The following is a 131527-nucleotide window of genomic DNA, read 5'->3' as shown; positions in this document are numbered from 1 at the left end:
AACCAGAAAGTAAGTGCAGAGCAGATCTTTTTTCCCCCGAAACCAGGCTCTCGATTGGCAGGCTGTGGCAGTGAGCTGTGGGCAGCCACGGCCAAGCGGAGGGGACGCAGGAGCAGGATAAGACTCGCCGAGAGGTTTTTGTTGCTGCTCGTGGGCAGGTTCTCTGTTTTACCCGTCACTAATCGTGGCTGTAGGGCAAGGCGATGGCCGAGCTGCAGCTCTCTCGGGCACGGGTCCTGTGCCAAGTGCTGCGTGGAGGGTGCCAAGTACCAGCTCTCTGCTGTGTCATCTCGTGGGAAGGTAGAGGAGAACACCTTTATTTCTGCATCTCTGAACTCAAAGCATGAAAAACAGCTCGAGAGGCAGCAGTGCCCAATAGCTTGAACGCTTTGTTGTGGTATTTTTATTTCTTGCTTTTTTTTTTTTTTTTTTTTGACTGGGTCTAGTCCTTTGGAAACCAGGAGACATTCCAGCAGCATTTCTCTTCATTGGCCAATGGCTTTGGGTAACTTAGAGCCCTTCTGGACAGGAGTGTGTTCATAGCGTCAGGAGATAGAATGAGTCACACTTCTGCAAAAGGGCAATTTCATTACTTCTGTCCTAGGAAAACATTATAGACTCATGGAATGGTTTGGGTGGGAAGGGACCTTAAAGATCATCAAGTTCCATCCAGGGACACCTCCCACCAGACCAGGCTGCTCCAAGCCCCCTCCAACCTGGCCTTGAACCCCTCCAGGGATGGAGCAGCCACAGCTTCTCTGGGCAACCTGGGCCAGGCTCTCACCACCCTCACAGCAAAGAAGTTCTTCCCCACATCTCATCTCCATCTCCCCTCTTTCAGTGTCAAACCCTTCCCCCTTGTCCCATTGCTCCCCTCCCTCATCAAGAGTCCCTCCCCAGCTTTCCTGGAGCCCCCTCCTTGAGGGACTGGAAGGGGCTCTGAGGTCTCTCCGGAGCCTTCTCTTCTCCAGGCTGAACCCCCCCAGCTCTCCCAGCCTGTCTTCAGGGATCAGCTGGGAATTGCTTTTAATCTCAGGTAGTTTGTGATCCACCTGTAACCTCTGCAGAAAAGCCTGAGCCATTCCAGTTCTGCAGCTGTAGGTCTCGGTGCAGGTTAGAGGGGCCCAGAACAAAGGTCTGGTGGCACCAGTTCACCAAAACGCCTTTCTGTACCACCTGTGCTGGTGTGTTTCTAGATCCCCGTGGCAGAAGTCTCAGTCCTGGACAACCAGAAAGCCAGGAACAGCACAGTCTGCTCTCAGGGAAGAACATGCTGCTGTAGTGACAAATTAGGAGAGCTGCCACCTCTTCTATGGATTCTGGCTTCGGAGAACCCCAAAGTACCATCCAGCTGCTGCCTTATCCCTCCTCCTGCCTCAGGCTAATTAAAACCTGCTGGTTCATCCTGCTCTCCTGAAGTACATTCCTTAAATATTTGCATTTTGTTTGAGAGGGACACATGGCTGTCTGACAGACTGCCCCGCGCAGACCACCCTTCAGTCTTCCTTCTTGCTTCTTGTTCAGACTAACTGGGACCAGAGCTGATGGTCCCAGTTTAAGCAGTCAAAAATATTGGGAGTAAGTGTGACTTATTCAGGCCCGTCTTAGAGATTCAAATGTATTTAGCAAAAACACGTCTGGGTTAATTAATCCCTTTGACTTGCATATCATCAATTAAAGCTTTTGTTTCTGAAAATAAGCAAAACATCTTGCTTCGTTCCCCAAACCTCTGAGAAACTCAGAGCACGGCTTAAAGACTTGCCAAACGCTTGGTGTGTAAAGCGTCTGATATTCTTTGGTCTGTAGGAAGCATTTAGGATCTAAATTTGGGGTTGTTTCTTCTTCCCTTACTAACTTGACTATTAATGAATTTATTAATGTTTCAAGGTCCCCAGGAAACGGTTACACCAGGGGCCTGGCTGCATTAAAGCCCAATGAAGGGAGTAGTGAAACTTTTGTGTTTGTAACCATATTTTGACTTGTAAATCTGTTCCCCATACTCCGATGCCACCGGCCGTGGCTCTTTCCATGTCTGCTGTTGAGTTCTAGCTTTACAGACCCCTGGTCTAATTTTATCTGCCTCATCTGATAATGTTCATCGTGTTTCTTGGCTGATTCTAATGAGCTAAGAAGCAGCTGTTTGAATATGCTCTTGGGTTCCTTGGCATGATTTCCCGTGGGCTGTTGGGTTCCTTGGCATGACTTCCCACGTGTTCCCTGCCACCGGTTCCTTTCTCATCCATGTACATCGTTCCAGAGCATTGCTTCAGCTAGAAACCAAGCTGTAAGTGTGACTGTTTCACAGGATGCTCACATCTAAGCAGCAGGAGTCATTAGACTGGGGCAAAACCAGTGCCCTGGAGCCCAGGTTTGGGGTCAGACCCCATCAGGAGCCACCTGAAGGCCATTTGGCTAATGATGCACAGGCTAATTACTCCTGGGCCAGGTGCTTCTTTTGGGTTGGCCTGTTACCTGTGTGATACCAGCAGTGAATGACGTTCTCCGGGGGTTTTGTCCTGTTGTGCAGTTCCTGGTGGCAGAGCTGACAGATCTGTCACACGCTGGTTTGGTGCCAGCGTGGGGGCTCACTGCTGTCCCCACGGCAAGCACGCCAGGCAGGACCAGTGGCCACAGCAGTGGTCAGAGTTCATTTCTGATGTCTGCTTCTCATAACTAATTCTTCCTCCTGCCTTGGACTAGGACTAGAGATGAGAAATTCAGCTGCAGATTAGAAAAGAACGACTATATTTAACTTTTAAACTGCTCATGTGCTAGGGGTAGGTAGAATATCACGGGGAAAACCCCACAAATTTCCAGTCCAGTGACAGTTGTGTCCTGGTTTAAAATTTAAAAATAATTTTCCATGTGTGTGCGCACGCTGTGGGACCCAGCCGTCTCGAAGGGGCTCGTGTCCACTTTAAAACTTCTATTCTTTATGGAATATACACTCGATGTTTTTAGTTGGTGCTACGTCACAGCTGGGGAAACAAAGCAGGTATTGCGGTGACTCATCTGCTCATCAGCCACCGGTGACACCATGCGTTAATGCTGGAGAATCGCTGCTTTTAGACTGGTTGCTCAGTCCCAGGTGGAACTTGGGGACCGGATGCTTTTTTTTTTTTGTGTCGCAGCATTTTGAGGGAGAAGGGGAGGAAGACGGGATGCGCAAAACTCTTCTTTTTTTTGCTGGCCACGTGAAAAAGGGGAAGCTGAAGAATAGTTTTTCAAACTGAATGGCAGAACTTGGTTAACTTCGGGAGGACATCACTAAAGAGTGACTTCTCCTTGGCTTTAACTTGTGCTCTTGTGTTACAACTCGGAAGAAAACGGGAATGGGTTACAAATGCTCATCTCTAACCTTAATGTGGAGTCTTGGCACAGCAGGGGAGCGCTCCGCTTCGCTGGCAGGTGATTGTTGGAACTATTGAATGCTCTTTCCGTGAACTGCTGCGGTCTGTGGTTGTCTGACGTGGCCTCTGGTGTCTCCGCAGCCCCCCGAGGTGGAGCAGCTGGGCAGGGTGGTGGAACTGGACAGCGATATGGCAGACATCACCCAGGACCCTCCCCAGGAGGCCACGGCGGAGGACACTGTGGTCGAAGAACCCGAGGCAGTGCCCGCTTCCACTCACATCGCCTCCACCCTGGGCATCAACCCCCACGTCCTCCAGGTGAGTCTCTTTGTGGTTTGACTTGGTAATATCTCGCTCTAACTTCTCCGTTTGCCTCCCAGAAGTGTTTATAAACCACATTTGTAATAAACTTTTTATCACCAGTGACCACCAGGTGGAGGGAGGTCATCCTCCCCCTCTGCTCTGCCCTGGGGAGGCCACAGCTGGAGCACTGGGACCAGTTCTGGGCCCCCGAGTTCCAGAAGGACAGGGAACTGCTGGAGAGGGGACAGCAGAGGGCTACAAAGATGATGAGGGACTGGAGCATCTCTCTGCTGAGGAAAGGATGAGCGGGGATCTGATCAATGCCTATAAATGCTTAAAGGGTGGGTGTCAGGAGGATGGGGCCAGTCTTTTCTCAGTGGTGTCCAGTGACAGGACAAGGGGCAACAGGCACAAACTTGACCATAGGAAGTTCCATCTCAACATGAGGAGGAACTTCTTTCCTGTGAGGGTGGCAGAGCCCTGGAAGAGGCTGCCCAGAGAGGTGGTGGAGTCTCCTTCTCTGGAGACGTTCAAAACCCACTTGGACATGTTCCTGTGCAACCTGTTCTGGGTGACCCTGCTCTGGCAGGGGGTTGGACTGGGTGATCTCCAGAGGTCCCTGGCGACCCCATATCATTCTGTGATCACACCTAGAGCGTGATTAAGACATATATTAGACTTCTGCCTTTCTGTGGTAAACCAACACGAAAAGCTTGATGCAGAAATTAAAATCATCTTAAGGCTAGAATTCAGATTTCCAAATTCATAGAATCATGGAATGGTTTGGGTTGGAAGGGACCTGAAACCCCCCCCAGTCCCTCCCCCTGCCCTGGGCAGGGACACCTCCCACCAGAGCAGGTTGCTCCAAGCCCCCTCCAACCTGGCCTTGAACCCCTCCAGGGATGGAGCAGCCACAGCTTCTCTGGGCAACCTGGGCCAGGCTCTCACCACCCTCACAGCAAAGAACTTCTTCCCCACATCTCATCTCCATCTCCCCTCTTTCAGTGTCAAACCCTTCCCCCTCCTCCTATGGCTCGAGTCCCTCCCCAAGTGTGGGCAGTGTGATAAGCTGAATTAATAGCCAGGTCCGCCTCGGGGCCAGGCTGTGGAAAACAAGATGATTTGGGATTTGGTGGAAGTGTACTACCTGGAGCACTTACGGGCTTCCACCTATGGTTTTTATTTGTAAGGAAAAAACAGTGGAATTTTTACTTAAGCTGAAAAACAAGTAGGTAGAGCTCACATCTCAGAAAACATGATTATTTTAGGATTTCACACCCGTGCTAATGAGTACCGTGACACTGATTTAACTAGTAGTTTGTACAAGTTAATCGTCAGCTGATGAGCTCTCCTGAGCTGTGCGCCTTCACTGCTGCTTGAAATATTTGTGGCGTGAGTGTGTTGTCACGTGCAACACGTGGAAGTTATCTTGATTGGGAAGGGAGCTAATTAGATGAGCTGCTGCTGCAAGTGTGATCGCTAATGTGCAGGCTTGGTTTATCACCTTTTTTTTTTTTCTTTTTTAGATTATGAAAGCTTCCTTGCTTGCCGATGAAGATGACCTGGATTTGATCCTGGATCATTATCCTGGGAAGCAACCTGTAAAAATGGACACTTCTCAAGAGATCTGTTCTCCGAGGCTCCCCATTTCCAAATCCCAAGGACAGAAAAGATACTCAGGTATTGTGAGAAACCACAAACCACGTGGAAAAAAAGAGCTTGATTCAAATATTAACGGGAAAATCCTGTTGCTGGCTGAACCTACGGCACAGCAGTTGTGTGTTGTGAGCTTTGCCCAGCTGCCCACCCAGCTGCGCTCTCACTCCCCTTCCTCGACAGCACGGGGTGAAAATTGGGTGGGGAAAAAAGCTCTTGGGTTGAGATAAAGACAGGGAGATTGTTTCTCGTTACACAAACCTAATTTTAACTGGCAACAAATTAATTTTACTCCTGTCAAGTCTGTTTTCCAGGTGCTGTCACAAGAGAAACAGAGAGAAATGGGAACAACTCTTTAATACTCTGTCCCCTTTTCCAGGCTCAACTTCCCTCCTTCATTCCTGACTCTTCTACCTCCTCCACACCCCAGCGGGGATGGGGAATGGGGGGTTGTGGCCAGTTCCTCTCTGTCCCCCTTTGTCCCTCACCCTTTTTTCCCCTGCTCCAACATTGTCCTCTCCCCCAGGCTGCAGTGGAAATACCTCCTTCTCCTCTGAGCTTGGTGCCTATTCTGGTGCTTTCACTTTTTCTGGATTTTTTCCCTCCTTCCTGCCTGTGTGACATTTTCTGCCCTCTCTTAAGATCTCACAGAGGCATCACCAGCTTTGCAAATTGGTTCAGAAATGCCACAAACTCCCCCGATGGGCCCAGCTGTGACCTGCGGTGGGTCCATGGTGGGCACCAGCTGTGTCCAACGCAGGGCAACCCCTGGCCTCTTCTCACAGAGACCACCCCTGCGGCCCCTCCACTACCAACACCTTACCATCTACACCCAGTATATCCTCTAACTGGTGATCTCGGTAGGAATAATACCTTTGATGGAAGCGTGGAGTTGCTTTCTGAGTTAAACGGGCAGACCTGAGATGTTTCTGTGGGGACAGTTTCAGCCCTGATCCTGCTAATCGCAGTTGGTGTCTGCTTTCTCTGTGAGATGCTTCTGTTCCGGTGGTCTAACTCTGACAATACCTGTTCAATTAGTGACTTCTTTGGAAACTGCAGATTTGGGGGTGCGACTGTACTGTTCTTACTGTAATACCACGTGCTTCGGTTTGGATACTGCAGAATAAGCTGTGCCCGGTGCGTTTTGCACTGCAAATCGTTGTGCTTAGCTCTCTGGTACCATCCCAAACCCAGCAGATGTTCTCACTGGCTGCTCGAGTACCCAAAAACCTTTAAAATACCAGAAATGTCCTGCCTGAAAGGTGAGCGCCCCCTTCACTCACGCGTTCTCCCCGCTTCTTCCCTCTAGTCGGTGGGCTGCTGCAGTCAAAATTTGCCAACACCATTTTCCAGCCGCCGAGTGCTGCTCTGCAAGACTTGAAGGGACCGAGGACTTTGGGCAGTCCCCCTTCCCTTGCCCTTTGGTCGGCGACTTCTCCCTTGGCGTCTGCCTTCTCTGTGCCACCATCCGTCCCCGAGGTACAGATGAAAACCGTCGGGGTCCGCAGGCAGCAGGGGCTCGTACCTCTGGAGAAGTCCATCACCTACAGGAAAGGGAAGCTGCTGATGGACATGGCCCTCTTCATGGGCCGCTCGTTCCGCGTTGGTTGGGGACCCAACTGGACACTGGTCAATTGTGGAGATCCCTTGAGTGGATCAACTGAAATAGAAGAGCTTCAGTGTGAGTCTGTGGAATATGGATTCCTGCCGACTCCTGTGGCTCCAAAATCGTGAGTAGTAGTTCCCTTCAGGGTGGTTTTGAGACACTCTCTCTTCGTGTTTGAAAGAATCCTGGTTGTAGGTTGGTAACTTCTTGAAATTCAGCTTAATATTCCTTTTGAGATGGAGAAGTGGTGGAAGATCACGTTAGCCGTGGAGGTTTCCTTCAGGCTGCTACTTCACAAAAATCTTTATCTCAGTGTCGTAATAAGAGGAGTTATTCTTTTAACAAGTAAATAGCACCTTCATCCAGCAAAAGGTTAAAGAGAGAAAGTTCAAAATTGTTGTCCAGGAAGCTTCTAATCATTGATTCTCCCTGAGGATATCTGTGCTGCCTAAGACAAGGCCAGGGAGATGCTGGGAGGGCTGGAGCCCCTCTGCTGTGAGGACAGGCTGAGAGAGTTGGGGGGGTTCAGCCTGGAGAAGAGAAGGCTCCGGGGAGACCTTGGAGCCCCTTCCAGTCCCTAAAGGAGGGGACTCCAGGAAAGCTGGGGAGGGACTCTTGATGAGGGAGGGGAGCCATAGGAGGAGGGGGAAGGGTTTGACACTGAAAGAGGGGAGATGGAGATGAGATGTGGGGAAGAAGTTCTTTGCTGTGAGGGTGGTGAGAGCCTGGCCCAGGTTGCCCCGAGAAGCTGTGGCTGCCCCATCCCTGGAGGGGTTCAAGTCCAGGTTGTAGGGGGCTTGGAGCAACCTGCTCTGGTAGGAGGTGTCCCTGGATGGACCTGGGTGGTCTTTAAGGTCTCTTCCCACCCAGACCATTCCGTGATTCTATGATTTCTTGTTTAGCTTCTGAATTCAGATCCCTACAATTCCGCTTGTATATAAAGCGGAATACAGACCCTTCCTGGGCTGTGAAGCTTCACACCTAAATTTAACTGGAATATACCTAAATTTTCTACCATTTTAGTCTTTCAAAAAGCTTGTTCGGTTGCTGGTCTCCAGCGTAGCTGACTGATTGGCAGAACGAGGTGCGCTCACAAAAGGAGCTGGGGTGTGCTAAGATGTGCTAATTGCCTTTTGAGAGCTGGAGGTGCCCAGCTCAGTGAGGTTTATGTGCCAAGTCTGGGTCTGAGCCTCAGGCGCTAACCAGGTTCCTCATACCTAGGAGAAGACCTTGGATCCAAGGTCTTACTGTCTTCCTGTTAAAATTAAGACGAGCTGCAGAGTGCAGGTGCTCTGTGATGGGTCGAGTTCGCTTCCATGGAAAACAACTCGGACCGTTGCTACCTGCTTTTATCTTCTGGTTTTTTTTTCCTCCAGACTCTCGGAATCCTCTTTCAAGGTTCATGTGGAGAAGCTGAGCTTGGAGCAACGGAAGATGGACAGGGACAAAGAGCTGTACCTCATCCCCCTGGAGATAAAGCTGAAACACAGCACTGTCCACATGGATGAGCACTGTCCCCTGCTGGCACCCAACCCAGGGGTTTCTGCCATTCACGACTACGCTGAGTGGGTCAGGAAGGCTTCCGAGGACCCTGCAGTGACAGAGAGTGAGTGTGGCATCATTCTTTTCACAGCGGGGATGGTGAATCTGGAAAACTGTCCAGTTCAGATTTGATTTTTCAGGTTTCAGAGCAGGGAAATGTGAATAAAACAGAAAAAGTGACTGTACCTCAGCATTCTTTCTGAAAGCATGTGGCTGATTGCCTACAGGGAGCTGAATTCCTGCATCCACTCGTAACAGAAGGATACCTTTACGGTTGTCCTACAGGGTTGTCTCTTGAGCAGCCTGGTCTAGCGGGAGATGTCCCTGCCCATGGCAGGGGGTTGGAACTGAATCATAGAATGGTTAGAGTTGGAAGGGACCTTAAAGATCATCGAGTTCCTAACCCAAACCATTCTGTGATTCTAAATATTCTGTATTTTTTCACTCCTTATGACTGAGATACTCTGTCCCGACAGCTGTTGTGAAGCACTGGGGCTTGACATGGACTTTATGTGAAGCGATTTGGGGGAACCTGAAGGAGCTGGAGGCCAGCTTGGAGGAACCCAGCGATTATGTCCTGGCCCTGGAGCGCAGGAGAGCCTTCTCTCGCTGGCTGTCGGAGACGGCCGCGGGGCGGATTGAGGAGGAAGTCTCTCTGTGCCGACACGGCAACCACGTAGAGGCTGTCTTCAGCTGCCTCACTGGGAAGAGAATTGGGGAAGCTTGCAGGCTGGCGCAGCAGTCGGGTAAGATGCTTAAATCTCAGCTTTTTAGGGGTAGGAGGAAGACACATAAAGAAGAATTTCAATTTAGAGATCTGATAGTAACTGGCCTCTCGTGAGTGCGGAGTTTCCCTGGGTCAGTGATTAACGTGGGGGTGGCTTGTCTGCCTGCTGCTGGAGAACCTGGTCATATTCACGCTGGCTTGTGTCAGCTCCCCTGGGGTTAGGAACTGGTGCTGTATTGCATTTGGAACTGGGTTTTGGGATATTGTCTCCTTTGAAAGGTTTTTTAATTACTGTAATTTTTAATTGAGCTTCTGGTAAGCGCCTTACGTTGGTTTTAAAAACATATTTTCAGAGCCTAATGGCTGGTTTCATCTCTGTCTTTTATGTCGGCTCAAATCTTAAAACTTTTCCCAATCGTTCATTTTTCCCATTCGTTCATTCCCCCCCTCCTTTGGGGGGAGTCTGTCCTTCCCACGCCTTTTGTCTTCTCCCCCCTGCTCCCGTTCTGGTGGGTGTTCATGGAGTGGTTTATTTCATGAGAAATTGTGCTCGCAACCCGATATTGCAGCTGTGGGCTGATGGAAGCTCAGAAACGGAGGGGTAGGTGGGGAGATTGGCCTGATGTTCTGTTGTCCCCTGTCCCAGGTGACCACAGGCTGGCTCTGCTGCTCTCCCAGCTGGCCGGCAGCCAGCCCGTGCGGGACCTGCTCACCATGCAGCTGGTGGACTGGCACAGCCTGCAGGCAGACTGCTTCATCCAGGAGGAGAGGCTGCGGATCTTCGCCCTGCTCGCGGGAAAGCCTGTAAGTTTTCTGTTATTGGGCTGTTTGGGGTTGATTTGACTTAGAATCATAGAATGGTGGAGGTTGGAAGGGACCTTTCAGACCGTGGGAGTCCAACCATCAACCCAACACTGACAAACCCACCACTGACCCGTGTCCCTCAGCACCACCTCTGCCTGGCTTTGAAATCCCTCCAGGGATGGCAACTCCACCACTGCCCTGGGCAGCCTCTGCCAAGGCTTCACAACCCTTTCCAGAAAGAAATTGTACCCAATCTCCATCCTCAATCTCCCCTGGTGCAACTTGAGCCATTTCCTCTTGTCCCATGGCCTGTTCCTTGGGAGAAGAGACTGACCCCTCTGGCTACACCCTCCTTTCAGGGAGTTGGAGAGATAAAGGTCTCCCCTCAGGGACCTTAAGGACCTTAAGCCCTTAATATGGGCTTCCCCTTCTTGACCACTGTATGTTTAAGCTGCTCAGCCCCAGTATGTGGTACACAGCAGGGAAGAAATAGAAGGTGGCGACGTGCTTTTTCACTAACATAACCTCTTACTGTTGCACGCCCGGTGTGTACTGACCGTTGTGTGATAAATTCAACTTAAATTTAGTAATGTGTTTCTTCAGGTGTGGCAATTATCGGAGAGAATAAGTATCAATGTGTGCTCGCTGCTGGACTGGAAGCGCTGCCTGGCCGTCCACCTCTGGTACCTGCTGCCACCAACAGCTTCTGTGTCCAAGGCCCTTGCCATGTACGAGTCTGCGTTTCAGGTGGGTCAGTCGTGCCTGGGGAAAAAGAGATCTTTCTTGGAACCATTAACTCTCTGGTGCTGCCCTGAGGCTTCTAGTCAAGTACCGCTGCAGAGGTGCCGAGTATGGAATTGCGTATGGGTTTGTTATTTCAGTTGTCACAGCATCTGTTTGTTTCCTTCAGCACCTCAAATAATGAGTTTTTGCAGCAGTTTACTTTGATGGGAATGTTCCTTCCCCCTCTGGAATGGGAAGAAAGCACTGGGGTTGAACCTGTTGGTAATTCTGGTCACTTGAGGAGCTTAGGACCTGCTCTTTGGGGTGTTCTGGGAGTGACTTATTTGGGGTGACCTGGGAGTCTTGGTGGGCAACAAGTTGCCCGTAAGCCAGCAATGTGCCTTTGTGGCCAAGGAGGCCAATGGTCTCCTGGGGGGCCATTAAGAAGAGCGTGGCCAGCAGGTGGAGGGAGGTCATCCTCCCCCTCTGCTCTGCCCTGGGGAGGCCACAGCTGGAGCACTGGGACCAGTTCTTGGCCCCCCAGTTCCAGAAGGACAGGGAACTGCTGGAGGGAGTCCAGCGGAGGCTGCGAAGATGATGAGGGGACTAGAAGATCTCTCTTAATGAGGAAAGGCTGAGGGACTTGGGTCTTTTTAGTCTGGAGAAGAGAAGACTGAGGGGGGATCTGATCAACACCTATAAATACTTAAAGGGTGGGTGTCAGGAGGATGGGGCCAGTCTTTTTCCAGTGGTGCCCAGGGACAGGACAAGAGGGAACGGGCACGAGCTTGAACATAAGTTCCACCTAAACATGAGGAGGAACTTCTTTGCTGTGAGGGTGGCAGAGCCCTGGAAGAGGCTGCCCAGAGAGGTGGTGGAGTCTCCATCTTTGGAGACATTCAGAACCCGCCTGGACATTTTCTGTGCAACCTGTTCTGGGTGGACCTGCTCTGGCAGGGGGTTGGACTGGAGGGTCTCCAGAGGCCCCTGCCAACCCCTGTGATTCTGTGAAGCATATCTCCCACCGATTGAGTCTTTCCAGGCGTTTGACGGCCAGACAAAATGAGGAAGATGGGTAGTGGCCGTTAGAGCTGGGTGGCCAGTCTGTTTTCCTGGTGTGATGATAAATGCTCAGCTCCTGGCTTCTAAAATAGTCATTGCTTAACACACGCCTTGCTGTGCACTTGCTGTTCCTGCAGCGAGTCCTACAGGCTCCATGCATTATGCAAAGCCTTGTCGAGCTGTCAGACTCTGTCTACAGGGAGACAAAGGGTTCTGTTGAAAAAAAGTGTTTAATCATTTAAGTAAAGATAGTTCAGCCCATGATCTCAATGTCTAAAGGTAGCCCAAGCACAGCATCGGGTCTGGTAACTTCTCATTGATGTGTGCTTAATAGAATCACAGAATCATGGAATTGTTAAGGTTGGAGGGGACCTTTCAGACGATGGGAGTCCAACCATCACCCCACCACTGACAAACCCACCACTGACCCATGTCCCTCAGCACCACCTCTGCCCGGCTTTGAAATCCCTCCAGGGATGGTGACTCCACCACTGCCCTGGGCAGCCTCTGCCAAGGCTTCACAACCCTTTCCAGGAAGAAATTGTTCCCAAGCTCCATCCTCAACCTCCCCTGGAGCAACTTGAGGCCATTTCCTCTTGTCCCATGGCTTGTTCCTTGGGAGAAGAGACAGATCCCCCCTGGCTACACCCTCCTTTCAGGGAGTTGGAGAGTGCAGTAAGTCACTCAGGAGCTCAGGCTGTGTGTGTATGTGAGAGCTGGCTGTACCTCCACGGTGGCTTTAAGGGCTTGGTGTGAGGTGAAGTCACACCTGCCAAAGCGTTTTGGGCATTTTAGATTTTTTTTTTTCTTTTTATTGTCATGTTAGTTTGGAGTCGCTGTGTGTGTTGAAGGGTGCACCTTGTACTTTGAAGCAGAAACGCGCCCGTGAGCCTGCTGAGCGGCGTGGGATTGAGAGAGCAGTTTTGTTCAGAGTATTTTCTTGAAACTCCCTGTTAAACCTCTTCCTTTAGAACACAGCGGAGTGTGAGAAATACGCCTGCTGTCCCCTGCCTCCTTACCTGGAAGATTCTGGTTGTGTAATTGAAGAAGACGAGAATGCGGGGAGACCTCTGAGAGACGTCTGTTTCCATCTGTTGAAGCTCTACAGTGACAGGTAAATGGGTGAAGAGTTCAAAAACTACTGAAAAAAATCTTGATCGGTCGGTGACTTCTCGAATTCCCAAACTGGGGGTGTGAAACCAGCTTCGGTGTGGGCTTGGGTGGTCAAAAACCTGCCTTGTGTGTACGCCCTTACGGAGCGTGTGATGCTGTCGCTGCTGGTGATGGTAGAGGGGATGAAACACAAGCGTTGGAGCACGTTTGTGGGGTTTTTCTTGCGTGTTTTCCTTGCTTGAAGTGCTCAGTCGTCTCGCTTCACCGGAGCTGCCTTTTTTTGAAGGCTTTGGGAAATCTGCAGGGGGAGCCCGTGGGAAAGAAAAGGCCGTGACAGTCTGGATGCAGGCTCAGAAGAAGAGCGAAAGAAACTTAGCACTTGCTCCTGTCTTTAAGGAAAAAAAAAAAAAACCAAACTCAACATTAACAAAAAACCACCACAAAAAAAACCCAAACAACCCAACAACAACCCCCCAAAAAATAACCCCCAAAAAACAAAGCGCCAGCAAACCCCAAACCCCCACAGCCACAATAAATCACATCAGGGGAATCACTGGAGGTGGGTGAAGGGAAGGAACTCGGTAGCACCGATTTCTCATTCTTTTATGCGGACACAACTAGCTGTTAACATCGCAAATATTTCTCCCTCAGGGCCTACGAGCTTGACCAGCTGCTGGATCCCCGGAGCGTTACGTCCGACCCTCTGGACTATCGCCTGAGCTGGCACCTGTGGGAAGTGCTCCGGGCCCTGAATTATTCCCACCTCTCCAAGCAGGGGCAGGGGGTGCTCAACGCCAGCTACGCCGCCCAGCTGGAAAGCGAAGGTCTCTGGGAATGGGCCGTTTTTGTGCTGCTGCACGAGCCCAATACGCAGTGAGTAAAAGATATTTTTTTTTAAGTTTTTTCTGCCTTGAAAATAACACGTTTTCTGTTTTAAAAGACCTGCTGTGTGTTCCGTAATGAGCATGGCTTCTCTTCCGTTAAACTGGGACTGGGCAGCTGGAGAACTTCATGCCCCTTGGAGAAATTGTGTGAATGAATGAATGATCTGGGGTTGGCAGGGACCTCTGGAGACTCCCCCTAGTCCAACCCCCTGCCAGAGGAGGGTCACCCAGAGCAGGTCGCACAGGAACGTGTCCAGGTGGGTTTGAATGTCTCCAGAGAAGATGACTCCACACCTTCTCTGGGCAGCCTCTTCCAGGGCTCTGCCACCCTCACAGGAAAGCCGTTCCTCCTCATGTTGAGATGGAACTTCCTATGGTCAAGTTTGTGCCCGTTTCCTCTTGTCCTGTCCCCAGACAGGGGAACATCTCTGGAGACATTCAGAACCCACCTGGACGTTTTCTGTGCAACCTGCTTTGGGTGGACCTGCTCTGGCAGGGGGTTGGACTAGATGATCTCCAGAGGTCCCTGCCACCCCAGATCACTGTGATTCTGTTTGCAGCAAAAGCGTGGGAATCGCCAAAATGCATGTTTTGCTTCTGTGGCAAAATACGTACTTAACAAAAAATTGTCTTGAACTTGTAAATAATACATCTTGTCTGGAAAAGTCTCTCTTGCTTATTGTGGTTGGACCAGATGATCTTAAAAGGTCCCTTCCAACCAAGGTGATTCTGGGATTCTGTGCCATTGATGTTTACAGTTACCAGTAATACATTGCAATAGTATTTTATTTCCAACTGATAACTACAGATAGAGCCTATATATTACTTTTAGAGGCCTTCTAAATGCTTTTAAGCTTACAACACTTAAGATGCTACAAAAGACTAGCGATACCTTGTTTCTTAGTGGAAAGGACTGAAGGAATTAATCTGATTTTAGAACTTTTCTTAATACCCTGCATTAAGCCTGTTACGCCTGTGCCTCTGCTGTCACCAGTATAAAGCAGTTTTCTCTGCTTCCTCCTTCAGTCCCTGGCTTTTGGTCTTGAAGTGGATGTTCTGATGGTGTGAAATGAAGGATTTCTCGTAGGAATAATGCCGTGTCCCCTCTTCCCCACCCCCCCAGCATCCGGGAGAAAGCCGTGCGGGAGCTGCTAAACCGCCACTGCGTCCTCTGCGAGACCCCCGAGTCTTGGGCCAAGGAGACTTTCCTGACGCAGAGGCTCTGCGTCCCCCCAGAGTGGATTCATGAAGCGAAGGCGGTTCGAGCCAGGATGGACGGTGACAAGCACAAAGAAGCCCTTTTCTTGTTCAAGGCTGGGCACTGGAACCAGTGTCACAAGCTGGTTGTCCGGCACTTAGCCTCAGGTGAGTCTGCTCTCCTAGTTTTTCTCCTAGAGAGCTTCCGGGCAAAAAAGGACCTGGGGGTGTTGGTCAACAGAGGCTGAATAGGATCCAGCAGCGTGCCCAGGTGGCCAAGGAGGCCACCAGCATCCTGGCCTGTGTCAGGAACAGTGTGGCCAGCAGGACTGGGGCAGTGATCGTCTCCCTGGACCGGGCACTGGTGAAACCCCACCTCGAGGGCTGAGTCCAGTTTTGGGCCCCTCTAGGACAGGAAAGACCTTGAGGGGCTGGAGCGTGTCCAGAGAAGGGCAACGGAGCTGGTGAGGGGTCTGGAGCACAAGGAGAAGGGTCTGGAGAACTTCTGAGGGAGCTGGGGGTGTTCGGCCTGGAGAAAAGGAGGCTGAGGGGAGACCTTCTCGCTCTCTCCAACTCCCTGAAAGGAGGGTGTAGCCGGGGGGGGTCTGTCTCTTCTCCCAAGGAACAGACCATGGGACAAGAGGAAATGGCCTTGCTGCGCTGAGAGGTGCCTCAGGGAGCAAAGGCAGCGGTGGCTTCCCTGGAGCCCTGATCCTGGGGGTCTCTGTGCTCTAGGAAATGGGATGGCCTTCGATTTACCTTTTGTAGCTCAAATCAAGTAAGCGTTTCTGGCCGTGGCTGCTGGTGCCAAGGAATTACAAAACTCACCCAGAGTACAGTCCATTAGTTGCTTTTTCTCTATCAATCCCTGTTCCTGACTGGTAGGAGACCCTTTTGCTCCGTTTCTAACACGCTTTTTCTCTTCAGATGCCATTATTAACGAGAACTACAAGTACCTGAAAGGATTCCTGGAAGATCTGGCCCCTCCGGAGCGCAGTGCTCTCATCCAGGACTGGGAGGTGGCGGGGCTGGTCTACCTGGATTACATCTGCGTTATCGAGGCGCTCGATAGGATTCAACAGGTAACGGACTAAAACAATTGCATTTTTCTTTTTTCCCTTTACAGTTTGGCAGGTGATACAGGGTCTGGCTTTCAGAAGAACCTGATGTTGGTGTTTCCCTTGGGCAGATAAACAGATTATGGGGCATCTCTGAAAATACAGAGAGATTTGGTGTAGATACTATGGAAATGAGCCAGCAGTGTGCCCAGGTGGCCAAGAAGGCCAACGGCATCCTGGCCTCTATCAGGAACAGCGTGGCCAGCAGGAGCAGGGCAGTGATGGTGCCTCTGTACTGGGCACTGGTGAGGCCTCGCCTTGAGGGCTGTGTTCAGTTCTGGGCCCCTCACTACAGGAAGGACATTGAGCTGCTGGAGCATGTCCAGAGGAGAGCCACCAAGCTGGTGAGGGGTCTGGAGAACAAGTCACACGAGGAGAGGCTGAGGGAACTGGGCATGTTTAGTTTGGAGAAGAGGAGGCTGAGGGGAGACCTCATTGCCCTCTGCAACTCCCTGAAAGGAGGTTGTAGAGAGGTGGGTGTTGGCCTCTTCTCCCAAGGGAATAATGACAGGACCAGAGGAAATGGTCTGAAGTTGGGGCAGGGGAGGTTTAGATTAGATATTAGGAAGAATGACTTTACTGAGAGGGTGGTCAGGCACTGGAACAGCCTGCCCAGGGAGGTGGTGGAGTCGCCATCCCTGGAGGTATTTAAAGAACGTGTAGATATGGCACTTCAGGGCATGCTCTAGTGCCCGAGATTGTTGGTTTGTGTCTGTTTGTGGGTGGGGTGGTGTGTGGTTGTGGGTGTTTGTTTTGGTTTGGTTTTGGTGGTGTGTGGTGGGTTTTTTTGTTGTTTTTTTTGTTTGTTTGTTTTTTTGTTGTTGGTTGGACTCGATGATCTCAAAGGTCCCTTCCAACCAAGTAGATTCTGTGAAATAAGATGTGGGTTCTGCCCTGCAAACGTGTTTTGTGGACCATGGTGGTGAGATAAGGAGGAGCAAAAGCAGGAGTTAGCAATTTAGTGGGGATTCTGTGTGTCAGCCCCCTCAAATTGAGTTCCAGACCTCCCGTTTCTCCCAGTTCAGGGGTTAAAAGGCAAACAGGTTGTAGCGCAATTGCCTTCTGTTGGGTAGATGTGGTTTGGGGTGCGCTGGGGCCCGTGGGCGATTGTGCTGAAGGGCGTTGGGTGTCTCAGAGGCCGACTCTCTCCTTTTGCTTTCAGGTGGATGGTTCCACCTACGAGCTGGAGTGGTTACACACCAAAGTGACGTCGCTCTGCAACAGGATCGGGCAGATCCAGTGCCACAACGCCAAGGACCGCCTGGCTCTGTCGGGTACGGTGACACCCCCATCTCCCAGCACCCTGGGAAAGGCGGTTTTCCAGCTGGTACTGGTGTCAACTGGGCTGCCAGTGCCTCTGTCCCTGTGCGTGGCTGCAGCTGGCGAGGGGAGCCGTGTGTTGCTCATTTTCAGGCAGTTTTTGTTTCCTGGTTGGTGGTGGCATCCGGTGTCTGGTCTCTTACGGCTGTCTCCTGATAAGCAGTGAAGCGTCTGCTCCATAATTAGCTTTAAAGTGCCAAATGAAGCGCCAGCAGACTTGGGGAAAACAGTCTGGGCTAAGGAATAAGGGGAAATTCTGATTAGATTCATGGAGGAGATTTGCTGCTGGAGCTGAGAAGAGGCCAGGTCCCACCAGGGCTTTGGGATTTGCACCATCCCTGGAAGAGTTTAAGGCCAGGCTGGATGGGGCTTTGAGCAACCTGCTCTAGGGGAGGTGTCCCTGCCCAGGGCAGGGGGGTTGGAACACGATGATCTTTGAGGTCCTTTCCAACTCTAACCATTCTGTGATTCTCTGATTACCTGGGACAGGGCAATGCCAAACACAAGTCCAGGCTGGGGATGGAGGGATGGAGAGCAGCCCTGAGAAGGGCTTGGGGGTGTTGGTGGATGAGAAGATCAATATGAGCCGACAGCATGCGCTGGCAGCCCAGAAAGCCAACCCCATCCTGGGCTGCATCCCCAGCAGCGTGGCCAGCAGGGTGAGGGGGGGGGGATTCTGCCCCTCTGCTCTGCTCTGGGGAGACACCCCCCAGTGCTGCCTCCAGCTCTGGGGCCACCAACATCAGGACGTGGTCCTGTTGGAGCGGGGCCAGAGGAGGCCCCAGAGATGCTGGGAGGGCTGGAGCCCCTCTGCTGTGAGGACAGGCTGAGAGAGTTGGGGGGGTTCAGCCTGGAGAAGAGAAGGCTCCGGGAAGACCTTGGAGCCCCTTCCAGTCCCTAAAGGGGGGGGCTCCAGGAAAGCTGGGGAGGGACTCTTGATGAGGGAGGGGAGCCCTAGGAGGAGGGGGAAGGGTTTGACACTGAAAGAGGGGAGATGGAGATGAGATGTGGGGAAGAACTTCTTTGCTGTGAGGGTGGTGAGAGCCTGGCCCAGGTTGCCCCGAGAAGCTGTGGCTGCCCCATCCCTGGAGGGGTTCAAGTCCAGGTTGTAGGGGGCTTGGAGCAACCTGCTCTGGTGGGAGGTGTCCCTGGGTGGAACTGGGTGGTCTTTAAGGTCCCTTCCCACCCAGACCATTCCATGATGCTATAGTTCCACCATCCCAGCCAAATGCTTTTGTCCCAGAATTTCCCGTTGAGTGGCTGTTGAGGTTCCCTCTCCACAGGGTGAGCCCCGAAGTGCTCAGGTGGTAGCTCCTGCTCCGGTACGTGGTGTGGAGCGTTGCAGAAACATCCCTCTTCCTGCTCTTTTCCAGACATGGCCAAGCGCGTTGCTAACCTGCTGCGGGTGGTCCTCAGCCTGCAGCACGCCCCAGAGCCCGTCTCCGATCCCACGCCGGACCTGCAGCGCGTCCCCCTCCGTCTCCTGGCTCCCCACGTGGGGCGGCTCTCCATGCCCGAGGACTACGCCTTGGAGGAGCTCCGCAGCCTCACCCAGTCCTACCTGCGGGAGCTGACGGTGGTGACTCACTGAGGAAGAACCTCTTCCACTCGTGATGGGACAGATTTTACCGTTTGTTAACCCTTAACCCTTGTTCTGAGGGTAAACGACCTCTCTCTCACCGCGAGGGGTTTCCATGGAAGGTGTAAAACAGCTTTAGGACGTGGGCAGGAGTGTCTGTAACTGGTGGGACCTGGCTGGTGGCACCCTCAACCACACACCGTTTCCCTCGAATCAATAAAGCGCCTCTTGCTGAGCCTGTCTGCGGGTGGGACCGTGGCGGGGACACCCTGGGGGCTCCGTCTCCTGCCACATCCTTCTACCCCCCTGTCCCGTGGCAGCGCAGAGGATGGTGAAGGAAGTTCTGGGACAGTTTTCGTGGGCAGACTCCGCTCTGGGGGGGGCTGCGCCGGGTCAATCGATCAACCTTTGTCCCCTGGATGAGCTTTAACTGGGGCTTTGTGGTCGAAGTTTGCCCTGGGGTTGTTGGGGGGGGGGGAGAAGGTGAAACTCAAGTTCAGGAGTGTCTTTTCCTGCGCTTTCTTGGTTATTGGAGACCTGCGAACGCGTCGTTTCTCTCATTTCTCCATCCTTCGTCTCCACGAGCTTCTTCCCTGCCCCGGGAGAAGGGGAGGTGACACCGGTGCGTGGCAGCTCTGGGGACGGACACCTCCTGGGAGTCGCACGCAGTAAAACCCAGGAGATTATCCCAAAGAGTTGCCGCCTTCCTGGACTCGGGGCTGCTGCTGGCAGGGGCCAGATCCTGCTCCAAAAACATCAAACTGCCCAAAGATGTCACCTGCCCCTGGAGCAGAGCAGCCTGGTGGCCTCTGCCACCCCCTGCGCAGGTGCCACCACCGCCTGTCACAGTCCCCGTGTCTGCTGTGGGGCTGGGTCACCTCGAGAGGAGCCACCACCCAGCCCATCCCGCATACCGCCTGCTGTCCGTGTCCCCGGTGCAGCCCCTGCTCTTGCTGCCTCTACAAATCCACTGTTTTGGTTTTTTTTGGAAGAAAAAAAAAAAAAAAAAGCTGTTTCTGGGTCCGCTCTGGTTGCAGGGTCACCGCGGTGGCACCTTCTGCCCCGTCGCCCTCTGCTCTTGTGGCGTCCGGTGCCGCTCCCTGCCGGCTCAGCTGAAGGTCTTTATGCATGAGGATTATACAAAGGTTTTTATTAAAAAGAAAAAAAAAAAATTATAAATAAATGATCTAGATTATTTTCCTGTCTTTTTGAGAACAATAAATAAAATGTTTATAGTATTCTCATGGTTTCTTTTGCTTTTTCCTGTGATTTTCTGTAGCTTTTTTTCCTGTGGTTTCCTTTGCTTTTTAAGTAAGATTTTGGTTTTGTAGACACGGTGTCCCTTGGCTTGTCCCACCTGGATGGCACGAGGTGGCTCAGGTGGTGGCACGGGCGCAGGGACAGGGATGACACCAGGGAAGCTGGACCCTCCCTGGAGCTGAATCTGTCCAGAAATGGGGTTTACGGGTAAAAAAGGAGCTCGGTGTGGAATTGGGAATGGGGACCTGGTCACAGAGGACACCGAAAAATGTCCTGGATGTTGTCTTCAGCTTGGTCTTTACTGGTGGGACTGGCCTTCAGCTGCCTTAGGTCCCTGAGACCAGTGGGGAAGGTGGTAGCGAGGAAGAGTTGAGTTGGAGAGGAGCGAGGCTGAGGAGCATGTGGAGTGGGGGGTCAGGGTGGGCCCTGGGGGCCACCGTCACCCCTTTGAAAGGTCGCGGTGGCCATCACAAGCCACCAAGAGCAGGTTGGAGGGGGCTTGGAGCAGCATGGACTGGTGGGAGGTGTCCCTGCCCAGGGCAGGGGCTTGGAACTCAATGATCTTCACGGTTCCTTCCAACCCGAACCATTCTATGACTCCATGACTACACCCACCTGTGGTGGCCACCAAGGGTGGTCATTGCTTGGGCAGAGTGATGGGAGATAAAGGTCAGGTTGACCCCTGGGGAGGAGGAGCACCCCATCACAGGGGTTACCTGAAGGAGAGGTCCATGTCATGGGCTGGGCACAGATCCCAACCTCTGCTCCCTGAGGTGGGGCCACAGAGGGGGGGCCCTTCTCCTGGAGTTGGCGGGGGGGTGGGGGATACTCTCCGCAATGCCACCTCTTGGGCAGAAAACACCAAAAAGCAGTGAAACTTGTGTCTCCTCACCTCTGTCGTGTCCCCCCCCTGTGCTGGCATGGCCCCGCAGTTAAACGTGACACCGGCCGGGTGGCTCCAGCCTTGTCTCCATCCATTACCCTAATTGCCTCTCTGCAAACCCTGCTGCCCCCCCGGGACGTGGGGCTGGGGATGAATAATTCACCGCCTGGAAACCGAAACCTCCAGCCTTGGAACCGGCCGGCGCTTGGCATCTGCTGCCGGGGGAGCGGCGCGGGAAAGGTGCCAGGGAGGTGCCGGGGGAGCGGGGACCGGTGGCCTCCCCCAGGGATCATAGAATCATGGAAGGGTTTGGGTGGGAAGGGACCTTAAAGATCATCAAGTTCCATCCAGGGACACCTCCCACCAGAGCAGGTTGCTCCAAGCCCCCTCCAGCCTGGCCTTGAACCCCTCCAGGGATGGGGCAGCCACAGCTTCTCTGGGCAACCTGGGCCAGGCTCTCACCGCCCTAGGAGTTGGGGACACGCTCCCTGCGGGCAGGGACCTCTCTGCCGTGTCCTGCTTTGTCCCCTGGGGCCCCTTTTAGCCCCAGTGTTTATTCTCCAGCTACGGGGGGGTCTGGAGAAGTCAAGGACTGTGGCTGCCATCCCTGGAACGCTACTTGAAGACGACGGTGCTGGCAGGCTTGGGGTGCGGGCAGGAGACCCACGAGCTGTGGCCAGAGGGAAGGGCATCCCAGAGCAGCCCCAGCCTTCACCCCTCCTGGGGGGCCTGGCTCTGCCTCCAAATACAGCTCCATCCACAAAACAAGGGCCCTGAAGCTTCCCTGCGTCCCTCCAGGATCCCACAGCATCCCAGGGATGGAAACCCCAAGCACACCAGGGATGAGATCCTACAGCATCCCAGGGATGGAATCCCAGGGCATCCCAGGGATGAAACCTCACGGTACCCCAGGGATGGAAGCCCCAAGCACACCAGGGATGAGATCCCACAGCATCCCAGGGGTGGGATCATAGAATCATGGAATGGTTTGGGTGGGAAGGGACCTTAAAGATCATCAAGTTCCATCCAGGGACACCTCCCACCAGAGCAGGTTGCTCCAAGCCCCCTCCAACCTGGCCTTGAACCCCTCCAGGGTTGGGGCAGCCACAGCTTCTCTGGGCAACCTGGGCCAGGGTCTCACCACCCTAGGAGTTGGGGACACGCTCCCTGCGGGCAGGGACCTCTCTGCCACGTCCTGCTTTGTCCCCTGGGGTCACATCCCTTGGCCTCCCGGGGTTTTATTCTCCCCCGAACTGGGAATAATCTTTTACCCTTTTCCTCGCTCTTTTACTGGGATGGGAGAACAGGACGTCCCTCGGTGGGAGCAGCTTCCCCCCTCGGCTCTTCCCGCTGCCACAGCCTCAGTGGGCGCCACTGCCCCCCACATCTCCTTTTAAGCCCCAAGTTTTCCTTTTCCAGCCTGTTCTGGGGCAGGATTGTGGGGGGCGACCCCCCATCCCGCAGCCCCCACCCCCCCAGCCCAGAAGCACCTTGACACAGTGGTTTCCAGCTGCTGGTGGCTCCGGGTGGGCAAAAGCTCCAGACAACACGATGAGGAGCAACCACATCCCTGCCAGCTCCATCCCACCGCCTGGTCCTTGTCACCACGGTCGTTTCCACCCCCCCAACCCCCCCCCCCCAGAGCTGCCCGGAGCGGGCAGAGAAGGGGTTGCCCAGCGAGGTGGGTCTCTTGGGAGTGATGGTTTGCGGACAAGGGGGGGGGAAGGGGGGTCGGGGTGGGCAAAGCCCCCCCCTGGACCTGATGGGCAGCGTCTCAGCACCCAGACCTGGCCCAAAAGGGGCTCAGCTGCACCCAAACCCCATCCTGACACCCCCCCTCCCCGCCTCGGGGGTCGCCCTCCATAACCCCCCCCCCACCACCACAGGGCTCGCTGCACTGAGACGGTCAGTCCCGAGGGGGGGTGGGGGTGGCGTGCCCCCCCCCCGCCCTCTCCCAGCCCTGACGTCACCCTGGCGCTTGCAGGTGACACGGTCCATCGTCTTCGTGTGTATCCCCCCCCCCGCAGTGTCCCCCAGGACCTGCCTGGGGCGGGATGGAGCCCGGAGCTCGCCCGCTGCTTGCCCTCTGCCTGGCTGGTTGCCTCCTGGCCACCGGTAAGTGCCGGGAGGGGGGGTGGGGGTGGGTGGTGAGGGGCTGTGACCCCCAACCGGCCCGGTGTAAGTGCCGGGGGGGCGACAAGGGTCGCTGACCCCCACCCAGCCCCGGGGAGAGGGTCCCTCAAGCCTCTGTGGGCAGCATCCCTGATATCAGGCATCCCTGGGGGGATGCAGGGCGAGTGGGGTGTGGGGTGGGGAGATGAGGGGCGCTGACCCCCCACCCAGCCCTGGGTAAGCGGCAGGGGGGCGACGAGGGTCGGTGACCCCCACCCAGCCCCGGGGAGAGGGTCCCTCAGCCCCCATGCGCAGCATCCCTGACATCGAGCATCCCTGGGGGGCATGTGGGGCGAGTGGGGTGAGTGGGGCAGGGAGGCGAGGGGCGCTGACACCCCACCTAGCCCTGGGTAAGCGCCGGGGGGGGGCGACAAGGGGTGCTGACCCCCACCCAGCCCCGGGGAGAGGGTCACTCTGCCCCTGTGCGCAGCATCCCTGACATCAAGCGTCTCTGGGGGGGGGAAGGGACAATGGGATGTGGGGCTCAGGCTGGTGGTGGGGAGGGATGGGGGTCCCAGCGCGCTCCCCCACCCCGCTCAGCTGCTGGTGGGTCCCCACAGCCGGGTCCTGGGGGTCCCTCGGGAGGGCTCCGGCTGCACCCCCAGTGCTGGTAGCCGTGCCCCCCCCCGGCCTTCCGCCTGCCCCCCAGCCCCGCTGTGGGTCCCCGCAGGCTGCCGGGGGGCGCAGGGCAGGTTCGCCTACAAACTGCTCCACGACCTCTTCGCCAACTACTCCAGCGCCCTGCGCCCTGTGGAGGACACGGATCGGGCGCTCAACGTCACCCTCCAGGTCACCCTCTCCCAGATCATCGACATGGTGAGTAGCTCATCCTCCCCCCCCGCCTGCCCCCCCCCCCCCCCAAGACAAGCCCAGACCCCTCCAAACAGGTCCAGCTGCCCCCAGGTCAGCCTAGACCACTTGAAACCAGCTAAGACCACCCCAAAACCAGCACAGCCCTCCCCAGAATGAGCTGGGACCACTGGAAACCAGCTCAGCGCTTTCCAACCCCCCCCAAACCAGCACAGCCCTCCCCAAAATGAGGTGGGACCACTGGAAACCAGCACAGCCCTCCCCAGAATGAGGTGGGAACACTGGAAACAGCTCAGCCCTTTCCAGCCCCCCCCCCCGCCTCAAGCCAGCACAGCCACCCCCAAAATGAGCCAGGACCACTGAAAACCAGCACAACCCTCCCCAGAATGAGGTGGGACCACTGGAAATTGGCTCAGCCCTTCCCAAGTCCCCCCAAACCAGCTCAGCCCTCCCTGAAATGAGCTGGGACCACTGGAAACCAGCTCAGTGCTTTCCAACCCCCCCCAAACCAGCACAGCCCTCCCCAAAATGAGGTGGGACCACTGGAAACCAGCTCAGCCATCCCCAAAATGAGGTGGGACCACTGGAAACCAGCTCAGCCCTCTCCAACCCCTGCCAAAACCAGCACAGCCCTCCCCAAAATGAGGTGGGACCACTGGAAACCAGCTCAGCCCTTCCCAAGATCCCCCAAACCAGCACAGCCCTCCCCAAAATGAGGTGGGACCACTGGAAACCAGCTCAGCTCTCCCCAGACCCCCGAAACCAGCGCAGCCCTCCCCAAAATGAGCTGGGACCACTGGAAACTGGCTCAGCCCTCTCCAGCCCCCCCCCCCTCCCCAAACCAGCACAGCTCCCCCCAAAATGAGGTGGGACCACTGGAAACCAGCTTGGTCCTCCCCAAGCCCCCCAAAACCAGTCCCCCCGAAGGCAGCCCAGCCCTTGGGACCCCTGCAGAGGCCACCAGGCTGTGTCCCATGGGGGTGACGGGTGGCACCGGGGTCCGTGTCCCCCCCCTGCCTCACCCTCTGTCCTCGGCAGGACGAGAGGAACCAGGTCCTCACCTCCTACCTGTGGGTCCGCCAGGCCTGGCTGGATGCCCACCTCACCTGGGACAAGGACGCCTACGATGGCATCGACAGCATCCGCATCCCCAGCAGCTACGTCTGGCGGCCGGACATCATCCTCTACAACAAGTGGGTTCTTCTTGGACCCCCCCCCTGCCCCGACCCTGGCTGCTCCCTGGAGCTGGGGGGGTCCTGGTGTAGGTGATATGGGGAGACGGTCACCCCAACTGGGTGACAATGTGGGGCAGGAGGTGTTGGCACCAACCTGGCACCTACCTGCTGGTTGGGACGTGCCACCATGGGGGCAACCATGGGTACCGAGCCCCCTGTTCCTGGGGCAGGGTGATGTGGGGAGGGGATATGGGCTTGGGGACAGACCCTCACCCCACATGGGACTCGGGGCCACCCTGGCCCCACGGTGGTCCCTCCCCCAGTGCCGACGACCGCTTTGGTGGCTCCATGGAGACCAATGTGGTGCTGCGCTCGGACGGGCACATCATGTGGGACTCACCCGCCATCACCAAGAGCTCCTGCAAGGTGGATGTCTCCTACTTCCCCTTCGATGGGCAGCGCTGCCGCCTCACCTTCGGCTCCTGGACCTACAATGGGAACCAGATCGACCTCCGCAACCAGCTGGACACAGGGGACCTGACTGACTTCGTGGAGAACGTGGAGTGGGAGGTGCTGGGCATGCCGGCCACGAGGAACGTCATCACCTACGGCTGCTGCTCTGAGCCCTACCCCGACGTCACCTACACCCTGCTCCTCCGCCGCCGAGCCTCCTTCTACATCTTCAACCTCCTCCTGCCCTGCATCATGGTCTCCTTCCTGGCCCCCCTGGGCTTCTACCTGCCAGCCGACTCGGGGGAGAAGGTCTCGCTGGGGGTGACGGTGCTGCTGGCCCTCACCGTCTTCCAGCTGCTGGTGGCAGAGAGCATGCCACCCTCAGAGAGCGTCCCGCTCATCGGTGAGCCTTGACGGTGCCCAGGAGCCTCCCATGGGAGCAGGGTGGTGGGCAGCACCCATGCCAAGGGGAATGTGGTGTGGGGAGGTGGTGTGGGGAGGTGGGTATGGGTCTCTCCCCACCTCCACCACGCCATCCCACCTGTTATCCCCACAGGGAAGTACTACATCGCCACCATGACCATGATCACGGCCTCCACTGCCCTGACCATCTTCATCATGAATGTCCACCACTGCGGGCCAGGGGCCCGACCCGTGCCCCCCTGGGCCCGGTGGCTCATCCTCCACCACATGGCCCGGCTCTGCTGCGTCTACGAGGTGGGCGAGAGCTGCAAGAGCCCCCGGCGGATGCCAGGTGGGCGGGTGGACAGGGGGGATGCTGGAGGTCCAGGGGAGAGCCCCATGGAAGGAGAGGTGGGTGCTGAGTCAGGGGGTTGCCCCCGGGACCACTGCGTGTGCCACCACGATGGCCTGCTGAGGAACGTGGGCTACATCGCTGGCTGCTTCCGGCGCCACCGAGCCTCCCAGCGCCGGACCGGCGAGTGGAAAAAGGTGGCCAAGGTGATGGACCGCTTCTTCATGTGGGTCTTCTTCCTCATGGTCTTCCTCATGAGCGTGCTGGTCCTGGGAAAAGCTGCCTGACGGTCCCATGGACCCACTGCCACCAGGGTCAGTGGTGGCCATGAGGGTGGCTTGTCCTGAGCATCCCCTGGCCCACCATGGACCTGCAGGGTGGAAGCTCCATCAGCTCTAGGGAAGAGGAGCCCAACAGCGGGACCCCAACCCTGCCAGGGCTCCCCTGGCTGCTGGGCTGAGGGGTCCCGGCCCCCCAAGTAGTTGCCCAGGTTGTGACATATAGAGATATAGATTCATAGAATGGTTTGGGTGGGAAGAGACCTTAAAGACCATCCAGTCACACTCCCTGCCCTGGGCAGAGACACCTCCCACCACGGCAGGTTGCTCCAAGCCCCCTCCAACCTGGCCTTGAACCCCTCCAGGGATGGGGCACAGCTCTAATCATTTTATGATTCTAGGATTCTATTTTATTGAGGGCTGAACAGGAAATGCAGGGGTGTAAAATATTCGGTAAATACAGATGGTTCGGTGGGGAATGCTCTGCCATTTACTGAACATGGAATTAGGGTGGGATACAAAGGTCATGGTCATCCCATCAACTTCCTGTACATATCTTAAATCTACAAATCTAAAGTAATAAAATATCTAAAAATCAATATCTAAAAAACACAGAATCATGGAACGGTGGAGTTTGGAAGGGACCTTTCAGGTCATCGAGTCCAACCATCAACCCAACGCTGACAAACTGTGATGGAAAGGGAAAAGGGCTTCACTGAGAGGTTCAGATGAGCAATGTATTTGGAGTTCACCCACAGGTCCAATACGCCACTGCTGCAGGATCTATGGGTACAATGGCCAATACACTATCGCAATTTAAAAGCAATTTGCAGAATACACTGTTACAAACCACAAGTGATCCCCAAAAGTAACACCACAAACCACGAGCACGCTAGATATCTTAAAAGAGTGCACTAATCACCATCTTAATAGCATGCCCTATACCATATGTGTGTTTCTTCATCACTTCCCCTCTCTCTGTGGTAAGGTCGCTCAGTCCCTGGGAAGTTTTGGTTCTTATTGTGACACAATCTTGAGACAACCCCGGGCTGAGCCGATTTTGTAGCTCCCCGCAAGTTATCTCTGCATAGAGAAGGCAAGGATGAGGGATGACAACTCCCTGCATCTCACCTGTTGTGCTCTGAAACCGGTTTGGCTGGGGGCTCCCATACACAAACCCACCACTGACCCATGTCCCTCAGCACCACCTCTGCCCGGCTTTGCAATCCCTCCAGGGATGGCGACGCCGCCACTGCCCTGGGAAGCTTCTGCCAAGGCTTGACAACCCTTTGCAGGAAGGAATTGTTCCCAATCTCCATCCTAAACCTCCAGATGAGAAGAACCAGGAATGCCGGAGCACCCCAGTAGGAACCTCCTGACCCACACCGCTATGGGAACAGGGTGCTTCCCCCCTGCTAAACCCCCACTGTGAGTCCTCCAAGCAGTGGCTGGGGAGTGGGGAGGGATGGATGCCCCAGCCACCACCAACAACTATGCCTCCATGCCACCCATGTCACAACCTTCCCCATCCTCAGCAGCGGGTTGGAGGTGTCTGGGGGGAGGTCAGTGTGAGCACCACATCCTGGCTCAGCAGGAAAATGCAGAGCCCCCGGTGGGATTAAAGCACCCAGATTAAAGCAACAGTGATTTATCCCATGGGAGTGCCCTGATTATCCCCAGAAGCCGTGCTGCAAGGCAGGAGGGACACCGGCTGCTCTGGGTGCTCGGAGGAGGGGGGGAAATGGTAAAAATAATGGGGAGGGAGCAGGTGGGGGCTGGGTCTGTGCCCGAGCAATCCCGGCTGGGGCTGCTATAAAAGGAAAAAGCAACACTTCTCACCCCTCCGGCCACAAACGGAGGGATGCAGGGAGTCTGGGTGCTGGATGGGCGGGGGACGGGCAGGGAGCAGCACCCCGACTGTGCGCCCACTGCGGAGAGCAGGTAATGCTTCTCGCTGCGTTTCTCGGGGGTGTTCTTCCAGACCGGGGACCTACCGGGGCCACGCTGCCCCGTCTGTTGGCAGGGTTTAAGGCAAGTAACGGGGTTGACCGGTGCCTGGAGGTCTTCCCAGCTGGGTGTCCCTTGCCGAGGAATCACCTAGGGGTGATTTCCCCCATCCTGCCCACCCTGTTCCTCTCTGCAGACCTTCCCAGGCCCTGCTGCCCTCCCCAAGCTGACCCAGCTTTTGCTCTTCCACCTTCCCAGCACCCCTCGAAGCGCTGCACCCCACCTGGGGAGCTGCGCTGGGTACCAGCTCCAGCCCCTTCCCATCACCCTGAGCATCACAAAGAAAAAACTTCAAGCCCTGGGGGGAGTGTGGAGCCCCCATGGCCAGGGAACCCCAAATGGTGGCCGGACACCAAGGAGGACACAGGGGACACCCCAGTGTCTCCATCCCAGCACAGGGTGGCAAACAGGCTGAGCCCTGTGGAAGGGGGGCTGGAAAGGAGGGGGTCAGCCCCACAGAAAGGGGGCAGGGATGCCACAGAGGGCCCAGACACGGGCAGCCCCTGCCCGTGGGGTAGGACGAGCAGCAGTGCCAACCCTGGGACTTAAAGAACAATGAGCGGCCGAGGCCCTGGCTTTATGTGAAGTTTCACACCGGAAAATGCTGGTCACAAAACAGCCTTGTTTTCATTCAGGTCCCACGGCGGCGGCGGAAATGGTTACGAAGCTGCGAGGCGGCAGCTGGGTCCCAGCTCCTTGCAGGCAAGGTGAGCGGCGGTTCCTCTCTGTGCTCCCCTGCACCGCACTGCACTGCATCAGACTGCGCTGCACAGCACCGTGCTGCACTGCACAGCACTGCACCGGGTCATCATCATCATCGAATCATCATGGAATGGCTTGGATTGGAAGGGACGCTAAAGCCCCCCCGGTGCCACCCCCTGCCCTGGGCAGGGACACCTCCCAACGGAGCAGGTTGCTCCAGGCCCCCTCCAACCTGGCCTTGAACCCCTCCAGGGATGGGGCAGCTTCTCTGGGCAACCTGGGCTGGGGTTTCAATCCTTCTCTCCATCCATCCATCCATCCATCCATCCATCCATCCATCCATCCATCTCTTCATCCATTTCTTCCCCAGATCTCATCTCCATCTCCCCTCTTTCAGTGTCAAACCCTTCCCCCTCCTCCTAGGGCTTCCCTCCCTGACCAGGAGTCCCTCCCCAGCCTTCCTGAGGCCCCCCCCCTTTTAGGGACTGGAAGGGGCTCCAAGGTCTCCCCGGAGCCTTCTCTTCTCCAAGCTGAACCCCCCCAACTCTCTCAGCCCCACCTCACAGCAGAAGGGCTCCAGCTCTCCCAGCATCTCCGTGGTCTCTGATGGACCCTTTCCAACAGGTCCGTGTCCATGGAGCACCTGGTGCTGGGATTGGTGCTGCTGGCCAGAACCCAGGCCACGACCAACCCCCTGCAGAGGCGAGACCTGGAGCCCACCAAGGAGATGAGGCTGGACATGGCCTCCACCACCTTTGACAACCAGTACCGGGGTTGCAGCTGCATGATGGAGGAGGAGCTGGGGGACCTCAGCTGCACTGAGTTCACCAACAACATCGTCTACGCCAAGTACTGGACCCAGGCTGCCCCGAATGGTGGAATGGGAGGTGTTCATGTTCCCCAGATGCTGGCGCTGCAGAGGGAGCACTTGGTGGCCCTCCTGGCGTACACACTGCCTGGAGCCCTGTACCATGAGTTCAATGGAGCCATGCATGAGACTGGGAGCTCCTGCAGGGAATACCTGGACAAATTTCACTTCAAGGTGCTGCATTTCCTCATGACCCAGGCCCTGAGCACCGTGCGGAACACTCAGCCCAGCCGCTGCCACCACATCTACTGGGGCGTCCGGGGCATCCGCATCACTGCCCAACACCAAGATCTTCTCCACTTCAACCAATTCACCTCCACCTCCCTCCGGAACAAGAGCGCCCTGGACTTCGACAAGGACACCTTCTTCTCGGTGTACACTTGCTACAGTGTCCCCATCAGGGACTTCTCCTTCTACCCCGATGAGGATGAGGTCCTCATCCTGCCCTATGAGGATTTTGACCTCACCAACATCACTGAACATGGGGACAGAGCCTGCATCCAGCTCCACTTCCGGGACACATTCAGCAAGTATAACTGCAAATGGGTGAAAGGTCACACCCCCCCGTGATGGTCCCTCAATCCCCTGGATAGACCCTCAATCCACTGGGATGGCCCCACCATCCCCCAGGATTGTCCCTCCATCCTTTGGGATATTCCCTCCATCCTCTGGTACAATCTCTCCAACCCCGGAGATGGTCCCTCCATCCTCTGGCACAGTCCCTCCATCCTCGGAATGGTCCCACCATCTCTCGAGATGGTCCCTCCATCCTTGGGAATGTCCCTCCAACCTACAGGATGGTCTTTCCATCCCCTGAGACGGTCCCTCCATCACCCAGGATGACCCCTCCCCCATGGACAGTCCCTCTGTCCTCGGGACAGTCCCTCCATCCCTGGGATGCTCCCTCCATCTACTCGGATGATCCCTCCCCACTCTTGGTGCAGGGGACAGGGGGTAGGAGGTGGCCCCATCCACCAGCTCTACCAGGAGAGGGGGACCTTGATCGTGGGACTTGCCTTAAGGCGTGTGTTCTTGCACATCTCTCACCCGCTCCCCCCCCAGGTTTGCAATGGTGGCCATTGATCACACTGCACAGCGTGGCACAGGGCAGGACAGAGTGGCACAGCGTGGCATGGTGGGGGACAGCATGGCACAGGACAGCTTGGCACCTTATGGCATGGCATGACATGGAATGGCACAGTGTGACATTACATGGCACAGCATAGCGTGGCATGGCACAGAATGGGATGGCGGAGCATGGCATGGTGTGGCACATCTCAGCTGGTGAAACCCGGGCAGTGGCACGTTAAAGGGAACCTGTCTGGGGTGGAGGAGGAGGAGGAGGAGGTGTGTGTGGGGATACACACAATTGGTAGAAAGCAAAGGTTACCTGGAGGTTAAACTCAGTCACTCACAGTGAACCATCCCCTTTGCACCACCCCAGCCCTTTCCGAGAAATTCCAGCGCCTTCCAGGAAGAGAGGAAAGGGCTCCTGGGAAGGTGGGATGGACCACGAGGGCTGTGACCATCGCGCCAGCCACCACTGAGATATAAACCCTTCCCCGAGTGTGCCCGGCTCACCCCAGGACAGGGTTAGACCCAGACGGGGCAGCGGCTGCAGGGAAGCTCCTCCATCCCAGGGTGAGAAGCGGCAGCAGAGAACCCTCCGGGACGGGGTTGGGGGTGAAACGTCGGGGCTTTGAGCAGCGGGAGGGTTTGTCCATCCCAGGAGAGCTCTGCAAACCCCACTGCGGGCGCCACACAGCAGATTCCAGGGATTTTGGCTCCCTCCCGGCAGGTGGGTAACCAGGGTTTGCCCAAGGGCCCCGAGAAATCCTGCGGGAACATGAGGGGGCTGCAGCCATGAGGGGAACAAGGTGTTGCCCCCCACCCCCCCCATGGTGAGTCCTCCAAGCAGTGCCTGGGGAGCAGGGAGGGACAGATTCCCCCTCTGCCAGCACCGTCAATGCCTCTGTATCACCCATGCCACAACCTTCCCCCTCCTCAGAGCAGAGGGGCTCCAGCCATTGGAGCATCTTCATAGCTCCCCAATGGACCCTTTCCAACAGGTCCATGTCCATGGAGTACCTGGTGCTGGGATTGGTGCTGCTGGCCGGGACCCTGGCCCCCAGCAACCCTCTGAACCTCAAGGCCGTTGAGGAGAAGGTGCTGGACATGGCCCCCACCTCCTTCGATGACCAGTACCAGGGCTGCAGCCGCATGATGGAGGAGGAGCTGGGGGAGCTCAACCGCACCGAGTTCACCAACAACAGAGTCTATGCCGACTACTGGACACAGGCTGCTGCTGAATGGCAGAAGCGGCAGGGTAGTGTCCAGAAGCCGCCAGAGCTGCGGACAGAGCATGTGGTGGCCCTTCTGGCATATACCCTACAGGAACACCAGAAAAGGGAGTTTGATGCAGCCGTGCACGAGGCCGGGCGCTCCCGCAGGGAATACCTGGACAAATTCCACTTCAAAGCGCTGCATTTCCTTCTGACCCAGGCCCTGAGCATCCTGTGGGACATCCAGCTCCTCCGCTGCCAAGAGGTCTACATGGGCGTCAAGGGAATCCGCTTCACTGCCCAGCGACAAGATATTGTCCGCTTCGGCCAATTCGCCTCCGCCTCCTTCGTTAAGCAGTTTGCCATTCAGTTCGGCAATGACACCTTCTTCTCAGTGTACACCTGCTATGGCGGCCTCATCAGGAACTTCGCCGCCTTCCCTGACAAGCAGGATGTCCTCATCCCACCCTTTGAGAGATTTGAGGTCACCAGAATCAACCACGTTGGGAAGAGTACCTACATCCGCCTCGAGTCCCAGGACACATTCAGCAACTACAACTGCGAATGGGTGAAAGGTGACATCCCCTGTGACGGTCCCTCCATCCCCCAGGACGGTCCCTCCATCCTCTGGGGTAGTCCCTTATCTCCCCTGGATGGTCCTTCCATTCCCTGGGTTGGTCCCTCCATCCCTTGGGATGGTCCCTCCCCGCCACTGGGTGCAGGGGACAGTGGGCAGGGGGTGGCCCTGTCCCACCAGATCTGCCGGGAGAGGGGGACCTCAGTTGTGGGGAGGGGGACGGGGGAACTTGCCTTCAGGCGTGCGTCCTTGTACATCTCCCACCTGCTTCCCCTGGGGTTTCAATGGTGGCCCTGGGTGGCACGGCACAGCATGGCATGGGGGGAGAAGAGCATGGCACAGCACGGCACAGCATAGCACGTTGTGGCACAGCACGGCACGTTGTGGCACAGCACGGCACGGCATGGCATGGGGGGAAGCACAGCACAGCATGGCACGGTGGGGGAAAGCATGGCACAGTGAGGCATGGCATGGGGGGAAAGCATGGCAAAGCATGACACGGTGGGGGAAAGCATGGCAGAGCATGGCAGAGCATGGCACAGCATGGCACGTTGTGGCACAGTGTGGCCCGGCCAGGCTGTGGCGAGGAGCCTGCAGGGCCCCTGCAGACATTGTTGGTCTCTTTGGCAGAGAAGCGATGCCAGGACCAGCCGTGCAACTTCAACGCAGGTGAGCCCGGAGCCCCCGCTGACAATGGGGAGGGTGACCCCTGGCCGGCCCACCCCCGGCTGACACTCACCCCCCCCAATCTCTGACCCCCCCCAGGCAGGACCATCATCGGGGACCCCCTGCCTCTCTGGGGGCTCCTCTTGGCAGCCACGGCACTGGCAGCCACAGGGGGACCCTGAGCCCCGATGCCACCGATGCCACCACACCACGGCGAGGGAGAGGAGTCCAGGATGGAAGCCACCATCGTCACTGGGATGGCGGGACTGGAGGGGGCAACATTTGGGGCTGGGTTAGCCCCACTCCAGCCCCCACGCCCAGCTGAAGCCCTGTCACGGTGCCACCCATTCTGGGACGCACCGGCAGCCCTGGGGACACCACCGGAGACCTTTAGCAGAGCTGCGGATGGGGCTTTTGGATGCAGCTGAGCGTGGGGTGTCCTACCCAGGGATGGGGGTGGCCGCGGGTTTGGGAGGGGAAGGCAGTAGGGCTGGTTTTGGGGGTGTCCCTTGCTGGCCGGCTGCTCAGGCGCTCGCCTTCCCCCTGGCTCCAAGAGGAATAAAGACTCGCTGTGGAACAGGGATGTCTCTGGGTGTTCCCTGCATCTCCCTGGGCTGGAGGCAGCTCGTGGGGGGCTGCAGCCCACTCCCCACACGCCCACTCCTGCTTCCAGAGCATCCCACAGAGCCATGCCCTCGCCACAGATTCTGCTCAAAGTGTCTGGGGGGGGTGTTTCCTGCTGGGGTCTGGCCCCTGCTGTCCCATGGCCACCCCACGGAGGTGTCCCGTCCCCAGGCAGCGGTGCAGGGGACTCACACGACGTGGCGCTCCCCCTGTCCCCTGTAACAGGCCAATTCAGCCTAAAACATGACAACGGGGCAGTCAGAGCTCCCCCTTGGTGACACCCAGCGGCTCCCCATGCCCTTCCCTGGCCAGTACCGGCCAATGACAGGGGCTGAGAAAGGGCTGGGACATCCCTCTTGAAAACAAGGATGGCAGAGGGGTGGAGAAGGAGGAGGAGGAGGAGAAGGAGAAGGAGAAGGAGAAAGGAGAAGGATTTTCCATTATTTACGAGCGGTTCTGTCAAACCAGGGAGGTCCCGGTTGACTGGTGTCTAGCAAATGTGATGCCCATCTACAAGAGGGGTGGGAAGGAGGGTCCAGGGAACCCCAGGCCTGACAGTCTGACCTCGGTGCCTGGGAAAGCCATGGAACAGATCATCCTGAATGCCATCATGTGGCACATGAAGGACAACCAGGCAATCAGGCCCGGTCAGGAGGGGTTCATGAAAGACAGGTCCTGCTTGACAAACCTGATCTCCTTCTATGACAAAGTCACCCACCCGGTGGATGTGGAAAGGCTGTGGATGTTGCTAACCTGGACTTTCATACAGCCTTGGATACGGTTTCGCACAGCATCCTCCTGGAGAAACTGTCAACCTGCTGGAGGGTAGTGCTCAGCGATATGCTTTAGTGGTGGGTTTTGTCAGTGTTGGGTTGATGGCTGGACTTGATGATCTGAAAGGTCCCTCCCAAACTCAACAATTCTATGATTCTATGCTGTTGGCCTTCTTGGCCACCTGGGCACGCTCCTGGCTCATATTCAGCCCCTGTCAACCAACATCCCCAGGTCCTTTTCTGTGGGGAGCTCCAGCCACTCTTCCCTGAGCCTGGAGCATCCATGGGGTTGGTGTGGCCCAAGGGCAGGACCTGGCCCTTGGCCTTGTTGAACCTCAAGAGCCAGTGATCACTCAGCCAGAGTCAACCAAGCCGTTACTTAATGCTGGGCTGCTCCTCAGCAGCATGGCCAGTAGGTCGCGGGAGGTGTTTCTACCCCTCTGCTCTCATGAGACAGAATCCCACAGAATCACAGAATCTTCATGGTTGGAAGGGACCTTTGAGATCATCAAGTCTAACCATACACAAAAAAAAACAAACCAAAAAACAACAACAACAACAACAAAACCACAAAAAACTGAAAGAAAAAAAACCCCAAACACAAAACCAAAACACACAACCCAACAATCTCGGGCACTAGAGCATGCCCTGAAATGCCACGTCTACACATTTCTTACATAGCTCCAGGGATGGCGACTCCACCACCTCCCTGGGCAGGCTGTTCCAGTGCCTGACCACCCTCTCAGTAAAGTCATTCTTCCTAATATCTAATCTAAACCTCCCCTGCCCCAACTTCAGACCATTTCCTCTGGTCCTGTCACAGTCATAAGTGTAGCGATAGGACAAGGGGTAATGGTTTTAAATTGAAAAAGGGGAGATTTAGATTAGATACCAGAAAGAAATTCAATGCCACCCCCTGCCCTGGGCAGGGACACCTCCCACCAGAGCAGGTTGCTCCAAGCCCCCTCCAACCTGGCCTTGAACCCCTCCAGGGATGGGGCAGCCACAGCTTCTCGGGGCAACCTGGGCCAGGCTCTCACCACCCTCACAGCAAAGAACTTCTTCCCCACATCTCATCTCCATCTCCCCTCTTTCAGTGTCAAACCCTTCCCCCTCCTCCTATGGCTCCCCTCCCTCACCAAGAGTCCCTCCCCAGCTTTCCTGGAGTCCCCTCCTTGAGGGAGTGGAAGGGGCTCCAAGGTCTCCCCGGAGGCTTCTCTTCTCCAGGCTGAACCCCCCCAACTCTCTCAGCCTGTCCTCACAGCAGAGGGGCTCCAGCCCTCCCAGCATCTCCGTGGCCTCCTCTGGACCCTTTCCATATATAGAATCATAGAATAGAATCTTCTAGGTTGGAAGGGACCTTCAAGAACATCTAGTCTAACCATCAATTTAACTCTGACAAAAAAACCCACATCACTAAACCATGTCCCCCAGCACCATGTCAACCCGTCTTTTGAACACCTCCAGGGATGGTGCCTCAACCACCTCCCTGGGCAGCCCATTCCAAGGCTTGATAACCCTTTCAGTGTAAAAATTCTTCCTAATATCCAACCTGAACCTCCCCTGGGTCAACTTGAGGCCGTTTCCTCTTGTTCCTTGGGAAAAGAGACCGATCCCCCCCGGCTGCCCCCTCCTTTCAGGGAGTTGTAGAGAGCGAGAAGGTCTCCCCTCAGCCTCCTTTTCTCCAGGCTGAACACCCACAGCTTCCTCAGCTGCTCCTCACAAGACTTGCGCTCCAGACCCCTCACCAGCTCCATTGCCCTTCTCCGGACCCGCTCCAGCACATCAATGTCTTTTTTGTGGTGAGGGGCCCAAAACTGGACACAGCACTCGAGGTGGGGCCTCACCAGTGCTCAGTCCAGGGGGACGATCACCTCCCGAGTCCTACTCACCATGCTGTTCCTGACACAGGCCAAGATACTGTTGGCCTTCTTGGCCACCTGGGCACACTGCTGGCTCATGTTCAGCCGACTGTCGACCAACACCCCCAGGTCCTTTTCTGTGGGGCAGCTCCAGCCACTCTGCCCCCAGCCTGGAGCATCCATGGGGTTGGTGTGACCCAAGTGCAGGACCCGGCACTTGGCCTTGTTGAACCTCATCCCGTTGGTCTCAGCCCATTGATCCAACCTGTCCAGATCCCTCTGCAAAGCCTTTCTACCCTCCAGCAGGTCGACACTCCTACCCAACTTGGTGTCATCTGCAAACTGACTGAGGGTGCACTCGATCCCCTCGTCCAGGTCATTGATAAAGATGTTAAAGAGAACCGGCCCCAGTACCGAGCCCTGGGGGACACCACTCGTGACCGGACGCCAACTGGATTTAACTCCATTCACCACCACTCTCTGGGCCCAGCCCTCCAGCCGGTTTTTAACCCAGTGGAGAGTCCTCCCATCCAAGCCATGGGATCGGATATATATATATTTATATATTTATATAGGCACATACACAGCCCATGTGGGCACCACTGGTGGGCAGGGCCCTGCTCCCTGAGCCCTCCCAGTCCCCAGTTACCGGTGCAACTCGGGGGGTCTCGCATCACCCCAAAACTGCCCATAACAACCTGCAGTCCCCCATCCTCTGACCACTGCTACCTGGGGTGCTGGCCACCTTCTGCCCCCTCTTGCATCCCCACCGGTGCTTGCTGCCCTTTTCGGCCAGGGGTTGGATGCACTGTGGCCCCCGAAATGCTGCTCCAGCACCCGGTGGCCCCCAGTGAGGGTCTCCAGGGAGCAGGGAAGCCCCATCCCCGTCCCCTCTGGGCGCTGGCCGGGGCCAGGATGGTGTCCAGGAGGGATGGAGGGATTTGGACCTCAACACCTTTGGTGACAGAGAGTGGGGCTCATGGTGGGACCGGTATGGGGTCCAGTGGGAGCCCTGGGGCTGCTGCCCACCCTGGGCAGGGCAGATCGGTCCTGGGGTCCATCATAGCACCCATGGCGGGCATGGGGACAGCACTGCCCTGGAGCAGGGACCCCTCTGAGGTTACCCCTCGAGGCTGAGAGACACTGAACCTGGCACCAACAGGTTGGTACATGACGTCTTTTACATGGAACTTTTAAGATACATATAGGAAGCCAACGGGATGACCTTTGTGTCCCCCCCAACTCCGCAGGCAGTAAATGGTGGAGCATCCTCCACCAACCCAGCTGTGCCCACAGAATATCTGACACCCCTGCATTGAGCTGATCAGCCCTCAATAAAATAACGACTCCATCAGCTCTGGCTGAGTCACCTCTGGCTCTTCTCCAGCGACAGTGACGGTGGCTCGGATGTGCTCACCCTGCCCGACAGCCTGTGTCTCCAGGGGGGAGCCAGACCCCTCGCCCCCATCACCCCCCCCCACCCTATGGACTGGCCATTGGAGGCATAGGGGCTCATGCCCATTGGGAGTGGGGTCCCTCCTGGGAGAAGGGTCCCGTCAGTCGGCAGGGAGGGGGACAGTGGCCAAACATGGAATTGTCAGAGTTGGAAAGGGCCTCTAGAGATCCTCTAGCCCAACTCCCCTGCTAAAGCAGGGCTGCCCAGAGCACATCACTCAGGACTGCATCCAGGCGGGTCTTGAAGACCTCCAGAGAAGAGGACTCCATGACCTCCCTGGGCAGCCTGTTCCAGGGCTCTGGCACCCTCACTGGAAAGAAGTTTTTCCTCATATTTGAATGGAACTTCCCATGTTCCAGCTTGTGCCCATTGCCCCTCGTCCTCTCACTGGCAACCACTGAAAAGAGTCCAGCTCCATCCTCCTTCAGCCCACCCTTGAGATACTTATAAGCATTGATAAGGTCTCCCCTCAGCCTTCTCTTCTCCAGGCTAAAGAGTCCCAGCTCTCTCAGCCTTTCTTCATAAGGGAGATGCTCCAATCCCTTAATCATCTTAGTTGCCCTACGCTGGACTCTCTCCAGTAGTTCCCTGTCTCTCTGGAACTGGGGAGCCCAGAACTGGACGCAGTATTCCAGTTGTGGCCTCACCAGTGCAGAGCAGAGGGGGAGAATGACCTCCCTCCACCTCCTGGCCACACTCTTCCCTATGCAGCCCAGGATCCCATTGGCCCTCTTGGCCATGATTCAGAAAACGAACGGTTACAGGTTGTTAGTGCAGTACAGGTTGTTAGTGCGGATGTAATACAGCCTGGGAAAGAACAAAAGCTCGGAGCCCCAGCATTCCAAGATAAAGAAATGGCCTTGTGTATAAGATAGCGGGAGCAGCTGCATGCTAAGGAGGTGCTGAGGAGGAACCTAACTGTCTGGGAAAGGTGTCCATCTGGTCAGGACAGGGGAGGAGATTTTTGATAATGAGTTCTTAGAAATAATTAGAATAGTAACGCCTTTAATTATAATAACCTGCCCACCTTAATGAATATGTATGCTTTTCACCATAAATGGACGCTTGCTTCACAAACCGGGGTGCAAGTTTGGTGGAGAAATCCCCCTTGCACCCAGTGCTGCAATAAACATACCTGCTTTATAACTTTCTGTTCTTCAATGTGTTTGGAGATGACATCCAGAACGAGTCGCTCCATTATTTTCCCAGGGACAGAGGTGAGACTAACTGGCCTGTAGTTCCCTGGGTCCTCCTTCTCGCCCTTTTTGAAGACTGGAGTGATATTGACCTTCCTCCAGTCCTAGGGCACCTCTCCTGTTTTCCATGACCTTTCAAAGATGATGGAGAGTGGCCCAGGAATAATATCTGCCAATTCCCTCAACACTTGCAGGTGCATCCCATCAGGGCCCATGGACTTATGGATGTCCAGTTTGGCCAAGTGGTCTCTAACCCTGTCCTCCTCTACAGAGGGAAAATCTTCCTCTCTCCAGACCTTCCCCCTTGTCTCCAGGGTCTGGGATTCATGAGGGACAGCTTTAGCAGTGAAGACTGAAGCAAAGGCAGCATTCAGTAACTCCGCCTTCTCCATGTCTTCCACCACTAGGGTGCCCACCTCATTCATCAGTGGGCCTACATTTTCCCTAATCTTCCTTTTTCTATTGATAACACAGTGAGGGGGACACCCACGGGTGATGGGGGGGCTGGGAAGGGATGTGGGGGACGCAGAGGGTCCTCAGGCTGCTCATGCCCATCAGGAGTGGGGTCCCCCCGGGGCAAGAGGTCCCATCAGCTGGCAGGGAGGGGGACAGCCCCCAAACACAGTGGGGGGGACACCCACAGGTGATGGGGGGGTTGGGACGGGGTGTGGGGGACACGGAGGGTCCTCAGGCTGGCTGGGATGGGGCACAGAAGCTGGCAGGAGGGATGGTCGTAGTACGGGGAGTGCAAGGGGACCAGCAGCGTCACCCCCGGCTGAGGGCAGGAACCTGGCCGGGGGGGGGACATGGCGAGGGGAAAGAGACCCCCTCCCCACGGGGAGCCCCAGGCAGAGAGGGGAGCCCCACCAGGGCAACCCCAGGGGCTGAGGTGGAAGGGAAAGGGGCCAGAGAGCATGGAAAGTGCAGGACAGTGGGGAGGGGGGTCCCAGGGAGGTCCCATCCCTGCGCTGGCTCCTCTTCAGGGGGTCCCAGGAGGTCTCCCAGCACAGCCAGGTCCCAGCAGCAGCAGGAGCATCCCCAGCCCCATCTCGCTCCCCAGAACAGGGGGTGGTGGTGGAAGAAGTCCAGGCTTACCCTGGACTTGCAATGAGTGTGGGGGAGCCCCCCAGACCCTCACCCCATCCCAGCCACTGCCCGCACCAGGCAGCCCTGCCTGTCGGCTGAGGAGGGGGTGCTGCCCGCAGGTCCCCCTGGGGTCTGGGGTGCAGCGGGGTCTCTTCTCTCTCCTCCTCTGCAGAGCCTAAAGGGACTCCAGAAAAGCTGGGGAGGGACTCTGGATGAGGGAGAGGAGCCATAGGAGGAGGGGGAAGGGTTTGACACTGAAAGAGGGGAGATGGAGATGAGATGTGGGGAAGAAGTTCTTTGCTGTGAGGGTGGTGAGAGCCTGGCCCAGGTTGCCCCGAGAAGCTGTGGCTGCTCTATCCCTGGAGGGGTTCAAGGCCAGGTTGTAGGGGGCTTGGAGCAACCTGGTCTGGTGGGAGGTGTCTCTGCCCAGGGCCGGGGGTGTGACTGGATGGTCTTCAAGGTTCCTTCCCACACAAACCATTCCATGATTCTATGAGTCCATGTTGCTATGCAAGGGAGTGAAGTTTCCCTGGGCACTGAGAGAAGAAACAGCCTCAGCATCGTCTTGTAGCCACCCTGTGACGCTCAGGGGCCCAAGATCAGAGGCCACCTCTGGGCAGCACACCTGGCTGGAGGAGGATGGAAACTGGGTCAGACTGAGGTGCCCCATGCCCCAACCTCCCCTCTTGTGTCATCTTGCCCATGGCTTCTGGTCCTGGCGCCACTGGGAAGAGCCCAGCTCTGTCCATGGGAACCCATCCTGCAGGTATTGATGGACACGGAGATCTCCTGAGCCCTTTCTTCTCCAGGATGAGCAGTCCCAGCCCTCCCAGTTGAGGATCCCCTCCCTCCGCCTGCTGGCCTTGCTCCTCCTGATGCAGCCCAGTACACCTTTGGTCACCTTGGCTCATGGTCAACGGTGGTGCCCACCAGGCCCTTCTCTGCCCAGCTGCTTTCCAGCTGGGTGGTCCCCACCTGTGCTGGTGCTGGCGCTTGTTCCTCCCCAGGGGCAGGACTTGGCACTTGTTGACCTTCAGGAGGTTCCTGCTGGCCCCTTTCTCCAGCCCACCCAGGTCCCCAGGCCTGGAGACGGGAACGTACCACGAAGCCAAGAGACCACAGGGACCCAGATTTGGGAGGAACTGGATGAATGTTTCCGAACAGCAATGATGGGAGGAGGGAGACTCAGATGTATCTTGAGTGTTGGAGTGTTAAACTGGATCATAAGGATCAAATTGTGGGAGAAATAGAAAATTGTGGGAAAAATACCATTTCTAGTGGACACAGGAGCCAATATGTCACTTTGGAATATCAAGTCTAAGAGGCAACTCTCAACCAACAGAGTATTGGTTCAAGGACTACTGTGGTTTAACCCCAGCCAGCAACAAGGAACGAGGCGGACGCTCTCTCACTCCCCCCAAGACAAGTCACACGGCCGGCACCTGGCTTTTAGGCTGTGGCCACTATTTTTTCCTGCCACAGGGGCCACCAAACATACCTGCTATGCATTCTCAGGGTCTTCACCTTGGCCCAAACGACTTGACCCAAGTGGGTTGTGTTCCCTCTTTGCCCTCGCCCACCTCCAGCTGTGGTGACATCACAAACGGTACCTCTTTGCTCCATGGCAACGGCTGGACTTTGTGGAATGGAGGGGTCAGAGGCGGAGAACACAAATCCCGAGGTTGGGAGGGAGACCATGAGAGCTGGGGGAGAGCGCAGGGAGCTGAATCCTTACCCAACCCAACCTTGAGAGTGGAACTGGTAACTTCTGCCATTGTGGTGGTTGACTTCCATGTTTTATCAGCACCCACTTGGCCTTCTGACCCACCAGCCTCCTCTCTGCCCACTGCAGCACAATGACCCACAGCTTGCTTCCTCTAGGTTTGGCTCAACACCCCAAAGAGAAGGGAAAAAGTATCCTCCCAATGGAAGACGAGAGCGAACCTGAGCAGAGCCCCTGGGCTCACCTCCCTGATGTCTGTCTGAGGCGCATCTTCCACTGGTCAGACGACAGGGACAGATCTCATGCCACCCGGGTCTGTAGAAAATGGAACTGGGCCATGCACTCGGGGTCCCTCTGGAGAAGCAGAACCATCACGTTCTACGGCCGACCCTCAAGGGAGGACACGTTGGAGTTGCAAAGCGCTCTGTGGTATGTCAGGAAATTTGGCCAGTATCTGGAGCACCTTGAGATCAAGTTACGGAATCCTTACAGCAAGGCCTTCACCCGAAAATTTCAAGTGACAATGAGAGGTCTTTTTTCACACCTCAGTAGGCATAACCATCGCCTAATGTCCCTGAGCATTGAGTACCTGGGATTAGACCGCTTGATGTGGAAAAATGTGGTGAGGGCTCAGTTTCTCAAGAACTTATGGACCTTCCTCAAAAGGATGAGCAAACGTCTTGATTATCTCAACTTGAAAGGAGCCAGAGTAACCTTGGAAGAAGGCTGTGAGCTTCTGAATTCTCTCAGCTGCTCTACAAATGAAAGCTCTCTATCTGAAATCAATATGGAAGATTTCTTTGGTCTCCACCTTCCTGTCTACAGCAGCGCCTTGTTCCACCAAACCATGTCCAAGATCCACAGCCTGGTCGTCCTGACCTTCAATTATAACTGCATCTCTGACGAACTGCTGGACGTCCTGCGGGAGCACAGCGCTCACTCCCTGCGCACCTTGAACATCAAATGTCACTCCCAAGACCCTCACGAGCAAGTGGTTTGGGGCATGTCATGGGCAAACTTGGCCAAGAGAGCCCCCAGACTGAGGGTGAACTTCTTCTTTGAAAGAATCATGAAGCACGATCACCTCGCCCGGATCCTGCTGGTGGAGATCCCCGTCAGCAGCATCAGTCTACGGAGCTACAACTTCAGTGACCCAGACGTGACAATGAGACCCACCGTCACCAACCTCCTCCCAGCCTACTGGCATGTCCTGCAGGTATGGCAACCAGCGGTGACATCTCACTGCAGCGTCACAAAGCCAAGAGAGTGATCCAACAGGCCTTCATTGTTACCTCACGAGGGTAGTTTCCATAAATGGCCATTCCAGTGTCCCACTACAGTCTGGTTCAGGTCACTATATATATTATTGGTCAATATATATATTATAGCAGCCTTCCAGCACCTAAAGGGGGGGTCCAGGAAATATGGGGAGGGACTCTTCATCAGGGAGATCAGCCACAGGAGGAGGGGGAAGGGTTTGGCACTGAAAGAAGGGAGATTGAGATGAGATCTGGGGAAGAAGTTCTTTGCTGTGAGGGTGGTGAGAGCCTGGCCCAGGTTGCCCAGAGAAGCTGTGGCTGCTCCATCCCTGGAGGGGTTCAAGGCCAGGTTGGAGGGGGCTTGGAGCAACCTGCTCTGGTGGGAGATGACCCTGCCCGTGTCAGGGGCTTGGAACTCTAACCACTCTATGATTCTATGATTCTGTGATTATCATTGTCCAGTTGCGATCCCCATTGTGCTGGTCTTCGCTGTCAGACTGATGTCAGGTTGCCCTCATAGAAACATGAAATACCAGTGGTTGGAATGCCAGCTGTGAGAAAAAAGAACTTTTCAGGCAGAAAAACTTCATTTTTGTAAGACAGCCCTAGGCATATTCTGGTTAGACACCTTCACATTCAACACCTGAAAACTCTCTTACCCGTTCAGACTTTTCTGAACCCCACCCTTTTTCAGGGAAATCTGTGATTGAGGACAAGAGTCTGCAGCCCTTGTTTGCTTACAGCCTGCACTGAGGGCTTTGCTCCCTTCTGGCCACGCACAAGTGTCTTACAGCAGATGTAAATCAAGTGGTGCCCATGTCAAAGTCCTTTGGTGTCACCAAGGATGTGTCACCAAAGGTAGGCAACAACTGACCCGTGTAAATGAGCATCAGGTCATTGAGTGCCTGAGGGAAGCACATGGTCTGAGGGTTGCTGAGACCTCGAGGGCTGGGTCCAGTTTTGGGTCCCTCACAACAGGAAAGACCTTGAGGGACTGGAGCGTGTCCAGAGAAGGGCAACGGAGCTGGTGAGGGGTCTGGAGCACAAGGAGAAGGGTCTGGAGAACTTCTGAGGGAGCTGGGGGTGTTCAGCCTGGAGAAAAGGAGGCTGCGGGGAGACCTTCTCGCTCTCCACAACTCCCTGAAAGGAGGGTGTAGCCAGGGGGGGTTGGTCTCTTCTCCCAAGGAACAGTCCACAGGACAAGAGGAAACGGCCTTAAGTTGCACCAGGGGAGGTTTAGGATGGAGATTGGGAACAATTTCTTTCTGGAAAGGGTTGTGAAGCCTTGGCAGAGGCTACCCAGGGCAGTGGTGGAGTTGCCATCCCTGGAGGGATTTCAACGCCGGGCAGAGGTGGTGCTGAGGGACATGGTTCAGTGGTGGGTTTGTCAGTGTTGGGTTGATGGTGGGTCTTGATGGTCTGAAAGGTCCCTTCCAACCTCGATCATTCCATGATTCTAAGTTCTGTTGCTCTGCAGCCTCCCATGAACACCAGAGATCTGCAAAGCTTTCCAGAAATTGTCTTTGGATCTACTCTCCCGTCTGGAATAATTTCCAATTGGTCAAAAAAGATCATGGCGTGATCTGTGGGTGTCGCATCTTCTAAGGGTAATAGAAGTTGTCTGTCTCGTAGGATGGTCTTTAATGCACATGGGCCCCCCATCTCCATGGGAGAGTGGGGATCACTGTAGCATGTTCTCTTGTCGCAACACAACACAAGGATTCCCTGCTCACGTCAAGCTACAGAAATGATCTCCTGATGGTCACTTCTTCTGGGAACGCTGGGAAACTTGTTAATTGAATTCTCATCACTGCCCTCACTGGCTCTGCTCAGCAGCACTAACAGTGTTCATTCTTTTTTCAAGCAATTAACACTGGAATTAAACAATGACCACGAGCGGCTGGACGATGAGCTGCTACAGCTCGTCTTATCGTGCCAGAGGCTGTTGTTTCTGGAAGTCCGGGCATTTCTAAGTGTCACCTTTGTGGAGAGGCTGCTCCAAAACCGTGCGGAAAGGAAATGCACTTTGACTACTCTAAAGGTAGGACTTTGTGCTTCAAAACTCCCGCTCCCTTCCTCCCTTCCAACACCCAGAGAAAGGTGAGGTCCCCATGGCCAGAGAAAGGTCATGCAGGGAATGTTCATCCTTCCCTTCCCCAGATGATGCTTGATGCTGTCATGCTGCTTTGGGGGCCAGATGCTGAATTCTGTAGATCCTCCCAGATCCGTGCGAGGTCCCGGGGGTGCCTCAGTTCTGGGGGTAGAAGGAACCTTGCACTTCCCAAAGATTCTTCAGCAGGAGATGATGTTTTCAGTCCGTTTGGAGTGAAAACGGTAACACCTTGAGATTTTACTCCAAACCAAGGCGTTTGGCTTCTCTAGATCCCTCATTAGCCACAGAGGCTTCTTGTTGTCACGAGTTGTCACGGGCTGGGCCAGCTCCGTGTACCCGAGAGACACGACTGTCATTCGTGCCCACAGGTCAGGATATTCACAGCCCAACAAGAGACCAGTGAGGAGGATCGGCTCCTGCGTGACATTTACAGGAGGTTCAAACACCTGATTGAGTCAGAGCTTCGTTATTTTGTTGTCGTCTACCCAATGGTGTAAACCAGGGGGAGAGAGAAGACCACTCTGTGCCATCTGCGAGCAAGGAAGGGATCCTTGGGAGGGCACCGGGAAGGGGTTTGGATCTTGACAGCGGTGCCTCTGAAAAGGAGAGACCTTTACAGCGAGAGCCAGGCATTAAAATGTGGGACTTGGGAAGGGGCCTCCTGTGTCTCCAGCATCATTTCTTCTTGCCCTTTCTTGGTTTTACCTGGTCGGAGCCAAAGGAAGCAGCCAGCCCTGTTCCACCCTCATGGGCATCTCTAGGAAGAATGAGGGCCCCCCTCTTTCTCCAGCGCCTCTCCTTGTAGAGCTCCAAACACCTCATCAACGAACCCCATCTCCTTATTTCCATTCTACAAAGAACTGGATGATCTCTAAGGTCCCTTCCCACCCAAACCATTCTGTCATTCTATGCTTCTAAATCAAGAGACGACCAACGAGAATGCCATGATTGCGCTTGGTGTTGGACTTGGGGACTGGGCCACCTGAGGTGGATTTGGGCTGGACCTGGGCTCAGCATGGAGGGGATCTTCTTTAATTTCCAAAGCTCTGTCCAGTTCGACTGTTGGCTGGAGGGCCAGATGTGGGCATCTCTCTCTTCCTTCTTTCTCCTTCTCCTTCTCCTTCTCCTTCTCCTTCTCCTTCTCCTTCTCCTTCTCCTTCTCCTTCTCCTTCTCGAGTCCTGCAGGGTGCTCAGGGCCTGGGTCAGGAGGAAATGCAGCACCTTGAACTGGAACTTTTCTAGGTATTCCCTGCGGGAGTGCCCAGCCTCGCACATGGCCCTGTTGAACTCCTTGTACAGGCATTCCTGCAGGGTGTATGCCAGGAGGGCCACCACATGCTCCAGAGGCACCCATCCCTCCCCACTCCCCAGGCACTGCTTGGAGGACTCACCGTGGGGTCTTGTGGGGGGCAGCACCCTGTTCCCCATGTGGCTGCAGCCCCCTCATGTTCCCACACAATTTCTCGGGGCCCTTGGGCAAACCCTGGTTACCCACCTGCCAGGAGGGAGCTGAGATGGCCCCTGGGAGAAATCCCTGGAACCTGCTGTGAATTCCCCAGGAGGTATATGTGACGCCCGCAGTGGGGTTTGCAGAGCTCTCCTTTGATGGACAAACCCTCCCGCTGCTCAAAGCCCCGACGTTTCACCCCCAGACCCGTCCCGGAGGGTTCTCTGCTGCCACTTCTCGCCCTGGGATGGAGGAGCTTCCCTGCAGCTGCTGCCCCGTCTGGGTCTAACCCTGTCCCTGGGTGAGCTGGGCACCCTTGGGGAAGGGTTTATATCTCAGCGGTGGCCGGCGTGATGGTCACAGCCGTTGTGGTCCATCCTACCATGCTGGGAGCCCCCTTCTTCTCTTCCTGGAAGATGCTGGACCTCTCAGAAAGGGCTGGGGCTGTGCAACAGGGATGGTTCCCGTGGGAGTGTCATTGCTTAACCACAATGGTTTCCTCTGGTCATGTGTCTGCACTTGAACTCCTTTGGCTCCCAGCACCTTCACACCAACTTCACCTGCGTGCTCCTCAGCCCCCTCGCCGTGGCCACCAGGGACCTGCAGTGACTACTCCCGGCACCAGCCCCGGAACAGACCCCGGCCGAGAGCTGGGGACTGGGCTGAGAGTTGGGAGCAACTGGTGATGGGTGAGCGCCCCGTGGTGCGGGTCCCCTGCACCGCTGCCTGGGGACAGGACACCACCATGGAGGGCTGTCTGCGTGCCCGGCCGGGGGGTCCACACGGCCCCTCGTCTGCCAGCCCCACTCTGCCTGGGGCTCCCGGCGCCCCGAGCTGAGGCGATGGCCGGGCTGGCCCCGGGACCTGCCCACAGCCAAATGTGGGAGCCCAGGGTTTATTAAAGCACATCAAGGCTGCTCGGTGTCACCCGTGTCCTGGGGACGGGGCTTCCCGTGGGCTCAGGGGGCAGCCGTGGGGCAAGGATGGAGGGAGAGATGAAATCCAAGGAGGGCAAGTGCAGGGTCCTGCCCCAGGGGAGGAATAACCCCATGGACCAGGACAGGTTGGGGGGGACCTGCTAGAGAGCAGCTCTGCAGAGAGGGACCTGGGAGTCGTGAGGGGTAACAAGTTGCTTACTAGCCGCCTGCTCCACGGGGCAGTCCCCCTACCCTGTCTTGTCCTGGCAGGGCCCTAATTTTGGGAAACTGGGGCTGGGGTGGCTGGTGCCAACCTCCTCCCTGCTGCCCTGAGTTCTGGGGGGGCTGTGACCCCAGGAGCAGCCACAGGAGAATCAGGGGACCAGACCCTGGCAGGAGACACCTCCCCCAGACCCCTCGAGCAGGACCCAAGGCGCTGGAGTGGCTCTGTGGGATGGTCTGGATGTGGGAGGAGTGGGGATGTGGGGAGGGGGCTACAGCCCACCACGAGCTACCCCCAGCCCAGGCAGCCTCAGGGAAGCCCCGGAGACACCACCATTTCACAGCGAGCCTTTATTCTTCTTGGAGCCAGGGGGAAGATAGCAGCGGAGTAGCCGGCCAGGAAGGGACACCCCCAAAACCAGCCCTGCTGCATCCCCCCCACATACCCACGACCACCTCCATCCCTGGGGGGGGACACCCCACGCTCAGCTGCATCCAAAAGCCTCATTTGCAGCTCTGCCAAAGGTCCCTGATGGTGTTCCCAGGGCTGGAGGCTCATCCCAGGATGGGTGGCACCGTGGCAGGGCTTGAGCTGGGCACGGGGGCTGCAGCAGGGCTGTCCCTGTGCCCCCAGCCCCAAATGCTGTCCAGTCCCACCATCCCAGTGATGATGGTGGCTTCCATCCTGGACTCCTCTCCCTCGCCGTGGTGGGGTGGCATCAGGGCTCAGGGTCCCCCTGTGGCTGCCAGTGCCGTGGCTGCCAGGAGGAGCCCCCAGAGGAGCGGGGGGTCCCCAACGATGGTCCTGCCTGGGGGGGGTCAGAGATTGGGGGCGGTGAGGGGCAGCCAGGGGGACCCGGCCGGGAGTCACCCTCCCCATTGTCAGTGGGGGCTCCGGGCTCACCTGCGCTGAAGTCACACGGCTGGTCCTGGCATTGCTTCTCTGCCAAAGAGACCAACAATATCTGCAGGGGCCCTGCAGGCTTCTCCCCACGGCCCGGCCGGGCCACGCTGTGCCACAATGTGCCATGCTGTGCCACAACATGCCATCTGTGCCATGCCGTGCAGTGCTGTGCCACAGCGTGCCATGCTGTGCCATGTTGTGCCATGCTGTGCAGTGCTGTCCCACGCTGTGCCATGCGATACCAGAATGTGCCATCCGTGCCATGCTGTGGCACGCCATGCCATGCTGTGCCGTGCTGTCCCCCTCCATGCCATGCCATGCTGTCCTCCACCATGCCATGTCATGCTATGCCATGCAGTACCAAGCTGTCCTGCGCCATGCCGTGCTATGCCATGCTGTGCCAATACGTGCCAAGCTCTCCTGTGCCAGAACGTGCCAAGCTGTCCTGTGCCATACCACATCATGCCATGCTGTGCCATGCTATGCCTTGCTGTCCCCCCCCCCCATGTGATGCTGTGCCGTGCCATGCCATGCTGTGCCACACTTTCCTCCACCGTACCATATCATGCACCCGGTGGCAGGGAGGGACCAACCCAGGGGATGGAGGGACCATCATGGGGGAATGGAAGGACCGTCACGGGGGATGTCACCTTTCACCCATTCGCAGTTGTACTTGCTGCATGTGCCCGTGGAATAGAGCTGGATGTGGCTTCTCTTCCCATGGTAGGTGATGTTGGTGACGATGAATGTCTCGTAGGGCGGGATGAGGACCTCATTCTCGTTGGGGTAGAAGGAGAAGTGCCTGATGGGGACGCCATAGCAGGTGTTCACCGAGAAGAAGGTGTCATTGCCGAACTCCTTGGCTTTCTCCTTTCGGAAGGAGGTGGAGGCGAATTGGCCGAAGCGGACGAGATCAAGACGTCGGGCGGTGAAGCGGATCTCCTGGACTCCCCGGTAGACCTGGTAGCACTGCGGGGGCTGGGCTTCCCAGAGGATTCTCAGGGCCTGGGTCAGGAGGAAATGCAGCGTCTTGAAATGGAATTTCTCCAGGTATTCCTTGCGGGAGGACCCAGCCTCCCGCACGGCCGTGTTGAAGGTCTTGTACAAGCTTCCATTATGGGTGTACGCCATGAGGGCCACTGCATGCTCCATCCGCATCACCGGCAGCTTGAGGACATGACCCTCCCGCTTCTGCCATTCGTCAGCAGCCTTGGTCCAGTATGTGGCATAGACTCTGTTGTTGGCGAACTCGGTGCAGTTGAGCTCCCCCAGCTCCTCCTCCATCTTGGGGCTGCAATCCTGGTACTGGTCATCGAAGGAGTGGGGGGCCATGTCCAGCACCTTCTTCTCAACGGCCTTGAGGTTCAGGGGGTTGCCAATGGCCAGAGCCCCGGCCAGAAGCACCAATCCCAGCACCAGGTGCTCCATGGACATGGACCTGTTGGAAAGGGTCCGTTGGAGGGTCATGGAGATGCTCCAATGGCTGGAGCCCCTCTGCTCTGAAGATGAGGCACAATGTGACACAGGTGACACAGAGGCATCGATGGTGCTGGCAGCTGGTGTCCCTCCCCGCTCCCCAGGCACTGCTTGGAGGACTCACCGTGGGGGCTTGTTGGGGGCAGCACCCTGTTCCCCACATGGCTGCAGCCCCCTCATGTTCCCACACAATTTCTCGGGGCCCTTGGGCAAACCCTGGTTACCCACCTGCTAGGAGGGAGCCGAGATGGCCCCTGGGAGAAATCCCTGGAACCTGCTGTGAATTCCCCAGGAGGTGTGTGTGACGCCTGCAGTGGGGTTTGCAGAGCTCTCCTGGGATGGACAAACCCTCCTGATGCTCAAAGCCCTGACGTTTCACCCCCAGACCCGTCCCGGAGGGTTCTCTGCTGCTGCTTCTCGCCCTGGGATGGAGGAGCTTCCCTGCAGCCGCTGCCCCGTCTGGGTCTAACCCTGTCCTGGGGTGAGCCGGGCACCCTCGGGGAAGGGTTTATATCTCAGCGGTGGCCGGCGTGATGGTCACAGCCCTTGTGGTCCATCCCACTGTCCCCGGAGCCTTGTCCTCTCTTTCTGGAAGAAGCTGGAATTTCTCGGAAAGGGCTGGGGTGGTGCAAAGGGGATGGTTCACTGAGCATGACTTTGTTTAACCTCCTGTTAACTTTTGGGTTCTGCCAATTGTGTGTGTCCCCCCCCCACACCTCTTACTCCTCCTCCAGCCCCAGGCAGGTTCCCTTTAACATGCAGCTGCACCGGTTTCACCAGCCGAGCCGTGCCACGCCATGCCATGCTCTGCCATCCCTTTCCATGCCATGCCATGCTACGCTGTGCCATAATGTGCCAATCATCAGCTGCAACCTCGGTAGAGGTCATCGAAGGTGGTGGGGGCCATGTCCAGCCTCATCTCCTTGGTGGGCTCCAGGTCTCGCCTGTGCAGGGGGTTGCCGGTGTCCAGGGGCCCAGCCAGCAGCACCAATCCCAGCACCAGGTGCTCCATGGACATGGACCTGTGGGAAAACGTCCATCAGAGACCATGGAGATGCCTGGAGAGCTGGAGCCCCTCTTCTGTGAGGACAGGCTGAGAGAGTTGAGGGGGTTCAGCCTGGAGAAGAGAAGGCTCCGGGGAGACCTTGGAGCCCCTTCCAGTCCCTGAAGGGGGAGGCTCCAGGAAAGCTGGGGAGGGACTCTGGATCAGGGAGGGGAGCCATAGGAGGAGGGGGAAGGGTTTGACACTGAAAGAGGGGAGATGGAGATGAGATGTGGGGAAGAAGTTCTTTGCTATGAGGGTGGTGAGAGCCTGGCCCAGGTTGCCCAGAGAAGCTGTGGCTGCCCCATCCCTGGAGGGGTTCAAGGCCAGGTTGGAGGGGGCTTGGAGCAACCTGGTCTGGTGGGAGGTGTCCATGCCCAGGGCAGGCGGTGGCACTGGGGGGTTTTAATGTCCCTTCCAATCCAAGCCATTCCCTTATGATGACCTGGTGCAGTGCAGCATGGTGCTGTGCAGTGCAGTCTGATGCAGTGCAGTGCAGGGGAGCAGAGCAGGGTCAGGAGGTTCCTACTGGGGTGCTCCGGCGTTCCTGGTTCTTCTCATCTGGAGGTTTAGGATGGAGATTGGGAGCAACTCCTTCCTGCAAAGGGTTGTCAAGCCTTGGCAGAGCTGCCCAGGGCAGTAGTGGCGTCGCCATCCCTGGAGGGATTTCAAAGCCGGGCAGAGGTGGTGCTGAGGGACATGGGTCAGTGGTGGGTTTGTGTATGGGAGCCCCCAGCCAAACCGGTTTCAGAGCACAACAGGTGAGATGCAGGGAGTTGTCATCCCTCATCCTTGCCTTCTCTATGCAGAAATAACTTGCAGGGAGCTACAAAACCGGCTCAGCCCGGGGTTGTCTCAAGATTGTGTCACAACAAGAACCAAAACTTCCCAGGGACTGAGCGACCTTACCGCAGAGAGAGGGGAAGTGATGAAGAAACACACATATGGTATAGGGCATGCTATTAAGATGGTGATTAGTGCGCTCTTTTAAGATATCTAGCATGCTCGTGGTTTGTGGTGTTACTTTTGGGGATCACTTGTGGTCGGTAACAGTGTATTCCGCGAATTGCTTTTAAATTGCGATAGTGTATTGGCCATTGTACCCATAGATCCTGCAGCAGTGGCGTATTGGACCTGTGGGTGAAATCCAAATACATTGTTCATTTGAACCTCTCAGTGAAGCCCTTTTCCCTTTCCGTCACAGTTTGTCAACATTGTGTTGACAATGATGGTTGGACTCGATGACCTGAAAGGTCCCTTCCAACCTCCACCGTTCCATGATTCTGTGTTTTTTAGATACTGATTTTTAGATATTTTATGATTTTAGATTTGTAGATTTAAGATATGTACAGGAAGTTGATGGGATGACCATGAGGTTTGTATCCCACCCAAATTCCGCGTGCAGTAGATGGCAGAGAATTCCCCACTGACCCGTCTGTGTTTACAGAATATTTTACACCCCTGCATTCAGGTGCAGGTGTATTGAGGGTGTTCAGCCCTCAATAAAATAGAACCATAGAATCATAGAATGGTTAGAGTTGGAAGGGACCTTAAATATCATCCAGTTCTAATGCCCCTGCCCTGGGCAGGGACACCTCCCACCAGAGCAGGTTGCTCCAAGCCCCCTCCAACCTGGCCTTGAACCCCTCCAGGGATGGGGCAGCCACAGCTTCTCTGGGCAACCTGGGCCAGGGTCTCACCACCCTCACAGCAAAGCATTTCTTTCTGGTGTCTGATTTGGAGAATGAATGGTTAAAGGTCGTTAGTGTAGATTTAGTACAGCTTGGCAAAGAACAGAGCTCGGAGCCCAGGAGGCCAGGATTCCAAGATAAGGAACTGGCCTTGTGTATAAGATAGCAGGAACAGCCTGCATGCTAAGGAGGAACCCAATTGTCTGGGTAAAGTGTCCATCTGGTCAGGACCAGTCCCGCGGTTTGGGGTCCAGCCAGCCCAGCATTCTAAGCCAAAGGTAAAAGTACACGGTGAAGAAGACTATGAGCCTTCCTCCAGAAGACCCCGGCCCACGACCACCGGGCGACAGTACGCATGCGGCAAGGGGAGGAGACTTATGCTAATGAGTTCCTAGAAATAATTAGAATAGTAATGCCTTTTCTTAGAATTAATTATAATAACTCAGCCCACATTAATGAATATGTGTGCTTTTTATCATAAATAGACGCTTGTTTTACGAGCCGGTGTGCAAGTTTGGAGGAGCGATCCCCCTTGCACCCGGCGCCACAATAAACATACCTGCTTTATAACTCTCTGCGAGTTGTAGGGTTTGTTTCCGCGCGTCAATTTGGCACCCCAGATGGGACCCCCTCTGTCCGGCTGCGGGACCTGCTGAGGACGGGACTCCTCTGGGCGCCCCCGAGATTTCTCAGGAGGACTCCCCCACTCATCCAGATCATCGCGAGGACAGACAAGGACCATCATCGGTGGACCAGGTATGTTATAACTGGGTAAGGGGATACCTGTAAGTCGTGAGGAGATGTCCTACGCGAGGTAAAGAGCATTGGTGTTCGCCCCTGGGGTGGTGGGGTTTGAGTCCCTGTAAAGTAGTAGCAGGGCGAGTGCTGCATGGTATGGTATGGCTCCACTGGCAGCCCAGAGAGCCAACCGTGTCCTGGGCTGCATCAGGAGAAGTGTGGCCAGCAGGTCTCGCGAGGTGATTCTGCCCCTCTACTCTGCGCTCGTGAGACCCCTCCTGGAGTACTGTGTCCAGCTTTGGAGCCCTCAACACAGAAAGGACATGGACCTGTTGGAACGGGTCCAGCGGAGGGCCACGAGGATGATCAGAGGGATGGAGCACCTCTCCTATGAGGACAGACTGAGAGAGCTGGGGTTGTTCAGCCTGGAGAAGAGAAGGCTCCGGGGAGACCTTATAACAGCCTATCAATACCTGAAGGGAGCCTACAGAAGAGCTGAAGAGGGACTCTTTGTCAGGAAGAGTGGTGACAGGACAAGGGGCAATGGTTTTAAATTGGAAGAGAAGAGATTTAGATTAGATATAAGGAAGAAATTCTTTACAGTGAGGGTGGTGAGGCACTGGAACAGGTTGCCCAGGGAAGTTGTGGATGCCCCATCCCTGGAAGTGTTCAAGGCCAGGCTGGATGGGGCTTTGAGCAACCTGCTCTAGTGAGAGGTGTCCCTGCCCATGGCAGGGGGGTTGGAACTAGATGATCTTTAAGGTCCTTTCCAACTCTAGCCATTCTATGATTCTATGATTCTATGGTATCCCATGGGATACCATGGATGGTATATCCATACCATGGATGGGATGGTATCCCATCCATGGTATGGCATGGAACGGTATCCCAGGTCTCCTAGTCTTGGTGGCAGCAGTTGCATGCAGCGTTGCCATAATCCTTGTCATCTGTTGTATCTGTTGTAAAATCCGGTACCGTGTGTTACCATCTAATTTATGCTGCTGTTCGGTGTGGACCTGTGGCAAACGGTTAATGGTTTACGATTTGCGTTTTACGGTTGATTAGCGTTCCAATCTAAACATTCTGTGGTATGAATGAGGAATGTAACGGGCCCCTCTGTGCGAGTGAGTGTCTGCACTGTGTGACGTGAGACGCAGCGCGGCTGCGGAGCGAGTGTGGAGTTCTGATCCGCGGTTCCGTATTCTCCGCGAGGAGGGCGGCCGGAGACGAACGAAGCGTATGACGGACTACAGAACAGTGTTACTTGAACCGTATGTTAGCTTTTGGTGTCCTATACACGGACCTAGGGATTTTTCGTGCAATCCAGTCTTTGTTCTCAGGTTCTTCAGTTGTGAACGGGAAGTTTGGGTACAATTTGGAGACGATTTTTGGTGCACTCGTTGCCAGGGGAAGTGGTCTGACTGGGATAAAATTGAGTGTTCAGGTGAACTAAAACGGGTAATCTGTGGGAATTTAGGGAGTATTATGAATCAGTAGAATTTGTGCAGCAAGGGTGTATCCATGGAGTTGTCTAAATATTGTAGGAGGGGGAGTGTAGAAAGGGGAGTTATAAAAAGCTCTTCGGACGGAGCACAGTCTGTCCGCTCTGTTAGCAGTATTGTTTCTTCACATTAAGTGTTTAAGCTGTCGCAAGTATATTATTTCTTTTGGAGGAAACTTAGTGATTGTTTAGAGTTTAGGTGTATCTGTTGCGGGATAAGCACACCCTTATACGGTTTACCCTGGGTTAGGTTTTGTTATTGTTGACATAATCAGGTCGTATTTCTTGGTTGAAAGATAGGCAGACATCATAGGAAATGGACAAAGTAGTGGAGTATTGAAGAAGAGCCCTTTAGGCTGTATTTTGGCTCATTGGAAGGACATAGGAGGACCACCAGGTGGGAGCGTGGATAAGAAAACCCTAATAAAATATTGTAATCAGTGGTGGCCCCTGTATAAGTTGGATGAGGGGGAGAAGTGGCCCTTTAATGGAATCTTAAGTTACAACACTTTATTACAACTAATGTTGTTCCTAAGGAGAGAGAGAGGAAATGGGACGAAGTCTCGTATGCGGACAGGTTTTTCACCCTTCGAAACCACCCCCAATATCAGCAGGACTGTGGACTGGTGGCTCCACAAGACCCAATGGTGTAATAAGAAAGAAGGAAAAGGAAAGTTGAAGAGATGTTGCAGCAAGTGATATCCGGAGAGAGCTGAGGCTGGCAGAAAGCAGAGAAGCGTGGAGAGTGTTAAGACGGAAGGAAAGATAAATGAGAGTTAGTAGCGGCGCTACAAGAGAGTAAAGGATTTGGAGGTATGGGACCTAAAAGGCCTCTGAGAAGGGACTAATGTGCGTGGTGCGGACAGAAGGGACATTGGAAAAATGAGTGTCCAGAGACACAGAGAGGGAAGGGAAGGATACAGGCCCAGGCAAAGGGGGACTGATGGGGACCTGGGGAATCTACCCTAGCGGATCCACTAGTTACATTAAAGCTAGGAAAAAAACAACGGAGCATGGAATTTCTAGTTGACACCAGGGCAACGTTTTCAGTCTTAAATCAAGCTTTGACACCTGTAGATGATGACTTGGTAACGGTAAGGGGAGCTATTGGCCAGAGTGAAAAGGCGTATTTTCTAAAACCTCTTAAATTTAAATTAGGAAACAATTGGGGATACACAAATTTTTATACATGCCCAATTTGCCGAGACCTTTACTAGGGCGAGACTTATTAGAACAGCTAAAGGCAGAGATAAAATTTAAAAAAGGGAAAGTAGAACTTCGAGTGGGAAATAACCAGCTAATCGAAATTTTGAGTTTGGCCCTCGTAAATTCTCCTGTTGGCTCGGGAATACCTGAGGAAGTTCTGAACCAAGTGTATCCGGGAGTATGGGCCTCAGAGATGCCTGGAAAGGTGAAAAATGCCTCTCTGATAATAATCAAACTCAGACAGGGAGCGCGGCCTGTAAGGATTAGACAATATCCCCTTAGAATGGAGGATAGGGAAGGAATCCGACCAGTAATCGACCGGTTCATTAAGTACGGGCTGTTAAAGGAGTGTGACTCGGAATACAACACTCCTATTCTACCGGTCAAGAAGCCGGATGGCAGTTATCGAATAGTACAGGATCTCAGAGCTATTAATAAAATTGTTGAAGATCTGCACCCTGTCGTGGCAAACCCATACACATTATTAACTAAATTACTACCTGAATTGGCTTGGTTTACCATATTGGACCTGAAAGACGCCTTCTTTTGCCTACCTTTGAGCCCAGAAAGCCAGCTGCTGTTTGCATTGAGTGGGAAAACCCAGATTCTGGGAGGAAGACACAACTAACATGGACCGTGTTACCACAGGGGTTTAAGAATAGCCCCACTCTTTTCAGAAATCAATTAGCCAAAGACCTGGAACAATGGGAGCAGCCACATGGAGCTGGAGTAATTTTACAGTATGTAGATGATCTATTGATAGCCACCGAGACAAAAGAATTGTGTATAGTATGGACAATTAGTTTGCTAAATTACCTCGGACTTAATGGTTATCGAGTCTCTCCACAGAAAGCCCAAGTAGCTCAACAGCAAGTGACTTACCTCGGATATGAGACAACTGCAGGCCAACGGACCCTAGGGACAGCGAGAAAGGAGGCTATCTGTCAGACCCCTCGACTGCAGACAGCTAAAGAGCTCTGCACGTTCCTAGGAATGACGGGATGGTGTCGCCTATGAATCTAGAATGGCATCGGGTTCTCCTAATGCTGAGCCAGAGACAGAAGGACCCCACACAAGGGAGAGAAGTTTCCCTGGGCACTGAGAGGAGGAACAACCTCAGCATCATCTTGTAGCCATCCTGAGACGCTCAGGGGCCCGAGATCAGGGGCCACCTTTGGGCAGCACAGCTGGCCGAGGGATGGACCCAAGGCTGGGTGGAGGTGCCCCATGTTCCACCCCCCCCTCCTGTGTCTTTGCTGAACATTATTTCTCTCTTTGGGATGCACAGGCTGGATCTGAGCTCTGTGTACCCCCACAAGTGGCCTGTGGGGGGTGGTGGGGATGAGCCGTGGCCCCATCCCCTCTTCAGGACCCTGCCCTCCTGCCCACTCCAGAGCTGTGGGGTCTCAGGGGGCAGCTCTTGTCCTCCTGCTCCTCACCCCATTCTTCTCCCCAGCTGCCATGGCCCTGAACCCCTCCAGCACCACCAACCTGCGGATGCCGGCAGAGCCCCCCTGCCTGAGTAAGTGACCCCCTGGGGCCATAGCAGCAGTGGCCTTGGGATGGGTAGGGGGTTACAGTGAGACCCCCAGCTGGGGGGAGGCACAGTTGGGGTCAGGTCCTGCCCCAGCCCCATCAGACACATGAGGTGCATCCTGCCCTGAGGACGCAGCTGAGACTTTTTGGGTGCTGGTGAGGTGGGGGATGTTCCCCTTTGGGGTGGGGGGTTGGCTGTGCCTGTGGCAGGCTGGCTCGGGAGGGCAGCAGGGACCCTCGCAGCCCCTCTGAGCCCCATGTCCCCTCCAGGTGAGAAGGTGAGGGTCTCGTGTGAGGCAGTGAGCGTCCTCCCCGAGCTCACGCTGCTCTACTGGCTGGGGAACGGCTCCTTCCTGGAGAAGTTGTACCCGGACGGGGCCGTGCATGAAGGGATGGTGCTGTGAGTACGGGGTCGGGGGGTTTCGAGGGGGACGTGGAGCTCTGGGGCAAATGCTGATATGTCCCGTCTGGGTGCGCAGAGAGGAGCCGCGGGGCTCGGCGGTGACCCTGCGCCACGACCTGCACTTGGACTCCTTTGGCTCCCAGCACCTTCACACCAACTTCACCTGCGTGCTCCTCAGCCCCCTCGGCGTGGCCACCAGGGACCTGCGGTGGCTGCTCCCGGCACCGGCCCCGGCACCGACCCCGGCCGAGATCGGGGGACTGGGCTGAGAGTGGGGAGCAACTGGTGATGGGTGAGCGCCCCGTGGTGCGAGTCCCCTGCACCGCTGCCTGGGGACGGGACACCTCCGTGGAGGGCTGTCTGCGTGTCCCACCGGGGGGGTCCGCACAGCCCCTCGTCTGCCGGCCCCACTCTGCCTGGGGCTCCCAGCGCCCTGAGCCAAGACAATGGCTGGGCCGGCCCCGGGACCTGCCCACAGCCAAATGTGGGAGCCCAGGGTTTATTAAAGCGCATCAAGGCTGCCCAGTGTCACCCGTGTCCTGGGGACGGGGCTGCCCGTGGGTGCAGGGGGCACCCATGGGACAAGGATGGAGGGAGAGATGAAATCCAAGGAGGGCAAGTGCAGGGTCCTGCCCCAGGGGAGGAATAACCCCATGGACCAGGACAGGGTGGAGGAGACCCACAAGCCACTGACGTGTCCTGGTGGCCAAGAAGGCCAATGGTCTCCTGGGGTTCATCAAGAAGAGTGTGACCAGCAGGTGGAGGGAGCTCATCCTGCCCCTCTGCTCTGCACTGAGGAGGCCACAGCTGGAGGACTGGGACCAGTTCTCAGCCCCCCAGTTCCAGAAGGAGAGGGAACTGCTGGAGAGAGCCCAGCGGAGGCTGCGAGGATGCTGAGGGACTAGAGCATCTCTCTGCTGAGGAAAGGCTGAGGGACCTGGAGCTGTTCAGCTGGAGAAGAGCAGACTGAGAGGGGACCTCATGGATGCTGAGCAAGAGCTAAAGGGTGGCGGGCAAGAGGATTGGGCCGGAGGATCCATCCCTGACCCCTTCTCTGCCCTGGTGAGGGGCTGGAGAGCCACGGTCCTGCCCCAGGGATGCCCAGACCCACGGCTGCACCCTGCCCTGGAGGAGAAGGAAGAGGGTGTGGAGCCCTGGTGTGTGGGGACCCCCGGGGAGCTGGACCCATTGTGTCCCCCTCTGTACAAGGGGGGTCAGGGTTGTCCCCCAGCACAGCTCTGCTGAGCCCCACGTGCTGCTCCATGACGCAGTTCCCACCCTCCCCATCCCCCCCGTCTTGCCCTGGCAGGACCTGCTCTGTGGGATGCTCTGGATGTGGGAGGAGTGGGGATGTGGGGAGGGGGCTGCAGCCCCCCACGAGCTGCCCCCAGCCCAGGTTGCCACAGGGAACCCCTGGAGACACCACCGTTTCACAGCGAGTCTTTATTCCTCTGGGAGCCAGGGGGAAGATAGCAGAGGAGCTGCTGGGGGGGACACCCCCAAAAACAGCCCTACTGCAACCCCCCCACAAACCCTCGGCCACCCCCATCCCTGGGGGGGGACACCCCACGCTCAGCTGCATCCAAAAGCCTCATCTGCAGCTCTGCCAAAGGTCCCTGACGGTGTCCCTGGAGCTGGGGGCTCATCCCAGGATGGGTGGCACCGTGGCAGTGCTTCAGCTGGGCACGGGGGCTGCAGCAGGGCTGTCCCCGTGCCCCCAGCCCCAAATGCTGCCCCCTCCAGTCCCGCCATCCTGGTGACGATGGTGGCTTCCATCATGGACCCTTCTCCGTGCTGCGGTGACATCGGTGGCATTGGGGCTCAGGGTCCCCCGATGGCTGCCAGTGCCATGTCTTCCAGGAGGGGCCCCCAGAAGAGCGGAGAGGTCTCCAACGATGCTCCTGTCTGAGGGGGTCAGAGAGTGCGGGAGGTGAGTGTCAGCGGGGGTGGGCCCGGTCAGGGGTCACCCTCCCCATTGGCAGCGGGGGCTCCGGGCTCAGCAGTGCTGAACTCACACGGCTGGTCCTGGCATTGCTTCTCTGCCAAAGAGACCAACAATATCTGCAGGGGCCCTGCAGGCTCATCGCCACGGCCCGGCCGGGCCACGCTGTGCCACGCTGTGCCACGCTGTGCCATGCTGTGCCATGCTGCACCGCAATATGCCATGCTACGCCACAATATGCCATGCTCTGCCACGCTGTGCCATGCTATGTCATGCTGTGCCACAACATGCCATCCGTGCCATGCTGTGGCACGCCATGCCATGCTGTGCCGTGCTGTCCCCCTCCATGCCATGCCATGCCGTACCAAGCTGTGGTGCATCATGCCATGCTGTGCCATGCCGTCCCCTCCATGCCATGCTGTGCCATGCTGTGGCATGCCCTGCCATGCTGTGCCATGCTGTCCTCCACCGTGCCATGCCATGCATTGCCATGCCATGCATTGCCATGCCATGCCATGCAGCACCAACCTGTCCTGTGCCATACCACATCATGCCATGCTGTGCCATGCTATGCCTTGCTGTCCTCCCCCCCATGCAATGCTGTGCCGTGCCATGCCATGCTGTGCCACACTATCCTCCACTGTGCCATATCATGCACCCAGTGGAAGGGAGGGACCATGCCAGGGGATGGAAGGACCATCATGGGGGAATGGAGGGACCAACCCAGGGGATGGAGGGACCATCGTGGGGGAATGGAGGGACCGTCACAGAGGATGTCACCTTTCACCCATTCACAGTTGTAGTTGCTGTATGTGCCCACGGACTCGAGCTGGATGTGGGTTCTCTTCCAACGTTTGGTGATGCTGGTGACCACGAATCTCTCGTAGGGCGGGATGAGGACCTCATTCTCGTTGGGGTAGAAGGAGAAGTGCCTGATGGGGACGCCATAGCAGGTGGACACTGAGAAGAGGGTACCCTTGAATCTCTTGGCAACCAACTTCAAGAAGGAGGTGGAGGCAAATTGGCCAAAGCGGACATGATCTTTGCGCTGGGCGGTGAAGCGGATGCCCCGGACTCCCCGGTAGACCTGGTAGCACTGCGGGGGCTGGGCTTCCCACAGGATTCTCAGGGCCTGGGTCAGGAGGAAATGCAGCGTCTTGAAATGGAATTTCTCCAGGTATTCCTTGCGGGAGGACCCGGCCTCGCGCACGGCCGCGTTGAAATCCTTGTACAAGTCTCCATCCAGGGTGTATGCCAGTAGGGCCACTGCATGCTCCGTCCGCATTGCTGGCGGCTTGGGGACATGACCCTCCCGCTTCTGCCATTCGGCAGCAGCCATGGCCCAGTAGTTGGCATAGACTCTGTTGTTGGCGAACTCGGTGCGGTTGAGCTCCCCCAGCTCCTCCTCCATCTTGGGGCTGCAGCCCTGGTACTGGTCATCGAAGGAGTTGGGGGCCATGTCCAGCACCTTCTTATCAACTGCCTTGAGGTTCAGGGGGTTGCCGGCAGCCAGAGCCCCGGCCAGCAGCACCAATCCCAGCACCAGGTGCTCCATGGACACGGACTTGTTGGAAAGGCTCCATTGGAAGGTCATGGAGTTGCTCCGATGGCTGGAGCCCCTCTGCTGTGAGGACAGGGAAGGTTGTGACATGGGTGACACAGAGGCGTTAACAGTGCTGGCAGCTGGTGTCCCTCCCCGCTCCCCAGGCACTGCTTGGAGGACTCACAGTGGGGGCTTGTGGCGGTCAGCACCCTGCTCCCCGTGTGGCTGCAGCCCCCTCATGTTCCCCCAGGATTTCTCGGGGCCCTTGGGCAAACCCTGGTTACCCACCTGCCGGGAGGGAGACGAAATCCTGGAATCTGCTGTGAATTCCCCAGGAGGCGTGTGTGACGCCTGCAGTGGGGTTTGCAGAGCTCTCCTGGGATGGACAAACCCTCCCGTTGCTTGAAGCCCCGACGTTTCACCCCCAGACCCGTCCCGGAGGGTTCTCTGCTGCCGCTTCTCGCCCTGGGATGGAGGAGCTTCCCTGCAGCCGCTGCCCCGTCTGGGTCTAACCCTGCCCCGGGGTGAGCCGGGCACTCTCGGGGAAGGGTTTATATCTCAGCGGTGGCTGGTGGGACGGTCACAGCCCTCGTGGTCCGCCCTACTGTGCCGGCAGCCCCTTCCTCTCTTCCTGGAAGGGACCAGACCTTCTCAGAAAGGGCTGTGGTTGTGCAAAGGGGATGGTTCACTTCGAGTGACTTTGTTTAACCTCCAGTTAACCTTTTGTTTCCGCCAATTTTTGTCCTCCCCCACCTCCTCCTCCACCCCAGACAGGTTCCCTTTAATGTGCTGCTGCCCGGGTTTCACGAGCCGAGGCATGCCACGCTCTGCCATCCCATTCTGTGCCATACCACGCCATGCTATGCCATGGAATGTCACGCTGTGCCATGCTGTGCCATGCCATGCCATAATGTGCCAAGCTGTCCTGTGCCATGCTGTCCCCCACCATGCCACGCTGTGCCGCTCTGTCCTGTCCCATGCCACGCTGTGCAGTGTGACCAATGGCCCCCAGTGCAAACCCCGGGGGGAGCGGGTGAGAAACATGCAAGGATGCCCACCTGAAGGCAAGTTCCCCCCGTCCCCTTCCCACGATCGAGGTCCCCCTCTCCTGGTAGAGCTGGTGGGACAGGGCCACGTCCTGCCCCCTGTCCCCTGCACTTGGCGGCAAGGAGGGACCACCCGAGTAGATGGAGGGACCATCCCAGGGATGGAGGGATCCTCCAAGCAGGAGGGGTCATCCCGGGGGATGGAGGGACCATCTCAGGGGATGGAAAAACCGTCGCGTGGATGGAGGGACCATCCCAAGGGATGGTGGGACCATTCCGAGGATGGAGGGACTGTGCCAGGGGATGAAGGGACCATCTCTGGGGTTGGAGAGACCGTCCCAGAGGATGGAGGGAATATCCCAAAGGATGGAGGGACAATCCTGGGGGACGGTAGGGACATCCCAGTGGATTGAGGGTCTATCCAGGGGATTGAGGGACCATCACGGGGGGTGTGACCTTTCACCCATTTGCAGTTATACTTGCTGAATGTGTCCCAGGAGTGGAGCTGGATGCAGGCTCTGTCCCCATGTTTGGTGATGTTGGTGACGTCAAAATCCTCATAGGGCAGGATGAGAGCCTCGTCCTCGTCGGGGTAGAAGGAGAAGTCCCTGATGGGGACACCGTAGCAAGTGTACACCTTGCCGAAGTCCAGGGCGCTCTTGTTCCGGAGGGAGGTGGAGGTGAATTGGTCAAAGTGGACAAGATCTTGGTGTTGGGCAGTGATGCGGATGCCCCGGATGCCCCAGTAGATGTGGTGGCAGCGGCTGGGCCGAGTGTTCCGCACGGTGCTCAGGGCCTGGGTCATGAGGAAATGCAGCACCTTGAAGTGAAATTTGTCCAGGTATTCCCTGCAGGAGCTCCCAGTCTCATGCATGGCTCCGTTGAACTCATGGTACAGGGCTCCAGGCAGTGTGTACACCAGGAGGGCCACCAAGTGCTCCCTCTGCAGCGTCGGCATCTGGGGAACATGAACACCTCCCATTCCACCATTCGGGGCAGCCTGGGTCCAGTACTTGGCGTAGACGATGTTGTTGGTGAACTCAGTGCAGCTGAGGTCCCCCAGCTCCTCCTCCATCATGCAGCTGCAACCCCGGTACTGGTTGTCAAAGGTGGTGGAGGCCATGTCCAGCCTCATCTCCTTGGTGGGCTCCAGGTCTCGCCTGTGCAGGGGGTTGGTCGTGGCCAGGGTCTGGCCAGCAACACCAATCCCAGCACCAGGTGCTCCATGGACACGGACCTGTTGGAAAAAGTCCATCAGAGACCACGGAGATGCTGGGAGGGCTGGAGCCCCTCTGCTGTGAGGACAGGCTGAGAGAGTTGGGGGGGTTCAGCCTGGAGAAGAGAAGGCTCCGGGAAGACCTTGGAGCCCCTTCCAGTCCCTAAAAGGGGGGGCTCCAGGAAAGCTGGGGAGGGACTCTTGATGAGGGAGGGGAGCCACAGGATGAGGGGGAAGGGTTTGACATTGAAAGAGGGGAGACTGAGATGAGATCTGGGGAAGAAATGGATGAGGAGATGGATGGATGGATGGATGGATGGATGGATGGATGGATGGATGGATGGAGAAAAGGATTGAAACCCCAGCCCAGGTTGCCCAGAGAAGCTGCCCCACCCCTGGAGGGGTTCAAGGCCAGGTTGGAGGGGGCTTGGAGCAACCTGCTCCATTGGGAGGTGTCCCTGCCCAGGGCAGGGGGTGGCACCGGGGGGCTTTAGCGTCCCTTCCAATCCAAGTCATTCCATGATGATTCTATGATGATGATGACCCGGTGCAGTGCTGTGCAGTGCAGCACGGTGCTGTACAGCGCAGTCTGATGCAGTGCAGTGCGGTGCAGGGGAGCACAGAGAGGAACCGCCGCTCACCTTGCCTGCAAGGAGCTGGGACCCAGCTGCCGCCTCGCAGCTTCGTAACCATTTCCGCCGCCGCCGTGGGACCTGAATGAAAACAAGGCTGTTTTGTGACCAGCATTTTCCGGTGTGAAACTTCACATAAAGCCAGGGCCTCGGCCGCTCATTGTTCTTTAAGTCCCAGGGTTGGCACTGTTGCTCGTCCTACCCCACGGGCAGGGGCTGCCCGTGTCTGGGCCCTCTGTGGCATCCCTGCCCCCTTTCTGTGGGGCTGACCCCCTCCTTTCCAGCCCCCCTTCCACAGGGCTCAGCCTGTTTGCCACCCTGTGCTGGGATGGAGACACTGGGGTGTCCCCTGTGTCCTCATTGGTGTCCGGCCACCATTTGGGGTTCCCTGGCCATGGGGGCTCCACACTCCCCCCAGGGCTTGAAGTTTTTTCTTTGTGATGCTCAGGGTGATGGGAAGGGGCTGGAGCTGGTACCCAGCGCAGCTCCCCAGGTGGGGCACAGCGCTTCGAGGGGTGCTGGGAAGGTGGAAGAGCAAAAGCTGGGTCAGCTTGGGGAGGGCAGCAGGGCCTGGGAAGGTCTGCAGAGAGGAACAGGGTGGGCAGGATGGGGGAAATCACCCCTAGGTGATTCCTCGGCAAGGGACACCCAGCTGGGAAGACCTCCAGGCACCAGTCAACCCCGTTACTTGCCTTAAACCCTGCCAACAGACGGGGCAACGTGGCCCCGGTAGGTCCCCGGTCTGGAAGAACGCCCCCGAGAAACGCAGCGAGAAGCATTACCTGCTATCCGCAGTGGGCGCACAGTCGGGGTGCTGCTCCCTGCCCGTCCCCCGCCCATCCAGCACCCAGACTCCCTGCATCCCTCCGTTTGTGGCCGGAGGGGTGAGAAGTGTTGCTTTTTCCTTTTATAGCAGCCCAAGCCGGGATTGCTCGGGCACAGACCCAGCCCCCACCTGCTCCCTCCCCATTATTTTTACCATTTCCCCTCCTCCTCCGAGCACCCAGAGCAGCCGGTGTCCCTCCTGCCTTGCAGCACGGCTTCTGGGGATAATCAGGGCACTCCCATGGGATAAATCACTGTTGCTTTAATCTGGGTGCTTTAATCCCACCGGGGGCTCTGCATTTTCCTGCTGAACCAGGATGTGGTGCTCACACTGACCTCCCCCCAGACACCTCCAACCCGCTGCTGAGGATGGGGAAGGTTGTGACATGGGTGGCATGGAGGCATAGTTGTTGGTGGTGGCTGGGGCATCCATCCCTCCCCACTTCCCAGCCACTGCTTGGAGGACTCACAGTGGGGGTTTAGCAGGGGGAAGCACCCTGTTCCCATAGCGGTGTGGGTCAGGAGGTTCCTACTGGGGTGCTCCGGCATTCCTGGTTCTTCTCATCTGGAGGTTTAGGATGGAGATTGGGAACAATTCCTTCCTGCAAAGGGTTGTCAAGCCTTGGCAGAGGCTGCCCAGGGCAGTGGCGGCGTCGCCATCCCTGGAGGGATTGCAAAGCCGGGCAGAGGTGGTGCTGAGGGACATGGGTCAGTGGTGGGTTTGTGTATGGGAGCCCCCAGCCAAACCGGTTTCAGAGCACAACAGGTGAGATGCAGGGAGTTGTCATCCCTCATCCTTGCCTTCTCTATGCAGAGATAACTTGCAGGGAGCTACAAAACCGGCTCAGCCCGGGGTTGTCTCAAGATTGTGTCACAATAAGAACCAAAACTTCCCAGGGACTGAGCGACCTTACCGCAGAGAGAGGGGAAGTGATGAAGAAGCACACATATGGTATAGGGCATGCTATTAAGATGGTGATTGGTGCACTCTTTTAAGATATCTAGCGTGCTTGTGGTTTGTGGTGTTACTTTTGGGGATCACTTGTGGTTTGTAACAGTGTATTCCGCTAATTGCTTTTAAATTGCGATAGTGTATTGGCCATTGTACCCATAGATCCTGCAGCAGTGGCGTATTGGACCTGTGGGTGAACTCCAAATACATTGCTCATCTGAACCTCTCAGTGAAGCCCTTTTCCCTTTCCATCACAGTTTGTCAGCGTTGGGTTGATGGTTGGACTCGATGTCCTGAAAGGTCCCTTCCAAACTCCACCGTTCCATGATTCTGTGTTTTTTAGATATTGATTTTTAGATATTTCATTATTTTGGATTTGTACATTTAAAAGATGTACTGGAAGCTGAGGAGATGACCATGAGTTTTGTATCCCACCCAAATTCCATGTTCAGTAAATGGCAGAGCATTCCCCACCGAACCATCTGTGTTTACCGAATATTTTACACCCCTGCATTTCCTGTTCAGCCCTCAATAAAATAGAATCATAGAATCATAGAATGGTTAGAGTTGGAAGGGACCTTAAAGAACGTCAATCCTTCTCCCCTTCTCCTTCTCCTTCTCCTTCTCCTTCTCCTTCCTCTTCTCCTTCCCTTTGCCCTTCTTCTCCTTCTTCTCTACCCCTTCTGCCACCCCTGATTTCCAGAGGGATGTCCCAGACTTTCCTGAGCTCCTGGCATTGGCCAGTACTCACCAGGGAAGGGCATGGGGAGCGCTGGGTGTCCCCTAGCGGGGGTCTGACTGCCCTGTTGTCATGGTTTGTTGGCCTATTAGGTGATGAATTGGCCTATTACGGGTGACGGATACTCTCCCCTCACTTCTCGCTCCCAGGAGAAGAGGAGGAGAGATACAGAGATTTACCAGTTTAGAAGGAATCAAACTACTTTAATGAAATATTAAAATTAAAATTAAAAGGAAGCAATGAAATAAATACAATATATACAAAACTGTATCAAGCTCCCAGGATGATGTCACCGGCAGGCACTGGGAAAGTCCCAGACTGGACTCAGCGACAGATGGGAACTGGTTTCCAGCTCTGGAGTCAGGAACACATGGAACGGGATCAAAGGCAGATGATGGCGTGGGGTGGTGTGAGGGGCTGTGGCAAGGGGGCCAAGATCTCCTGCTGTCTCACCCAGCTCTGGGAAGTCCTGAAGAGCCAGTTGAAGAAGGTGCAACATGGGATGAGGTTGGCGAGAGCCTGGTTGGAGGAGCAGAGTGGTGAGTGGCCCCACCACCCAGCAAATGGCCAGAACTCCATGGCAGCCCTGAGCTGCGGCTGTGCCAGGGGCTGCCGGCCGCTCACTCAGTCCCCTCCATCCACAGCTTCTCCACCAGGGGACAGAGGAGGGGAGAACTCCGGGTCAACTCCAGAGATGCAGTGAGTGTGTGGGATCCCCCAGGTCCTGCCCCAGACCCTCACCCCATCCCTGCCCCTGCCTGCGCTGGGCAGCCCTGCTGAGGAGAGGGTCCCACCAGGATCTGGGGTACAGAGGGTCTCTTCTCTCTTCTCCTCTGCAGAAACATCATGGAGGCATTGAGAGGTGAGGGCCCGTCCTCGTGTGCCCCACAGGCCTCCATGGACTCCCTGTCCTTCTCCAGCAGCCCCCGAGGTCTGGCCATGGGCAAGGGGGAGCTGATGCTGGAGCTCCTCCACGCTCTCCAGGCCCAACAGGAGGTGACCAAGCAGTGCTGTGGGATGCTGCAAGCGAAGCTGGCCCAGCGGCAAGGGGCAATGGGGACCCATGGTGGGACCCCCCCCAGGGAGCCCTCCCATCCCCTGGACAGGATGGAGGCACGGGAGCAGCCGGGGGCCAGAGTGAAGCCCCCGCACCTTGGAGCAGAGGACATGGACGAGGCTGAAGATGGGGAGCTGGGGAGGAGCAGCAGTGTGGGACCAGGCAGGAGGAACCCCATGGAGCTGGAGAGCAGGGACAGGGTGCAGAACCTCATGGTTGTACAGCCACCCCTGGGCAGCCCCCCAGCCACGGCCACGGACAAGGGGGAGCAATTCATACAGCTGGTGTACACCCTCCAGGCCTTGAAGATGAAGAAGGGGCAGGCAGGAAGAAGCAGCTCCATGGGGCTGGAAAGGAGCAGCCCCATAGAGCTGTATGGGTGGGAAGGGGAGCAGAGACCCACAGATGAGGAGTCATCCCCTAGCAGCCCTCCAGCCATGGACACAGATGCTCTCCAGGCCATCCCGGAGGAGACGGAGCAGCTCTGGGAGCCCAAGGACAGGGAGCGTGGCCGGGCGTCCCTGGGGATGTGCCCAGTAGGACAATGGCTGTGTCAGGGCTGTGCCCGGCTCTGGGGCTACCTGAGGGGCTGCTGGAGACACTGCTGCTGGCCCCAAGGAGTCCACTTCAGCAAGCCCCCATGGTGGCAGCGCTGGTTCTAGAAGAGCAACAGGTTCTCCTAGTGCTGAGCCAGAGATGGAAGGACCCCATGCAAGGGAGAGAAGTTTCCCTGGGCACTGAGAGGAGGAACAACCTCAGCATCATCTTGTAGCCATCCTGAGATCAGGGGCCCGAGATCAGGGGCCACCTTTGGGCAGCACAGCTGGCCGAGGGATGGACCTGAAGCTGGGCTGACGTGCCCAATTCCCCAACCTCCTGTGTCTTTGCTGAACATCTCCTCTCTCTTTGGGGCGTGCAGGCCTCAACTCTGTGCTCCCTCCATTTTATATGGGCCCAGAAGGAGAATGGAGCCTCTGGCAGAGAGCATCTGGAGAGACATCGGTGTGGGGCTGGAGGAGGGGCTGAGCAGGGCCCTCTCAACAAATTACCAGAAAAAGGCAAGCGACATCTTTCTCCCCCATCCAATAAAGGATGGAGACAAACTGTAGCCCTCCTTTTGTTGTTAATGTTTTCATAGAAACATTTTCAATTGTCTCTTACTGCATTGGCCAAATTGAGTTCCATCTGGGCTTTGGCCCTGCTCATATTTTGCTGGCATAACCTCACAGCATCCTTGTAGGCCTCCTGAGTTGTCTGCCCCTTCTTCCAAAGGCCAGAAACTCCTTTATTTTCCCCTGAGTTCCACCCAAAGTTCTCTATTCAGCCAGGTTGGTCCTCTTCCCCGCCGGCCCATCTTTCGGCACACGGGGACGTCCAGCTCCTGCGCCTTTAGGATTTCCTTCCATAGTCGACGTCCTCACCAGCTGTGTCAGGAAGGTATGGGTGGTTGGACTGGATGCCCATCTCTGCCTTGTTGGCCTTCTCCTTGGTTCTTACCCATCGACACTCAACCATCATCACCATCGTCAACCTCCAGAAGGTCAAAACTCTCCCTGATGTACAGGACTACCTGTACGTAGTCTCTCCTTCCTGGCCTGTCACTTCTGAAGGTGTACAGCCATCCCTGGCAGCTCCCCAGTTGTGGCAGTCATCCCACCATGTTACTGCAATGACATCAGAGTTTTCCAGCTGCACAACAGCTTCCAGCTCCTCTGGTTTGCTGCCCCTAATGCCTGCACTGGTGAAGATGTACTTCACTTGGGCTTCTGATCCTGCCACCTTCCTGGGGAGAGAAGCCCTGATTCCTCTGTGACTCTTTTCAGGCTCTCCCGTGGTTTCCAGCACATCAACAACTCTTGTGCCTTTGCTGCCACATGGATCTCCATCCCCTACCCCTGCTGAGATGGCAGAGGAGCATCCATTGCTGCTCTGCTGGGCTTGGCTTTTGACCCTGCTGCTTTCAGCATCACCGGTGTCCCCAGTGTGGACCCCACTCCCTGTGGCCTGTCAGTCAAAAGCCCCTTCACCAAGTTGGCCAGCAAAGTGGGCAAAGGTTCCTCTGCCTTTTCTGGCTGCGTGGGTCCCATCTCAGCCAGGCAGTTGAAGTCATCATGTCTCCTCATCATGGAGGCAACAAAGAATCAGGCGGCTGCTCGCTCACTCCCCCTGAGACAAGACACATGGCCGGCACCTGGCTTCCAGGCTGTGGCCACTATTTCTCCCTGCCACAGGGGCCACCAAACAAGCCTGCTTTCCCTTCTCAGGGTCTCCACCTTGGCCCAAACGACTTGACCCAAGACTGTTCCCTCTTTGCCTTCACCCACCTCCAGCTGCGGTGACATCACAAATGGTACCTCTTTGCTCCATGACAACGGCTGGACTTTGTGGAATGGAGGGGTCAGAGGTGGAGAACACAAATCCCGAGGTTGGGAGGGAGACCACAAGAGCTGGAGAAGAGAGCAGGGAGCTGAATCCTTACCCAGCCCAACCTTGAGAGTGGAACTGGTAACTTCTGCCATTGTGGTGGTTGACTTCCATGTTTTATCACCACCCACTTGGCCTTCTGACCCACCAGCCTCCTCTCTGCCCACTGCAGCACAATGACCCACAGCTTGCTTCCTCTAGGTTTGGCTCAACACCCCAAAGAGAAGGGAAAAAGTGTCCTCCCAATGGAAGACGAGAGCGAACCTGAGCAGAGCCCCTGGGCTCACCTCCCTGATGTCTGTCTGAGGCGCGTCTTCCACTGGTCAGACGACAGGGACAGATCTCATGCCGCCCTGGTCTGTAGAAAATGGAACTGGGCCCTGCACTCGGGGTCCCTCTGGAGAAGCAGAACCATCACGTTCTACGGCCGACCCTCAAGGGAGGACACGTTGGAGTTGCAAAGCGCTCTGTGGTATGTCAGGAAATTTGGCCAGTATCTGGAGCACCTTGAGATCAAGTTACGGAATCCATGCAACATGGACTTTTCCCAAAAATTTCAAGTGACAATGAGAGGTCTTTTTTCACACCTCAGTAGGCATAACCATCGCCTAATGTCCCTGAGCATTGAGTACCTGGGATTAGACCGCTTGATGTGGAAAAATGTGGTGAGGGCTCAGTTTCTCAAGAACTTATGGACCTTCCTCAAAAGGATGAGCAAACGTCTTGATTATCTCAACTTGAAAGGAGCCAGAGTAACCTTGGAAGAAGGCTGTGAGCTTCTGAATTCTCTCAGCTGCTCTACAAATGAAAGCTCTCTATCTGAAATCAATATGGAAGATTTCTTTGGTCTCCACCTTCCTGTCTACAGCAGCGCCTTGTTCCACCAAACCATGTCCAAGTTCCACAGCCTGGTCGTCCTGACCTTCAATTATAACTGCATCTCTGATGAACTGCTGGACGTCCTGCGGGAGCACAGCGCTCACTCCCTGTGCACCTTGAACATCAAATGTCACTCCCAAGACCCTCACGAGCAAGTGGTTTGGGGCATGTCATGGGCAAACTTGGCCAAGAGAGCCCCCAGACTGAGGGTGAACTTCTTCTTTGAAAGAATCATGAAGCACGATCACCTCGCCAGGATCCTGCTGGTGGAGATCCCCGTCAGCAGCATCAGTCTACGGAGCTACAACTTCAGTGACCCAGACGTGACAATGAGACCCACCGTCACCAACCTCCTCCCAGCCTACTGGCATGTCCTGCAGGTATGGCAACCAGCGGTGACATCTCACTGCAGCGTCACAAAGCCAAGAGAGTGATCCAACAGGCCTTCATTGTTACCTCACGAGGGTAGTTTCCATAAATGAGCCATTCCAGTGTCCCACTACAGTCTGGTTCAGGTCACTATATATATTGTTGGTCAATATACATATTATAGCAGCCTTCCAGTCCCCAAAGGGGCTCCAGGAAATATGGGGGGGGGACTCTTCATCAGGGAGATCAGCCATAGGAGGAGGGGGAAGGGTTTGACACTGAAAGAGGGGAGATGGAGATGAGATCTGGGGAAGAACTTCTTTGCTGTGAGGGTGGTGAGAGCCTGGCCCAGGTTGCCCAGAGAAGCTATGGCTGCCCCATCCCTGGAGGGGTTCAAGGCCAGGTTGGAGGGGGCTTGGAGCAACCTGGTCTGGTGGGAGATGACCCTGCCCATGTCAGGGGGGTTGGAACTTGATGATCTTTACGGTCCCTTCCAACTCTAACCACTCTATGATTCTACGATTCTGTGATTATCATTGTCCAGTTGCGATCCCCATTGTGCCGGTCTTCGCTGTCAGACTGATGTCAGGTTGCCCTCATAGAAACCCAAAATACCGGTGGTTGGAATGCCAGCTGTGAGGAAAAAAGAACTTTTCAGACAGAAAAACTTCATTTTTGTAAGACAGCCCTAGGCACATTCTGATTAGACACCTTCATGTTTAGGAAGTGAAAACTCTCTTACCCTTTCAGATTTTTCTGAACCCCACCCTTTTTCAGGGAAATCTGTGATTGAGGACAAGAGTCTGCAGCCCTTGTTTGCTTACAGCCTGCACTGAGGGCTTTGCTCCCTTCTGGCCATGCACAAGTGTCTTACAGCAGATGTAAATCGAGTGGTGCCCATGTCAAAGTCCTTTGGTGTCACCGAGGATGTGTCACCAAAGGTGGGCAACAACTGACCCGTGTAAATGAGCATCAGGTCATTGAGTGCCTGAGGGAAGCACATGGTCTGAGGGTTGCTGAGACCTCGAGGGCTGGGTCCAGTTTTGGGTCTCTCACGACAGGAAAGACCTTGAGGGGCTGGAGCGTGTCCAGAGAAGGGCAACGGAGCTGGTGAGGGGTCTGGAGCACAAGTCTTGTGAGGAGAGGCTGAGGGAGCTGGGGGTGTTCAGCCTGGAGAAAAGGAGGCTGAGGGGAGACCTTCTCGCTCTCTCCAACTCCCTGAAAGGAGGGTGTAGCCAGGGGGGGTCAGTCTCTTCTCCCAAGGAACAGGCCACAGGACAAGTGGAAATGGCCTCAAGTTGCCCCAGGGGAGGTTTAGGATGGAGATTGGGAACAATTTCTTCCTGGAAAGGGTTGTGAAGCCTTGGAAGAGGCTGCTCAGGGCAGTGGTGGAGTCACCATCCCTGGAGGGATTTCAAAGCCGGGCAGAGGTGGTGCTGAGGGACATGGTTCAGTGCTAGGTTTGTCAGTGTTGGGTTGATGGTGGGTCTTGATGGTCTGAAAGGTCCCTTCCAACCTTGATCATTCCATGATTCTAAGTTCTGTTGCTCTGCAGCCTCCCATGAACACCAGAGATCTGCAAAGCTTTCCAGAAATTGTCTTTGGATCTACTCTCCCGTCTGGAATAATTTCCAATTGGTCAAATGAGATCATGGAGTGAGCTGTGGGTGTCGCATCTTCTAAGGGTAATAGAAGTTGTCTGTCTCGTAGGATGGTCTTTAATGCACATGGGCCCCCCATCTCCATGGGAGAGTGGGGATCACTGTAGCATGTTCTCTTGTCGTAACACAACACAAGGATTCCCTGCTCACGTCAAGCTACAGAAATGATCTCCTGATGGTCACTTCTGCTGGGAATGTTGGGAAACTTGTTAATTGAATTCTCGTCACTGCCCTCACTGGCTCTGCTCAGCAGCACTAACAGTGTTCATTCTTTTTTCAAGCAATTAACACTGGAATTAAACAATGACCACGAGCGGCTGGACGATGAGCTGCTACAGCTCGTCTTATCGTGCCAGAGGCTGTTGTTTCTGGAAGTCCGGGCATTTCTAAGTGTCACCTTTGTGGAGAGGCTGCTCCAAAACCGTGCGGAAAGGAAATGCACTTTGACTACTCTAAAGGTAGGACTTTGTGCTTCAAAACTCCCGCTCCCTTCCTCCCTTCCAACACCCAGAGAAAGGTGAGGTCCCCATGGCCAGAGAAAGGTCATGCAGGGAAATGTTCATCCTTCCCTTCCCCAGATGATGCTTGATGCTGTCACGCTGCTTTGGGGGCCAGATGCTGAATTCTGTAGATCCTCCCAGATCCGGGCAGGTCCCGGGGGTGCCTCAGTTCTGGGGGTAGAAGGAACCTTGCACTTCCCAAAGATTCTTCAGCAGGAGATGATGTTTTCAGTCCGTTTGGAGTGAAAACGGTAACACCTTGAGATTTTACTCCAAACCAAGGCGTTTGGCTTCTCTAGATCCCTCATTAGCCACAGAGGCTTCTTGTTGTCACGAGTTGTCACGGGCTGGGCCAGCTCCGTGTACCCGACACGACTGTCATTCGTGCCCACAGGTCAGGATATTCACAGCCCAACAAGAGACCAGTGAGGAGGATCGGCTCCTGCGTGACATTTACAGGAGGTTCAAACACCTGATTGAGTCAGAGCTTCGTTATTTTGTTGTCGTCTACCCAATGGTGTAAACCAGGGGGAGAGAGAAGACCACTCTGTGCCATCTGCGAGCAAGGAAGGGATCCTTGGGAGGGCACCAGGAAGGGGTTTGGATCTTGACAGCGGTGCCTCTGAAAAGGAGAGACTTTTACAGCGAGAGACAAGTTTACCCGCCAGGCATTAAAATGTGGGACTTGGGATGGGGCCTCCTGTGTCTCCAGCATCATTTCTTCTTGCCCTTGCTTTTTTTTTGCCTGGTCGGAGCCAAAGGAAGCAGCCAGCCCTTTTCCACCCTCATGGGCATCTCTAGGAAGAATGAGGGCCCCCCTCTTTCTCCAGCGCCTCTCCTTGTAGAGCTCCAAACACCTCATCAACGAACCCCATCTCCTTATTTCCATTCTACAAAGAACTGGATGATCTCTAAGGTCCCTTCCCACCCAAACCATTCTGTCATTCTATGCTTCTAAATCAAGAGACGACCAACCAGAATGCCATGATTGCACTTGGTGTTGGACTTGGGGACTGGGCCACCTGAGGTGGATTTGGGCTGGACCTGGGCTCAGCATGGAGGGGATCTTCTTTAATTTCCAAAGCTCTGTCCAGTTCGATTGTTGGCTGGAGGGCCATGTTAGGGCATCCCTCTCCTTGTCCTTGTCCTTGTCCTTGTCCTTGTCCTTGTCCTTGTCCTTGTCCTTGTCCTTGTCCTTGTCCTTGTCCTTCTTCTCCTTCTCCTTCTCCTTCTCCCTGAGTCCCACAGGGTGCTCAGGGCCTGGATCAGGAGGAAATGCAGCACCTTGAACTGGAAGTTTTCCAGGTATTCCCTGCGGGAGTGCCCGGCCTAACACATGGCCCCGTTGAACTCCTTGTACAGGCATTCCTGCAGGGTGTATGTAGGAGGGCCACCACATGCTCCAGAGGCATCCGTCCCTCCCCACTCCCCAGGCACTGCTTGGAGGACTCACCGTGGGGGCTTGTGGGGGGCAGCATCCTGTTCCCCACATGGCTGCAGCCCCCTCATGTTCCCACACAATTTCTCGGGGCCCTTGGGTAAACCCTGGTTACGCACCTGCCGGGAGGGAGCCGAGATGGCCCCTGGGAGAAATCCCTGGAACCTGCTGTGAATTCCCCAGGAGGTATATGTGACGCCCGCAGTGGGGTTTGCAGAGCTCTCCTGGGATGGACAAACCCTCCCGCTGCTCAAAGCTGTCCCCCAGCACAGCTCTGCTGAGCCCCACGTGCTGCTCCATGAGGCAGTCCCCCCACCCCACCTTGTCCTGGCAGGACCCTTCTCTTGGGAACTGGGGCTGGGGTGGCTGGTGCCAGCCCCCTCCCTTCTCCTCTGAGTTCCGGGGGGGCTGTGATTCCCAGGGGTGGCCACGGGAGAGGCAGGGGCCAGACCCTGGCAGGAGACACACCCCCTCAAACGCTTTGAGCAGGATCTGGGGCGCAGGCATCACTCTAGGGGATGCTCTGGATGTGGGAGGAGTGGTGACGTTGGGAAGAGGCTGCAGCCCCCACAAGCCCAGGGAGCTGCAGGGAACCACTAGAGACACCCCCATTGCACATCGAGTCTTTATTCCTCTGGGAGCCAGGGGGAGATAGCGGAGGAGCTGCTGGGGGGACATCCCCAAAAACAGCCCTACTGCAACCCCACCAGAGACCCACGGCCACCCACATCCCTGGGTGGGACACCCCACGCTCAGCTGCATCCAAAAGCCCCATCTGCAGCTCTGCCAAAGGTTCCTGATGGTGTTCCCAGGGCTGGGGTCTCATCCCAGGACAGGTGGCACCGTGGCAGGGCTTCAGCTGGATGTGGGGGCTGCAGCGGGGCTGTCCCCATGCCCCCCACCCCAAATTCTGCCCCCTTCTTTCCCGCCATCCCTGTGACGCTGGTGGCTTCCATCCTGGACCCCTCTCCCTCTCCGTGGTGCAGTGGCATCTGTGGCATTGGGGCTCAGGGTCTCCCCGCGGCTGCCAGGGCCGTGGCTGCCAGGAGCAGGGAGATCCCCCACGATGGTCCTGCCTGGGGAGGTCAGAGATTGGGGGAGGTGAGTGTCAGACAGGGGGGGCTCATCCGGGCATCACCTTCCCCATTGGCAGCGGGGGCTCCAGACTCACCTGCGTTGAAGTCGCACGGCTGGTCCTGGCATCGCTTCCCTGCAAAAGAGACCAACAGACCCAGGGGATGGAGGGACCATCACAAGGGATGGAGGGACCAACCCAGGGAACGGTGGGACCATTTCGGGGGACGGAGGGACCAACCCAGGGGATGGAGGGAACATTTTGGGGGATGGGGGGAAGACCCCAGGGAATGGAGAGACCATTTCGGGGGATAGAGGGACAGTCACAGGGGATGTCACCTTTCACCCATTCGCAGTTGTAGTTGCTGAATGTGTCCTTGGACTGGAGTTGGATGTAGGTTCTCTTCCCATGTTTGGTGATGTTGATGACCACAAATCTCTCGTAGGGCGGGATGAGGACCTCGTCCTCGTCATGGTAGAAGGAGAAGTTCTTGATGGGGACACCATAGCAGGTATACACTGAGAAGAAGGTGTCCTGGCCGTAGCTCTCAGCAACCGACTTCAAGAAGGAGGAGAAGGTGAATTGACCAAAGCGGATGAGATCTTGGGGCCGGGCGGTGAAGTGGATGCCCTGGACGCCCCGATAGACCTGGTAGCACTTTGGCCGGGCGTTCCGCAGGATTCTCAGAGCCTGGGTCAGGAGGAAATGCAGCGTCTTGAAGTGAAATTTGTACAGATATTCATTGCAGGAGCGCCCGGCTTCATGTACAGCCGCATTGAAGGTCTGGTATAAGCTTCCAGGCAGGGTGTATGCCATGAGGGCCACTGCATGCTCTGCCCGCATCCCCGGTGGCTTGGGGACATTACCCGCTTTCTTCTGCCATTTGGCAGTGGCATGGGTCCAGTAGTCGGCATAGACTCTGTTGTTGGTGAACTCGGTGTGGTTGAGCTCCCTCAGCTCCTCCTCCATCACGTGGCTGCAGCCCTGGTACTGGTCATCGAAGGAGGTGGGGGCCATGTCCAGCCTCATCTCCTTGATGGGCCCCAGGTCCTGCCATTGCAGGGGGTAGCCGACGGCCAGGGCCCCGGCCAGCAGCACCAATCCCAGCACCAGGTACTCCATGGACATGGACCTGTTGGAAAGGGTCCATTGGAAGGCCATGGAGATGCTCCAATGGCTGGAGCCCCTCTGCTCTGAGAACGGGGAAGGTTGTGACACGGGTGACACAGAGGTTTTTACAGTGCTGGCAGTGGGGGCATCCATCCCTCCCCGCTCCACAGGCACTGCTTGGAGGACTCACCGTGGGGATGTGTGGGGGGAAGCACCCTGTTCCCCGCATGGCTACAGCCTGCTATTCCCTGCATGGCTGCAGCCCCCTCATGTTCCCACACAATTTCTCGGGACCCTTGGGCAAACCTTGGTTACCCACCTTCCAGGAAGTAGCTGAAATCCCTGGAATCTGCTGTGAATTCCCCAGGAACCGTGTGTGACGCCCGCAGTGGGGTTTGCAGAGCTCTCCTTTGATGGACAAACCCTCCTGATGCTCAAAGCTCCGACGTTTCACCCCCAGACCCGTCCCGGAGGGTTCTCTGCTGCCGCTTCTCGCCCTGGGATGGAGGAGCTTCCCTGCAGCCGCTGCCCCGTCTGGGTCTAACCCTGTCCCAGGGTGAGCCAGGCACCCTCGGGGAAGGGTTTGTGTCTCAGCGGTGGCCGGCGCGATGGTCACAGCCCTCGTGGTCCGTCCCACTGCCCCGGGAGCCTCCTTCTTCTGTGCGTGGAAGGTGCTGGACCTTCTCAGAAAGGGCTGGGGTTGTGCAAGGGGGATGGTTCACTGTGGTAAGATAGGGATAAGAGTGTCTTCACCATCAGGTGATAAAATGCAGATAAGAGTATCTCCACAAACTTAACTGAAGTTAACTGAAATTGCAGGAGGGAGATAACCAACAAATAGGAGAAATAACGGAAACTGCAAAAGTCAGACACTTTGAAAAAACACAAAAGTTACACTTTTTAGCAATAGTCAGATTGAGAAGTGTGTACCTTCCAAGTCCCTCAGCAGTTCCCCTTTAGAATCCCCTTTAGTTTCCCCTCCTTATCCCCTTTAGAATCTTAGAATCATAGAATTGTCTGGGTTGGAACAGACCTTTGAGATCATGGAGTCCAACCATCAACCTAACTCTGATCAAACTCATCACTAAACTGTGTCTCTAAGCACTAGGTCAACCCATCTTCTGAATCCCTCCAGGGATGGTGCCTCAACCACTTCCCTGGGCAGCCCATTCCAATGTGCCATAACCCTTTCCATGTAAACATTTTTCCTAATATCCAACCTGAACCTCCCCTGGGTCAACTTGAGGCTGTTTCCTCTTGTCCCATGGCCTGTTCCTTGGGAGAAGAGACCGATCCCCCCTGCCTACACCCTCCTTTCAGGGAGTTGGAGAGAGCGAGAAGGTCTCCCCTCAGCCTCCTTTTCTCCAGGCTGAACGTCCCCAGCTCCCTCAGCCACTCCTCACAAGACTTGTGCTCCAGACCCTTCACCAGCTCCGTTGCCCTTCTCTGGACACTCTCCAGCCCCTCAAGGTCTTTTTTTGTGGTGAGGGGCCCAAAACTGGACACAGCCCTCAAAGTGGGGCCTCACCAGAGCCCAGTACAGGGGGATGATCACCTCCCGAGTCCTACTCACCACGCTGTTCCTGACACAGGCCAGGATGCTCTTGGCCTTCTTGGCCACCTGGGCACACTGCTGGCTCATGTTCAGCCAACAGTCCACCAACACCCCCAGGTCCTTTTCTGTGGGGGAGCTCCAGCCACTCTGCCGCCAGGCTGGAGCATCCATGGGCTTGGTGTGACCCAAGTGCAGGACCCGGCACTTGGCCTTGTTGAACCTCATCCCATTGGCCTCAGCCCATCCACCCAGCCTGTCCAGATCCTTCTGCAGAGTCTTTCTACCCCCCAGAAGGTCAACACTCCCACCCAACTTGGTGTCATCTGCAAACTGAGTGAGGGTGCACTCGATCCCCTCGTCCAGGTCATTGATGAAGATGTTAAAGGTACTCAACCCCCTTTGCAGGACTCCTCTGTCTCCTTTGTGAATATCGACCACCAGCAACAGGATTTTCTGCAGAGGATGATGCCTCGCGGGGGCCATTCCAGGGCTCGGGGTTGCCGGACTGGGGAGGTTCTGGGGGGGCACAGTCAGTCCCCGCCTCGGGGCATGCTAAGGGGAACTGTCCTTGGCTCAGCGGATGCTGGGGGCAGGCAGATGTTGGGGGCATGGTGGGGTGAGGGAGTGCTGGTGGGGGATGCTGGGGTGGATTCTGGGAGGGGAGATGTTGGGGGCAACCATCCCAGGCTCAGGGGGTGCATCCATCCTGGTGTGTCCGGTGCTGAGCCCCAATTCTCCCCACAGGGACCCCTGGTCCTCCTGCCCAGCTCCTCCTGCCCCTGCTCTGCTGGGCCCTGACCTCCCCCTGCACGGGTAAGTGGGGGCAGCCGGAGGGGAGAAGGACTAGATCCAAGCTCTGTGTAACCCCACAAGGGGCCTGTGGGGGGTGGTGGGGATGAGCTGTGGCCTCATCCCCTCTTCAGGACCCTGCCTGCCTGCCCACCCTGGAGCTGTGGGGTCTCAGGGGGCAGCTCTTGTCCCCCCCTCCTCAACCCACTCTGCTCCCCACCTGCCATGGCCCTGCACCCCCCCAGCATCACCAACCTGCGGATTAGTGCTGAGTCCCCCCGCCCGGGTGAGTGACCCCCCAAGGCCATGGCAGGGATGGCGTGGGGATGGAGGGGGGGGGCTACAGTGAGACCCCCAGCTGGGAGGAGGCACGGGGGGGTAAGGTCCTGCCCCAGCCCCATCAGACACACGAGGTGCATCCACCACCTGAGGACGCAGCTGAGATTTTTTGGGTGCTGGTGAGGTGGGGGATGTTCCCCTTTGGGGGGAAGGTGGCTGTGCCTGTGGCAGGCTGGCCGGGGGGGGCAACAGGGACCCTTGCAGCCCCTCTGAGTCCTCTGTCCCCTCCAGGTGAGAAGGTGAGGGTCTCGTGCAAGGCGGTGAGCATCCGCCCCGAGCTCACGCTGCTCTACTGGCTGAGGAACGGCTCCTTCCTGGAGAAGCTGTACCCGGATGGGGCCACGCACGAAGGGATGGTGCTGTGAGTACGGGGTCGGGGGGTCTGGAGGGGAACACAGGGCTCTGGGGCTCACAGCGTGTCCCCCAGCCCGAGGGAGGGGTCTTGGAGCCGGTGCTGATGTGTCCCGTCTGGGTGCGCAGAGAGGAGCCGCGGGGCTCGGGGGTGACCCTGCGACGCGACCTGCACTTGGACTCCTTTGGCTCCCAGCACCTTCACACCAACTTCACCTGCGTGCTCCTCAGCCCCCTCGGCGTGGCCACCAGGGACCTGCGGTGGCTGCTCCCGGCACCGGCCCCGGAACAGACCCAGACCGAGAGCTGGGGACTGGGCTGAGAGCGGGGAGCAACTGGTGATGGGTGAGCGCCCCGTGGTGCGGGTCCCCTGCACCGCTGCCTGGGGACGGGACACCTCCGTGGAGGGCTGTCTGGTGCACCGGGGGGTCCACACAGCCCCTCGCCTGCTGACCCCGCTCTGCCTGGGGCTCCCAGTGCCCCGAGCTGGGAGGCGATGGCTGGGCCATCCCTGGGACCTGCCCACAGCCAAATGTGGGAGCCCAGGGTTTATTAAAGCGCATCAAGGCTGCCCAGTGTCACCCCCGGTGTCCTGGGAAAGGGGCTTCCCGTGGGCGCAGGGGGCAGTCGTGGGGTGGGGAGGGAGGGAGAGATGAAATCCAACCAGGGCAAATGCAAGGTCTTGCCCTGGGGGAGGAATAACCCTGGAGACCAGAACAGATTGGAGGGGACCCACAAGCTTGTGGGGACCCACAAGCCACTGACGTGTCCTGGTGGCCAAGAAGGCCAACTGTTTCCTGAGAGTCATCAAGAAGAGCATGGCCAGCAGGTGGAGGGAGGTCATCCTGCCCCTCTGCTCTGCACTGAGGAGGCCACAGCTGGAGCACTGGGACCAGTTCTGGGCTCCCCAGTTCCAGAAGGACAGGGAACTGCTGGAGAGAGTCCAGCAGAAGCTCTGAGGATGATGAGGGACTGGAGCATTTCTCTGCTGAGGAAAGGCTGAGGGACCTGGGGCTGTTCAGCTGGAGAAGAGCAGACTGAGAGGGGACCTCATGGATGCTGAGCAAGAGCTAAAGGGTGGCGGGCAAGAGGATTGGGCCGGAGGATCCATCCCTGACCCCCTCCCTGCCCCGGTGAGGGGCTGGAGAGCCACGGTCCTGCCCCAGGGATGCCCAGCCCCACGGCTGCGCCCTGCCCTGGAGGAGGAGCGGGAGGAGGGTGGGGAGCCCTGGGGCGCGGGGACCCCCGGGGAGCTGGACCCATTGCATCCCCCTCTGCACCAGGGAGGGGTCAGGGTTGTCCTTGGCACAGCTCCCCTGACCCCCACGTGCTGCTCCATGGGGCAGCCCCAACACCCCGTCTTGTGCTGGCAAGACCATTTTCTTGGGAATTGGGGCTGGGGTGGCTGGTGCCAGCCCCCTCCCTTCTCCCCTGAGTTCTGAGGGGGCTGTGACCCCCAGGGGCGGCCAAAGGAGAGGCAGGGGCCAGACCCTGGCAGGAAACACCTCCCCCCAAGATCCCTTGAGCAGGATCTGGGGCACAGGTACCACTCTGTGGGATGCTCTGGATGTGGGAGGAGTGGGAATGTAGGGAGGGGGCTGCAGCCCCCCACGAGCTGCCCCCAGCCCAGGGAGGCTCAGGGAACTCCTCCAGACACCCCCATTGCACAGCGAGTCTTTATTCTTCTTGGAGCCCAAGGGAAGGTAGCAGAGGAGCTGCTGGGGGGGACATCCCCAAAACCAGCCCTACTGCAACCCCACCAGAGACCCACGGCCACCCCCATCCCTGGGTGGGTCACCCCACCCTCAGCTACATCCAAAAGCCCCATCTGCAGCTCTGCCAAATTTCCCTGACGGTGTTCCTGGGGCTGGGGTCTCATCCCAGGACAGGTGGCACCGTGGCAGGGCTTCAGCTGGGCGTGGGGGCTGCAGCAGGGCTATCCCCATGCCCCCAGCCCCAAATGCTCTCTCCTCTAGTCCCGCCATCCCTGTGACGCTGGTGGCTTCCATCCCGGACCCCTCTCCGTGGTGCGGTGGCATCGGTTGCATTGGGGCTCAGGGTCTCCCCGCGGCTGCCAGGTCCGTGGCTGCCAGGATCAGGGAGGTCCCCGACGATGCTCCTGCCTGGGGGAGGTCAGAGATTAGGGGGGTGATGGGCAGCGAGGGGGGGCCCGGCCAGGGGTCACCCTCCCCGTTGGCAGCGGGGGCTCCAGGCTCACCTGCGTTGAAGTCGCACGGCTGGTCCTGGCATCGCTTCCCTGCAAAAGAGACCAACAGATGCAGGGAATGGAGGGACCATTTTGAGGGATGGAGGGACCAACCCAGGGGATGGAGGGACCATCACAAGGGATGGAGGGACCAACCCAGGGAACGGTGGGACCATTTCGGGGGATGGAGGGACCAACCCAGGGGATGGAGGGACCAACCCAGGGAACGGTGGGACCATTTCAGGGGATGGAGGGACCAACCCAGGGGATGGAGGGACCATCACGGGGGAATGGAAAGACCGTCACAGCGGATGTCACCTTTCACCCATTCGCAGTTGTATTTGCTGTATGTGCCCTTGGAGCGGAGCTGGATGTAGGTTCTCTTCCCATGTTTGGTGATGTTGGTCACCACAAATCTCTCGTAGGGTGGGATGAGGACCTCCTCCTCGTTGGGGTAGTAGGAGAAGCGCTTGATGGGGACACCATAGCAGGTATACACTGAGAACAAGGTGTCCTGGCCAAACTTCTTGGCTTTCGCCTTCAAGAAGGTGCTGGAGGCAAATTGGCCGAAGCGGACAAGATCATGGGGCTTGGCCATGAAGTGGATGCCCTGGATGCCCCGATAGACCTGGTAGCACTTTGGCTGGGCATTCCGCAGGATTTTCAGGGCCTGGGTCAGGAGGAAATGCAGCGTCTTGAAGTAAAATTTGTACAGGTATTGATTGCGGGAGCGCCCAGCCTCGCGCACGGCCGCGTTGAAGGTCTGGTACAAGCTTCCCGGCAGGGTGTATGCCATGAGGGCCACTGCATGCTCTGCCCGCATCCCCGGTGGCTTGTGGACATTACCCGCTCTCTTCTGCCATTCAGCAGTGGCATGGGGCCAGTACTTGGCATAAACGCTGTTTTTTTTAAGTTCCATGTGGTGGAGCTTCCCCAGCTCCTTATCCATTTTGGGGCTGCAGCCCTGGTACTGGTCATCGAAGGAGGTGGGGGCCATGTCCATCTTCTTGGAGGGCCCCAGGTCCTGCAGGGGGTTGCTGGTGGCCAGGGTCCCGGCCAGCAGCACCAATCCCAGCACCAGATGCTCCATGGACATGGACCTGTTGGAAAGGGTCCATTGGAGGGCCATGGAGATACTCCAATGGCTGGAGCCCTTCTGCTCTGAGGACGGGGAAGGTTGTTGCACGGAGCCATTGACAGCGCTGGCAGTGGGAGCATCCGTCCCTCCCCGTTCCCCAGGCACTGCTTGGAGGACTCACAGTGGGGGTGTGTGAGGGGAGCACCCTGTTCCTCATACGGCAGCAGCCCCCTCATGTTCCCCCAGGATTTCTCGGGGCCCTTGGGCAAACCCTGGTTACCCACCTGCCGGGAGGGAGACGAAATCCCTGGAATCTGAGACGCCCGCAGTGGGGTTTGCAGAGCTCTCCTGTGATGGACAAACCCTCCCGCTGCTCAAAGCCCCGACGTTTCACCCCCAGACCCGTCCCGGAGGGTTCTCTGCTGCCGCTTCTCACCCTGGGATGGAGGAGCTTCCCTGCAGCCGCTGCCCCGTCTGGGTCTAACCCTGCCCCGGGGTGAGCCGGGCACCCTCGGGGAAGGGTTTGTGTCTCAGCGGTGGCCGGCGCGATGGTCACAGCCCTCGTGGTCCGTCCCACCCCCCTGGGAGCCCCCTCCCTCTGTGCCTGGAAGATGCTGGACCTTCTCAGAAAGGGCTGGGGTTGTGCAAGGGGGATGGTTCACTGTGGTAAGATAGGGATAAGAGTGTCTTCACCATCAGGTGATAAAATGCAGATAAGAGTATCTCCACAAACTTAACTGAAGTTAACTGAAATTGCTGGAGGGAGATAACCAACAAATAGGGGAAATAACCAAACCTGCAAAAGTCAGACAATTGAAAAACCGCAAAAGTTACACTTTTTAGTAATAGTCAGATTGAGAAGTGTGTACCTTCCAAGTCCCTCAGCCAATGGGGAAAGGAAGAGGGGTACATGCGGCCAGAGAATTAGGATAAAGTGGAGGCTGCATCCTCCGGCAAATGGAGAGACCCCCAGGGGAATGCCCCACTGGACTCTCCCTTTATTCCAATAAAGTCTTTAGAATCATAGAATTGCCTGGGTTGGAACGGACCTTTAAGATCATGGAGTCCAACCATCAACCTAACTCTGATCAAACCCATCACTAAACTGTGTCTCTAAGCGCTAGGTCAACCCATCTTCTGAATCCCTCCAGGGATGGTGCCTCAACCACTTCCCTGGGCAGCCCATTCCAACATGCAATAACCCTTTTCATGTAAACATTCTTCCTAATATATCATCATAGAATAACTGAGTGGGGCTGATCCATCTTTTTCTATAATCATAGAATCATAACATCATAGAATGGTTAGAGTTGGAAGGGACCTTAAAGATCATCGAGTTCCAACCGCCCTGCCATGGGCAGGGACACCTCCACGAGACCAGGTTGCTCAAAGCCCCATCCAGCCTGGCCTTAAACACTTCCAGGGATGGGGCATCCACAACTTCCCTGGGCAACCTGTTCCAGTGCTTCACCACCCTCACAGGAAAGAACTTCCTCCTAATATCTCATCTAAATCTCCCCTCTTCCAATTTAAAACCATTACCCCTTGTCCTGTCACTCCATCTCCTGACAAAGAGTCCTTCTCGGGCTCTCCAACCTGAACCTCCCCTGGGTCAACATGAGGCTGTTTCCTCTTGTCCCATGGCCTGTTCCTTGGGAGAAGAGACCGACCCCCCCCTGGCTACACCCTCCTTTCAGAGAGTTGTGGAGAGCGAGAAGGTCTCCCCTCAGCCTCCTTTTCTCCAGGCTGAACGTCCCCAGCTCCCTCAGCCACTCCTCACAAGACTTGTGCTCCAGACCCCTCACCAGCTCCGTTACCCTTCTCTGGACACTCTCCAGCCCCTCAAGGTCTTTTTTGTGGTGAGGGGCCCAAAACTGGACACAGCCCTCAAAGTGGGGCCTCACCAGAGCCCAGTACAGGGGGACGATCACCTCCCGAGTCCTACTCACCACGCTGTTCCTGACACAGGCCAGGATGCTGGTGGCCTTCTTGGCCACCTGGGCACACTGCTGGCTCATGTTCAGCCAACAGTCCACCAACACCCCCAGGTCCTTTTATGTGGGGGAGCTCCAGCCACTCCGCCGCCAGGCTGGAGCATCCATGGGCTTGGTGTGACCCAAGTGCAGGACCCGGCCCTTGGCCTTGTTGAACCTCATCCCATTGGCCTCAGCCCACCCATCCAGCCTGTCCAGATCCCTCTGCAAAGCCTTCCTACCCTCCAGCAGGTCGACACTCCCACCCAACTTGGTGTCATCTGCAAACTGAGTGAGGGTGCACTCGATCCCCTCGTCCAGGTCATTGATGAAGATGTTAAAGGTACTCAACCCCCTTTGCAGGACTCCTCTGTCTCCTTTGTGAATATCGACCACCAGCAACGGGATTTTCTGCAGAGGATGATGCCTCGCGTTGGCCATTCCAGGGCTCGGGGTTGCCGGACTGGGGAGGTTCTGGGGGGGCACAGTCAGTCCCCGCCTCGGGGCATGCTAAGGGGAACTGTCCTTGGCTCAGCGGATGCTGGGGGCAGGCAGATGTTGGGGGCATGGTGGGGTGAGGGAGTGCTGGTGGGGGATGCTGGGGTGGATTCTGGGAGGGGAGATGCTGGGGGGAACCATCCCAGGCTCAGGGGGTGCATCCATCCTGGTGTGTCCGGTGCTGAGCCCCAATTCTCCCCACAGGGACCCCTGGTCCTCCTGCCCAGCTCCTCCTGCCCCTGCTCTGCTGGGCCCTGACCTCCCCCTCCACGGGTAAGTGGGGGCAGCTGGAGGGGGGAAGGACTAGATCCAAGCTCTGTGTACCCCAACAAGTGGCCTGTGGGGGGTGGTGGGGATGAGCTGTGGCCTCATCCCCTCTTCAGGACCCTGCCTGCCTGCCCACCCTGGAGCTGTGGGGTCTCAGGGGGCAGCACTTGTCCCCCCCTCCTCAACCCACTCTGCTCCCCACCTGCCATGGCCCTGCATCCCCCAGCATCACCAACCTGCGGATGCCTGCTGAGCCCCCCCGCCTGGGTGAGTGACCCCCCAAGGCCATGGCAGGGATGGCGTGGGGATGGAGGGGGGTATTACAGTGAGACATCCAGCTGGGGGGAGGCACGGGGGGGTAAGGTCCTGCACCAGCCCCATCAGACACACGAGGTGCATCCTCCACCTGAGGACGCAGCTGAGATTTTTTGGATGCTGGTGAGGTGGGGGATGTTCCCCTTTGGGGGGAGGGTGCCTGTGCCTGTGGCAGGCTGGCCCGGGAGGAGCAGCAGGGACCCTCACAGCCCCTCTGAGTCCTGTGTCCCCTCCAGGTGAGAAGGTGAGAGTCTCCTGCGAGGCGGTGAGCGTCCTCCCCGAGCTCACGCTGCTCTACTGGCTGGGGAACGGCTCCTTCCTGGAGAAGCTGTACCCGGATGGGGCTATGTACGAGGGGATGGTGCTGTGAGTACGGGGTCGGGGGGTCTGGAGGGGAACACAGGGCTCTGGGGCTCACAGCGTGTCCCCCAGCCCGAGGGAGGGGTCTTGGAGCCGGTGCTGATGTGTCCCGTCTGGGTGCGCAGAGAGGAGCCGCGGGGCTCGGGGGTGACCCTGCGACGCGACCTGCACTTGGACTCCTTTGGCTCCCAGCACCTTCACACCAACTTCACCTGCGTGCTCCTCAGCCCCCTCGGCGTGGCCACCAGGGACCTGCGGTGGCTGCTCCCGGCACCAGCCCCAGCACCGACCCCGACCAAGAGCTGGGGACTGGGCTGAGAGCGGGGAGCAACTGGTGATGGGTGAGCGCCCCGTGGTGCGGGTCCCCTGCACCGCTGCCTGGGGACGGGACACCTCCGTGGAGGGCTGTCTGGTGCACCGGGGGGTCCACACAGCCCCTCGTCTGCTGACCCCGCTCTGCCTGGGGCTCCCGGCGCCCCGAGCTGGGAGGCGATGGCTGGGCCAGCCCTGGGAGCCGCCCACAGCCAAATGTGGGAGCCCAGGGTTTATTAAAGCGCATCAAGGCTGCCCAGTGTCACCCCCGGTGTCCTGGAAAAGGGGCTTCCCGTGGGCGCAGGGGGCAGTCGTGGGGCGGGGAGGGAGGGAGAGATGAAATCCAACCAGGGCAAATGCAAGGTCTTGCCCTGGGGGAGGAATAACCCTGGAGACCAGAACAGATTGGAGGGGACCCACAAGCCACTGACGTGTCCTGGTGGCCAAGAAGGCCAACTGTTTCCTGAGAGTCATCAAGAAGAGCATGGCCAGCAGGTGGAGGGAGGTCATCCTGCCCCTCTGCTCTGCACTGGGGAGGTCACAGTTTCACAGCTGGAGCACTGGGGCCAGTTCTGGATCCCCACAGTTCCAGAAGGACATGGAACTGCTGGAGAGAGCCCAGCAGAGGCTGCGAGGATGCTGAGGGACTGGAGCATCTCTCTGCTGAGGAAAGGCTGAGGGACCTGGGGCTGTTCAGCTGGAGAAGAGCAGACTGAGAGGGGACCTCATGGATGCTGAGCAAGAGCTAAAGGGTGGCAGGCAAGAGGATTGGGCCGGAGGATCCATCCCTGACCCCCTCCCTGCCCCGGTGAGGGGCTGGAGAGCCACGTTTCTGCCCCAGGGATGCCCAGCCCCACGGCTGCGCCGTGCCCTGGAGGAGGAGCGGGAGGAGGGTGGGGAGCCCTGGGGTGCGGGGACCCCCGGGGAGCTGGACCCATTGCATCCCCCTCTGCACCAGGGGGGGTCAGGGTTGTGCTTGGCACGGCTCCCCTGACCCCCACGTGCTGCTCCATGGGGCAGCCCCAACACCCCGTCTTGTGCTGGCAAGACCATTTTCTTGGGAATTGGGGCTGGGGTGGCTGGTGCCAGCCCCCTCCCTTCTCCCCTGAGTTCTGAGGGGGCTGTGACCCCCAGGGGCGGCCACAGGAGAGGCAGGGGCCAGACCCTGGCAGGAAACACTTCCCCCCCAGATCCCTTGAGCAGGATCTGGGGCACAGGTACCACTCTGTGGGATGCTCTGGATGTGGGAGTGGGAATGTGGGGAGGGGGCTGCAGCCCCGCACGAGCTGCCCCCAGCCCAGGGAGGCTCAGGGAACTCCTCCAGACACCCCCATTGCACAGCGAGTCTTTATTCTTCTTGGAGCCCAAGGGAAGGTAGCAGAGGAGCTGCTGGGGGGGACATCCCCAAAACCAGCCCTACTGTAACCCCACCAGAGACCCACGGCCACCCCCATCCCTGGGTGGGTCACCCCACCCTCAGCTGCATCCAAAAGCCCCATCTGCAGCTCTGCCAAATTTCCCCGACGGTGTTCCTGGGGCTGGGGTCTCATCCCAGGACAGGTGGCACCGTGGCAGGGATTCAGCTGGGCGTGGGGGCTGCAGCAGGGCTATCCCCATGCCCCCAGCCCCAAATGCTCTCTCCTCCAGTCCCGCCATCCCTGTGACGCTGGTGGCTTCCATCCCAGACCCCTCTCCATGGTGTGGTGGCATTGGTGGCATTGGGGCTCAGGGTCTCCCCGCGACTGCCAGGTCCGTGGCTGCCAGGATCAGGGAGGTCCCCGACGATGGTCCTGCCTGGGGGAGGTCAGAGATTAGGGGGAGGTGATGGGCAGCGAGGGGGGGCCTGGCCAGGGGTCACGCTCCCCGTTGGCAGCGGGGGCTCCAGGCTCACCTGCGTTGAAGTCGCACGGCTGGTCCTGGCATCGCTTCCCTGCAAAAGAGACCAACAGATGCAGGGAATGGAGGGACCATTTTGAGGGATGGAGGGACCAACCCAGGGGATGGTGGGACCATCACAAGGGATGGAGGGACCAACCCAGGGGATGGAGGGACCATCACAGGGGAATGGAAGGACCGTCACAGAGGATGTCACCTTTCACCCATTCGCAGTTATATTTGCTGTATGTGCCCTTGGAGCGGAGCTGGATGTAGGTTCTCTTCCCATAGTAGGTGATGTTGGTCACCACAAATCTCTCGTAGGGTGGGATGAGGACCTCCTCCTCGTTGGGGTAGTAGGAGAAGTGCCTGATGGGGACACCATAGCAGGTATACACTGAGAAGAAGGTGTCCTGGCCGAACTGCGCGGCTTTCGCCTTCAAGAAGGTACTGGAGGCAAATTGGCCGAAGCGGACAAGATCATGGGGCTTGGCCGTGAAGTGGATGCCCTGGATGCCCCGATAGACATTGTAGCAGTATGGCTGGGCATTCCGCAGGATTTTCAGGGCCTGGGTCAGGAGGAAATGCAGCGTCTTGAAGTAAAATTTGTACAGGTATTGATTGCGGGAGCGCCCAGCCTCGCGCACGGCCACGTTGAAGGTCTGGTACAAGCTTCCCGGCAGGGTGTATGCCATGAGGGCCACTGCATGCTCTGCCCTCATCCCCGGTGGCTTGGGCACATAACCCGCCCTCTTCTGCCATTCGGCAGTGGCATGGGGCCAGTACTTGGCATAAACGCTGTTTTTTTTAAGTTCCATGTGGTGGAGCTTCCCCAGCTCCTTATCCATTTTGGGGCTGCAGCCCTGGTACTGGTCATCGAAGGAGGTGGGGGCCATGTCCATCTTCTTGGAGGGCCCCAGGTCCTGCAGGGGGTTGCTGGTGGCCAGGGTCCCGGCCAGCAGCACCAATCCCAGCACCAGATGCTCCATGGACATGGACCTGTTGGAAAGGGTCCATTGGAGGGCCATGGAGATACTCCAATGGCTGGAGCCCTTCTGCTCTGAGGACGGGGAAGGTTGTTGCACGGAGCCATTGACAGCGCTGGCAGTGGGAGCATCCGTCCCTCCCCGTTCCCCAGGCACTGCTTGGAGGACTCACAGTGGGGGTGTGTGAGGGGAGCACCCTGTTCCTCATACGGCAGCAGCCCCCTCATGTTCCCCCAGGATTTCTCGGGGCCCTTGGGCAAACCCTGGTTACCCACCTGCCGGGAGGGAGACGAAATCCCTGGAATCTGAGACGCCCGCAGTGGGGTTTGCAGAGCTCTCCTGGGATGGACAAACCCTCCCGCCGCTCAAAGCCCCGACGTTTCACCCCCACCCCCGTCCCGGAGGGTTCTCTGCTGCCGCTTCTCACCCTGGGATGGAGGAGCTTCCCTGCAGCCGCTGCCCCGTCTGGGTCTAACCCTGCCCCGGGGTGAGCCGGGCACCCTCGGGGAAGGGTTTGTGTCTCAGCGGTGGCCGGCGCGATGGTCACAGCCCTCGTGGTCCGTCCCACCCCCCTGGGAGCCCCCTCCCTCTGTGCCTGGAAGATGCTGGACCTTCTCAGAAAGGGCTGGGGTTGTGCAAGGGGGATGGTTCACTGTGGTAAGATAGGGATAAGAGTGTCTTCACCATCCGGTGATAAAATGCAGATAAGAGTATCTCCACAAACTTAACTGAAGTTAACTGAAATTGCCGGAGGGAGATAACCAACAAATAGGGGAAATAACCAAACCTGCAAAAGTCAGACAATTGAAAAACCGCAAAAGTTACACTTTTTAGTAATAGTCAGATTGAGAAGTGTGTACCTTCCAAGTCCCTCAGCCAATGGGGAAAGGAAGAGGGGTACATGCGGCCGGAGAGTTAGGATAAAGTGGAGGCTGCATCCTCCGGCAAATGGAGAGACCCCCAGGGGAATGCCCCACTGGACTCTCCCTTTATTCCAATAAAGTCTTTAGAATCATAGAATTGCCTGGGTTGGAACGGACCTTTAAGATCATGGAGTCCAACCATCAACCTAACTCTGATCAAACCCATCACTAAACTGTGTCTCTAAGCGCTAGGTCAACCCATCTTCTGAATCCCTCCAGGGATGGTGCCTCAACCACTTCCCTGGGCAGCCCATTCCAACATGCAATAACCCTTTTCATGTAAACATTCTTCCTAATATATCATCATAGAATAACTGAGTGGGGCTGATCCATCTTTTTCTATAATCATAGAATCATAACATCATAGAATGGCTAGAGTTGGAAGGGACCTTAAAGATCATCGAGTTCCAACCGCCCTGCCATGGGCAGGGACACCTCCACGAGACCAGGTTGCTCAAAGCCCCATCCAGCCTGGCCTTAAGCACTTCCAGGGATGGGGCATCCACAACTTCCCTGGGCAACCTGTTCCAGTGCTTCACCACCCTCACAGGAAAGAACTTCCTCCTAATATCTCATCTAAATCTCCCCTCTTCCAATTTAAAACCATTACCCCTTGTCCTGTCACTCCATCTCCTGACAAAGAGTCCTTCTCGGGCTCTCCAACCTGAACCTCCCCTGGGTCAACATGAGGCTGTTTCCTCTTGTCCCATGGCCTGTTCCTTGGGAGAAGAGACCGATCCCCCCTGCCTACACCCTCCTTTCAGAGAGTTGGAGAGAGCGAGAAGGTCTCCCCTCAGCCTCCTTTTCTCCAGGCTGAACGTCCCCAGCTCCCTCAGCCACTCCTCACAAGACTTGTGCTCCAGACCCCTCACCAGCTCCGTTACCCTTCTCTGGACACTCTCCAGCCCCTCAAGGTCTTTTTTGTGGTGAGGGGCCCAAAACTGGACACAGCCCTCAAAGTGGGGCCTCACCAGAGCCCAGTACAGGGGGACGATCACCTCCCGAGTCCTACTCACCACGCTGTTCCTGACACAGGCCAGGATGCTGGTGGCCTTCTTGGCCACCTGGGCACACTGCTGGCTCATGTTCAGCCAACAGTCCACCAACACCCCCAGGTCCTTTTCTGTGGGGGAGCTCCAGCCACTCCGCCGCCAGGCTGGAGCATCCATGGGCTTGGTGTGACCCAAGTGCAGGACCCGGCCCTTGGCCTTGTTGAACCTCATCCCATTGGCCTCAGCCCACCCATCCAGCCTGTCCAGATCCCTCTGCAAAGCCTTCCTACCCTCCAGCAGGTCGACACTCCCACCCAACTTGGTGTCATCTGCAAACTGAGTGAGGGTGCACTCGATCCCCTCATCCAGGTCATTGATGAAGATGTTAAAGAGACCCAACCCCCTTTGCAGGACTCCTCTGTCTCCTTTGTGAATATCGACCACCAGCAACGGGATTTTCTGCAGAGGATGATGCCTCGCGTTGGCCATTCCAGGGCTCGGGGTTGCCGGACTGGGGAGGTTCTGGGGGGGCTCAGTCAGTCCCCGCCTCGGGGCATGCTAAGGGGAACTGTCCTTGGCTCAGCGGATGCTGGGGGCAGGCAGATGTTGGGGGCATGGTGGGGTGAGGGAGTGCTGGTGGGGGATGCTGGGGTGGATTCTGGGAGGGGAGATGCTGGGGGGAACCATCCCAGGCTCAGGGGGTGCATCCATCCTGGTGTGTCCGGTGCTGAGCCCCAATTCTCCCCACAGGGACCCCTGGTCCTCCTGCCCAGCTCCTCCTGCCCCTGCTCTGCTGGGCCCTGACCTCCCCCTCCACGGGTAAGTGGGGGCAGCTGGAGGGGGGAAGGACTAGATCCAAGCTCTGTGTACCCCAACAAGTGGCCTGTGGGGGGTGGTGGGGATGAGCTGTGGCCTCATCCCCTCTTCAGGACCCTGCCTGCCTGCCCACCCTGGAGCTGTGGGGTCTCAGGGGGCAGCACTTGTCCCCCCCTCCTCAACCCACTCTGCTCCCCACCTGCCATGGCCCTGCACCCCCCCAGCATCACCAACCTGCAGATGCCTGCTGAGCCCCCCCGCCTGGGTGAGTGACCCCCCAAGGCCATGGCAGGGATGGCGTGGGGATGGAGGGGGGTATTACAGTGAGACATCCAGCTGGGGGGAGGCACGGGGGGGTAAGGTCCTGCACCAGCCCCATCAGACACACGAGGTGCATCCTCCACCTGAGGACGCAGCTGAGATTTTTTGGATGCTGGTGAGGTGGGGGATGTTCCCCTTTGGGGGGAGGGTGTCTGTGCCTGTGGCAGGCTGGCCCGGGAGGAGCAGCAGGGACCCTCACAGCCCCTCTGAGTCCTGTGTCCCCTCCAGGTGAGAAGGTGAGAGTCTCCTGCGAGGCGGTGAGCGTCCTCCCCGAGCTCACGCTGCTCTACTGGCTGGGGAACGGCTCCTTCCTGGAGAAGCTGTACCCGGATGGGGCTATGTACGAGGGGATGGTGCTGTGAGTACGGGGTCGGGGGGTCTGGAGGGGAACACAGGGCTCTGGGGCTCACAGCGTGTCCCCCAGCCCGAGGGAGGGGTCTTGGAGCCGGTGCTGATGTGTCCCGTCTGGGTGCGCAGAGAGGAGCCGCGGGGCTCGGGGGTGACCCTGCGACGCGACCTGCACTTGGACTCCTTTGGCTCCCAGCACCTTCACACCAACTTCACCTGCGTGCTCCTCAGCCCCCTCGGCGTGGCCACCAGGGACCTGCGGTGGCTGCTCCCGGCACCAGCCCCAGCACCGACCCCGACCAAGAGCTGGGGACTGGGCTGAGAGCGGGGAGCAACTGGTGATGGGTGAGCGCCCCGTGGTGCGGGTCCCCTGCACCGCTGCCTGGGGACGGGACACCTCCGTGGAGGGCTGTCTGGTGCACCGGGGGGTCCACACAGCCCCTCGTCTGCTGACCCCGCTCTGCCTGGGGCTCCCGGCGCCCCGAGCTGGGAGGCGATGGCTGGGCCAGCCCTGGGAGCCGCCCACAGCCAAATGTGGGAGCCCAGGGTTTATTAAAGCGCATCAAGGCTGCCCAGTGTCACCCCCGGTGTCCTGGAAAAGGGGCTTCCCGTGGGCGCAGGGGGCAGTCGTGGGGCGGGGAGGGAGGGAGAGATGAAATCCAACCAGGGCAAATGCAAGGTCTTGCCCTGGGGGAGGAATAACCCTGGAGACCAGAACAGATTGGAGGGGACCCACAAGCCACTGACGTGTCCTGGTGGCCAAGAAGGCCAACTGTTTCCTGAGAGTCATCAAGAAGAGCATGGCCAGCAGGTGGAGGGAGGTCATCCTGCCCCTCTGCTCTGCACTGGGGAGGTCACAGTTTCACAGCTGGAGCACTGGGGCCAGTTCTGGATCCCCACAGTTCCAGAAGGACATGGAACTGCTGGAGAGAGCCCAGCAGAGGCTGCGAGGATGCTGAGGGACTGGAGCATCTCTCTGCTGAGGAAAGGCTGAGGGACCTGGGGCTGTTCAGCTGGAGAAGAGCAGACTGAGAGGGGACCTCATGGATGCTGAGCAAGAGCTAAAGGGTGGCAGGCAAGAGGATTGGGCCGGAGGATCCATCCCTGACCCCCTCCCTGCCCCGGTGAGGGGCTGGAGAGCCACGTTTCTGCCCCAGGGATGCCCAGCCCCACGGCTGCGCCGTGCCCTGGAGGAGGAGCGGGAGGAGGGTGGGGAGCCCTGGGGTGCGGGGACCCCCGGGGAGCTGGACCCATTGCATCCCCCTCTGCACCAGGGGGGGTCAGGGTTGTGCTTGGCACGGCTCCCCTGACCCCCACGTGCTGCTCCATGGGGCAGCCCCAACACCCCGTCTTGTGCTGGCAAGACCATTTTCTTGGGAATTGGGGCTGGGGTGGCTGGTGCCAGCCCCCTCCCTTCTCCCCTGAGTTCTGAGGGGGCTGTGACCCCCAGGGGCGGCCACAGGAGAGGCAGGGGCCAGACCCTGGCAGGAAACACTTCCCCCCCAGATCCCTTGAGCAGGATCTGGGGCACAGGTACCACTCTGTGGGATGCTCTGGATGTGGGAGTGGGAATGTGGGGAGGGGGCTGCAGCCCCGCACGAGCTGCCCCCAGCCCAGGGAGGCTCAGGGAACTCCTCCAGACACCCCCATTGCACAGCGAGTCTTTATTCTTCTTGGAGCCCAAGGGAAGGTAGCAGAGGAGCTGCTGGGGGGGACATCCCCAAAACCAGCCCTACTGTAACCCCACCAGAGACCCACGGCCACCCCCATCCCTGGGTGGGTCACCCCACCCTCAGCTGCATCCAAAAGCCCCATCTGCAGCTCTGCCAAATTTCCCCGACGGTGTTCCTGGGGCTGGGGTCTCATCCCAGGACAGGTGGCACCGTGGCAGGGCTTCAGCTGGGCATGGGGGCTGCAGCAGGGCTATCCCCATGCCCCCAGCCCCAAATGCTCTCTCCTCCAGTCCCGCCATCCCTGTGACGCTGGTGGCTTCCATCCCAGACCCCTCTCCGTGGTGTGGTGGCATCGGTGGCATTGGGGCTCAGGGTCTCCCCGCGACTGCCAGGTCCGTGGCTGCCAGGATCAGGGAGGTCCCCGATGATGGTCCTGCCTGGGGGGGGTCAGAGATTAGGTGGGTGATGGGCAGCGAGGGGGGGCCTGGCCAGGGGTCACGCTCCCTGTTGGCAGCGGGGACTCCAGGCTCACCTGCGTTGAAGCCACACAGCTGGTCCTGGCATCGCTTCCCTGCAAAAGAGACCAACAGACCCAGGGAATGGAGGGACCATTTTGAGGGATGGAGGGACCAACCCAGGGGATGGAGGGACCATCACAAGGGATAGAGGGACCAACCCAGGGGATGGAGGGACCATCACAGGGGATGTCACCTTTCACCCATTCGCAGTTGTATTTGCTGTATGTGCCCTTGGCACGGAGCTGGATGTGGGTAGTCTTCCCATGCTTGGTGATGTTGGTGACCTCGAATCTCTCGTAGGGTGGGATGAGGACCTCATTCACCTTTGGAAAGAAGGAAAAGTTCTTGATGGGGAAGCCATGGCAGGTATACACTGAGAAGAAGGTGTCCTGGCCGAACTTCTTGGCTGTCTCCTTCCAGAAGGAGGTGGAGGCAAATTGGCCGAAGCGGACGAGATCATGGGGCTTGGCCGTGAAGTGGATGTTTCGGTTGCCCCGATAGACATTGTAGCACTTTGGCTGGGCATTCCGCAGGATTTTCAGGGCCTGGGTCAGGAGGAAATGCAGCGTCTTGAAGTGAAATTTGTACAGATATTGATTGCGGGAGCGCCCGGCCTTGCGCACGGCTGCGTTGAAGGTCTGGTACAAGCTTCCATTTCGGGTGTACGCCAGTAGGGCCATCGCATGCTCTGCCCGCATCCCCGGTGGCTTGTGGACATGACCACCCTTCTTCTGCCATTCGGCAGCAGCTAGGGGCCAGTACTTGGCATAAATGCTGTTTTTTTTGAGTTCCATGTGGTGGAGCTTCCCCAGCTCCTTATCCATTTTGGGGCTGCAGCCCTGGTACTGGTCATCGAAGGAGGTGGGGGCCATGTCCAGCCTGATCTTCTTGATGGGCCCCAGGTCCTGCAGGGGGTTGCTGGTGGCCAGGGTTCCGGCCAGCAGCACCAATCCCAGCACCAGGTGCTCCATGGACATGGACCTGTTGGAAAGGGTCCATTGAAGGGCCATGGAGATACTCCAATGGCTGGAGCCCCTCTGCTCTGAGGACAGGAAAGGTTGTTGCACGGAGCCATTGACAGCGCTGGCCGTGGGGGCATCCATCCCTCCCCACTCCCGAGGCACTGCTTGGAGGACTCACAGTGGAGATGTGGGGGGGGGAAGCCCCCTGTTCCCCGCATGGCTACAGCCCCCTCATGTTCCCCCAGGATTTCTCGGGGCCCTTGGGCAAACCCTGGTTACCCACCTGCCGGGAGGGAGCCAAAATCCCTGGAATCTGCTGTGAATTCCCCAGGAACCGTGTGTGACACCCGCAGTGGGGTTTGCAGAGCTCTCCTTTGATGGACAAACCCTCCCGCTGCTCAAAGCCCCGACGTTTCACCCCCAGACCCGTCCCGGAGGGTTCTCTGCTGCCGCTTCTCGCCCTGGGATGGAGGAGCTTCCCTGCAGCCGCTGCCCCGTCTGGGTCTAACCCTGCCCCGGGGTGAGCCAGGCACCCTTGGGGAAGGGTTTGTGTCTCAGCGGTGGCCGGCGCGATGGTCACAGCCCTCGTGGTCCGTCCCACCCCCCTGGGAGCCCCCTCCCTCTGCGCCTGGAAGATGCTGGACCTTCTCGGAAAGGGCTGGGGTTGTGCAAGGGGGATGGTTCACTGTGGTAAGATAGGGATAAGAGTGTCTTCACCATCAGGTGATAAAATGCAGATAAGAGTATCTCCACAAACTTAACTGAAGTTAACTGAAATTGCCGGAGGGAGATAACCAACAAATAGGGGAAATAACCAAACCTGCAAAAGTCAGACAATTGAAAAACCGCAAAAGTTACACTTTTTAGCAATAGTCAGATTGAGAAGTGTGTACCTTCCAAGTCCCTCAGCCAATGGGGAAAGGAAGAGGGGTACATGCGGCCGGGGAATTAGGATAAAGCGGAGGCTGCGTCCTCCGGCAAATGGAGAGACCCCCCAGGGGAATGCCCCACTGGACTCTCCCTTTATTCCAATAAAGTCTTTAGAATCATAGAATTGCCTGGGTTGGAAGGGACCTTTAAGATCATGGAGTCCAACCATCAACCTAACTCTGATCAAACCCATCACTAAACTGTGTCTCTAAGCGCTAGGTCAACCCATCTTCTGAATCCCTCCAGGGATGGTGCCTCAACCACTTCCCTGGGCAGCCCATTCCAACGTGCAATAACCCTTTTCATGTAAACATTTTTCCTAATACCCAACCTGAACCTCCCCCGGGTCAACTTGAGGCCATTTCCTCTTGTCCCGTGGCCTGTTCCTTGGGAGAAGAGACCGATCCCCCACCAGCTACACCCTCCTTTCAGGGAGTTGGAGAGAGCAAGAAGGTCTCCCCTCAGCCTCCTTTTCTCCAGGCTGAACATCCCCAGCTCCCTCAGAAGTTCTCCAGACCCTTCTCCTTATGCTCCAGACCCCTCACCAGCTCCGTTGCCCTTCTCTGGACACTCTCCAGCCCCTCAAGGTCTTTTTTGTGGTGAGGGGCCCAAAACTGGACACAGCCCTCAAAGTGGGGCCTCACCAGAGCCCAGTACAGGGGGATGATCACCTCCCGAGTCCTACTCACCACGCTGTTCCTGACACAGGCCAGGATGCTCTTGGCCTTCTTGGCCACCTGGGCACACAGCTGGCTCATGTTCAGCCAACAGTCCACCAACACCCCCAGGTCCTTTTCTGTAGGGGAGCTCCAGCCACTCCGCCGCCAGGCTGGAGCATCCATGGGCTTGGTGTGACCCAAGTGCAGGACCCGGCACTTGGCCTTGTTGAACCTCATCCCATTGGCCTCAGCCCATCCATCCAGCCTGTCCAGATCCCTCTGCAGAGTCTTTCTACCCCCCAGAAGGTCGACACTCCCACCCAACTTGGTGTCATCTGCAAACTGAGTGAGGGTGCACTCGATCCCCTCGTCCAGGTCATTGATGAAGATGTTAAAGAGACCTGACCCCCTTTGCAGGACTCCTCTGTCTCCTTTGTGAACATCGACTTTCAGCAATGGGATTTTCTGCACAGGATGATGCTTCGCAGGGGCCGTTCCAGTCCTCGGTGTTGCTGGACCGGGGGGGCTTTGGGGGCACAGTCCCTGCCTCCAGGAATGCTGTGGGGAACCGTCCTTGGCTCGGGGGATCCTGTTGGGGGGCAGATGTTGGTGGGGGATGCTGGGGTGGATTCTGGGAGAGGAGATGCTGGAGGGAACCGTCCGAGGCTCGGGGGGTGCATCCATCCTGGTGTGTCCGGTGCTGAGTCCCATCTGTGCCCGCAGGGAGCCCGGTCCCCCCGCCCGGCTCCTCCTGCCCCTGCTCTGCTGGGCCCTGACCTCCCCCTCCACGGGTAAGTGGGGGCTCTTGGGGGGGGGGAGAAGGACTAGATCCGAGCTGCATGTAACCCCACAAGTGGTCTGTAGGGGGTGGTGGGAACGAGCCATGGCCCCATCCCCTCTTCTGGACCCTGCCCTCCTGACAACTCCAGAGCTGGGGGTCTCAGGGGGCAGCTCTTGTCCCCCCATCCTCACCCCGTTCTACCCAGCTCCCATGGCCCTGCAGCCCCCCAGCATCACCAACCTGCAGATGCCACCAGAGCCCCCCCGCCTGGGTGAGTGACCCCCCAAGGCCATGGCAGGGATGGCGTGGGGATGGAGGGGGGGGGTTACAGTGAGACCCCCCAGCTGGGGGGAGGCACGGGGGGGGTCAGGTCCTGCACCAGCCCCATCAGACACACGAGGTGCATCCTCCACCTGAGTATGCAGCTGAGATTTTATGGGTGCTGGTGAGGTGGGGGATGTCACCCTTTTCGGGGGGGGGGGTTGGCTGTTCCTGTGGCAGGCTGGCCGGGGGGGGCAGCAGGGACCCTCGCAGCCCCTCTGAGTCCCGTGTCCCCTCCAGGTGAGAAGGTGAGGGTCTCGTGCGAGGCGGTGAGCGTCCTCCCCGAGCTCACGCTGCTCTACTGGCTGGGGAACGGCTCCTTCCTGGAGAAGCTGTACCCGGACGGGGCCGTGCACGAGGGGATGGTGCTGTGAGTACGGGGTCGGGGGCTCTGGGGCTCACAGCATGTCCCCCAGCCTGGGGGGGAGTGTTGTGGAGCTGGGGGGGGGCAAGTGCTGGTGTGTCCCCTCTGGGTGCGCAGAGAGGAGCCGCGGGGCTCGGGGGTGACCCTGTGCCGCGACCTGCACTTGGACTCCTTTGGCTCCCAGCACCTTCACACCAACTTCACCTGCGTGCTCCTCAGCCCCCTCGGCGTGGCCACCAGGGACCTGCAGTGGCTGCTCCCGGCACCGGCCCCGGCACCGACCCCGACCGAGAGCTGGGGACTGGGCTGAGAGTGGGGAGCAACTGGTGATGGGTGAGCGCCCCGTGGTGCGGGTCCCCTGCACCGCTGCCTGGGGACGGGACACCTCCGTGGAGGGCTGTCTGCGTGCCCCGCCGGGGGGTCCGCACGGCCCCTCGTCTGCCGGCCCCGCTCTGCCTGGGGCTCCCAGTGCCCCGAGCCGAGGCGATGGCTGGGCCGGCCCCGGGACCTGCCCACAGCCAAATGTGGGAGCCCAGGGTTTATTAAAGCGCATCAAGGCTGCCCAGTGTCACCCGTGTCCTGGGGACGGGGCTGCCCGTGGGTGCAGGGGGCAGCCGTGGGGCAAGGATGGAGGGAGAGATGAAATCCAAGGAGGGCAAGTGCAGGGTCTTGCCCCAGGGGAGGAACAACCCCATGGACCAGGACAGACTGGAGAGGACCCACAAGCCACCAACATGCCCTGGTGGCCAAGAAGGCCAATGGTCTCCTGAGAGTCATCAAGAAGAGCATGGCCAGCAGGTGGAGGGAGGTCATCCTGCCCCTCTGCTCTGCCCTGGGGAGGCCACAGCTGAGACCAGTTCTGGGTCCCCCCATTTCCAGAAGGACAGGGAACTGCTGGAGAGAGTCCAGCAGAGGCTGCGAGGATGCTGAGGGACTGGAGTATCTCTCTGCTGAGGAAAGGCTGAGAGACCTGGCACTGTCCCCCGGCACAGCTCTGCTGAGCCCCACGTGCTGCTCCATGAGGCAGCCCCCCCACCCCACCTTGTCCTGGCAGGATCCTGCTCTTGAGAACTGGGGCTGAGGTGGCTGGTGTCAGCCCCCTCCTTTCTCCCTTGAATTCTGGGGGGGCTGTGACTCCCAGGGGCGGCCACGGGAGAGGCAGGGGACCAGACCCCGGCAGGAGACACACCCCCTACCCCGGACCCTTTGAGCGGGATCTGGGATGCAGGCATCACTCTGTAGGATGCACTGGATGTGGGAGGAGTGGGGGTCTGGGGAAGGAGCTGCAGGCCCCCAAGAGCTGCCCCCAGCCCAGGGAGCTGCAGGGAACCACTGGAGACACCCCCGTTGCACAGCGAGTCTTTATTCCTCTGGGAGCCAGGGGAGAGATAGCAGAGGAGCTGCTGTGGGGGGCACCTCCAAAACCAGCCCTACTGCAACCCCCCCCACAAACCCACGGCCACCTCCATCCCTGGGTGGGTCACCCCACCCTCAGCTGCATCCAAAAGCCCCATCTGCAGCTCTGCCAAAGGTCCCTGATGGTGTTCCTGGAGCTGGGGGCTCATCCCAGGATGGGTGGCACTGTGGCAGGGCTTCAGCTGGGCATGGGGGCTGCAGCAGGGCTATCCCCATGCCCCCAGCCCCAAATGCTCTCTCCTCCAGTTCCGCCATCCCTGTGACGCTGGTGACTTCCATCCCGGACCCCTCTCCGTGGTGCGGTGGCATCGGTGGCATTGGGGCTCAAGCTCCCCCCGTAGCTTCCACTGCCGTTGCTGCCAAGAGGAGCCCCCAGAGGAGCTGGGAGGTCCCCGATGATGGTCCTGCCTGGGGAGGTCAGAGATTGGGGGAGATGAGTGTCAGCCGGGGGGGCCCCAGCTGGGGGTCACACTCCCCATTGGCAGCAGGGGCTCCAGGCTCACCTGCATTGAAGTCGCACGGCTGGTCCTGGCATCGCTTCCCTGCAAAAGAGACCAACAGATGCAGGGAATGGAGGGACCATTCCGGGGGATGGAGGGACCAACCCAGGGGATGGTGGGACCATGACAGGGAAATGGAAAGACCAACCCAGGGGATGGAGGGACCATTTTGGGGGATAGAGGGACCAACCCAGAGGATGGAGGGACCATCACGGGGGAATGGAGGGACCATCACAGGGGATGTCACCTTTCACCCATTCGCAGTTGTATTTGCTGTATGTGCCCTTGGCACGGAGCTGGATGTGGGTAGTCTTCCCCTGCTTCATGATGTTGATGACCTCGAATCTCTCGTAGGGTGGGACGAGGACCTCATTCGAGTTAGGAAAGAAGGAAAAGGACTTGATGGGGAAGCCATAGCAGGTGTACACTGAGAAGAAGGTGTCCAGGCCGAACTGTGCAGCTTTCTGCTTCAAGAGGGAGGTGGAAGCAAATTGGCCGAAGCGGACGAGATCATGGGGCTTGGCCGTGAAGTGGATGTTTCGGTTGCCCCGATAGACATTGTAGCACATTGGCTGGGCATTCCGCAGGATTTTCAAGGCCTGGGTCAGGAGGAAATGCAGCGTCTTGAAGTGAAATTTGTACAGATATTGATTGCGGGAGCGCCCGGCCTCACGCACGGCTGCGTTGAAGGTCTGGTACAGGGTTCCATTATGGGTGTACGCCTTGAGGGCCACTACATGCTCTGCCCGCATCCCCGGCAGCTTGGGGACATGACCACCCTTCTTCTGCCATTCGGCCTTGGCTATGTTCCAGTACTTGGCATAGACGCTGTTTTTTTTGAGCTCCATGTGGTGGAGCTTCCCCAGCTCCTTATCCATTTTGTGGCTGCAGCCCTGGTACTGGTCATCGAAGGAGTTGGGGGCCATGTCCAGCCTGATCTTCTTGATGGGCCCCAGGTCCTGCAGGGGGTTGCTGGTGGCCAGGGTCCCGGCCAGCAGCACCAATCCCAGCACCAGATGCTCCATGGACATGGACCTGTTGGAAAGGGTGCATTAGAAGCCCATGGAGATACTCCAATGGCTGGAGCCCCTCTGCTCTGAGGACGGGGAAGGTTGTGATATGGAGACGTTAGCAGCGCTGGCAGTGGGGGCATCCATCCCTCCCCGCTCCCCAGGCACTGCTTGGAGGACTCACACTCGGGGTATGGTGGGGGCAGCACCCTGCTCCTCATACGGCTGCAGCCCCCTCATGTTCCCCCAGGATTTCTCGGGGCCCTTGGGCAAACCCTGGTTACCCACCTGCCGGGAGGGAGCCAAAATCCCTGGAATCTGCTGTGAATTCCCCAGGAACCGTGTGTGACACCCGCAGTGGGGTTTGCAGAGCTCTCCTGGGATGGACAAACCCTCCTGATGCTCAAAGCCCCGACGTTGCACCCCCAGACCTGTCCTGGAGGGTTCTCTGCTGCCACTTCTCGCCCTGGGATGGAGGAGCTTCCCTGCAGCCGCTGCCCCGTCTGGGTCTAACCCTGCCCCGGGGTGAGCCAGGCACCCTCAGGGAAGGGTTTATATCTCAGCGGTGGTCGGCGCGATGGTCACAGCCCTCGTGGTCCATCCCACCGCCCCAGGAGCCCCTTCTTCTGTTCCTGGAAAGGGACAAGACCTTCTAGGGAAGGGCTGGGGTTGTGCAACGTGGGGGCTACTTGGTTTAACCTCCATGGTTTCCTCCGTTCGTGTGTGTGTCCCCACTTCTTCCTCCTCCTCCAGCCCCAGGCGGGTTCCCCTTAACGTGCCGCTCCCCAGGTTTCACGAGTTCTGCATCCGGGGCTGGTGCATCGTCGGGAAGAAGCAGACGTGTCCCTACTGCAAAGAGAAGGTGGATCTCAAGAGGATGTTCAGTAACCCGTATCCTTTCTCCTCCCGGCGCCCTGCAGTGGAGGAGAGGGCAGGTGGGGCTGGGGGCCCGTGCCCAGGAGCTGCTGGTGGCACCCTTGGCATTGGGCTTCCATCCCGCAGCGGTGACAGGGACCCTGCAAAACCTGTCCCCGAGCTGGGCACGGGGCCTGGCACGGAGCAGGGGGCACAGGGCGGGGAGGAGCTGGGACAGGGTGGGCTTCACCGAGGCGAGAATGTCATGGAGCCCTTCGTGGCTGACCCCCGTGGCTCCTGCCCAGCGGTGGGAGGGCTCAGCCCCCCATGTTGCCCCCCGTCCCCCTCCCCACACCGCTGCAGGAGGTGACTCCAGCCCCAGGTTTTGGAACGAGGGTGCCCCAGCCCCGAGGCAGGTCGTGTCCGTCCCAGGGGATGGTGAAGCCTGGGTCCCCCCCCCCCAAACCTCCCTGGGGGGGCACCTTCCTGCACCCCAGACCTTTCTTTAACCCCTTCTTGCCCAGCTGGGAGAGGCCCCACGTCATGTACGGGCAGCTGCTGGACTGGCTGCGGTACCTGGTGGCCTGGCAGCCGGTGATCATCGGACTGGTCCAGGGCATCAACTACATCCTGGGGCTGGAGTAAGGGCCCGGCGCTGGGGAAGCCGCGGAGCCAGGAGAGGAGGCGCCCCCCCCCGACACCCCCCTGCCCCATTCCCAGGGCAGGGGACACCCCCGGGGGACACGCTGGCTTTTCTCCGTCACCTCCCTCACCAGGACCTCGACCCCCCCCCTTCCAAGGACCGCGGCGTCGAGGGCCGAGGGAGGACTCTGCCCTGGGACCCCCCCCTCCCGCTCGGGCTGGGAGAGTCGGGGAGGGGGGGCGGGGGTCTTTTTTTTAAAAAGCAATGATTTTAAAGAGCGTATTTAAAACTTTCTATGGCAGAGGAAGAGACGCTTGTCCCCCTTTGCCCCCCCCTCAGGTCCCTCACCGCCATGTGCCCAGCTCCGGGCTGGGGGGCTCTTCTCCATCATCTCCTTCTGGGGGGGCGATGGGGAGGGGGCTGAGGGGCTTTGCTGGTGGCCAGGAGGGGACGTGGGGCAGCAGGGTCAGTTTTGGGGTCCCTTTGCTGGAAGAGGGGACGGGGGTGACACTCGGCTGCCCCGGCACCCGGAGCTGTGGACTCTTTGCGCCTCGGGTGACCCTTTTGTAAGCCCCCCCCCCCCCTTTTCTATGTCCCTTCCCCGGGGGTCTTGGGGGGCAGCCGGGGCACAGAGCGGTGCCATTTCCCTTCCTGTGTCCCTTTGAGTGAGTGTCCCTGGAGAGTGTCCCAGGAGCGGGTTATCCCCTGTCCCGGGGGAACACCTGGCTGGGAATTGCTCTTTTTGGGGTTGTTTTCAAAGGGATGGAATGAATGGAATGACGACACCAAGCTCGGTGGCGCGGTCGACACGCTGGAGGGAAGGGATGCCATCCAGAGAGACCTGGACAGGCTTGAGAGATGTGCTCGTGCAAATCGCATGAAGTTCAACCAGGCCAAGTGCAGGGTCCTGCACCTGGGATGTGGCAATCCCAGGCACAAATACAGGTTGGGCGGAGAATGGCTGGAGAGCAGCCCTGAGGAAAAGGACTTGAGGGTGTTGGTGGATGAGAAGCTCAACATGAGCCGGCAACGTGCACTGGCAGCCCAGAAAGCCAACCCCATCCTGGGCTGCATCAAGAGAAGCGTGGCCAGCAGGTCACGGGAGGTGACTCTACCCCTCTACTCTGCGCTCGTGAGACCCCACCTGGAATACTGTGTCCAGCTTTGGAGTCCTCAACACAAGAAGGACATGGACCTGTTAGAACGGGTCCAGCGGAGGGCCACGAAGATGATCAGAGGGATGGAGCACCTCCCCTGTGAAGACAGGCTGAGAGAGCTGGGGTTGTTCAGCCTGGAGAAGAGAAGGCTCCGGGGAGACCTCATAGCAGCCTTCCAATATCTGAAGGGAGCTTCCAGGAGAGCCGGAGAGGGACTCTTTGTCAGGGAGAACATCAATAGGACGAGGGGTAATGTTTTTAAACTGAAAGAAGGGAGATTTAGATTAGATACTAGAAAGAAATTCTTTGCTGTGAGGGTGGTGAGAGCCTGGCCCAGGTTGCCCAGAGAAGCTGTGGCTGCCCCATCCCTGGAGGGGTTCAAGGCCAGGTTGGAGGGGGCTTGGAGCAACCTGGTCTGGATGTCGCAGGGGGGTTGGAACTCGATAGTCTTTACGGTCCCTTCCAACTCTAACTATTCTATGATTCTATGACCCACCCTGTGCTACCCCCCAGATGGGGGTCTCACTGTAACCCCCCCCCGATTCCCAGGCCACCGCTGCCATGGCCCTGAGGGGTCACTCACCCGGATGCGGGTGTTCTGACGGCATCTGCAGGTCAGTGATGCTGGGGGGTTGCAGGGCCATGGCAGCTGGGGGAGTAGAATGGGGTGATGGGGGGGGGGGGGGGAATAGCTGCCCCCTGAGACCCCACAGCTCTGGAGTTGGCAGGAGGGCAGGGTCCTGAAGACAGGATGGGGACACGGCTCATCCCCATCCCCTTGCACAGGCCCCTTGTGGGGTTACATGGAGCTTGGAGCTGGCCCTTTTCCCCCCCAAACCCCAACCCCAACAGCCCCCACTTACCCGTGCAGGGGGAGGTCAAGGCCCAGCAGAGCAGGGGCAGGAGGAGCTGGGCAGGGGGGCCGGGGGTCCCTGTGGGGAGAATTGGGGCTCAGCACCGGACACACCAGGATGGATACACCCCCCGAGCCTGGGATGGTTCCCCCCAGCATCTCCCCTCCCAGAATCCACCCCAGCATCCCCCACCAGCACTCCCTCACCCAGCCATGCCCCCAACACTTGCCCCCCCCACCCCAGCATTCCCTGAGCCAAGGACGGTTCCCCCCAGCATCCCTCGAGGTGGGGACTGACCATCCTCCCCCAGACCCCCCCCCGTCCGGAAACCCCGAGCCCTGGAATGGCCCCCACGAGGCATCATCCTGTGCAGAAAATCCCATTGCTGGTGGTCGATGTTCACAAAGGAGACAGAGGAGTCCTGCAAAGGGGGTCGGGTCTCTTTAACATCTTCATCAATGACCTGGACGAGGGGATCGAGTACACCCTCACTCAGTTTGCAGATGACACCAAGTTGGGTAGGAGTGTCGACCTTCTGGGGGGTAGAAAGACTCTGCAGGGGGATCTGGACAGGCTGGGTGGATGGGCTGAGGCCAATGGGATGAGGTTCAACAAGGCCAAGGGCCGGGTCCTGCACTTGGGTCACACCAAGCCCATGGATGCTCCAGCCTGGCGGCGGAGTGGCTGGAGCTCCCCCACAGAAAAGGACCTGGGGGTGTTGGTGGACTGTTGGCTGAACATGAGCCAGCAGTGTGCCCAGGTGGCCAAGAAGGCCAAGAGCATCCTGGCCTGTGTCAGGAACAGCGTGGTGAGTAGGACTCGGGAGGTGATCATCCCCCTGGACTGGGCTCTGGTGAGGCCCCACTTTGAGGGCTGTGTCCAGTTTTGGGCCCCTCACCACAAAAAAGACCTTGAGGGGCTGGAGAGTGTCCAGAGAAGGGCAACGGAGTTGGTGAGGGGTCTGGAGCATAAGGAGAAGGGTCTGGAGAACTTCTGAGGGAGCTGGGGACGTTCAGCCTGGAGAAAAGGAGGCTGAGGGGAGACCTTCTCGCTCTCTCCAACTCCCTGAAAGGAGGGTGTAGCCAGGGGGGATCGGTCTCTTCTCCCAAGGAACAGGCCATGGGACAAAAGGAAACGGCCTCAAGTTGACCCAGGGGAGGTTCAGGTTGGATATTAGGAAAAATATTTACACGAAAAGGGTTATTGCACGTTGGAATGGGCTGCCCAGGGAAGTGGTTGAGGCACCATCCCTGGAGGGATTCAGAAGATGGGTTGACCTAATGCTTAGAGACACAGTTTAGTGATGGGTTTGATCAGAGTTAGGTTGATGGTTGGACTCCATGATCTTAAAGGTCCCTTCCAACCCAGACAATTCTATGATTCTATGATTCTAAAGACTTTATTGGAATAAAGGGAGAGTCCAGTGGGGCATTCCCCTGGGGGGTCTCTCCATTTGCCGGAGGACGCAGCCTCCACTTTATCCTAATTCCCCGGCCGCATGTACCCCTCTTCCTTTCCCCTGAGGGACTTGGAAGGTACACACTTCTCAATCTGACTATTACTAAAAAGTGTAACTTTTGCGGTTTTTTAATTGTCTGACTTTTGCAGGTTTGGTTATTTCCCCTATTTGTCAGTTATCTCCCTCCGGCAATTTCAGTTAACTTCAGTTAAGTTTGTGGAGATACTCTTATCTGCATTTTATCACCTGATGGTGAAGACACTCTTATCCCTATCTTACCACAGTGAACCATCCCCCTTGCACAACCCCAGCCCTTTCTGAGAAGGTCCAGCATCTTCCAGGCACAGAAGGAGGGGGCTCCCGGGGCAGTGGGACAGACCACGAGGGCTGTGACCATCGCGCCGGCCACCGCTGAGACACAAGCCCTTCCCCGAGGGTGCCCGGCTCACCCCGGGACAGGGTTAGACCCAGACGGGGCAGCGGCTGCAGGGAAGCTCCTCCATCCCAGGGCGAGAAGTGGCAGCAGAGAACCCTCCGGGACGGGTCTGGGGGTGAAACGTCGGGGCTTTGAGCAGTGGGAGGGTTTGTCCATCAAAGGAGAGCTCTGCAAACCCCACTGCGGGCATCACAGATTCCAGGGATTTTGGCTCCCTCCCGGCAGGTGGGTAACCAGGGTTTGCCCAAGGGCCCCGAGAAATCTTGGGGGAACATGAGGGGGCTGTAGCCATGCGGGGAACAGGGGGCTGCTTTTGCGGGCAGAGGGATCAACTTCACTCATAAGAGAGAAGTAGTGAAACATTTATTAGGGTGAAACAGAGATTTAACAAAATCAGTAGTAAATGCAACAGTATTTCACGAGATTTGATGCCAAGGTACACTTGGTCATTTACTGCATAGAGGACAGGGTCGGACAAGCTGTCACGGAAACCCTCCCATTGAGTCACGAGGTTCAGAAAGGACCCCCTGGCTTTCTAAATTCCTTCCCAGAGCAGAGTCTGGGTGCGGCTGGACCCAATCCTGGTCCCAGACTTGGTCAACGGTTTATGTCTAAAGGATTATATATGCACATTCAATCCTTTATATCACTTAGCTAAGATTTCAAAGTTTAGCAGGCTATTAGTCACTTACCAAGAATCTGTTGTGGCAAGGAATCTCTCAACCTTGAGGAGGAGAACCTTAAGTGAGCGTCCCCACTCAAGGGGAGATCCTGGGGCGTGCAGCCACTGCCATACAGGAGAGCTCAAAGGGCTCTTGGGCTGTCTGGTATTTATAGAGTGAGATAATTGACCTATAGTCATATTCTCATGGGAACAAAAGATCTAGGTCCCCACTCCAGACAGCATTTTGGCTGTGTTGCCAGCCATCCCCCAAAGTCCAGGTGCAAGTTATCGCAACTGATGTTGTGATAAGTTGTGATGTGTAAGGTGCTGCATCTGGGGAGAAATAACCCCCTGCACCAGGACAGGTTGGGGGTGATCTGCTGGAGAGCAGCTCTGAGGAGAAAGACCTAGGAGTTCTGGTGGACAACAGGATGACCATGAGCCACCAATGTGCCCTGGTGGCCAAGAAGGCCAATGGTCTCCTGGGGGGCATCAGGAAAAGTGTAACCAGCAGGTCGAGAGAGGTCATCCTCCCCCTCTGCTCTGCCCTGGGGAGGCCACAGCTGGAGCACTGGGACCAGTTCTGGGCTCCCCAGTTCCAGAAGGACAGGGAACTGCTGGAAAGGGTACAGCAGAGGGCTACAAAGATGATGAGAGGCCTGGAGCATCTCTCTTAACAAGGAAAGGCTGAGGGACTTGGGTCTTTTTAGTCTGGAGGAGACTGAGGGGGGATCTAATCAATGCCTATAAATAATTAAAGGGAGGGTGTCAGGAGGATGGGGCCAGTCTTTTTCCAGTGGTGCCCAGGGACAGGACAAGAGGAAACGGGCACAAACTTGAACAGAAGAAGTTCCACCTAAACATGAGGAGGAACTTCTTTGCTGTGAGGGTTGCAGAGCCCTGGAAGAGGCTGCCCAGAGAGGTGGTGGAGTCTCCTCTGGAGACGTTCAAAACCCGCCTGGACAAGTTCTTGTCCAACCTGCTGTGGGTGGACCTGCTCTGGCAGGGGGAGTGAACTGGGTGATCTCCAGAGGTCCCTTCCAACCCCATGTGATTCTGTGATTCTATGATTGCTGTGATGACCATGGCCTGAGCAGGAGCCGGGTGGGGAGAGGGGAAGAGGGGGAAAAGTGGGGGGAGCACACACTTCCACAGGGACCAGGGTGAAGTCCCAGTGCCTTGGAGCAGAGCCATCTGCCCGTTCGTGGGTGGATGTGGACATGGGCACGGCTATGGTTATGCCTACTGAGGTGTGAAAAAAGACCTCTCATTGTCACTTGAAATTTTTGGGAAAAGTCCATGTTGCATGGATTCCGTAACTTGATCTCAAGGTGCTCCAGATACTGGCCAAATTTCCTGACATACCACAGAGCGCTTTGCAACTCCAACGTGTCCTCCCTTGAGGGTCGGCCGTAGAACGTGATGGTTCTGCTTCTCCAGAGGGACCCCGAGTGCATGGCCCAGTTCCATTTTCTACAGACCCGGGTGGCGTGAGATCTGTCCCTGTTGTCTGACCAGTGGAAGACACGCCTCAGACAGACATCAGGGAGGTGAGCCCAGGGGCTCTGCTCAGGTTCGCTCTCGTCTTCCACTGGGAGGACACTTTTTCCCTTCTCTTTGGGGTGTTGAGCCAAACCTAGAGGAAGCAAGCTGTGGGTCATTGTGCTGCAGTGGGCAGAGAGGAGGCTGGTGGGTCAGAAGACTGAGTGGGTGCTGATAAAACATGGAAGTCAACCACCACAATGGCAGAAGTTACTAGTTCCACTCTCAGGGTTGGGTTGGGTAAGGATTCAGCTCCCTGCTCTCTTCTCCAGCTCTTGTGGTCTCCCTCCCAACCTTGGGATTTGTGTTCTCCGCCTCTGACCCCTCCATTCCACAAAGTCCAGCTGTTGCCATGGAGCAAAGAGGTACCATTTGTGATGTCACCACAGCTGGAGGTGGGTGAAGGCAAAGAGGGAACAGTCTTGGGTCAAGTCGTTTGGGCCAAGGTGGAGACCCTGAGAAGGGAAAGCAGGCTTGTTTGGTGGCCCCTGTGGCAGGGAGAAATAGTGGCCACAGCCTGGAAGCCAGGTGCCGGCCATGTGTCTTGTCTCAGGGGGAGTGAGCGAGCAGCCACCTGGTTCTTTGTTGCCTCCATGATGAGGAGACATGATGGCTGGCTGAGATGGGACCCACGCAGCCAGAAAAGGCAGAGGAACCTTTGCCCACTTTGCTGGCCAACTTGGTGAAGGGGCTTTCGACTGACAGGCCACAGGGAGTGGGGTCCACACTGGGGACACCGGTGATGCTGAAAGCAGCAGGGTCAAAAGCCAAGCCCAGCAGAGCAGCAATGGACGCTCCTCTGCCATCTCAGCAGGGGTAGGGGATGGAGATCCATGTGGCAGCAAAGGCACAAGAGTTGTTGATGTGCTGGAAACCACGGGAGAGCCTGAAAAGAGTCACAGAGGGATCAGGGCTTCTCTCCCCAGGAAGGTGGCAGGATCAGAAGCCCAAGTGAAGTACATCTACACCAGTGCAGGCATTAGGGGCAGCAAACCAGAGGAGCTGGAAGCTGTTGTGCAGCTGGAAAACTCTGATGTCATTGCAGAAACATGGTGGGATGACTGCCACGACTGGGGAGCTGCCAGGGATGGCTGTACACCTTCAGAAGTGACAGGCCAGGAAGGAGAGACTACGTACAGGTAGTCCCGTACGTCAGGGAGAGTTTTGACCTTCTGGAGGTTGACGATGGTGATGATGGTTGAGTGTCGATGGGTAAGAACCAAGGAGAAGGCCAACAAGGCAGCGATGGGCATCCAGTCCAACCACCCAGACCTTCCTGACACAGCTGGTGAGGACGTCGACTATGGAAGGAAATCCTAAAGGCGCAGGAGCTGGACGTCCCCGTGTGCCGAAAGATGGGCCGGCGGGGAAGAGGACCAACCTGGCTGAATAGAGAACTTTGGGTGGAACTCAGGGGAAAATAAAGGAGTTTCTGGCCTTTGGAAGAAGGGGCAGACAACTCAGGAGGCCTACAAGGATGCTGTGAGGTTATGCCAGCAAAATATGAGCAGGGCCAAAGCCCAGATGGAACTCAATTTGGCCAATGCAGTAAGAGACAATTGAAAATGTTTCTATGAAAACATTAACAACAAAAGGAGGGCTACAGTTTGTCTCCATCCTTTATTGGATGGGGGAGAAAGATGTCGCTTGCCTTTTTCTGGTAATTTGTTGAGAGGGCCCTGCTCAGCACCTCCTCCAGCCCCACACCGATGTCTCTCCAGATGCTCTCTGCCAGAGGCTCCATTCTCCTTCTGGGCCCATATAAAATGGAAGGAGCACAGAGTTGAGGCCTGCACGCCCCAAAGAGAGAGGAGATGTTCAGCAAAGACACAGGAGGGGAGGTTGGGGAATGGGGCACTTCAGCCCAGCTTCGGGTCCATCCCTCAGCCAGCTGTGCTGCCCAAAGGTGGCCCCTGATCTCGGGCCCCTGATCTCAGGATGGCTACAAGATGATGCTGAGGTTGTTCCTCCTCTCAGTGCCCAGGGAAACTTCTCTCCCTTGCATGGGGTCCTTCCATCTCTGGCTCAGCATTAGGAGAACCCGATGCCATTCTAGAACCAGCGCTGCCACCACGGGGGCTTGCTGAAGTGGACTCCTTGGGGCCAGCAGCAGTTTCTCCAGCAGCCCCTCAGGTAGCCCCAGAGCCGGGCACAGCCCTGACACAGCCATTGTCCTACTGGGCACATCCCCAGGGACGCCCGGCCACGCTCCCTGTCCTTGGGCTCCCAGAGCTGCTCCATCTCCTCTGGGATGGCCTGGAGAGCATCTGTGTCCATGGCTGGAGGGTTGCTAGGGGGTGACTCCTCATCTGTGGGGCTCTGCTCCCCTTCCCACCCGTACAGCTCTATGGGGCTGCTCCTTTCCAGCCCCATGGAGCTGCTTCTTCCTGCCTGCCCCTTCTTCATCTTCAAGGCCTGGAGGGCGTACACCAGCTGTATGAATTGCTCCCCCTTGTCTGTGGCCATGGCTGGGGGGCTGCTGAGGGGTGGCTGTACATCCATGGGGTTCTGCACCCTGTCCCTGCTCTCCAGCTCCATGGGGTTCCTCCTGCCTGGTCCCACACTGCTGCTCCTCCCCAGCTCCCCATCTTCAGCCTCGTCCACGTCCTCTGCTCCAAGGCGCGGGGGCTTCACTCTGGCCCCCGGCTGCTCCCATGCCTCCATCCTGTCCAGGGGATGGGAGGGCTCCCTGGGGGGGGTCCCACCATGGGTCCCCATTGCCCCTTGCCGCTGGGCCAGCTTTGCTTGCAGCATCCCACAGCACCGCTTGGTCACCTCCTGTTGGGCCTGGAGAGCATGGAGGAGCTCCAGCATCAGCTCCCCCTTGCCCGTGGCCAGAGCTCGGGGGCTGATGGAGGAGGACAGGGAGTCCATGGAGGCCTGTGGGGCACACGGGGATGGGCCCTCCCTGCTCGACAACTCCGCAATGTCCCTGCAGAGGAGAAGAGAGAAGAGACCCCGCTGCACCCTGGATACCGGCGGGACCCTCTCCTCAGCAGGGCTGCCCAGCGCAGGCAGGGGCAGGGATGGGGTGAGGGTCTGGGGCAGGACCTGGGGGATCCCCCACACTCACTGCATCTCTGGAGTTGACCCAGAGTTCCCCCCTCCTCCGTCCCCTGGTGGAGAAGCTGTGGATGGAGGGGACTGAGTGAGCGGCTGGCAGCCCCCGGCACAGCCGCGGCTCAGGGCTGCCATGGAGTTCTGGCCATTTGCTGGGTGGTGGGGCCACTCACCACTCTGCTCCTCCAACTGGGCTCTCGCCAACCTCATCCCATGCTGCACCTTCTTCCACTGGCTCTTCAGGACTTCCCAGAGCTGGGTGAGACAGGAGGAGATCTTGGCCCCCTTGCCACAGCCCCTCACACCACCCCATGCCATGGTGTGCTGCAGTAGCCACCTACCCAGAGCCACGTAGCCGACAGGATGGAAGAGCACATGCTGAGCACCACCACAAGCATCAAGGCCAAGGCCAACTGAGTCAGGAAGTCGGCGTACTCCATTGGCACTGGTTCCGGTATGACCACTGTGCTCCAAGTCACCCGCACAGGCTTCTGATGTGGCTTCCCGGTGACCTTCCGGGTCCCCAGGGATGTTCTGGGACCCCCAACAGCGATGCTGGGGTGGAGGTGGAGGTGGCAGTCTTCCCAGATGACACCAGACTGCGGTGCCCAGCGCCTGCATCCCCGTTTCATAGTAGGGCAGGGGGGACGTGTCCCCCTTTGTGACATCACGGGTGTCACAGTTTGAGGTAAAACAGAACCAGCTTTCTCTTCAGTAATTTTACCCAGAGGGTGGTACTCAATGGCTTTAAGTCCAGATGGAGAGCAGTGACTAGTGGTGTCCCTCAAGGGTCCGTGCTGGGACCAGTACCGTTTAACATTTTTATCAAAGACATAGACAGAGGGATTGAGAGCACCATCAGCAAGTTTGCAGATGACACCAAGCTGTGTGGTGTTGTCGATACACCAGAGGGACGGGATGTCATTCAGAGGGACCTGGACAGGCTGGAGAGGTGGGCCCAGATGAACCTCATGAGGTTCAACAAAAGCAAGTGCAGGATTCTGCACCTGGGAAGAAACAATCCTCGGTATAAATACAGACTGGGGGATGAGGTGTTAGAAAGCAGCCGTGAGGAAAGGGACTTGGGGGTGCTGATGGAGGAGAAGCTGGACATGAGCAGGCAATGTGCTCTCGCAGCCCAGAAGGCCAATCCCATCCTGGGCTGCATCAAAAGAAGTGTTGCCAGCAGATCCAGAGAGGTGATTCTGCCACTTTGCTCTGGTGAGACCTCACCTGGAGCACTGTGTGCAGGTCTGGAGCCCTCAATATAGGAAGGACATGGACCTGATGGAGCGGGTCCAGAGGAGGTCCACCAAAATGATCAGGGGGCTGGAGCACCTCTGCTGTGAGGACAGACTGAGGGAGCTGGGGTTGTTCAGCCTGGAGAAGAGGAGGCTCCAGGGAGACCTCATAGCGGCCTTCCAGTACCTGAGGGGGGCTACAGGAAGGCTGGGGAGGGTCTGTTTCCAAAGGCCTGCAGTGACAGGACGAGGGGCAACGGTTTTAAGTTGGAGAAGAGCAGATTTAGATTGGATATTAGGAAAAAATTCTTTACCATGAGGGTGGTGGAACACTGGAACAGGTTGCCCAGGGAGGTGGTTGAGGCCCCTTCCCTTGAGATATTCAAGGTGAAGCTCGACGAGGCCCTGGGCAACCTGGTCTAGTTGGGGGTGTCCCTGCTGACTGCGGGGAGGTTGGACTAGATGACCTTTGGAGGTCCCTTCCGGCCTGGACCAATCTATGAATCTATGAATTTTACTTCTTAGCTCGGCCTCTTCTAACTCTCTGTGATTAATACCATACTGTGGAGAAAACTGTTCACATTTAGAGTGATAAGACCAACGTTTTTACCTCATGCCAAGGACAACCAAGGTCAGCTAATTCCATTATTTGCCCCACTGGAGGGTCAGAAACAGAAAAGCGTAGAGGGGTCCCACCTGTGGGGAGGAGGGGACAGGAGAGGTGGCCCCAAACTGACCAACAGGGTTATTCCATCCCATCTGCCCCATGCTCAGTATAAAAGCTGAGGGATCAAAGGGTCAGCAGCTCTGTCTTCCATGGCTGACGTCCGAAGAGGACCCTGTCTGTTCATCTGCCTTTGATCCCGTTCCGTGTGTTCCTGACTCCAGAGCTGGAATCCAATTCCCATCCAATTCAAAGTCCGGTCTTGGACTTCCCCGGTGCCTGCCGGTGACATCATCTTGGGAGCTTGATACAGTTTTGTGTATATTGTGTCGATTTCATTATTTCCTTTTAATTTTAATATTAACATTTCATTAAAGTAGTTTAGTTCCTTCTAAACTGGTAAATCTCTGTATCTCTCCTCCTCTCCTTCTGGGAGCAAGAAGTGGGGGGAGAGTATCTGTCACCTGTAATAGGCCAATTTGTCACGTAATAGGCCAAAAAAAAAACGACAACAGGGCAATCAGACCCCTCCTAGGGGACACCCAGTGCTCCCCATGCCCTTTCCTGGCCAGTACCAGCCAATGCCAGGGGCTCAGAAAAGTCTGGGACATCCCTCTGGAAATCAGGGGTGGCAGAAGGGGTGGAGAAGGAGGAGGAAAAGGAGAAGGAAAAGGAGAGAAGCAGAGAAGGAGAAGGCGAAGGCGAAGGAGAAGGAGAAGGAAGAAGGAGAAGGAAAAAGGAAAAGGATTTTCCATCATTTACCAGCAGTCCTGGCAAACTGGGGAGGTCCCAGTTGACTGGTGTCTAGCAAATGTGATGCCCATCTACAAGAGGGGCCAGAAGGAGGGTCCAGGGAACTCCAGGCCTGTCAGTCTGACCTTGCTGCCTGGGAAGGTCATAGAACAGATCATCCTGAATGCCATCATGCGGCACATGAAGGACAACCAGGCAATCAGGCCTGATTCTATGCTGGTGGCCTCCTTGGCCACCTGGGCACGCTGCTGGCTCATATTCAGCCCCGGTCAACCAACACCCCCAGGTCCTTTTCCATGATGCAGCTCCAACTGCTCTTCGGCCAGCCTGGAGCGTCCATGGGGTTGGTGTGACACAAGGGTAGGACCCTTGGCCTTGTTGAACCTCAGGAGCCAGAGATCACTCAGCCAGAGTCAATCAAGCCATTATTTTATTGAGGGCTAATCAGTAAATGCGGGGGGTGTAAAATATTCCGTGAGCACAGATGGATCGGTCGCAAATGTTCTACCATTTCTGCACACGGAATCAGAGTGGGATACAAAGGTTTACGCCACAACTCGTTTCGTTCCTTATCAAGTTCCTTAAAGATCATCGAGTTCCAACCCCCCTGCCATGGGCAGGGACACCTCCACTAGAGCAGGTTGCTCAAAGCCCCATCCAGCCTGGCCTTAAACACCTCCAGGGATGGGGCAGCCACAGCTTCCCTGGGCAACCTGTTCCAGTGCCTCACCACCCTCACAGCAAAGAATTTCCTCCTAATATCTCATCTAAATCTCCCCTCTTCCAATTTAAAACCATTACCCCTTGTTCTGTCACTACATCTCCTGACAAAGAGTCCCTCTCCGGCTCTCCTGGAGGCTCCCTTCAGATATTGGAAGGCTGCTATGAGGTCTCCCCGGAGCCTTCTCTTCTCCAGGCTGAACAACCCCAGCTCTCAGCCTGTCTTCACAGGGGAGGTGCTCCATCCCTCATGACCGTCACGAACATCTCATATGTGGTCTCAAGTACTATATATATATTTGGTATTATAATGACATTATAATGAACAAAGTTCACACAAAGGACAGCATTTTGTCAAAAATCTGACAGACTGTTGGCTCAGGGTAGCAAATATGCAGCTTATCAGCTCCATAGGACCATCTCGTTCCCATCTCTGCTGTATGATCACAGAGCCCGGCTGCAGAATCTCCACTCTACTCCGCCTTCCATGCTGCTCTGCACGCAATAGTGCTCGGGGAACCTCCGCGGAACAGATTCCTCGCATACCAGCTGCAGCTGTATTCCACCCTGGAAACTTTTCATTTTTTATACCTTTCCTTAGTGTGTGAACAACGCTGTATTTTTAATACAAGTTTTAACTTCCAAGTCACTTTAGTAATTATCCCACGTGTGGTCATCCCCTCAGCTTCCTGTATGTATCTTAAATGTACATATCTAAGATCATTTAAAAAATCTAAAAATCAATATATAATATCATAGAATCATAGAATTCTCAAGGTTGGAAGGGACCTTTCAGATCATGGAGTCCCATAATCACAGAATCACATGGGGTTGGAAGGGCCCTCTGGAGATCATCTACTCCAACCCCCTGCCAGAGCAGGTCCACCCAGAGCAGGTTGCACAGGAACTTGTCCAGGTGGGTTTTGAATGTCTCCAGAGAAGGAGATTCCACCACCTCTCTGGGCAGCCTCTTCCAGGGCTCTGCCACCCTCAAAGTAAAGAAGTTCCTCCTCATGTTTAGGTGGAACTTCTTATATTCAAGTTTGTGAGTCCAACCATCAACCCAACACTGACAAACCCACCACTGACCCATGTCCCTCAGCACCACGTCTGCCCGGCTTTGAAATCCCTCCAGGGATGGTGACTCCACCACTGCCCTGGGCAGCCTCTTCCAAGGCTTCACAGCCCTTTCCAGGATGAAAATGTTCCAAATCTCCATCCTAACCCCCCCTGGCACAATGTGAGGCCATTTCCTCTTGTCACGTACCAACCCGTTGGTGCCAGATTTGGTGTCTCTCAGCCTCGGGGGGTAACTTTGAAAGAGGTCCCCACTTTGGGGACAGTCCCCACCGTGCAGCCAGCTGCTGGGGAGGGGGATCTCCACAGACCCCAATGGCTGCAGGTATTTATAGCACCACGGAGTTGGCTCACGGTCAGGTTTTCTGAAGCGTTCAGGCTGTTTCAGCCAATTATCAGCCCCATCTGCAGCCAAAACTTGGGGGGGGGGTTTGATTTTGGTGCTGGTCTCTCGCCGATGGCCTCACACAAGAGGATTAACTTGAACATGGTGGCTTCCCCCCATGTGGCACCAACGTCAGCTTCCCCTTCAAAATCCCCCACTTCACAGAATCACAGAATCTTCTAGTTTGGAAGGGACCTTCAAGATCATCTTGTCCAACCATCAACCTAACTGACAAAAATAAACACCCACAAAAACAATAAAATGCAACACCATCACTAAACCATGTCCCCCAGCACCACGTCAACCTGTCTTTTGAACACCTCCAGGGATGGTGCCTCAACCACCTCCCTGGGCAGCCCGTTCCAATGTCTGATAACCCTTTCAGTGAAAAAAATTTTTCCTAATATCCAGCCTGAACCTCCCCTGGCACAACTTGAGGCCGTTTCCTCTAGTCCTGTCGCACGTGACTTGGGAGAAGAGACTGACCTCCCCCCGGCTACCCTCTCCTTTCAGGGAGTTGTAGAGAGCAAGAAGGTCTCCCCTCAGCCTCCTTTTCTCCAGGCTGAACACCCCCAGCTCCCTCAGCTGCTCCTCACAAGACTTGTGCTCCAGACCCCTCACCAGCCTTGTTGCTCTTCTCTGGACCCGCTCCAGCACCTCGACGTCTTTTTTGTGGTAGGGGGCCCAAAACTGGCAAGAGCCCTGCGGGACCCTGCCCACTGCCCATGCCCCCCACCCCGGCACCAGGGCATTGCCCACCTCCGTCCCCTCTGGGGTGGGTAGCTTCTCGTTCACATCCTTCAGCTGGGAGCAGGGACCAATCCTCAGCATCCCCCCAGCTTCACTGGGGTCCCTGTCGCAGCCTCCTCCCTCTGCCCAGGGGGGACCTGCCACTGCTTCAACTGGGACGGGGGGTTCCCCAGAGGTGCCAGTGGCAGGGCATCCCAGATGATGGGCACCGGTCCAGGGGTGACCCAGAGGTGAGGGGTGATGACCCCAGCCCCTCCAGATGAGAAGAACCAGAAATGTCAGAGCATCCCGGTAGGAACCTCCTGGCCCCCGGTGCTATGGAAACTGGGTACTTGACCCCCCCAAACCCCCACTGTGAGTCCTCCAAGCAGTGGCTGGGGAGCGGGGAGGGATGGATGCCCCCGGCCGCCAGCACCATCAATGCCTCCGTGCCACCCATGTCAAACCACCCCGTCCTCAGCAGCGTGATGGAGGGGTGTGGGGCGGTCAGTGTGAGCACCATGCCCCAGCTCAGCAGGAAAAGGCAGAGCCCCCGGTGGGATTAAAACACCCAGATTAAAGCAACAGCAACGCATTCCATGGGGAGCTAAAAATAACCCCCTCTACCAGGACAGGTTGGGGGTGACCTGCTGGAGAGCAGCTCTGAGGAGAAAGACCTAGGAGTTCTGGTGGATAATAGGACGACCATGAGCCAGCAATGTGCCCTGGTGGCCAAGAAGGCCAATGGTCTCCTGGGGGGCATCAGGAAAAGTGTAACCAGCAGGTCGAGAGAGGTCATCCTCCCCCTCTGCTCTGCCCTGGGGAGGCCACAGCTGGAGCACTGGGACCAGTTCTGGGCTCCCCAGTTCCAGAAGGACAGGGAACTGCTGGAGAGGACACAGCAGAGGGCTACAAAGATGATGAGGGGTCTGGAGCATCTCTCTTAACGAGGAAAGGCTGAGGGACCTGGAGCTGTTCAGCTGGAGAAGAGAAGGCTGAGGGGGGATCTGATCAATGCCTATAAATAATTAAAGGATGGGTGTCAGGAGGATGGGGCCAGTCTTTTTCCAGTGGTGCCCAGGGACAGGATGAGAGGAAATGGGCACAAACTTGAGCACAAGAAGTTCCATCTCAACATGAGGAGGAACTTCTTCACTTTGAGGGTGGCAGAGCCCTGGAAGAGGCTGCCCAGAGAGGTGGTGGAGTCTCCTTCTCTGGAGACATTCAAAACCCGCCTGGACAATTTCCTGTCCAACCTGCTCTGGGTGACCCTGCTCTGGCAGGGGGTTGGAGTAGATGATCTCCAGAGGTCCCTTCCAACCCCAAGTGACTCTGGGGGTGTCCTGATTGTTCCCCAAAGCCGCACTACAAGGCAGCTGTGGGTGTTCTGGGTGTTTGGAGGAGGGCGGGGGGGGGGACACGGTAAAAATAACCGAGAGGGTGGAGGTGGGGGCTGGATCTGTGCCCGAGCCATCCCAGCCAGGGCTGCTAAAAAAAGAAAAAGTGACACTTCTCACCCCTCTGGCCGCAAACGGAGGGACGCCGGGAGTCGGAGTGCTGGGGGGGGGGGGACGGGACAGGGAGCAGCACCCCGACCCCTGTGCCTGCAGCAGAGAGAAGGTAACACTTCTCGCCGGGGTTCTCAGAGGGGTTCCTCCGGGTTGGGGACCTGTGGGCTACAGAGGGCCACGCTGCCCCATCTGTTGGGAGGGTTTAAGGCAAGTAAGAGGGTCAGGGGCTCAGCCGGTGCCGGGGTTGGGGTCTCGGCTGGTACCAGGGTCGGGGTCTCAGCCAGTGCCCGGAGGTGTGCCGAGCAGGGTGCCCCTGGCCAAGGATGCACCTGGAGGTGATTTCCCCCATCCTGCCCCCCCTGCTTCTCTCCACAGACCTTCCCAGGCCCCACTGCCCTCCCTGAGCTGACCTGGCTCTTGCTCTTCCAACTTCCCAGCTGCCTGGGGGGGGGACCAGATTCCTTCCCTGCCCATGGCACCACGGTGGTTGGGGGCTTCCCCCTGGGGCCATGAAATCATAGAATCACAGAATGGTTTGGGTGGGAAGGGACCTTAAAGCCCATCCAGTCCCACCCCCTTCCCTGGGCAGGGACACCTCCCACCAGAGCAGGTTGCTCCAAGCCCCCTCCAACCTGGCCTTGAACCCCTCCAGGGATGGGGCAGCCACAGCTGCTCTGGGCAACCTGGGCCAGGCTCTCACCACCCTCACAGCAAAGAACTTCTTCCCCAGAGCTCATCTTCCTCTCCCCTCTTTCAGTGTCAAACCCTTCCCCCTCCTCCTATGGCTCCCCTCCCTCATCCAGAGTCCCTCCCCATCTCTCCTGGAGCCCCTTTAGGGACTGGAAGGGGCTCCAAGGTCTCCCCGGAGCCTTCTCTTCTCCAGGCTGAACCCCCCCAACTCTCTCAGCCTGTCCTCACAGCAGAGGGGCTCCAGCCCTCCCAGCATCCCCATGGCCCTTCAATGGACTATTTCCAACAGGTCCATGTCCATGGAGCATCTGGTGCTGGGATTGGTGCTGCTGGCTGGGACCCTGGCCGCCGGCAACCCCCTGAACCTCAAGGCCATTGAGGAGAAGGTGCTGGACATGGCCCCCACCACCTTCGATGACCAGTACCGGGGCTGCAGCCGCATGATGGAGGAGGAGCTGGGGGAGCTCAACCGCACCGAGTTCACCAACAACAGCGTCTATGCCGACTACTGGACCAAGGCTGCTGCTGAATGGCGGAACCGGGGGGTTCGTGTCCCCCAGACACCGGCGCTGCGGACAGAGCATGCAGTGGCCATCATGGCGTACACCCTGCATGGAGGCTTGTACCAGACCTTCAACGGGGCCGTGCGCGAGGCCGGGCGCTCCCGCAGGGAATACCTGGACAACTTCCAGTTCAAGGTGCTGCATTTCCTCCTGACCCAGGCTCTGAGCATCCTGCAGAACGCCCAGTCCCGCCGCTGCCATCAGGTCTACCGGGGCGTCCAGGGCATCCGTTTCAGCGCCCGGCGCCAAGATCTCATCCGCTTTGGCCAATTCACCTCCACCTCCCTCCAGAACAAGAGTGCCCTGGACTTTGGCCAGGACACCTTCTTCTCGGTGTACACCTGCTATGGCATTCCCATCAGGGACTTCTCCTTCTACCCCAATGAGCAGGAGGTCCTCATCCCACCCTTTGAGAGATTCAAGGTCACCAACATCACCAAACATGGGGACAGAGCCTGCATCCACCTCCACTCCCAGGACACAATCAGCACCTACAACTGCGAATGGGTGAAAGGTGACATCCTCCGTGACAGTCCCTCCATCCCCCAGAATGGTCCCTCCATCCCCCAGAATGGTCCCTCCATTCTCAGAACATCCCTCCATCCTCTGAATGGTGAATCCATCACCCGGAATGGTTCATTCATGCCCCAGGAATGGTCCCTCCATCCCCCAGAACAGTCCCTGCATCCTTGAGACGGTCCCTCCATCCCCTGGGTCAGTCACTCCATTCCTTGGAATGGTTCCTCCATCCCCTGGGACATTCCCGTCATCCTCAGGATGGTCCCACCATCCCTCGGGACAGTCTCTCCATCCCTGGGGATGGTCCCTCCTTTCCCTGGGATGTCCCTCCATCCCTTGGGATGGTCTCTCCCTGCTGCCAGGTCCAGGGGACAGGGGGTGAGGGGTGGCCCCGTCCCACCAGCTCTGCCCGGAGAGGGGGACCTCGATCATGGGAAGGGGGATGGGGGGAGCTTGCTTTCAGGTGCACATCCTTGCACATCTCCAACACCTGCTATCCCCAGGGTTTGCACTGGGGGCCCTTGGTGGCATGACACAGCGTGGCATGGGGCAGGACAGAGTGGAACAGCGTGGCATGGTGGGGGGACAGCAGGGCACAGCATGGCGTGGTATGGCGTGGTGGGGGACAGCAGGGCACAGGACAGCTTGGCACCTTATGGCATGAAATGGCACGGCACAGTGTGACATTACATGGCACAGCGTAGCATGGCACGGCACGGAATGGGATGGCAGAGCGTGGCATGGTGTGGCACAGCTCGGCTGGTGAAACATGGGCAGTGGCACGTTAAAGGGAACCTGCCTGGGGCTGGAGGAAAAGGAAGAGGAGGAGGTGGGGGGTGGACAGACACAACTGGAGGAAACCATCGAGATTAAATAGAGGAAAACATCGAGGTTAAACAAAGGAACTCCAACAGGAGCCATCCCCCTTGAAGCACCCCAGCCCTTTCCGAGAAATTTCAGCGCCTTCCAGGAACAGAAGAAGGGGCTCCCGGGGCAGTGGGATGGACCACGAGGGCTGTGACCATCGCGCCGGCCACCGCTGAGATATAAACCCTTCCCCGAGGGTGCCCGGCTCACCCCGGGACAGGGTTAGACCCAGACTGGGCAGCGGCTGCAGGGAAGCTCCTCCATCCCAGGGCGAGAAGCGGCAGCAGAGAACCCTCCGGGACGGGTCTGGGGGTGAAACGTCGGGGCTTTGAGCATCAGGAGGGTTTGTCCATCAAAGGAGAGCTCTGCAAACCCCACTGCGGGCGTCACACACGGTTCCTGGGGAATTCACAGCAGGTTCCAGGGATTTTGGCTCCTTCCCGGCAGGTGGGTAACCAGGGTTTGCCCAAGGGCCCCGAGAAATCCTGGGGGAACATGAGGGGGCTGCAGCCATGAGGGGAACAGGGGGCTGCCCCCACCATACCCCGACTGTGAGTCCTCCAAGCAGTGCCTGGGGAGCGGGGAGGGATGGATGCCCCCACTGCCAGCGTTGTCAACCCCTCCATGCCACAACCTGCCCCGTCCTCAGAGCAGAGGGGCTCCAGCCATCGCAGCATCTCCATGGCTCCCCAATGGACCCTTTCCAACAGGTCCATGTCCATGGAGCATCTGGTGCTGGGATTGGTGCTGTTCGCCGGGACCCTGGCCCCCAGCAACCCCCAGTTCTTCAAGTCCATCAAGGAGATGAGGCTGGACATGGCCCCCACCTCCTTTGATGACCAGTACCAGGGCTGCAGCCGCATGATGGAGGAGGAGCTGGGGGAGCTCAACCGCACCGAGTTCGCCAGAAACAGCATCTACGCGGAGACCTGGACCAAGGCTGTTGCCGAATGGCAGAAGAAGGGTGGTCATGTCCCCAAGCCGACGGCGTTGCGGATGGAGCATGCAGTGGCCCTCCTGGCGTACACCCTGCAGGAACGCCTGTACCCGGAGTTCAACGCGGCCGTGCGTGAGGCTGGGCTCTCCCTCAGGGAATACCTGGACAACTTCCAGTTCAAGGCGCTGCATTTCCTCGTGATCCAGGCCCTGAGAATCCTGCGGGAAGCCCAGCCAAACTGCTACCAGGTCTACCGGGGCGTCCAGGGCATCCGCTTCACTGCCCAGCGCCAAGATCTCATCCGCTTTGGCCAATTTGCCTCCACCTCCTTCTTGAAGTCAGTTGCTGAGGACTTCGGCCAGGACACCTTCTTCTCGGTGTACACCTGCTATGGTGTTCCCATCAGGGACTTCTCCTTCTACCCCAATGAGCAGGAGGTCCTCATCCCACCCTTCGAGAGATTTGAGGTCACCAGCATCACCAAACAGGGGAAGAGTACCCACATCCAGCTCCACTCCAATGGCATATTCAGCAACTACAACTGTGAATGGGTGAAAGGTGACATCCCCTGTGACGGTCCCTCCATCCCCTGGGACTGTCCCTCCATCCCCCATGACAGTCCCTCCATCCCCTGGGTCGGTCTGTCTATCCCCTATAATGGTCCCTCCATTCCCTGGGATGTTCTCTCCATCCCTCAGGACAGTTCCTCCATCCCCTGTGATGGTCCCTCCATCCTTGGGACGGTCCCTCCATCCTCTGGGTCGGTCACTCCATCCCCCCAGAATGGTCCCTCTGTCCCCTGGGTTGGTCTGTCTATCCCCTGAGATGGTTCCTCCATTCCCTGGGATGGTCTCTTCATCCCTTGGGACGATTCCTCCATCCCTTGTGATGGTCTCTCCCCACTGCCAGGTCCAAGGGGTGGGGGGCGGGGGGTAGCCCCGTCCCACCAGCTCTGCCGGGAGAGGGGGACCTCAATCATGGGAAGGGGACAGGGGGAACTTGCCTTCAGGTGCGTGTCCTTGCACGTCTCCCACCCGTTTCCCCCCGCAGGGTTTGCACGGGGGGCCATTGGTGGCACGGCACAGCATGGCATGGGGCAGGACAGAGTGGAACAGCGTGGCATGGGGGGGAACAGCATGACATGGCATGGCACGGCACGGCATGGTATGGCACAGCATGGCACGGCATGGCACATTGTGGCACAGTGTGGCCCGGCCAGGCTGTGGTGAGGAGCCCCTGCAGACATTGTTGGTCTCTTTGGCAGAGAAGCGATGCCAGGACCAGCCGTGCGACTTCAGCGCAGGTGAGCCCGGAGCCCCCGCTGCCAATGGGGAGGGTGACCCCCGGACGGGCCCCCCCCCGGCTGCCCCTCAATCTCTGACCCCCCCAGGCAGGACCATCATCAGGGACCCCCCGCTCCTCTGGGGGCTCCTCCTGGCAGCCACGGCACTGGCAGCCACAGGGGGACCCTGAGCCCCGATGCCACCGCACCACAGCGAGGGAGAGGGGTCCAGGATGGAAGCCACCAGCATCATCGGGATGGCGGGATGAGAGGGGACAGCATTTGGGGCTGGGGGCACGGGGACAGCCCCGCTGCAGCCCTCGTGACCAGCTCAAGCCCTGCCATGGTGCCACCCATCCTGGGATGCACCAGCAGCCCTGGCGACACCGTCGGGGACCTTTGGCAGAGCTGCAGATGGGGTTTTTGGATGCAGCTGAGGGTGGGGTGTCCCCCCCACCAGGGATGGGGGTGGCCGTGGGTTTGGGAGGGGATGCAGTAGGGTTGGTTTTGGGGATGTCCCTGCCTGACCGGCTGCTCCCCTGCTTGCCTTCCCCCTGGCTCCGAGAGGAATAAAGACTCGCTGTGGAATGGGGGTGTCTCCGGGGGTTCCCTGCGGCTCCTTGGGCTGGGGGCAGTGCACCCACCCATATACATCCCCACTCCTCCCACATCCAGAGCATCCCACAGAGCCATGCCGGTGCCTCAGGTCCTGCTCTAAGGGTCCGTGGGAGGTGTCTCCTTTGGGGTCTGGTCCCCTGCCTCTCCTGTGGCTGCTCCTGGGGGTCACAGCCCCCCCGGAACTCAGGGGAGAAGGGAGGGGGCTGGCACCAGCCACCCCAGTCCCAATTCCCAAGAAAAGGGACTTGCCAGCACAAGACAGGGTGTTGGGGCTGCCCCATGGAGCAGCACGTGGGGCTCAGCAGAGCTGTGCTGGGGGACAGCCCTGACCCCCCTGGTGCAGAGGGGGACACAATGGGTCCAGCTCCCCGGGGGTCCCCACACACCAGGGCTCCCCACCCTCCTCCTTCTCCTCCAGGGCAGGGCGCAGCCGTGGGGCTGGGCATCCCTGGGGCAGGACTGTGGCTCTCCAGCCCCTCACCGGGGCAAGGAGGGGGTCAGGGATGGATCCTCCGGCCCCATCCTCTTGCCCGCCACCCTTTAGCTCTTGCTCAGCATCCATGAGATCCCCTCTCAGTCTGCTCTTCTCCAGCTGAACAGCCCCAGGTCCCTCAGCCTTTCCTCAGCAGAGACATGCTCCAGTCCCTCAGCATCCTTAGAGCTTCTGCTGGGCTCTCTCCAGCAGTTCCCTGTCCTTCTGGAACTGGGGAGCCCAGAACTGGTCCCAGTCCTCCAGCTCCCCAGTGCAGAGCAGAGGGGCAGGATGACCTCCCTCCACCTGCTGGTCACGCTCTTCTTGATGAACCCCAGGAGACCATTGGCCTTCTTGGCCACCAGGACACATCAGTGGCTCATGGTCCCCCTCCACCCTGTCCTGGTCCATGGGGTTATTCCTCCCCTGGGGCAGGACCCTGCACTTGCCCTCCTTGGATTTCATCTCTCCCTCCATCCTTGTCCCACGGCTGCCCCCTGAGCCCACGGGCAGCCCCGTCCCCAGGACACGGGTGACACTGGGCAGCCTTGATGCGCTTTAATAAACCCTGGGCTCCCACATTTGGCTGTGGGCAGGTCCCGGGGCCGGCCCGGCCATCGTCTCGGCTCGGGGCGCCAGGAGCCCCAGGCAGAGCGGGGCCGGCAGACGAGGGGCTGTGCGGACCCCCCCGGCAGGACACGCAGACAGCCCTCCACGGAGGTGTCCCGTCCCCAGGCAGTGGTGCAGGGGACCCGCACCACGGGGCGCTCACCCATCACCAGTTGCTCCCCACTCTCAGCCCAGTCCCCCGCTCTCGGTCGGGGTCAGTGCCGGGGCTGGTGCCGGGAGCAGCCACCGCAGGTCCCTGGTGGCCACGCCGAGGGGGCTGAGGAGCACGCAGGTGAAGTTGGTGTGAAGGTGCTGGGAGCCAAAGGAGTCCAAGTGCAGGTCGCGGCGCAGGGTCACCCCCGAGCCCCGCGGCTCCTCTCTGCGCACCCAGACGGGACACATCAGCATCGGCTCCACGACCCCTCCCCAGGGCTGGGGGACACGCTGTGAGCCCCAGAGCCCCGGGTCCCCCCTCAGGGCTCCCCCGACCCCGTACTCACAGCACCATCCCCTCGTGCACGGCCCCGTCCGGGTACAGCTTCTCCAGGAAGGAGCCGTTCCCCAGCCAGTAGAGCAGCGTGAGCTCGGGGAGGACGCTCACCGCCTCGCACGAGACCCTCACCTTCTCACCTGGAGGGGACACGGGACTCAGAGGGGCTGCGAGGGTCCCTGCTGCCCCCCCGGGCCAGCCTGCCACAGGAACAGCCAACCCCCCACCCCAAAGGGGAACATCCCCCACCTCACCAGCACCCAAAAAATCTCAGCTGCGTCCTCAAGTGGAGGATGCACCTCGTGTGTCTGATGGGGCTGGGGCAGGACCTGACCCCCCCCGTGCCTCCCCCCAGCGGGGGGTCTCACTGTAACACTCCCCCCTCCATCCCCACGCCATCCCTGCCATGGCCCCGGGGGGTCACTCACCTGGGCGGGGGGGCTCTGGCAGCATCCGCAGGTTGGTGATGCTGGGGGGCTGCAGGGCCATGGCAGCTGGGGGAGTAGAATGGGGTGATGGGGGGGGGGGGGCAATAGCTGCCCCCTGAGACCCCCCAGCTCCTGGGTGGGCAGGAGAGCAGGGTCCCACAGAGGGGGCGGGGGCACGGCTCAACCCCAGGAACCCCCACAGGCCCCTTGTTGGGGGGGGCACAGAGCTTGGACCTGGCCCTGCACCCCCGCCCCCCCAAGAGCCCCCACTTACCCGTGCAGGGGGAGGCCAGGGCCCAGCAGAGCAGGGGCAGGAGGAGCCGGGCGGGGGGACCGGGGGTCCCTGCGGGCACAGATGGGACTCAGCACCGGACACGCCGGGATGGATGCACCCCCCGAGCCTGGGACGGTTCCCCCCAGCATCTCCCCCCCAAAAATCCCCCCCCCCCCAGCATCCCTCACCAGTACTCCCTCACCCCAGCATCCCCCGCCCAGCACCCCCCCAGCATCCCCCAACGCCGGGACTGTCCCCCCCCCCCAGCACCCCCCAGAGCCCGGTATCCCCTGAGCCCCAGAACGCCCCCCCCCCCCGAGGCATCATCCCAGGCTCCCCCGAGGCTGGGACTGTGTCCCCCCCACCAGCATCCTCCCAGCCAGCCCCGGTGTCCCCCCCCAAGTATGTCCCATGCCGCGGAACGCCCCCCCCCGGAGGTATCATCCCAGTGTCCCCCAAGTCCCGGTGGATGCCACCCAAGGGTGCCCCGACCCGACACCCATTTCCCCCCCCACCCCAGTTTCCTCCCCCCCCCCCGGCCGCCCGTGTCCCCGTGTCCGTACGGGCAGGTCGCAGCGCAGCCATGGGGCGGCGGCGCTCGGGGCGGCGGCGATTTATGGGGCGGCCCCGGGGGCGGGGGGGGGGGCGGAGAGCCGCGGGGGGGGGAGCCCCGTGACTCACCGGGAACCGCCCTCGGGACCGGCCCCGGCACCGGGATCACCCCCTACCTGCCCACGGGCCCCGTGTCCCCATGTCCCCCAGCCCCCTGTGTCCTTCCCCGAGCCCCCCGTGCCCTGCCCAGTGTCCCCCCCCCATGTCCCCCGTGTCCTTCCCCGAGCCCCCCGTGCCGTGCCCAGTGTCCCCCCCTGTGTCCTTCCCCGAGCCCCCCGTGCCCAGTGTCCCCCCGTGTCCCCCAGCCCCCTGTGTCCTTCCCCGAGCCCCCCGTGCCCCCCAGCACCCCGTGCCTTTCCCCGACCCCCCATGCCCCTGGGACATGCTCAGTGTCCCCCAGTGCGCCCCCTCCCCCCCCCCGTGCCCCCACGTCCCCCAGTCCCCTGTGCCTTTCTCCGAGCCCCCTGTGCCTCCGGGACATGCCCAGTGTCCCCCCCCATGTCCCCCCCCACCCTGTGCCTTTCCCCAAGCCCCCCCAATGGGCCTGGGATACGTCCAGTGTCCCCCCATGTGCCTTTCCCCGAGCCCCCCGGGCCCGGTGTCCCCCCACGTCCCCTGGTACAGCACCCCATGTCACCATGTACCCCCCCCCAGGCCCCCCCCCCCCGGACCCCCATCCCTCTGCACACCACCTCCCTCTGTCCTTTGCCCCCTCCCGTGTCCCCCATTCCCTCTACATGTCCCACAGCCACCCCGTCACCAGCCTCCCTGCACCCCGTGTGTGTCCCCCCCCCCCCCCCCCATGCCCGTGGGCACCCCAGGGACGCAGCAGCGGGGCTCAGCCGGGCACCCCGTGTCCCCCACATGGTGTCACAGGGCTTGGGGACAGTCCCCAGGGCTGGTGGACGGGGCGGGGGGGAGGAGGGAGGGCTCGGGGGCCCCCCCAGATCCAGGGAAGGAAGGAGAGACACCCCCAGGGAACCCCCCCAGGGCTTGGCTCCGGTGCTCGACCAGCGCCGGGGGTCCGGCGAGGAGAGGGGACAGGGGGTCCCCGGGCCAGGATCTGGCGCCCCTTCCATGGCAGAGCCCCCCCCCAGGGGCAGGACGGTGGCCGGGACCAGGGATTATCTCGGGGACCTCTCCACGCCTGCCCGGGGGTCCCCAGGGGCTGGAGGGGACGTGGTGGGGGGACACCCAGCACCCTCCGCTCCCTCCACCGTGTCCCTGCTCCCCACCAAAGCCCAGTGTCCCCCCCCAACGTCCCCCAGCCCCCTGTGTCCTTCCCCCAGCCCCCCGTGCCCACTGTCCCCCTCCATGTCCCCCAGCCCCATGTCCTTCCCCGACCCCCCCGTGCTCAGTGTCCCCCCCATGTCCCCCAGCCCCCCGTGCCCTTCCCTGAGCCCCCCATGCCCAGTGTCCCCCCCATGTCCCCCAGCCCCCCGTGCCCTTCCCTGAGCCCCCCATGCCCAGTGTCCCCCCCATGTCCCCCAGCCCCCCGTGCCCTTCCCTGAGCCCCCCATGCCC

The 131527-nt window shown here is 57.8% G+C and overlaps 17 protein-coding genes and 3 pseudogenes across 25 annotated transcripts in view; 11 read left to right on the top strand and 9 right to left on the bottom strand.

Annotated features, from left to right (window-relative positions):
* NUP98 (nucleoporin 98 and 96 precursor) overlaps positions 1–20226 on the top strand; it is a 42946-nt gene extending 22720 nt beyond the window's left edge. For 5 of the 9 annotated variants that reach the window (XM_074160567.1, XM_074160559.1, XM_074160575.1 and 2 more), the window contains 14 exons: positions 3083–3088; positions 3492–3668; positions 5180–5333; positions 6619–7039; positions 8292–8527; positions 8934–9203; positions 9831–9988; positions 10592–10735; positions 12745–12887; positions 13538–13759; positions 14894–15135; positions 15895–16049; positions 17248–17359; positions 18779–20226. In XM_074160567.1, the coding sequence (XP_074016668.1) occupies positions 3083–3088; positions 3492–3668; positions 5180–5333; positions 6619–7039; positions 8292–8527; positions 8934–9203; positions 9831–9988; positions 10592–10735; positions 12745–12887; positions 13538–13759; positions 14894–15135; positions 15895–16049; positions 17248–17359; positions 18779–18996 (2658 nt within the window). In that variant the 3' untranslated portion in view covers positions 18997–20226. The remainder of the gene's footprint in view (positions 1–3082; positions 3089–3491; positions 3669–5179; positions 5334–6618; positions 7040–8291; positions 8528–8933; positions 9204–9830; positions 9989–10591; positions 10736–12744; positions 12888–13537; positions 13760–14893; positions 15136–15894; positions 16050–17247; positions 17360–18778) is intronic. The other 4 variants (XM_074160550.1, XM_074160533.1, XM_074160524.1 and 1 more) reach the window with 3 other exon arrangements.
* A 2955-nt stretch (positions 20227–23181) lies between these two features.
* On the top strand, positions 23182–26778 carry CHRNA10 (cholinergic receptor nicotinic alpha 10 subunit). Its single transcript, XM_074156052.1, has 5 exons — positions 23182–23242; positions 23970–24115; positions 25148–25302; positions 25608–26140; positions 26294–26778. The coding sequence occupies exons 1-5, from the start codon at positions 23182–23184 to the stop codon at positions 26776–26778; spliced, it is 1380 nt and encodes a 459-aa protein (XP_074012153.1).
* Positions 26779–30112: 3334 nt separating this feature from the next.
* Positions 30113–30916, top strand: LOC141466540 (erythroblast NAD(P)(+)--arginine ADP-ribosyltransferase-like). Its single transcript, XM_074150537.1, has one exon. The coding sequence runs from the start codon at positions 30113–30115 to the stop codon at positions 30914–30916; it is 804 nt and encodes a 267-aa protein (XP_074006638.1).
* Positions 30917–32425: 1509 nt separating this feature from the next.
* On the top strand, positions 32426–34053 carry LOC141465014 (erythroblast NAD(P)(+)--arginine ADP-ribosyltransferase-like). The gene is made up of 3 exons (XM_074148194.1): positions 32426–33203; positions 33836–33874; positions 33971–34053. The coding sequence occupies exons 1-3, from the start codon at positions 32426–32428 to the stop codon at positions 34051–34053; spliced, it is 900 nt and encodes a 299-aa protein (XP_074004295.1).
* An 8740-nt stretch (positions 34054–42793) lies between these two features.
* LOC141470889 (F-box only protein 39-like) lies at positions 42794–46460 on the top strand. The gene is made up of 3 exons (XM_074157189.1): positions 42794–43807; positions 45715–45891; positions 46332–46460. Exons 1-3 carry the CDS (start codon positions 42794–42796, stop codon positions 46458–46460), a joined length of 1320 nt encoding a protein of 439 aa, XP_074013290.1.
* Positions 46461–49275: 2815 nt separating this feature from the next.
* On the bottom strand, positions 49276–50881 carry LOC141467641 (erythroblast NAD(P)(+)--arginine ADP-ribosyltransferase-like). The gene is made up of 3 exons (XM_074152271.1): positions 50104–50881; positions 49454–49492; positions 49276–49358 (listed from the first exon to the last, which is right to left on the bottom strand). The coding sequence occupies exons 1-3, from the start codon at positions 50879–50881 to the stop codon at positions 49276–49278; spliced, it is 900 nt and encodes a 299-aa protein (XP_074008372.1).
* Positions 50882–61002: 10121 nt separating this feature from the next.
* Positions 61003–62543, bottom strand: LOC141466531 (erythroblast NAD(P)(+)--arginine ADP-ribosyltransferase-like). Its single transcript, XM_074150524.1, has 2 exons — positions 61769–62543; positions 61003–61085 (listed from the first exon to the last, which is right to left on the bottom strand). Exons 1-2 carry the CDS (start codon positions 62541–62543, stop codon positions 61003–61005), a joined length of 858 nt encoding a protein of 285 aa, XP_074006625.1.
* A 168-nt stretch (positions 62544–62711) lies between these two features.
* On the bottom strand, positions 62712–64804 carry LOC141466525 (erythroblast NAD(P)(+)--arginine ADP-ribosyltransferase-like; annotated as a pseudogene).
* A 6863-nt stretch (positions 64805–71667) lies between these two features.
* LOC141470896 (F-box only protein 39-like) lies at positions 71668–75354 on the top strand. Its single transcript, XM_074157201.1, has 3 exons — positions 71668–72681; positions 74613–74789; positions 75226–75354. The coding sequence occupies exons 1-3, from the start codon at positions 71668–71670 to the stop codon at positions 75352–75354; spliced, it is 1320 nt and encodes a 439-aa protein (XP_074013302.1).
* Positions 75355–77354: 2000 nt separating this feature from the next.
* On the bottom strand, positions 77355–78466 carry LOC141466524 (erythroblast NAD(P)(+)--arginine ADP-ribosyltransferase-like). Its single transcript, XM_074150497.1, has 2 exons — positions 77683–78466; positions 77355–77479 (listed from the first exon to the last, which is right to left on the bottom strand). Exons 1-2 carry the CDS (start codon positions 78464–78466, stop codon positions 77355–77357), a joined length of 909 nt encoding a protein of 302 aa, XP_074006598.1.
* Positions 78467–79062: 596 nt separating this feature from the next.
* Positions 79063–81810, top strand: LOC141466518 (interleukin-18-binding protein-like). Its single transcript, XM_074150483.1, has 5 exons — positions 79063–79114; positions 80754–80822; positions 81019–81084; positions 81369–81498; positions 81618–81810. Exons 1-5 carry the CDS (start codon positions 79063–79065, stop codon positions 81808–81810), a joined length of 510 nt encoding a protein of 169 aa, XP_074006584.1.
* A 1732-nt stretch (positions 81811–83542) lies between these two features.
* LOC141469661 (erythroblast NAD(P)(+)--arginine ADP-ribosyltransferase-like) lies at positions 83543–84784 on the bottom strand (annotated as a pseudogene).
* A 536-nt stretch (positions 84785–85320) lies between these two features.
* On the top strand, positions 85321–88503 carry LOC141466507 (interleukin-18-binding protein-like). The gene is made up of 5 exons (XM_074150470.1): positions 85321–85438; positions 87448–87531; positions 87730–87777; positions 88062–88191; positions 88311–88503. The coding sequence occupies exons 1-5, from the start codon at positions 85321–85323 to the stop codon at positions 88501–88503; spliced, it is 573 nt and encodes a 190-aa protein (XP_074006571.1).
* A 1805-nt stretch (positions 88504–90308) lies between these two features.
* Positions 90309–91361, bottom strand: LOC141466498 (erythroblast NAD(P)(+)--arginine ADP-ribosyltransferase-like). The gene is made up of 2 exons (XM_074150459.1): positions 90590–91361; positions 90309–90427 (listed from the first exon to the last, which is right to left on the bottom strand). The coding sequence occupies exons 1-2, from the start codon at positions 91359–91361 to the stop codon at positions 90309–90311; spliced, it is 891 nt and encodes a 296-aa protein (XP_074006560.1).
* A 536-nt stretch (positions 91362–91897) lies between these two features.
* Positions 91898–95080, top strand: LOC141466488 (interleukin-18-binding protein-like). The gene is made up of 5 exons (XM_074150447.1): positions 91898–92015; positions 94024–94092; positions 94289–94354; positions 94639–94768; positions 94888–95080. Exons 1-5 carry the CDS (start codon positions 91898–91900, stop codon positions 95078–95080), a joined length of 576 nt encoding a protein of 191 aa, XP_074006548.1.
* Positions 95081–96799: 1719 nt separating this feature from the next.
* LOC141466479 (erythroblast NAD(P)(+)--arginine ADP-ribosyltransferase-like) lies at positions 96800–97920 on the bottom strand. The gene is made up of 2 exons (XM_074150435.1): positions 97143–97920; positions 96800–97002 (listed from the first exon to the last, which is right to left on the bottom strand). The coding sequence occupies exons 1-2, from the start codon at positions 97918–97920 to the stop codon at positions 96800–96802; spliced, it is 981 nt and encodes a 326-aa protein (XP_074006536.1).
* Positions 97921–102706: 4786 nt separating this feature from the next.
* Positions 102707–103907, bottom strand: LOC141466468 (erythroblast NAD(P)(+)--arginine ADP-ribosyltransferase-like). The gene is made up of 3 exons (XM_074150410.1): positions 103130–103907; positions 102886–102924; positions 102707–102786 (listed from the first exon to the last, which is right to left on the bottom strand). The coding sequence occupies exons 1-3, from the start codon at positions 103905–103907 to the stop codon at positions 102707–102709; spliced, it is 897 nt and encodes a 298-aa protein (XP_074006511.1).
* An 18724-nt stretch (positions 103908–122631) lies between these two features.
* LOC141466457 (erythroblast NAD(P)(+)--arginine ADP-ribosyltransferase pseudogene) lies at positions 122632–123588 on the top strand (annotated as a pseudogene).
* Positions 123589–124995: 1407 nt separating this feature from the next.
* LOC141465711 (erythroblast NAD(P)(+)--arginine ADP-ribosyltransferase-like) lies at positions 124996–127086 on the top strand. The gene is made up of 3 exons (XM_074149284.1): positions 124996–125776; positions 126483–126521; positions 126609–127086. The coding sequence occupies exons 1-3, from the start codon at positions 124996–124998 to the stop codon at positions 126689–126691; spliced, it is 903 nt and encodes a 300-aa protein (XP_074005385.1). The 3' UTR covers positions 126692–127086.
* A 1299-nt stretch (positions 127087–128385) lies between these two features.
* LOC141471625 (interleukin-18-binding protein-like) lies at positions 128386–129976 on the bottom strand. Its single transcript, XM_074158235.1, has 5 exons — positions 129955–129976; positions 129392–129460; positions 129118–129183; positions 128700–128829; positions 128386–128578 (listed from the first exon to the last, which is right to left on the bottom strand). Exons 1-5 carry the CDS (start codon positions 129974–129976, stop codon positions 128386–128388), a joined length of 480 nt encoding a protein of 159 aa, XP_074014336.1.
* Between the last annotated feature and the right edge of the window lie 1551 nt (positions 129977–131527).

Source organism: Numenius arquata, chromosome 1 (assembly GCF_964106895.1).
Source record: "Numenius arquata chromosome 1, bNumArq3.hap1.1, whole genome shotgun sequence".
Lineage (NCBI taxonomy): Eukaryota > Metazoa > Chordata > Aves > Charadriiformes > Scolopacidae > Numenius > Numenius arquata.
This window is presented reverse-complemented; position numbering and strand designations above follow the sequence as displayed.

What these genes read in the sequence shown, in the direction of transcription:
- CHRNA10 (XM_074156052.1), top strand. Translation starts at nt 23,182, where the DNA reads ATGGAGCCCGGAGCTCGCCCGCTGCTTGCCCTCTGCCTGGCTGGTTGC. An exon ending in GACATCATCCTCTACAACAA is followed by an intron (nt 25,303 to 25,607) that starts GTGGGTTCTTCT and finishes TCCCTCCCCCAG; the next exon opens with TGCCGACGACCGCTTTGGTG. An exon ending in AGAGAGCGTCCCGCTCATCG is followed by an intron (nt 26,141 to 26,293) that starts GTGAGCCTTGAC and finishes TTATCCCCACAG; the next exon opens with GGAAGTACTACATCGCCACC.
- LOC141466540 (XM_074150537.1), top strand. Translation starts at nt 30,113, where the DNA reads ATGGAGCACCTGGTGCTGGGATTGGTGCTGCTGGCCAGAACCCAGGCC.
- LOC141465014 (XM_074148194.1), top strand. Translation starts at nt 32,426, where the DNA reads ATGGAGTACCTGGTGCTGGGATTGGTGCTGCTGGCCGGGACCCTGGCC. An exon ending in CAACTGCGAATGGGTGAAAG is followed by an intron (nt 33,204 to 33,835) that starts GTGACATCCCCT and finishes TCTCTTTGGCAG; the next exon opens with AGAAGCGATGCCAGGACCAG. An exon ending in GCCGTGCAACTTCAACGCAG is followed by an intron (nt 33,875 to 33,970) that starts GTGAGCCCGGAG and finishes GACCCCCCCCAG; the next exon opens with GCAGGACCATCATCGGGGAC.
- LOC141470889 (XM_074157189.1), top strand. Translation starts at nt 42,794, where the DNA reads ATGGAAGACGAGAGCGAACCTGAGCAGAGCCCCTGGGCTCACCTCCCT. An exon ending in CCTACTGGCATGTCCTGCAG is followed by an intron (nt 43,808 to 45,714) that starts GTATGGCAACCA and finishes TCTTTTTTCAAG; the next exon opens with CAATTAACACTGGAATTAAA. An exon ending in GCACTTTGACTACTCTAAAG is followed by an intron (nt 45,892 to 46,331) that starts GTAGGACTTTGT and finishes TCGTGCCCACAG; the next exon opens with GTCAGGATATTCACAGCCCA.
- LOC141467641 (XM_074152271.1), bottom strand. Translation starts at nt 50,881, where the DNA reads ATGGAGCACCTGGTGCTGGGATTGGTGCTTCTGGCCGGGGCTCTGGCC. An exon ending in CAACTGCGAATGGGTGAAAG is followed by an intron (nt 49,493 to 50,103) that starts GTGACATCCCCC and finishes TCTCTTTGGCAG; the next exon opens with AGAAGCAATGCCAGGACCAG. An exon ending in GCCGTGTGACTTCAGCGCAG is followed by an intron (nt 49,359 to 49,453) that starts GTGAGCCCGGAG and finishes GACCCCCCCCAG; the next exon opens with GCAGGACCATCGTTGGGGAC.
- LOC141466531 (XM_074150524.1), bottom strand. Translation starts at nt 62,543, where the DNA reads ATGGAGCACCTGGTGCTGGGATTGGTGCTGCTGGCCGGGGCTCTGGCT. An exon ending in CAACTGTGAATGGGTGAAAG is followed by an intron (nt 61,086 to 61,768) that starts GTGACATCCTCT and finishes TCTCTTTGGCAG; the next exon opens with AGAAGCAATGCCAGGACCAG.
- LOC141470896 (XM_074157201.1), top strand. Translation starts at nt 71,668, where the DNA reads ATGGAAGACGAGAGCGAACCTGAGCAGAGCCCCTGGGCTCACCTCCCT. An exon ending in CCTACTGGCATGTCCTGCAG is followed by an intron (nt 72,682 to 74,612) that starts GTATGGCAACCA and finishes TCTTTTTTCAAG; the next exon opens with CAATTAACACTGGAATTAAA. An exon ending in GCACTTTGACTACTCTAAAG is followed by an intron (nt 74,790 to 75,225) that starts GTAGGACTTTGT and finishes TCGTGCCCACAG; the next exon opens with GTCAGGATATTCACAGCCCA.
- LOC141466524 (XM_074150497.1), bottom strand. Translation starts at nt 78,466, where the DNA reads ATGGAGTACCTGGTGCTGGGATTGGTGCTGCTGGCCGGGGCCCTGGCC. An exon ending in CAACTGCGAATGGGTGAAAG is followed by an intron (nt 77,480 to 77,682) that starts GTGACATCCCCT and finishes TCTCTTTTGCAG; the next exon opens with GGAAGCGATGCCAGGACCAG.
- LOC141466518 (XM_074150483.1), top strand. Translation starts at nt 79,063, where the DNA reads ATGGTCACAGCCCTCGTGGTCCGTCCCACTGCCCCGGGAGCCTCCTTC. An exon ending in CCTGACCTCCCCCTGCACGG is followed by an intron (nt 80,823 to 81,018) that starts GTAAGTGGGGGC and finishes TCTGCTCCCCAC; the next exon opens with CTGCCATGGCCCTGCACCCC. An exon ending in TGCTGAGTCCCCCCGCCCGG is followed by an intron (nt 81,085 to 81,368) that starts GTGAGTGACCCC and finishes TGTCCCCTCCAG; the next exon opens with GTGAGAAGGTGAGGGTCTCG.
- LOC141466507 (XM_074150470.1), top strand. Translation starts at nt 85,321, where the DNA reads ATGGTCACAGCCCTCGTGGTCCGTCCCACCCCCCTGGGAGCCCCCTCC. An exon ending in AAGGGGGATGGTTCACTGTG is followed by an intron (nt 85,439 to 87,447) that starts GTAAGATAGGGA and finishes TTCTCCCCACAG; the next exon opens with GGACCCCTGGTCCTCCTGCC. An exon ending in ATGTACGAGGGGATGGTGCT is followed by an intron (nt 88,192 to 88,310) that starts GTGAGTACGGGG and finishes CTGGGTGCGCAG; the next exon opens with AGAGGAGCCGCGGGGCTCGG.
- LOC141466498 (XM_074150459.1), bottom strand. Translation starts at nt 91,361, where the DNA reads ATGGAGCATCTGGTGCTGGGATTGGTGCTGCTGGCCGGGACCCTGGCC. An exon ending in TAACTGCGAATGGGTGAAAG is followed by an intron (nt 90,428 to 90,589) that starts GTGACATCCTCT and finishes TCTCTTTTGCAG; the next exon opens with GGAAGCGATGCCAGGACCAG.
- LOC141466488 (XM_074150447.1), top strand. Translation starts at nt 91,898, where the DNA reads ATGGTCACAGCCCTCGTGGTCCGTCCCACCCCCCTGGGAGCCCCCTCC. An exon ending in AAGGGGGATGGTTCACTGTG is followed by an intron (nt 92,016 to 94,023) that starts GTAAGATAGGGA and finishes TTCTCCCCACAG; the next exon opens with GGACCCCTGGTCCTCCTGCC. An exon ending in TGCTGAGCCCCCCCGCCTGG is followed by an intron (nt 94,355 to 94,638) that starts GTGAGTGACCCC and finishes TGTCCCCTCCAG; the next exon opens with GTGAGAAGGTGAGAGTCTCC.
- LOC141466479 (XM_074150435.1), bottom strand. Translation starts at nt 97,920, where the DNA reads ATGGAGCACCTGGTGCTGGGATTGGTGCTGCTGGCCGGAACCCTGGCC. An exon ending in CAACTGCGAATGGGTGAAAG is followed by an intron (nt 97,003 to 97,142) that starts GTGACATCCCCT and finishes TCTCTTTTGCAG; the next exon opens with GGAAGCGATGCCAGGACCAG.
- LOC141466468 (XM_074150410.1), bottom strand. Translation starts at nt 103,907, where the DNA reads ATGGAGCATCTGGTGCTGGGATTGGTGCTGCTGGCCGGGACCCTGGCC. An exon ending in CAACTGCGAATGGGTGAAAG is followed by an intron (nt 102,925 to 103,129) that starts GTGACATCCCCT and finishes TCTCTTTTGCAG; the next exon opens with GGAAGCGATGCCAGGACCAG. An exon ending in GCCGTGCGACTTCAATGCAG is followed by an intron (nt 102,787 to 102,885) that starts GTGAGCCTGGAG and finishes CTCCCCAGGCAG; the next exon opens with GACCATCATCGGGGACCTCC.
- LOC141465711 (XM_074149284.1), top strand. Translation starts at nt 124,996, where the DNA reads ATGTCCATGGAGCATCTGGTGCTGGGATTGGTGCTGTTCGCCGGGACC. An exon ending in CAACTGTGAATGGGTGAAAG is followed by an intron (nt 125,777 to 126,482) that starts GTGACATCCCCT and finishes TCTCTTTGGCAG; the next exon opens with AGAAGCGATGCCAGGACCAG. An exon ending in GCCGTGCGACTTCAGCGCAG is followed by an intron (nt 126,522 to 126,608) that starts GTGAGCCCGGAG and finishes TGACCCCCCCAG; the next exon opens with GCAGGACCATCATCAGGGAC.
- LOC141471625 (XM_074158235.1), bottom strand. Translation starts at nt 129,976, where the DNA reads ATGGCTGCGCTGCGACCTGCCC. An exon ending in CCTGGCCTCCCCCTGCACGG is followed by an intron (nt 129,184 to 129,391) that starts GTAAGTGGGGGC and finishes CTACTCCCCCAG; the next exon opens with CTGCCATGGCCCTGCAGCCC. An exon ending in GCCAGAGCCCCCCCGCCCAG is followed by an intron (nt 128,830 to 129,117) that starts GTGAGTGACCCC and finishes TGTCCCCTCCAG; the next exon opens with GTGAGAAGGTGAGGGTCTCG.